The 144179-nt window shown below is 42.7% G+C and overlaps 4 protein-coding genes and 1 pseudogene across 5 annotated transcripts in view; 3 read left to right on the forward strand and 2 right to left on the reverse strand.

The window, feature by feature from the left end:
- Positions 1-9116: 9116 nt before the first annotated feature.
- Positions 9117-9761, forward strand: macir (macrophage immunometabolism regulator; the record flags this gene model as incomplete). Its single annotated transcript, XM_083642418.1, has 1 exon — positions 9117-9761. The coding sequence occupies exon 1, from the start codon at positions 9120-9122 to the stop codon at positions 9759-9761; it is 642 nt and encodes a 213-aa protein (XP_083498544.1). The 5' UTR covers positions 9117-9119.
- A 9080-nt stretch (positions 9762-18841) lies between these two features.
- LOC310780455 (uncharacterized protein) lies at positions 18842-21229 on the forward strand. Its single transcript, XM_083641035.1, has 2 exons — positions 18842-19207; positions 19240-21229. The coding sequence occupies exon 2, from the start codon at positions 20619-20621 to the stop codon at positions 21150-21152; it is 534 nt and encodes a 177-aa protein (XP_083497161.1). The 5' UTR covers positions 18842-19207; positions 19240-20618; the 3' UTR covers positions 21153-21229.
- ppip5k2 (diphosphoinositol pentakisphosphate kinase 2) lies at positions 21208-107891 on the reverse strand (the record flags this gene model as incomplete). Its single annotated transcript, XM_083641162.1, has 33 exons — positions 21208-21226; positions 21366-21504; positions 21625-21717; positions 22485-22625; positions 27694-27714; positions 38110-38172; positions 41072-41191; positions 44845-44920; positions 52926-53099; positions 53287-53328; positions 61828-61998; positions 63844-63960; positions 64032-64139; positions 64825-64939; positions 67751-67878; positions 76208-76431; positions 77016-77157; positions 77851-78033; positions 79524-79645; positions 80315-80440; positions 80538-80623; positions 80719-80828; positions 80935-81010; positions 84391-84477; positions 85078-85179; positions 87638-87759; positions 88781-88942; positions 92470-92571; positions 96093-96247; positions 97364-97449; positions 102292-102382; positions 106440-106635; positions 107718-107891. The coding sequence occupies 33 exons, from the start codon at positions 107889-107891 to the stop codon at positions 21208-21210; spliced, it is 3873 nt and encodes a 1290-aa protein (XP_083497288.1).
- A 6937-nt stretch (positions 107892-114828) lies between these two features.
- On the reverse strand, positions 114829-118459 carry LOC310780644 (centrosomal protein of 131 kDa pseudogene; annotated as a pseudogene). The gene is made up of 2 exons: positions 118437-118459; positions 114829-116758 (listed from the first exon to the last, which is right to left on the reverse strand). The product of its transcript is annotated as a centrosomal protein of 131 kDa pseudogene (transcript).
- A 5512-nt stretch (positions 118460-123971) lies between these two features.
- The window catches only part of pam (peptidylglycine alpha-amidating monooxygenase), a 124853-nt gene continuing 104645 nt past the window's right edge, over positions 123972-144179 (forward strand). Inside the window, exons 1-4 of the mRNA XM_083641164.1 lie at positions 123972-124023; positions 125332-125381; positions 135357-135957; positions 137537-137660. Coding sequence (XP_083497290.1) covers positions 135881-135957; positions 137537-137660 — 201 coding nt within the window. The 5' untranslated portion in view covers positions 123972-124023; positions 125332-125381; positions 135357-135880. The remainder of the gene's footprint in view (positions 124024-125331; positions 125382-135356; positions 135958-137536; positions 137661-144179) is intronic.

Genomic DNA, 144179 nt, shown 5'->3' on the forward strand with positions numbered 1-144179 from the left:
ATTATTATTCGATGATCGCATGGTGAGTACACAAGTCACAACAGGTATGTGATTGTTTCTAGCGCTGTTGTGTGTGTTTTTGGGTGAAGGAACGGCGGTAGCATAGAGAGACTGCCACTGTACTATCTAACTAGCGTTAGGCAGCATCAACCAGGTGAGAATGCTATAACGTTAAGATGCACAAAGTTTCATTTGATATACAACTTGTAGCAGTTAACAAGCAACTTTGACGTCGACACCACTAGTCTCTGCCTCGGTATTTCTCGGATCTGTACGGGGCTGGGTCTCAGATTTGTAATAATAGACGGGTCCACTCCGGGTCCGGGTCCGACATTTATCGGTTCTGAACGGGGCCGGGTCTCAGATGTCTAATAATAGACGGGTCCATTACGGGTTCGGGCACAAATTCCCCGGGTCCATTAGGGTCCGGGTCCGTGATTTTGGACCCGTGAAGACCTCTACTTTGAGCTATTATGACATCACAATTGCTCGAGTGACATCAGTGATGGCATCACAATTGCTTGACTGACTGATGACATCACAAATACAACCTAATTGCCATAGGTAATTAAGGCAATTAGGCTATACACAGGGCCAGAATTCAACGTTTTGATGCACTGTGGGCTCAATTTTTGACCGATCGAAAATCTGTTTTGATACTTTTGTGTAGGACAGTCTAACGATGCAGATGCTTAAGTTTGGTGTCGTTTGAAGAAAAAATGTGGGAGGAGTAGGGTTTAATTAGTTTTAGTTTTTGCAGTTTTGCGGTCTTTAGACTTCATAATTGGCCATAGGTTGCATTGTAATTTCTCCTCATTTGGGCGCACATTTCGGTGAAAGTTGCAAAGCCGTAGCACGTATGCCTGATTTTTTATGAATTTTCAAAGTTTGAAACTTTAGACGGTCGCTGTAGTGCCACCGTTAGGACTATTGGCCCCAAATTTGTGTCAAAGACGTTTGGCATGGGACTGGACCTTTGTGCAAAGTTTGGTTAGTTTTTGTATTATTCTTCTTCTTCTTCTTCTTCTCCTGGGAAGTTCGACTTCCCATGGATGATAATAATAATACAGGCAAATACAATAAGTGGCCCTGCCGCTTCGCTGGCCCGGCCACTAATAAGTTAAATTACTGAGTTACTGCTAAAAGTAATATATTACATGTAATATGTTACTTTTGTAATGAGTTACCCCCAACACTTATTGCAATATATCGCAAAATGTATTGTATCGCAATGTATCGAGATACAATCGTATCGTGACCCATGTATCGTGATACGTATCGTATCGTGAGGTCCTTGCCAATACCCAGCCCTAGATTAACTCATTCTCTGCCAAGGACGTACCCGGACGTACTTTTAACAATGGCGTTCTGTGCCAAGGACGTACTCGGACGTACTTTCATGTTTTGGTTGTTTACATTAGATCAGACCCTTTCCCAGCCTGTGACATTGTTTCAAGTCAAACTGATAAAAGGAACCCGCTAAATCACGTTTAGTATTTATAGTATAGTCACCCATTTAGCAGTAATCTATTTAGCAGTAGCAGATGAAGAGAGGTGGAAGAGACCATGGGGCTGCTGACCCTGCCCAGGGTCCAGATGGAGCCTGTGGTCGAAACAGAGTCCGACCCAGAGTTCTCGGATGGCGACGATGGCGAGGAAGACGCGGGCGTTTCTTTTGTTGTTGCTCCACGACGGAGCGCCAGGGCGACGAAGGCTCCCCTTCACAGCGTTCTGATCCGTCTGACACAGATGAATCGGAGGAGGAATGGGTGCTACTTCGAGAGAGAGCGATGACGATGGTAAGAAGTAGCCTATTTTTTGTATCGCGTTTGAGATGAAATGATCACACACAGCCGTCTGTGTAAACTTAGCGACTCGACTAGCTCTGTGTTGTGCAACGTTGTGTGTATGTACTGTTTTATTGTGATCGATACGTTAGTGACGATCATGTGCGGCCATTTGGCTGCCTGCAGCTGCCTGTGTGATTCCTGTGTGTGTGTGTGTGTGAGAGAGAGAGAGAGAGAGAGAGAGAGAGAGAGAGAGAGAGAGAGAGAGAGAGAGAGAGAGAGAGAGAGAACATAAGCTTGGTTCATTTGGTTCCATTTGTTTATGCTTTTATCAAGCTAAGCTAAAAATCCACATGGCAACTGTAAAAGTAAATTATTTATTTGATTTTGTGCACATATTTATCATACTTTGATATTTTGTGTTTTCAGACTCTGAGTCGATGGAGTCCAGTCCTAGTCCCAGTCCTGTGGGTAAGGACAAAAAGTTTCTCATCACACTTACCACATACAAAAAAAGATGTTATTGTATTGTAAATACATGTATTGTAATATATGTATTTTTTATGATATGTATTTTATGGTAATTATGTATTTCTATTCTATAATTTACAGGTCACCCACATGGAAAGGGACGTGGCTCCCCCTATTTCGGAAAGACCATGTCTCGAAATAGGTTCCAACTTATTCTGAGGTTCTTCCATTTTACTGACAATACTGTAGCAAACCCAGGTGACAGATTGTTCAAGGTCCGTCCAGTCTTGGACTATCTGGTAAATAAGTTCCAGGAAGTAAAAGTCAGTAAAAACTTTTTTTTTTTTTTTTTGGGAAAACAAATACTGTATATGTCTGATGTGTCACTGAGGCAAAAAATAAAAGGCTCAAAAGAGAGTTCTGCTTGAAACGGTGTCCTTCACTAAAAACCTCTTTTTCTCCTATTTCTCTTCCAAGGAGGGCATTTTTAGTGAAAACAAGCTAACTTCCACTGCTTGTAACTAAACAAGGAAACATGGTAGAGTTTCAGTTTTTTACAAGGGGTAAGAAGAGAGTCTCTGCTTTATTGTGAGATATGTTGTGTAATTTTATTCCTAGCATAGAATATTCTGTGGGTCCTGGAAGATCAGGAAATATGCTCAAAATCATGGCACTGGGAGCACACAGACCGAAATGACCCTGGCAGAGAATGAGTTAAAAGTTGGAAAGCCACATTAATGTTTTGCTTGCACCTGTGTTTTTACCCTGCCTTTTCCTCTGCCCTCCCCCGTGACTCCGGCCCTTCCTCTTCTGATGGCTACGCCATCTGGCTTAACACCATTCTCTCTGACTCCCTCAACTCACTGGCTCGCATGAAAACAACCAAATGGCCCAATCCCAATTCCTATCTTAACCCTCAATCTTAACCCTCAGTCTCAAAAATGCGCACTCCCGCGAAGTGCTAGTGCTGTCCCGATTCTCACTTTGTTAAGTTAAGGGTCGAGTTTGAGGGCTCTACGGCCCTCAGTTTTGAGATTTTCCACGACCACACTTGGCGGTGAGTGCGATCCCAGAATCCCTTGCGTGCCCTCTTGACTGCAGTGTTTAACTGCAGTCAAGCCAGCCCTCACGTCGGAAAGCACGGTCATTCTAGCCCCCACTTGTTTTGTGGTGCGTTGCATTACACGTAGGCTGTATCTTGATAAAAACAACTCAACAACGACATTACCACCGAGAATTATGGCATTTCGTAACAACGTTAACAATGTTATAATATAATAATAATAATATGGCTTGACCAGCACGGCTACTGACTATCGATAGTTAGCAACAACAAATGTGTTAGGCTCCAAAACGGAAATCCATAAAATGACATTTAAACTAAGATAATACAATGGTTATCGTAATTTCTACATCTATATTATCAAGGAAATATTTGTAGGGATGCTTTTTTCCTCTTCTTTTGAATTGACAGACTGGATCCGGAGCTTTGGCATATTGCTGCCCCCCACAGTCTGAAGACGTATCTGCCTTTAAGGGCTGTCCCATTTTAAAGTCGCAAGATAGCCCTTAACACTTAGTTTTGAGGGCTACTAAGATTGAGGGTTGAGCTTGAGGGTTAAGATTGAGGGTTAAGAAAAGAATTGGGATTGCGCCAAAGTCTCATTCACCAGCTCCTCCCCCTGGTACACTTCATTCACCAGCTCCTCCCCCTGGTACACTTCATTCACCAGCTCCTCCCGCTCCTCCCCCTGGTACACTTCAGACACCAGCTCCTCCCCCTGGTACACTTCAGACACCAGCTCCTCCCCCTGGTACACTTCAGACACCAGCTCCTCCCCCTGGTACACTTCAGACACCAGCTCCTCCCCCTCGTACACTTCAGACACCAGCTCCTCCCCCTGGTACACTCCAGAGCTCCACACCATGAAACAGATTGGCCGTCGACTTGAAAGACTTTACAAGAAAAGCCACATCACCGTCCACGCTGAAGCTTCCAAACAACACCTCTCCTACAGAGATGCACTTCAAGCTGCCAAATCCGCCCACTTCTCCACCCTCATCAACAGCACCAAGAGAAAGTCCTGCACCCTCTTCTCTACTGTGAAGGAACTGCTCCAACATAGTGTGTGATAACAACACTCTCATCCCGCCATCTCTGCAATCACTTTCTGCACTTCTTTGAAAACAAAATCTCCCTATCAACAGCCCAGTGACTGTCTCTGCTGCTGACACCTCCACTCCTAGCCCCTCCCACCACTTTCATCTACTCCCCACCTGACTACTCACCCCCTGCTGCCTCACTGCTTTCACCCCCATTGACTCCTCCCATATCACCAACATCATCACCGTCTCCATGACAACTACCTGCTCCCTTGATCCCCTCCCCACCACTCTAACCAAGGTCTTCCTCCCTGCCCTCATCCCCACCTCACCGCCCTCTTCAATCTGTCACAAGGTCACATTCCCTCTGTCTACAAACTCACTGCCGTCACCCCATCCTTCAAAAAGCCCAGTCTTGATCCAGCCAACCTCTCATTCCTCTCCAAAGCCCTTGGCTTGAATGTGTTGTTACTGCCCAACTTCACTCCCATCTCCAATCCAGCAACCTCTATTAAACTCTCCAGTCTGGCTTCCGCCCACTTCACAGCACGGAAACTGTCCTGGCTAAAGTCATCAACGATCTTCTCATCTCTGGACTCAGGTGCCCTCAACATCCTGGTACTACTCGATCTCAGCGCAGCGTTTGACACAGTGGGTCACTCCATCCTCCTTCAAAGGCTGCGCCAACTGGGTGTTGAGGGCACTGCACTGGACTGGCTCACCTCCTACCTCACTGACAGATAACAGTTCATCTCCAGAGGAGTCTGCAGAATATTTGTAACATTTTAACAGCTTATTACTTTGATATTCAACAATTCAGTTTCACTTTTGTCTGTAGATGTTGTTTTAACATCTTATTAGTTCAGATTCATCAAACAGATTCTGTTTGCTTCCCGTTCCACACGCCTGCACCTAGTGTATGTAAGTGAATGTCAAATGTTATAAATAAAAATGAAATGTTACTATTGACTCTCTATATAGGCAGACTATCCAGATAAAATGTTACCAACTTTTCTCAACCAAAAGGAGCATGTGACCCCTTCAATTAAAATTAAAACAGGAAAATCACCAAACTGAGTTAATAGGTTTGACAATACATATTATATAGGGACAATCTTTCAATTTGGCAGCCAAGCAAAATTACCAAATTACTAAAATGACTTGCCGACACAGAAAAGTAATTTCCTCTGGATCTTTATCACCAAGATCAGTAGATGAACAAACAGAATGAAGAGGACTGAACGGAGGCTGTGCAGGACTGCTGCCTGTTGTCAAGCCTTCACCAACTGGCATAGAGGTCAGTATACTCATGTTCTAGGACTATAGGTGACACACCACTTTTGACATGCTTGTTTTGTTCTTTATGGTTTTTACCAATCTCTTTATAGAGATTAATAGTATTTAATAGTTTCCTGTTGTTTTCATGACACACACACACACACACACACACACACACACACACACACACACACACACACACACACACACACACACACACACACACACACACACACACACACACACACACACACACACACACACACACACACACACACACACACACCCCACGCATGGCGGTCAAGCTAAAAAAATAAGGCTGTTTTGCTTGGTTCCTGACAGGTTGATGTACGGATGATAGGAATCCTTGACAACAGCGTTGCGTTCGCTGCGAGAGCTTTTATTTTGAAAAGCGAGGACCGGACGTTTGACTTCGTCTATCTGTGCTAGCTTGACAGCGGTCGGACAGACGAGGAGAGAACAGCTGATTGTCTGCAGTCAAACAGGTCTGTTATTCGATGTGTATTTATACAGTTGTCGTTATAGTCCCTCACAACCATCAGATGTGAACCAGGAGATATCTGACCGAGGAGTAGGTAGGCTCCGCTCAATTCTACAGGGACACAACGTCAATGTGCCACCATCATGGAGCTAAAGCTCCGTCCTCCGGCCTCTATCTAAGATAATGAGGATGGCGATAAGAATCCCTGTGTTAAATTACAAAATGTGCTTGATATGTTTCGTGTTGTTAGCAACATAGGCTGTTAATGGCAATAATGCTGCTAAGACCTTAATTATATCAACCATGCACTGCTGCTAGGCTTCCCAAAACAAGCAGCACGGAAAACAGGATGAAACCGGCCCCGTCATGTTTTCTCCTCCGACAGTGGTCTTTTCACACAGACAGCTATATTTACATTTCAACACTATGTCGGCTACACGTTTTAATCCACACAGCGTCAGATAATAGATCTCGTGTGTAGGCATGACGTGTTATTGTGGAGAGTAGCCTATTTCTGTGATGGCAATCCCTCGTGCTGTTGAATGGAAGGATTTTCTCCGGACAGAAGCTCAGGTGGGAGCGCGTCCTTTTACGTTATTTGCGGATCTGTTCAATGTCCTGCGCGGCTGCGCGCGCCATGTACGCCCCGCTGAGGTGTATGAGGGAGTGATCATGACTGGATCGTTGAAGGGGTATGAGGGAGTGATCATGACTGGATCTTTGAAGGCGTATGAGGGAGTGATCAGGACTGGATCTTTGGAGTGATCATGACTGGATCTTTGAAGGTGTATGAGGGAGTGATCATGACTGGATCTTTGAAGGTGTATGAGGGAGTGATCATGACTCTTTGAAGGTGTATGAGGGAGTGATCATGACTCTTTGAACGTGTATGAGGGAGTGATCATGACTGGATCTTTGAAGGTGTATGAGGGAGTGATCATGACTGGATCTTTGAAGGTGTATGAGGGAGTGATCATGACTGGATCGTTGAAGGTGTATGAGGGAGTGATCATGACTGGATCTTTGAAGGTGTATGAGGGAGTGATCATGACTGGATCTTTGAAGGTGTATGAGGGAGTGATCATGACTGGATCTTTGAAGGTGTATGAGGGAGTGATCATGACTCTTTGAAGGTGTATGAGGGAGTGATCATGACTGGATCTTTGAAGGTGTATAAGGGAGTGATCATGACTGGATCTTTGAAGGTGTATGAGGGAGTGATCATGACTGGATCTTTGAAGGGGTATGAGGGAGTGATCATGACTCTGAAGGTGTATGAGGGAGTGATCATGACTGGATCTTTGAAGGTGTATAAGGGAGTGATCATGACTGGATCTTTGAAGGTGTATAAGGGAGTGATCATGACTCTTTGAAGGTGTATGAGGGAGTGATCATGACTGGATCTTTGAAGGTGTATAAGGGAGTGATCATGACTGGATCTTTGAAGGTGTATGAGGGAGTGATCATGACTGGATCTTTGAAGGTGTATGAGGGAGTGATCATGACTGGATCTTTGAAGGTGTATGAGGGAGTGATCATGACTGGATCTTTGAAGGTGTATGAGGGAGTGATCATGACTCTTTGAAGGTGTATGAGGGAGTGATCATGACTCTTTGAAGGGGCTTTGCTGAATGGGGTGCACGTGCACACACCGTGTGCTTGTGGATGTGCTTTGAGATGGAGGGCATGGGCTTCTGTCAATGCCATCAATACAATACCTACCATTAGGGCTGGGACGGATCACGGATAATCCGTGACCCGTACGGATCAGCCCCCACGGTTCGGAACGCGGTTCGGAATGTCAATTGTCCGCAGACCCCCCCGCCCCCCTTCGTTTAATTTAACGTTTAACGTTAGTGTATGAGAACGCCTGCAGCGCAGCCAGACACAGACAGGCATAATCATGGCAAGCACAAGTGAGCTTCCTCATCCCTTGTCGCTGCTGTAAAGTATGTCTGAAGGCTGTGGCTAGTGGCTACTAAAGACAGCGTCACACAAACTTATTTCAACACCTCTGAAAAAGCACAGGAATGCGATCAGCGTGTTGCGGGCTGCACAATATAACGAGAGCCACAACACACACACACACACACACACACGCACACGTTTCACAAACACATTATCACCGGACGGTGAAATGTTGCCTTAGGACACCTAACAACAAAACAACACGTGGGGCCACTGAGTAGCTTAACGTAGCATCAACGTTATATTTCCAGACTGACCTGGTCTGGTCTGTAGGTCTGTACCCGTGTCATGTGACTGGTGCAAGCAACAGCCACGAAGTTAGGCATAGCAGTGCCACCTAAAACAGGAAGTTGGGTTGTTGTGCCTTCAGAGTAAAAGCATACATTGTGTCACTTATGAGAAAAAAATATTTTTTGAGCTGTGCAGGGCAACAAATGGTTAGAGAATTATAATAGTATTAAAAAAATCTAATCGAAAATCAAATTTTGAGAGAAAAAATCTGATATATATATTTTTTTGCTGATCCGAAAAATCCGTGATCCGTGGCTCAAAATCCGTCACGCGATCCGATCCGTGGGTTTTCTGATCCGTGCCAGCCCTACCTACCATGCCCTTAACCTCGCGTTAACAGGCCTCTCTATTGTGCCCTGCATATAAACCACACCTGCTTGCTCACTAGCCGAGGGGGGGAGAAGAGAAAATAAAAGAAAAAGTCACACACTTACATATCTTTCGCTACCTATTTGGACAATTGCTAGTTAAAGGGATACTCGAAGTTAGTTAGTATCGCCATAGAATGGAGGCTAATGGTACAGCTGTTAAAAATCCACCAAAACACACATCTCACTGCACCAAAATACATGTTGTGCTTCGGGTACTCAACACACGATATGAACATGTACTATATGATGTGTATATACTGATGTATATACAGTATACTGATGATGTGTATATACTGATGTCTGTTTTTGTCTTTTTTATCTGCTTTTCTTCAGGCTATTTCTGTGAAGATGGAAATGGATATGAGTGGAGTGTCCAGGGCTGTCATCTCTGTCCTGCCTGCTGCTGAGGTCAAAGCCACGTTGAAACCAGAAGCAGACAAACCCCGCTGTGCCAGCACGCCTTGTTCCCCCATCAAAAGTACTGTTGCAGGATACCAGATCCTCCACATGGACTCCAACTACCTGGTGGGCTTCACCACCGGCCAGGAGCTGCTCAAACTAGCCCAGAAGTGGTCGTCCAGCGCTCCGGAGAAGAGCCCCGTCTCGGAGGCCTTGCCCAGCCCTGTCCCAAGCACTGTGCCCAAACCGCTGGACTCAGGCATCCACCGGGCGTCACGGATCTTCAAAGCCAAAAGCCGTCACTACCAGCCCTACGACATCCCCGCCGCCAACGGCCGCAGACGGAGACGTATGCCCAGCTCCAGTGACACCGTCCTCAGGTCCCTGGCCCACGGGGAGGCCGGGAGAGGTGTGCACGGGCCGCTTCCCCTCTGCCTGCTGAAAGGGAAGAGAGCCCAGTCCAAGTCTCTGGACTACCTCAACCTAGACAAAATGAGCATCAAGGAGTGTGCAGACACGGAGGTGCTGCAGTACCAGCTGCAGCACCTCACCCTGCGCGGAGAACGCATGTTCACCAGGAACAAGACCTGAGAGCACACCGCTGTGAAGGCCTTTCAGCCTGCCTGCCCCACACCCTGCCCCACACCCTGCCCCACACCCTGCCCGCCCACCCGGGATCTGGGTGCTATCTACAGCTGGGTGTCTCTCAACTCTGATTAGAGGCAGTTCTTTAACCAGACACTCAACTGGCCCATAATCTTATTTTATTAAGTGGGGGGTTACAAGTGGGTCTCACTCTGAGAGCCAAACTAAAGTACACCCTATACGTACAGTAAAGTACACCCTATACGTACAGTAAAGTACACCCTATACGTACAGTATAGATTTAAAGTACACCCTATACGTACAGGTCTCACTCTGAGAGCCAAACTAAAGTACACCCTATACGTACAGTATAGATTTAAAGTACACCCTATACGTACAGTAAAGTACACCCTATACGTACAGTAAAGTACACCCTATACGTACAGTAAAGTACACCCTATACGTACAGTATAGATTTTGTGAAGAAAATGCTTAAGTTAGTATTTACACTGTAAGAGGGTTGTTTAGGTACAAACATGTGAAGTATGTCAAAATTAGCAATAACTGGTGAACTTATTTATTGACAATGTTGTGTGTAGTGTACTTTGGTGTGGATGCGCGAGTGTGTGTGTGTGTGTGTGTGTGTGTGTGTGTGTGCGTGTGCGCGTGCGCGCATGTGAGTTCTTAAAACTGGTAATGGATGTTACTAATGCCTCTATTGCAGAGAAAGGCTCGGTTTCCTGCACTTGATTGCACTGTTAGACATCTAACATATACAACCCTAGCATCTCTATAAACTACAGCACAGCTTTACGTCACCATCAATTAACAGTTAGCATTAGACCGTACAATATTGTACTGTGTATGTAAGGTAGACTTTTGTACATTTCCATGTAAAATCACTCTTATACACTTGTATCTTTCCTCAAGCTAAACACAAAGGAAACATAGACTTTTTAACTAATGACTGTTACGTGAGTAAAGGTGATTTAAAACGGAGCTCCTTGAGAGGATTTAACGGGGAGAGGTGCCTGAGGTGCAAATACCTACTGAGGCAGAATCCACCGCCTCTGTATTTCTATGTCCTGATAGCCTTTAGATGGCGTTGTTTTTTCCCCCTCTTACCCCAGTTAAACAAGTTCCTTTCTAAAACCACTTCAAACCAAAACTAAAGTACAAATTTAGAGGTTCTGGCCAACAGGACGACAACAACAAATAAGTATGTGAATTGCTTTCTGTCCCCATTATTGAAATGATTTTTGAAAAAAAACAACTAGTTTAACAACTAATAAGGCTGCAAGTCGAGCCAATATAGTTGAAATGATAACAAAATCAAATTATTATTATTAATATTATAACAATGATCATAATAATTAATGATAAGAATAATAATTAGTATTACTCATTGAAATTTGCTGGTTCTTACCATTGATGTTCTTACTCATTTCTCTATAAAGCCAACAGGTGCCCTAAAAAGGACATTAAAGATTCAGATTTAGAAGCAAACCTACATGCCGATTCCCTCTCCACAGGTTCTGATCATTAGCAAGGCCTAAGGCTATACAACCAAGCTATTTCTATGGCCATCATGTGACCACGATAACCTCTTCCAAATCAAAAGAACTCAGGACAGAGATAGGCGTGTGTTTGTCAGTGTGAGCCTCAGTAGGATTTGTGTGGCTCAGATCTAGGCCTGCTCACGCATTCAACAAATTGAACATCACTTCTTCACCCCTTATTTGGCATACGCCTATAGTCCTCTGATCCAGACAGAGCAGCAGAGGTGTGCTGCCATATACTGAGACTTTTTACTCATGTATTTCACATTATCCACACTAGTGAACATTGGATGTTTTTCTATGGCAGTCATTTCCTAAAACCTGTAGTAATATTATATAATAATAATATATATAGCAAATTGACTGTGGCACATTGTTGTGAGAAAGGCAGAAGAGCGTCTCCTCTTTGGCCGTGTTCAGACCGGAAGTGTTTACTGGAAATGGCGCCATGACGTTAGATTAGAGCTACGATATCGTTCTAAATATCGACAACTAGCCGACGCTGGTGGCCTGTATGGAAACAGCGTGAATCAAACTTTTGAGAGTTATATCAAATTGGTCATTGAGTGGCGTTTTACTGCCATATAACTTAACGTTAGCGCCGCCCACAGCTAACATTAGCCACAGTACCAGAGCGGATCATGATTACCCACAATGCCTTGTGTTGCCCCAGCTACTCGGCTCTGTTAGCCAGGAAGGGGCTCGAGCTACATTTGAACGCATAAAATAAGCTGATAATATACAATTTGATTCTTTAAACGTCTGACCCTTTCAAAAGCACATCACAGACAGACAGCCCTGCTTAATCCTCACTAAAAACGGGTCCATTGGAGTGAATGGAGATGTTGCAACTCTTCTATTATGGCTCTGGCGTTAGCTAATTATCACGAGTGGGAAAGGGGGGAGTTGGCTGTGATGTACTGCAACAGACAACCACATTTTGGGCATTTTGGAGGGCAAAAAAAAGCAGGTTTGAACCCATAGAGGGCAGTCTTGCTGCCTGAAAATGCTACAGTGTGTACAATTCTAACAGTTTAGTCTAAAATGTGGAGATTTTGACCAGAATCCTTTACACACCACCTCAAAAACTATATAAACACTGTTTTTCAGCTTTTAAAAGCTGAAAAACAGTGTTTTGGGGGTTAGTTACTCTTTAAAGAATGTCTTGTAGCAATTGCATCCCGGATCCTTTTAGACTGAAATCAGACAGTTCATATCTGCAATCCTTTGTGCTCATTCGATGCTCACTAGGACAAGCCTAACATCATTCTACTACTCTCTTGTTTTCATATTGTTTTAAAGTATCAAGTCCCTGCAGCAGTACAGTACTGTACTGTACTGATGTACTACTGTACATCAGTACAGTACAGTACTGTACTGATGTACTACTGTACATCAGTACAGCAGTGTGCTGCTGGTTCTATGTTTAAAGATGATTATCATGAACACATTGAGTTCTCTCCTCCTGTAGTACCGCATGGCTAAACCAAAGGGACATTTTATAGGCATCCTGGAAAACCTTTATCACATTTGCCCCCAGTGAGATTCACTGTGCGACGTACATAAGACGCATCATTGAAGGTGCTATTATGTATCATTCAACATATTGTCTAATTAATACTGCAACCTTGTTATAAATACTGTCAACAAATGTGACCATGGTGGAGTTCTGTTCTGTGCCATAAAGCAATCCAGCAAACTTTACGCCAAATCCAATCTGATGCACATGTAGAGGCAAGGAGTGTTCATCTCTACCAATCTCCTCAGTCATGGTCTCATTTGTTTATCCAATTTATGTCTCAAAATGTATGTGGTAATAATTGATTAATATGGATATGCAATTGTACATGTAGCACCTTTCATTTAAATAGCTAACGATTCACTTGCTGTATTCCTTGTTTTAGGTGACATTATTGTGTGCATGATTAGTGGCGATTGGTGAATGATAATTTACCTGTCAACATGAATTTTAAGACTGCTGTACATGCCCACTGTAACAGACTGATGCAATCAATCAAAATGGCCAGGGAAATAAAGATGGCGGCCACCTCAAAGTGTATCTTTTAGCGAGGCATTCCAAGCTTTTTCATCACTCCTTCCTGTATCAAATTGGCAAGGAGACTTTAGCATGCCTTGATGTCTGGGTTGTGTGTGAAAATGGCATCAAATTATTCGGCTGCCATCTTTGTACACCGGGTTTATTGTCAAAGTTTGACGCTGCAGGCATTTTCAATCTTGTTGCCCACCTTTCCAGAAGCAACTACATATAATATTCTGTTAATGTTCCCATATTGCCATATTCTAAACAAAACAGTCACGTGCACAGTGTCTGTCCTCACTATCAATTCCATAGTATGTAGTCATATAGTGTACATAGTAGACCGAGTCAAGTACCACTCAGTCACAACTGCTACCATGCCATATTAGCCATGTTGTCCATGTTATAGTTTGTTTTGACACAGCTGCTGGTTTGAAAGGAAATGTAAAATTCAATCTTAGTTTAATTACCTTTGTCACTGTTTGATTTGCCTTTTCCTAATTGACTCTTTTGCACATGATCTGACATTTGGACCCCGATTAGTGGGACTGAATCAAATTCAACTGAAACTTTGGCGTAACTGGAAATGTCATGTATTCATTCAACCCAGATAGTACAGTAGGCACCTTGACTACCGTGGAATCTGTTGACATAGCCGTGTGCAGCATAGTTCATATTATTTTCAATCCTGTCACGTGGGTCCATTTTAGCAACCTGCACTTGGAAGCATCCATGACACCTTTTTGCTGGATTTTGGGATATTTAGAAAATGGCGAAACTCAGAATATCATCGAAATCAATTGACTGATTACAGTTTGAAATAATATTTGAAGAAACATTTCGGTAAAAACACAGTTTACACTGTTGGAGAACTAGTGATTTCCCCCATCAGGATAAACTACTGTATCACACACAAGGAACATTGTTAACCAACTTTTATTATTGACCGTTTTGGCCATTTCTGCTTAGACGGTCACAGTAGAGAGACAGGAAAGAGGGGATGATGTGCAGCCATCGGATTCAAACCCGTGCCGCTGCAATAGGACTTAGCCTTATACGCACTACCAGTGGAGCCGCCCTCGTTGACAAACTTTGAACTAAAATTGTTTTTGTTGAACTGCATTTTATCATCGTTATCAAATCTCATCATTCAGTTTGTGTTTTGTAGAACCTATTTACGCTCCTTGATGTGACTGACTGTTTTACATTTATTATATTTCACTTAACATTGCTATTAAAACACTAGCTATGCTATTAATATGTCTGGAGTTTTTTGTAATATCAAGACAACCCTTAAAAGTGGATGGGATTTATGATTATTACGTTAAAAGAAAGGGACATTCATAAAATAACAATGCTGGAGTTACAGGTAACAAAACCATAAGTCAGTAAGGGACCGTTCGTTATTTATGAAAGGGGTCACTGGAGGAAAATAGGGGAGAGTGATGCTTTTTAAAATTTAGTCTCAGGGAGGTACACTTATTCATTTGAGTCCAGAGAAGCTTCAAGTTTGAATGGACCAAATATATATATTTATTTGATCTATTATTTATTTTTGCTGTGCTGTAGGGTGCTAGTCCAGTCCCAGCACTCGAATGAATGTCTTGCTTGCACCCGTGTTCCTGCATTTTAGACACAAAGTGGCTGATTTGGGTGGGATGTGAAATAGGCGTATATTTCAGGGTTTTCCAAGTAGAGCAGGCGTCAAGACTTCCGCTTCAGTCATATATAACATTTTGTCGGAGTGTCAATCATATTTTTCCAATCACTTGTGGAGGTTCAAGGAAAAATATATTCCGGTCAGAGAAGGGTCACCGCTTTTTAATTCAGAGTGCCCCCCCCCCCCCCCTTCTAAATAACCAACAGTCCCTAAGGAAAATGAAGGGGTAACATTTCGGTAATTATGAGAGAGAGAGATATAGAAGGTCGTTGTGTAACTGTTTTATTAGGCTACTTTAAAAAAATCATCACAAGGTACAATAGCGTAATTGGGGCAAAATAAGTGCTGGTTCACTGTAGTTAAGGAGTATGGTTGTAGTTAAGGAGTATGGTTCTCCCACAGTAACTATAGTTGGGCAGAAAATCACATCCGTCCAGTGTACTAATGAAGAATCTCTCCCTCTTTGTTGGAGTTGCCACTACATTGTTATAGTATCAAGCACTTTATATAGGGGAAGGGGGGGGGGGGGAGCAAGCAGCAGCAAGCAAAAAATATATATATATTCTGAATGTATATACAAATCAGAGTTGATATGTCATAGGAAAATAAGGAGTGATTAAAAAGCTTTGCCATTACAACTTGCGTAAGGCAGACACTTCCTTTCCCAGTTTTGTGAATGGGAAATGAAATGCAGTAGCAATGAGAAAATAGAGGTGAAAAACAAACAGTAATCAGACATTTTAAAAGCACATATTGGACCTTGATTTTAGGCACAATATGAGCCAATTCATTCACACCATCAGTCTCACTTATATTCTGTACATCTGCTTTACATTCAAATATACAAGACACTAGGAATTCATCACAGCAATTCACTCAGTCACAAAAGATCGCATAGAATTACAATCAACTACAAACTTTACTATACATATGTGGACTCAATAGACACTGTGCAAGGACAATTTACAAGCTGTTGTGTCATGGGATGGCCCGTGATTTCATGAACTACTTTTCCTTGTTGAAAAACCACACATAGGTGCACCTCACCTCACGCTCAAAGACAGTCACTTTATAGAAGCGGCTGCACTGCTTAAAAATGTAACTACGGTAGTGATTGCAACAGAGTTCAGTTCATACAAATGTTCATCATGGTCTCTGTGACATTACTTCTCAATGATCTTCAACCAAATTCCATTTGCAAAATCATTTGGTGGTCCTGCTGCAACTAACCCTATGAAAAGCTGACTTCAAACATGGCTCAGATCAACATTGTCAACAGCATTTTGTGCACCTTGCTTGTAGTCACTCCTCCGGACATACAAGGGTTGAAAACAAAGTCCAAAGTCATTTTTTGGGGGTCTGAAATTGGTCTAGGAAAGCATAGAAATTAACCATTTCAAAAGAGCAAATTAATTTGTAGAATATTCATTCCTGTTTATTAATTTGAGCTAAATGTCCAAGATATTAATTATGCTAAACTAAAATGAACATTTCATAGCATGTTGAAACTCACAATGTGGAAGTAGCTCAAGTGTCAAATGATTTACAAGTCTGATAATTTCCAGTTTTATTGAAAATGCTTTTTGCTATAACATATTTTATTTGGTTAGCTGCTTGGTTCCAAAGAAAATTTGAACAAGCAAACAATGATCTGATGGCATCTTACATGTACTCGCATGCAGCTAATACCAAGTGCAATCATTTTGTAGAATTATATATATATAGCGAATGTCAACGCCAACTGTACCGAACCACGTAGACAACACACGGGTGAGGATACACTCCAGGCATAGCTGCATGATGCAAATGTACTCTGCAAGTGTTCCGTTCCTGAGCACGGTACACATTTTGTAATGTGAAAGCTGACCAGCGGGGGAGAGGGGAGGGGGCAATTCTCTTGTTAAAGGAACACTCCGCCCATTTTCAACCAGCTTTGTATCATTAGAACATCAGTAGTATATCAGAAAACTGTAAACTGTTTTGAAGTCTGTCATTTAATTTGACAGTTATTGAGTGTTAAAGTGTGGACCAGTGACATCACTGGTCCACACTAACTCAAATTAATAACTCATTCACTCAAATCAACTCTCAATAACTGTCAAACTAGATGAATGACAGAATGTTTGACAGTTATTGAGAGTTGATTTGAGTTAATGAGTTAGTAATTTGAGTTAGTGTGGACCAGTGATGTCACTGGTCCACACTTTAACACTCAATAACTGTCAAATTAAATGACAGACTTCAAAACAGTTTACAGTTTTCTGATATACTACTGATGTTCTAATGATACAAAGCTGGTTGAAAATGGGCGGAGTGTTCCTTTAAGCTGTGACATAGTGGCGCATTCCTTTATCGCAAAATAACTGGGATGTGGAGGCTAAATGACGTCACATCCGTTTTGTTAGCATTCCATTTGCAGAAAACTTGAGCTGGGAAGTTCACTGTTCATTGGTCAGATCCAGTCGCTAGCCTGGCTAGCCACCAAGAGTCCAGGAAGTGTCTTATAAAAGTATATTTAAAGCTATAACATTCTCCTCTAAACTGCATTAGAGGAGGACTGAATCTCAATGTAAATACATAATTACTATGTCATACAGAGTCCGAAATATTCAGTCCTCTAATGCAGTTTAGAGGATAATGTTATGGCTTTAAATATACTTTTAGAAGACACTTCCTGGACTCTTCATTCAATTTGGTTTATATAAGCTGTTATAATTATTATATAGTGGATGAGGAGTGGTGAAATTCCATTCTACAACAACTGGCGTCACGATACAGTATATCTACGGCAGTGCGGGTAAATCTGAATTGATTTCATAATTCATTACCGAGCCGTCTGATATTAAAATAATCTGAAATGGTTTGCATCTTTTGCTGTCTAAAAAGATGATCTACAAAAAGTTATGTTAAGTTTAAAAAAAAATATTCATAAAAAAGTATCTAAAAAGATTCACGGGATCCGACCATAGTTGTTGAATGAGGCGAATGAGGAGCGGTGCTGCTTGGCCCCAGAGGTGAACGTCTGTCGTCAAGTCTTAACAACCCAACCGTACCCGGGCACCGCATGAAACGGAATGAAAGCAATCGTTGCCAGTGAGAAAGCACCCATATAAGTTACTATTGATAATCAGAGTATTTGAGCATAATAGCCTACAATTCTCACTATTATGACATTTTCTATTTTTGAAAAGTTATTTTACTTTTTTGTTAATGTGATAAAACCCAAATGGAATACTTTATATACAATTATAACTTTAACAGGAAAAAAGATAGTACATTAACTGGAGGTAACCAGAGGTTATTAGATTTACATGAAATGCATTGCATTGCATTCTTATCTCCCAGACGCACGCCTTTTTGTTCTGTAGTGGAACTGTAACCCTGCCATCACATTGACAGCAATGTTTATTTCCTCGTCTTAACATCCATCCAGTTGAGCAGCTGAGGCAATCCTTTGAATTGCATTGACTGTAAAATCAAAATTTACATTTTGTCCATTTCTCAGACAGAACAAGGAAGAAATTACTGGACTTTTAGTAGGCTAAGTGATGACAGGACGCCTCTGTCTCTCTGAAAGTGTCTCTAAATGCAGTCTAGAATCCACAGCAAAAGAAAGAAAGGTGGTTAACAAGAGATGGTCAGTGTGTTTCTGTGGGGAACATTTTGGTAGTGTTGTGTACATCTACAAAGGTCAAGTGCAGGATTGGAAACCATTCTGAGCAACTTCAACCATTGTTCTTAACCAATTGTTAATGTGTGAACTATTTTTTATTCAAGAAAACAAAAGCCACTGAACTGTCACCCTACCCATCCAGCCCTCCTATGATGACTCACACCCACAGCCCTATCAAAAATATTTATTGTTAAAATACATCCAACTGTTCATCCATCCCCACATTTTGCCACATCTCCACTTCTATATTCTACGGTGCTAATATCACTGTAATGTATTGTATTGTAATGCATTTCTTCCTTCTATTGAGTGAAACGACCTCATGGTAAAATAGAGCAATATCATACAGTAACACTATACTCATTTCACTTCTCTTCAGTGGCAACCTATGCAATGCAGATAGATATTGAACGTGCATATGCAGTGTTATGTTTAAATGACTACTTCCAAGGCTTTTACTGTCACTTTCCACTGTATGAGCACTACGCTTGTATACTGTGTTACTATGCATATTGATGATAAGTGTGTTACTACTGTATGCATATTGATGATAGTGTGTTACTATGCATATTGATCAGACGTCTCTGCACCAAGGCCACCAAGATTAATTGCTGTACATTAACTGTACTCATTAAATAAAGTGATTTTGATTACAACAACTTTTACAAAATTTGGAATACATTTTGTATTTTTACAAGCCTGGGAGTCACAATTTTCTAATTCCCATAAAGCATTTAGGACTTTCATGAACGTCCAAACCCTGAGCAGGTATTATTTCTGAACTAATACCAAAGTGACCCAAGATTACAAGTACACATATTTTCTCCTCCTAACAGCTACAAATTCCAATAATCCTTGAATTGTATCTAGAACAGAGGTGTCAAACTCATTTGAGTTCACGGGCCACATGCGACCCAATTTGGTCTGAAGTGGGACAGACAAAGGAAATCTTAATTATGCATAATAACCTATAAATAACAACACCTCCAAATGTTCCTGTTTCATGTAAAGAATGACAGGTACATGTTCACATACTGTAGGGTTATCTCAGCTAGCATACAAATGATCAAATACTGTCTGTAACTGTGCATAATGAAATGCCTAATGAAAATAGTTCTAATAATAATAATAATAATCATTCATTTATTTAATAAAGCGCTTTTCAATGACCCAAAGAGGCTGACACAGTATGAGTACATAAAGAAACAAGATAACAACAGGCAACAGATACAAGTAACAATTAACACATGGATCGGGGATATATGGAAACAGAGGGGAGGGAGGGAGAGTGTGGGAGGGACAGGGGTCAGACAGAAGAGAGGGAAGTGGAAAGAGGGTAGGAGGCGAGGTAGGAAGAGGTGGTTAAGGGTAGAGGAGGGTGTACGCTTGGGAGAACAGGTAGGTTTTGAGTCGGGATTTAAAAGTGCAGAGTGAAGGTGAGCCTCTGATGGGCTGGGGGAGGGAGTTCCAGAGTCGGGGTGCAGCTCTGCTCGATCTCCAAAGCTTTTCAGTCTGGATGGTGGAACGATGAGGGGAACAGTGGATGAGGATCGGAGGGTACGGTTAGGGCGATGGAGGAGAAGGAGGTCAGTCAGATAAGGGGGGGGCCAGGCTATGGAGGGCTTTGAAGGTGAGGAGGAGTAGTTTGAAATGAATGCGTTCTTTGATGGGCCATTTAGTGATGAATATAGAAAACATGAATAGGCTACTTAATATTTAACTTGCTCCTGAAACCTGGTGCCTCTTAGCCTTCAAGTACATCAAATTGGACTGAAGGACTTCTCTGTACAATTTTCACACTTTGCAAAGTCATTCTGTGGGCCGGATTGGACCCTCTGGCGGGCCGGTTCTGGCCCCCAAACATATGGTTTGACACCCCTGATCTAGAAGATACGTAACAATTTTCATTCAACTGACAAAGTTGAACTTTAATATGAGTCATATTTCATATTCTTTGCTGGTGGTGGAAGACAACACCGTCTCTCCACCAGTAACCTTCTCCTTGGTGGTGGAAGACAACGCAGTCTCTCCAGCAGTAACCTTCTCCTTGGTGGTGGAAGACAACACCGTCTCTCCACCAGTAACCTTCTCCTTGGTGGTGGAAGACAACACCGTCTCTCCACCAGTAACCTTCTCCTTGGTGGTGGAAGACAATGCAGTCTCTCCAGCAGTAACCTTCTCCTTGGTGGTGGAAGACAACGCCGTCTCTCCAGCAGTAACCTTCTCCTTGGTGGTGGAAGACAACGCCGTCTCTCCAGCAGTAACCTTCTCCTTGGTGGTGGAAGACAACGCCGTCTCTCCAGCAGTAACCTTCTCCTTGGTGGTGGAAGACAACGCCGTCTCTCCAGCAGTAACCTTCTCCTTGTCTACAAGTGGAACATGGGAAAAAGACGCCAGCAGCTGCGTTTCACAACCCTCGCTACTCTGGGATGTTTGCAGCAGCTCGTTGCCGCTTACAGCATCCTGAGCAGGCAGAGCTGGACGTAATGTCACAGGATCTTTCTTTGGGTGCTTTGTCAGCACTACGTGACCTTGAGCTTCCTGTGCGGGGGACTCTGGCACTTTGTGACTTTCGGTACCAAGCTGTAAAGTCTGCTTGACCCCTTCGCTTTCTGCGGGATCTGGGAATAATGTGAGAAGCTTCTCGCTGGTCTGTTGGAGAGCTCTGGATCCAGGAGACCATTGGTGGTCCTCTGTGGTGTTAGCTGGTTGTAGGGAACAAGTAGCTGTGGGCTCTGGCGACTTACTTCTTGCTGCGCCATGTGCGGACGGAACTTCAGGACTACACTGGAGGGCCTTGCCTGGGGATGCACCGCTCACTGAGGCAAACAAAACGAGAATGGTCATAACAGCCAGGTAAAAGAGAGACATTCCACTCATATTCAATGTGCTTATTGTATATCAATGATCTGCAAATGTAACCATGACAAAGCATTTACCATTGGACTTCTCAAGGAGCTTTTTGCCTTGCGTGAATGGACAAGGCAGGACCTTAGCCGGAGTATAAGTGTTGAGAGGGGCTTTCTTCACAGCTGTTGAATGTAGAAGACAGTATTCCAAATAGTCAATATTAATTAATTAAAGCTGGGATAGGCATTGTTTTTAGAACCATTTGGTAATATCCAATAATCTCTTTACATGCTGACAGCTATCAATAAATCCAATGCTCTCAGCAAATCTTGAAAAACTTGAATCTTTACAGCCAATCAGGGCAGCTCTCAGTCTAGTTCTGACCAGCCTGCAAACTTCAGAGAGAAATCTAACCTATGCACAAATGAGACGAGATGAGCCAAACAGCCAGAATCCTAACTGAATACTGGGACTGGAATTAAATTGTTGTATAAGGAAGAGTTATTTTCCCCACTGCACAACACATCTTCATCAAGAAGGAGCCACATTCAAGTAACTCAATCAACCCAACTATGGCTTTGCAACAGTGGTAGCTAATCTATGCATGACAAAACATATTTAGTTTGGCAGCAAATATTTCAGTAACAACTACACTGAGCTAGCAGAGCTGTGTTTTGCCTAAAGGGGTTGGAATTTATGAAGTTTGCCAGAGACAATGCTCTCTCTCCAATGCAGAGTGAACCTCGCCTGACCAGCATTTATATTACAGCCTGTTATCGCGATGGCTAATCTACACTGACAAAAAATAGTTTTGCTGGCGAATGATTTAATAACAAGTATGAGCAACCAGAGTTGTACTTTGCATACAAGATTTTAGTTTATGGAAGGGAGGGCGCAGAGAGCTGCCTGGCAACTTGCATATTATGATGATACATTAACGGATACAGACCGGGAGAGGCTGAGATGTTCAAGGAGGAATCATGGGATTTGGCAATGGAGGCCAGGAAGTCATCCACCTGCTTCAGCGAGAGCGAGTTGTGCAGGGTCTCCAAAGGGCATATGGATGGAACCATGGAGTACAGCTCAAAACCTAGGGCGAAATGGCAGCAAGCGATAAGCTTATGCAATACTACAAAAAATAAAATAAAATAAACAAACAAATAAATAAATAAAAGTGTATAATACGCTTTCTTAATTGTTGACCATCAATGATTTTGAACCAAGCACTGGGGTAATTAAGTCAGCATACAAAATCATAGCATTTTCATAATGACATCAAGCTAAAACAATTTAAAAACTCCAGATTGAGGTGGCTACTGTTGGAAGCAGGCAATGAATGACAGAAATACTGTCACCAAGACTGAGACGATCACCAAGGACACGAACCACTCGCATAACAGCCTGTTCTCCCTGTTGCCCTCAGGGAGAAGATACAGGGTCCTGAAAGCACGCACAAGCAGCTTGCAGGACTCCTCAATAAATAAACCCTCAATAACCCGGATTATTGACATTTGCACACCTCCCTGCACACCTGGACACTTTAAAAAAAATATACATTCCATCTCATTCTATTTAATACCCTTACTACCTATTTATTACCGTTCGTATTTTAGTGTTGCCACAACCTTGTCTGTAACGGAGCCTATACAGCATAAGAATTTCACACGTGCGTACTTGTACTACGGAGTGACAATAAAAAATCTTGAGATGAATGAGTGCTCACTTACCCGACTGACATACTTTTTTTATTGTAATTATTTAAAAAGTAAACAGGAGTGATCATAAATAGTTAAATTATTGTAGGGGATATACAATATGAGTATTATACCCTGGTACACTGACTTTATGATTATGGATCCAGCAAAAACTAGTTATACTTGAGCCTAGGGCATTATCAATCTGTTAGGTCGCTCAGTACAAGCCGAGCAGATTCAGTGAAAACAATGGCAGAGTTATGTTAACATGAACAAATTACCGTAAGTAATTAATATCATGTATAAACTACAGCATAAATGTTGCTTGTCTAAGTGTAGTTGCAGACTGAATTTCAACCCACGTAGACCGACCTCCATAATCATATCTGATCAGCCCGTGTCGTCAGTCAAGTATGACATCAGTTAAGATGTATGACGTCGGTTATGACGTCAGTTGTCGCCAGTTTCATCCTAGTATATTTCAATCATGAGAGACTGGTTGGTAGGTTTAACAAGATACTTTATTTATCAAATGGCATGCATGGCAAGTACTTTGCCATGACTCCATTGTAAGATGGCGCTCCTCTTGAGGCGAGAGGAGGGCTTCTGTATGAGCTAGGATAGAAGAAGGATTCTCTATCCTACCTAATCAGATGCCCCCCTCCCACCTCAAGAGGGGCATCATCTTACAATTACGTCTTACATCTTACGAGTCATACGCCAAAGTAGCTGCCATGCCATGCCATTTGTTGAATTTGTTGAATAAAGCCGCTTGTTAAATCTTAAAAAACTGGTCTCTGGTCTCTCGTGGGTTGAAATGTTAATCTAACATTTCTAAAGTAAATATAAATGTAAAAATGTAAAATGCTTTTTGACATTTTCCAACCCTTAAAGTCCCTGGAAACCAAAATCCACAAAAACGTTCTAACTATGTTATTTAGGGTCTTATGTTAGTAATTGTGTGCCTCCGAAATTATTATACATTACTTTCAACCCAAAGCCTTAAAATCGACACTTTTCTACAAGATTCTACAAGGTACTTCCTCATTGAAGAGAGCAGTGCGCGAGGTGCTAAAATGCAGGAGCTTATGACGTCATAAGCTCTATATAACCTTTGTACACGCGCGCAATCTGCACCCACCCTCCTTTTGTCCGTTCTTTGCCCCCAGTGACAGTGCTCCCTCAGTGTCTGTCTGCCTCCCTCCCACTCTGTGCCGAGCGCTATGCTGCTCTCTCTCTCTCTCTCTCTCTCTCTCTCAGGACTAGTGTGAGAGAGAGCACAGAGAGAGACACACAGCCTGGTGACGCGAGGTTACTCACACATACACACACACACTGGCGCTGTGCAGTCGCACTCTCCCTCTCCGAGCAACGAACACACACACACACACACACGGTGTGTGTGTGTGTGTTCGACACACTCGATCTCTCTTTCTCTCTTTCTCCGTTTCCCTCCCCCCCTCTCTCGCTCTCTCCGAGAGACAGAAATTTCCCTGCTGCAGACGGGACACGCCCACACAGTCCGCGGGAGAAAATACACTCTAAAAAATAATTGATTCTCATGAGTTTTGCCATGACTGTCAAACCTAAATTTATATACTTTGCGACGTTCATCATCTTTCAAATTTGGCTGGTGGCTTATTAACATAGGGTCCTGTGATGTGATGAACTCAAAATGCAAAAATAATAATAAAATATTTCTGGTTTCCAGGGACTTTAATGTTAATTGAGAGATACAACCACTTCATTTCGTTTCAACTTTAACTGGTGATCCCTGTGAAGGAGAGGTCACCAATTGTGCTGTTCTGCCAGCGTCCATCAATTAAATTGCATTGGAGAGAAGGCTTTTACACAATTATGGCATAAAATGGCGCCACTCCTCTTCACTGGGAGTAGCCTACTGTATTTAAAGGTATTTACTTCAAAAAACCATCTAACCCCTAACCCTAATCCCTCAGTCTCATGGCGAACAATAGAGGAAAACATTGCACTTCCTCATTGCTTACAAGATTTAAATTATTCTAATTTGCCTCTTAAACATTTTAAAACCAAACTAGGCCCCATAATGTCTTTCCTTTTATCAACATGGTACTTAGTAGAGAAAGCTACACACTCTCACTTAAAGTGGCACACAAATAGTCCCATTTTCCACAATAATGCTCTTCTTTCAGGTGGGGTCCCTTTTTCTTTTCCTCAATGGAGTAGTAGAGGTATTCATGTTCTGTCTGATGTTTGTAATGAGGAGGGTCTCAGATCATTCAATGACCTGCGAATAACACATGATTTACCTGGCTTTTCTTTCTTTTTATAACTCAGATCTTCCATGCGTGCTTATGGTGTGCCCTGGGGGAGTCCTCTGTGTACACATACGCTTCATGTCATACTAAATGTAGGTGCACAGTCCAGTGGTTTGGTTTCTAAGCTCTATAATTTGTTACTGACGACCTCTTATGGTCAACTTGCAGTACAACAAGTGTGGGAAAGAGACCTTGGCCTCGACGAGGGGGAGGTGGATTGGGCTACGGTGTGGGACAGTGTGGACAGGACATCCAAAAACCCAAATCATTTTAACTTTTTGCATAGATTACATCTTACTTCTAGAAAACGTCACCTCATGAAAATTATACCCACCCCAATTTGTCAATTATGTGATCTTGACCTTAGGGGCACCTTTATGCATATGTACTGGGAGTGCCCTGGGGTGTCCTCTTTCTGGGAAATGGTATCTTCTACTCTGTCAGATCGTTTGGATGTGTCTGTACCTTGTTGCCCTAGATTGTTGATTCTGAATGACATCTCACCTCTTTGTCGATATCTAAGTCTCATATTTTATTCGCAGGTCTAACAGCTGCAAAAAAAAAAACTTGCTTTAAGAACATCCTCCATATGGAATTATCTATAGCTCGAATGCATGGGCTAGTGAAAAAACTGTTGACCTGGGCCTCGGCTGCGGCTGCTATCGAACAGCTATTGACCTGAACTTGTATTAGATTAGTACTACCATGTTTTATTTCACATGAACTAACATTGGGTTGGGAGGGGAGGGTTCAGCACGCCACTCGGATGGGAGGGTGGGTCTGCTTTTCCCTTTTCTTTTCTTTTTCTTTTAATTTCTATTTTAATTTGATTTGTTGTCCTACTATGAGGACCACCTGACTCTGTCATTGTAGTATCCATTGCTTTTTTCCTTGTGAAAAAAAAAAAAAAAAAGATCAATTGCAAAGGAAAAATAGTATCTCATAACATGACAAAAGCAGTGGGAAATGATCTACATTGACAGTAACGGAATGCATAAAATGAGCAAAACAATAACACTGGAATTGTCTGTTAACACCAATTTGTTACACCAAGAAGTGTTGACACGATTCTATAATGGAGCGGGCACATATTTTTGACCATAACTTGTATATTAAGGGCGATCTCTTTTTGAAGACTTGGTGAAGACTCTCTGGGATTAAAAACCCTCCCAGCAGGACAGAGATTATTTGCTTCTCTTCTGGGAAGCCATTGCCTCAGGCTGAGCTATCATCACTGTGGGCAACAATTAGAGAATGAGGCAGAATCACCAGAGTGAGGAACAAAGAACAGGAGCTAGTAATTACACTAACTTAACACGTGTATTACTATAATGTATCATCTACTATAAGAAAACAGGCAAGTAAAAAAAGAAGACAAGAATGTTCCATCAGTCAACAGGCAAAAGCAACAGACCAAACAAACCAAATGAGTGAAACTCAAATGAGGAAAAACTTGTAATCTCATGGGGTTTTGTATCCACAGCACGAGGAGTGATGAGCACAGTGATGTACTGTAGATGTGTAGCATAGTGGAATTTTTTTAAATCTTTTGAATTTTGAAGAAGCACATCTGTCCAGTTACGGTATGTTAATGTTCCTTGATTTATTTTACCTGAATATTTGGTAAGATTTTTGTCTGAATAATCCCCCACTGTCCACTGAATCAAACACAGTGATGAAACTTTTAGTGCTTCTCTACAGAGTATGGTCTTAACTTGCCTTATTTTAAGTAGCCTACTGAAGAGGTATATTTTACTATGGAATAACGTAGGTTTAGTATGGACAAAAAAGTGCTGCTTTTAAAGCCAAGCTTTTGAGAAATAAAAACAGAAGGTATAATGTACCTGCAATGATTCATGTGAAGTAGGATTTCAACAACTTATTCCAGCATAATCTGGAATATGACTAGAAAAAATAATTTTAGGAAAAGAGGTGTGCTGTGGATGAATGTGTATGAATGGTGTACACAGCAAATCTAGTTAGGCTCTGAGGTTGAAGAGTACAAGGTTATAAGGAGGGGGAGCAGGAATTGAGGACTCTATGGTAAAGGCTATAAAGGAAGTTGAGCTACAGAAACAGAAATAGCTACTAGAGCTACTAAAGAACACCAAACTGCATACAGACAAGAAAGAAATGGGTAAATTAAACTTGATTAAAAAACACTTACCACAGAACATACTGGAAAAGACTGACCCATTTAGAAAAGCAGATAAAACAAAAACAAAAACAAACAAAAATAGATCTCAAAATTAACAAACTTCCAAAATGTTAATTTACAAATTAGATCCAAAAAACAATTGAATGGTGCCAGGAATATGGAGAATAGGCAATGCAATTCCTAAAAACGGAGATCTATTATTAATTTAAAACAATAGTAACGTATAGAAGTAAAGGCAATTATACAAATCTTTTCCATGGTGCAAAGAGAATATCCCTCTGTGTCCACCCCTATTCTGGTCCTTTAAATTTCCATTTCCATATACTATATACCGATATATATATATACATATACTATATACCGGTATATATATATATATATATACCGTAAATTCCGGACTATAAGGCGCACCGGTGTATAAGCCGCACCTGCAAAGTTGACTGTTTTTTACATATATAAGCCGCACCGGACTATAAGCCGCGGGTGTTTTAATGGTATTTTTTTTTTTTTTTTTTGTGTTTTAATGTTTAATTACCATATGTAAGGGTTCATGCACAGAGGGGATTGTCGGGAAAGAGATGGCTGTTTGAGGAAGCTCCCATTTATTAACATTTCAACAAAACAACATAACACAACACCACCTGTGTTGTTTTTTACAGTGCACACAGTGTCCGCGGTGTGGTGAAAAGAGGGCAAGAGAGGAAATTAAAACAGAAGTGGATTTATAGTTAGAAAGAGTGCTAAAAAAGAGAGATTTTTTTTTTTTTTTTTGGAAAAAATCCATAGATAAGCCGCACCGTTATATAAGCCGCAGGGGCCAAAAAAGGCCAAAAAACGGGAAAAAAGGTGCGGCTTATAGTCCGGAATTTACGGTATACATATATATATTTAAACATTTTAAATGTACTACACTAAGGTACTGTACCTTGTATCAGTAGGCTCTATTTGAAAACATCAATCTACTAATCAAAGTCGCAAGACTCATTTTAAAAGACACCAATTACCAACCAACTGTCAATTTCTGGGAAAATGACATTGAATGTTACCAACATCTGGGGCAATGGTACCAATAGCACTTTAAGAATAATGGCAGCATTAAAAATCTTGGAGAAAAGCAGCTAGTTTGGCCAGTCACCCATTCTATTCTACACCATGGCACCCATTCTATTCTAAAGCATTCACCCATTCTATTCTAAAGCATGGCACCCATTCTATTCTAAAGCATTCACCCATTATATTCTAAAGCATGGTACTAGGGGTGTCACGATACACTCAGTTCACGATACGATACGTATCACGATACTGGGTTCACGATAACGATACGATACGATACGATTTTAACAATATTTTTTTAAACTTGAATAATGACAATATATGACTGGAAAAGTAGTATTTTATTTGAAATGCACAAATACAAAACATGCTGTTGTGGGAAATTGTTATTACAATAACAACTAGAAAAAACATGAGATTGGAGATAAGGCTTATCTTGAAATAGAATGAGTTACACCGTCACTTAGATTTACTTTGAACTAAAAGGTTTCTCAGCAGTATAAATTCTCATTATGCATCTTCAGTTTTTCCTTTCAAGTAAACAGTTTTGCCAGAAACTCAATTGAATGGTTTCTCTCCTGTATAACTTCTCATGTGTCTCTTCAGAGACTTGTTCAACTGAACTACTTTCCACACATTGAACTTCAACAAACAAAGACGTTTCTTTGTCTATTTTTGAAAAAAAAAAAAAAAAAAAAAAAAAAAAAATTTTTTTTTCCCCCCACGATATGAGATTTCATCTCAACGATACATATCGTGACGTTTTACTATCGCGAAATTTCGTGGGACGATATATTGTGACACCCCTACATGGTACCCATTATATTCTAAAGCATGGCACCCATTCTATTCTAAAGCATGGCACGAGTAGGACAGGGGGACTTTCCAGATGATCTGAAGAAGCACATGGTGCCTACGGGTTGTGTGAGTATTCAGCAGTCCCAATGTCCGCATTTGCATTAGGGATGCGCAATATGGATTTTTTTCAACCGATACGTTAACCGATAAATATCTGCTTCTCCTGGCCGATAACGATACGATATTCCAATAATTATTATAATTACATTTCTTTTATAATTATATATAAAAAAGTTCTTAAACCTGTATTTTATGCACACCTGGGGTAAAAACAGAAGAAGCCAAAAGGCAGATGTAGTGAGCATAGCTCTGACCTAACCTCGCGTCACCAGGCTCTCCTGGTACAGGCAGGAAGACAGAAGACGACCCGCGCCTCGTTCCGGTGGATCTTCCGCTTTGTCACGCACAGAAGGATGCTTTTATATGGTGTTAGTTGATTTGATTTTTGTAGCTACATAGCTAGATACTGCGAATCACATTTATTTACATTACTATGACGCCCTGTTTTCAGAGCAGAATTGTTTTTTGGGGCCGTTCCCGCGACGCGCGTGAGTGTAGGCAGCGCTAGCTGAGCTAACACTCGCTAGCCACAGCAGCTAACGTAAATGTAAACAAATCCGCTGCATCCTCGCCAGGTTTGGTTTAACGTAATGCCAGCTCAGACATTTCCCCTCCTCTCGGAAGCCGTGCGGGACATGGATTGAAAATTGCAATAGCGTTGTGATCATCTATAACGGTGAAAAACAGCCACACTGGCAGCAGCCATGTTTTGCCCTAGGCAGCGCTGCAGTCGCAGCTGTGACATCACGAGACAACAATATGCTCCGTTTCCGAGGCAAAAACAAAGCCCCATGGCGTCGTATTATCGGCTCTTATTTATGGGGGAAAATGTAATTATTGGAATAATAAATAATAACGCAAAATGGCCATATTGGCCGATAATTTATTGGTCCGATAATTATCGTGCATCCCTAATTTTCATTCCATGTGCTTTCAGAGTTAGCGGAATCATGGGAGGCAGAAAAAGTAACCAAAATAAAGTGGATGAGGTAACGGTGCATCATATGGCGCTTTTCGACCGCAGAGTACCTGCTCATCTCGACTCTCCTCGCCTCTACTCACGTTTGGTAGCACCTGTTGGTGTTAACAGCAAATAGTACCGCCTTAACGGCCCACCCCCACAACTGGTTAAACTGTGTATTCACTGCAAAGAGATACTGTAGCATCCGTTTCATAGCTACCCTACTTCTCCATACATGTAACAATTAAATATACAGAACTTCCCTTAAAGCCATGGTTGTCTGTCACACCGCGCTGGTTGTGTTCTTAAAGACGAGATGAACCCAACGGAACTCAAGTAGCGCGTGGGTCGGAGTCACGTTTCAGACTGAAAGCAAAACTTGTCTGAGATGACAGGTTGAGAGGCGGGCCATAGTAGCATGTCGATGATTTCATTTGAAAATTCTGGGGACTGGATTTGGCGTTAAACAATCCTGGCGTGTTCTGCCCCCAAATCGAGTGGGATTCATTGTGTTGGCGCTACGTGAGTGGAGAACCAGACAACCCGTCTGGCAAGCGAGACTAACGCTATCCTGGAATGCAAGTTTAACGAGCCAGTTACATGTCTTTGCATTCAAAGACATTACTGTGTGCTTTATTTTGTATGTTACATACAATTGGCCAAGTTATTAGTTAGTTTATGGGCTAGAAATTCTCCCAGGTTACAGGCACGAGGCACCCATTTTCTCCAGAGAATTTTCTCCTCGAAATGAAGATTGATTGACAGCTGTCATGTCGTGATATGATTGGTTGAAAAGGAAAATTTGATAGTACTATGTGATGTCAGCAAACTGTAGATTACTGTTATGAATGAAATCTTGAAAAATGAACTTTGGATGTGAAAAAGTGTGAAAAACTAAAGAAATTCGATTTTTGTGAATTTTTTGCATACATTATTAAATAGGTATACTGAATACCCAGGTATTTGAATTAAAAGAAAAGAAAAATCTTTTTGGGTTCAGCTTGTCTACCCTACTGGTCCATCTGATGGATATTTCTTACATTCGCGTATGGGCCATTTTTTGACTACCGGTAAATGGTCTGAAATTAAGGCTAGGTATTTTTTTGGGGGTATTTTACAAAAATCATCCATATCTATTATCTTTCTACCATCCAAAGACCTTGTTTTGAAATTACACCTAAATTTAGCATTGGTCCATCAGATGGACCCATTAACTTCCATTATAAACACTTTATTGGTACTCCCAGCAAATTTTTACAAAATTAATTTATTTCATTTGTTTCAGCGGGCATCCTGGACCAAATACCTTGAAATTTGACCTTAACACACAGTGCCAGCGACGCCATATGGCGTCATTAGAAATTTACCGTAGGCTGCCAGCGACGCCAAATGGCGTCAATAACTCGAAATTGTTTTTTTGACGGGGGGGATGTCGATCTATGCCTCTTACATCGCCTCTTACAATATGAGAGCTATTGAATGTGTCTAACCTATTTTACAGAACCCTTAGGTGGCAACAGCGCACTCCAGATGAGAGAAAGTAGAGTTATCCATGAGTTAAACACACAGAAGAAGTCGTTGTGGAAAAGGAAATCGCATCGCATCCGTCCGTCCGTATGCAGCTGCTTCATTGAAGCATAACGTAGCTGTGCCCCTGCAGCAGCCAATCTGCTGTCACAATTGAGCACCTCGTGTCCGCTGCAACAGCCCATTCGCATGATCAGCCGTGGAGTTCTTAACTGGAAGCTGGTGACATACACGCGGCTGTAAAAAAGCTGGATCTAGCGGACTTTTCAGTGCTGAGCACACGCAGAGCAAACGCATTCACAGCAGAGCCGAGCAGAGCAGAGAGACACTCCTCCCACAACGGGGGGGGGGGGGGGGAGGAGGAGGGGGGGAGGTGGGGCACGCAGGACACTACAGCATACAACAGACCCAGGCAGCTGCAGCATTACATCAGAAAATATTAGCAATGAGTCAATGATGTGCTTGAAATGCTTCCTTTCACAAAAGGGTCATTATCTCAGCTCGTAGAAAAAAAGGGCTGTTTTTGGTCAAATCAAGCTACCGTAAATTCCGGACTATAAGGCGCACCGGTCTATAAGCCGCAGCACCAAAATTGACTATTTTTTTCTTATATAAGCCGCACCGGACTATAAGCCGCGGGTGTTTTGATGTTTAATTACCATATCAAAGGGTTCGTGCACAGAGAGGAATGTCGGGAAAGAGATCGCTGTTTGGGGAAGCTCCCATTTATTCAACAAAACAAGCATTACGGTAGGGTAGGCTATAGGCTATAAACTCCCATTTATTAACATTTAAACAAAATAAATACCGTAGCTATAAAAAATAAAACAATAATAATAATAATAAAACAATCCTCAAAAGGATAAAGTGCTGTAAAAACAATCAAACAATTCTCAAAAGGTTAAGGTGCAGTAAATACCGTAACTGGAAAACAAAAAACAATCCTCAAAGGATAAGGTGCTGCATGTCTCTTTTTAAGATCACATTTCAATATACCGTACGTACCGTACGTAAACATGTACCGTACTGTAATCCTTCTCTTCATCTTTTAGGTGAAGGTGCAGCAAACGGCTGTAAACATAGTCAAAGTAAAGTCACTAATCCTCGTCTTCCTCGTCTTCCTCTTCTTCCTCCGTACTGAAACCAGCAAAGTCCTCAACTTCTGTGTCGGAAAGGAACAGGTTCAGGGTGGCTTCGTCAGCCACTCCTCTCTCTCCTTCGTTGTCGCTCTCAAAACCAACGAACTCCTCTTCGTCACTGTCCGACTCGAACAGCCTCTGAAGGCCATCAGATGTGGCGGCGTCCTCCTCTTCGTCACGCAGCAGCCCAGCCTTTCGGAACCCGTTGGTGATCGTGGATGTCTTCACACTCCTCCAGGCTGTCAGGACCCACTGGGAAACTTGTGCGAAGGTTGCCTTCCTCATGCGCCCTGTTTTAGTGAATGACTTGTCACCGCTCGTCATCCACGTCTCCCACTCCATGCGCAGCGCCACTTTAAATGCCCGATTGACACTGATGTCGAGTGGCTGGAGGTGTTTGGTCGTGCCCCCAGGTATCACAGCTGGGATACTGTTGGTGGTCTTGATCGCTGCTTTGACTGACTCGGTGATGTGAGCCCTCATGCTGTCCAGGACGAGCAACGCTTTCTTTTCGTGAAAGAAACCTCCAGGGCGCTGGACGTAGCACTGGGACAACCACTCCTTCATTACAGTTTCCATCATCCAGCCTTTTTTGTTTACTTTGACGACGATACCACTTGGCATTTTCTCTTTCGGCATGGTAATCCGCTTGAAGATCACCATGGGCGGCAGCTTCGCTCCAGATGCTGTGCATCCTAGAACACAGGTGAAATTGGTTCTCTCGTGACCTGTGGTTCTCAGCGTTACCGACGATTCACCTTTCTTGTTCACAGTGCGAGTGAGTGGCAGGTCGAACGTCAAGGGCACTTCATCCATGTTGATGATCTGCTCCGGTGCGATGGAATAATCCTTGATCTTCCTCTGTGTGTATTCGCCGAAGCTCGCGATTTTCTCCTGGTAGTCAGGAGGAAGCTGTTGGCAGACAGTCGTCCGCGCCCTGACAGACAGTCCCTTTCGCTTCATGAAACGAAAGCACCAAGATGGCCCACCTAGGAAATGTTCAATCTTCATCTCGGTGGCTACCGTTTTTGCCTTCAGTCGGATCTGCACCGTGGAGACGCCTCGGCCGTCTGCTCGCTGGGTCAACACCCAGTCCTCAAGGCAATCCTCAAGCTCCGGCCATCTGCTTTTGTGGCCTCTGAAGGACTTTTTCGTTTTCTTGCACTGGGACAGTTCCTCCTGCTGCTTTTTCCAACGTCTGATCATCGATTCATTAATGCTAAGAGTACGCGCGGCTGCTCTATTCCCCTCTTTCAGTGCGAGTTCGACTGCTTTCAGCTTGAACGCTGCATCGTGAGAATTTCTTCGTACTTTCCCCATGGTGAGTGAGAGAGAGACTGCTCGACTGCCCGTCTTGTTGTGGTTCCGGGCTGATGAACTTTGCTTACCGTAATTACCATATGTAAGGGTTCACGCACAGAGGGGATTGTTGGCTGTTTGATGAAGCTCCCATTTACCGTATTAGCGTAACATTTCAACAAAACAACATAACACAACACCTTTGTGTTATGTTATGTTGCACACAGTGTCCGCGGTGTGGTGAAAAGAGGGCAACAGAGGAAATTAAAACAGAAGTGGATTTATAGGTAGAAAGAGTGCTAAAAAAGAGAGATTTTATTTTTTTATTATAATTTTTTTTCTGAAAAAATCCATAGATAAGACGCACCGTTATATAAGCCGCAGGGGCCAAAAAACGGGAAAAAAGCCGCGGCTTATAGTCCGGAATTTACGGTATCTTCTCCGGCTCATAACTAAAGAACGGAAAATGGGATCAATAAACTTTTTTTTGCAGGTGATAGAAGAGAGTCTCATCGTTATTTATATATAATTATATGACTGTTTTAAAATGCATTGCGGCCTATGTGGCACAGTACAGCACCTTTTGCCCAAGGGCCGTGGCACTCAAAGTGTTAATATCTAACATTGGAGTTGGTTGAAAATTTGGGGGAGTTACATGGTCTCAAAGTCCATTGCATAGTTGTCCCATTGGTTTCAATGTTAATTTTGCACAAAAACAAAAAAATTTTTTGACTCCCAGCTAATTTCCCAAAAAATCATTGTTTCCTTGATGTTACACATCTCACCTTGACTCAAGGGGTTAAAATTGTAGTTTCTACTGTGTTTGGCTATTTCCCCATATTCCCCCAGTTTTGGCATAGCAATCAATTCCATACAATTTACATGAAATGTAAAAAAAACTGATTCCTATGCCAAAGATGGGAAAATATTAGAAAACTGAATTTGAAAGCTAATTTGTGTGTTTTGGGGAAAATGGCTGGTAGTCCAAAACATGCGCTTTTTTGATTTCTGGCTCAAAATATGAAAAATATTATTTTTACAAAAAAAATATGAAAACCCACTGATGTCACAATGTCTGTGAAATCATCAGTGACATCATTATTGACCAAAATCATCTTATGACATCACTGATGATGTCATAGGCTAGTGATGTCATAGGTATTGTGACTTCATTCTAAGATGTATCCTGCCAATCTTTGACACTAGGCATCTTGCAGTGGTGACTTTTGTAAAACATCCCAACCTGCCCATAATATCAGACCCAAATCCAGTTTGCCTTTATGGGAAGGAAAATAATTCACTTTTTGTGTTTGTATGTCGTTTTTCATTGTACTGTACTTACTGTACACTGGCATTTGAGGGGTTAAAATTCTGAGTAAGTATGAAATGTTGATATGAGGTATTAGGGAGGAAGTTACCAATGAATTATAAACAATAAAAAATAAAAATGTATATTCATAAATGAATTATAAATATGACGGTCCATCAGATGGACCAATGGTAAATTGAGGATTTCATTTGCAAATGTACATTTCTTGAAAAACTAAAGAGTGATCAGAATAAATGTTGCTACCAATCTTTGACATATCCCAAGCCATGATAATCCCTCCAGGGGAAATCCAGTTTGACTTTATGGGAAGGAAAAAAATTCACTTTTTGTCTTTTTACTGTACTTTTTTATTTTTACTGTACTTACTGTACACTGGCATTTGAGGGGTTAAAATTCGAATAGGTATGAAATGTTGGTATGAGGTATTAGGGATGAAGTTACCAACGAATTATAAACAATCAAAAGTTAAAATTTTTTAATTAATATTTATAAATTAGTACAGTATTCCCCTTAACTCATTCAGGGCCAGTTTAGGACTGCCAATATTTAGCACAGGCCAAAGATTTTCATAATTGTTGGTCATCTTTCAAGACCCACAGTAAATTATCTATTAGCACCAGAGTGATTTGCAATACCTCAAAATGAAGATGTACGTCTCTGGGTTCACCAGGAAAAAAAAAGTGAGCTTTTAGCATGTTCTGTACTCTACTTATAGCCATTTATATACACCCTGTTTTCACCCAAAAGGTCTTTTTGAGAAAAGAAATTGCAGAAAATGGCATTTATGTACACAGCACACAATATCAGGCAGAACTCGCTCTCAATTCTTTTATTTTGAACTGTATTGACATCAGACATGTAAATATTATTCATTATGACACAAATGACAAAAAAAATATATATATATATATATGAAGTGCTTTTTTTACATTCAACAATACAGTTTGCTCAGTGTGAGTGAGTGTACAGACAGACACACAGACAGACAGACAGACAGACACACACAGACACAGACACACACACACACACGCACACACACACACACACACACGCACACACACACACACACACACACACACACACACACACACACACACACACACACAGAGAGAGAGAGTTCTCTCCACAGCTGCTGCTAGATCCCACCTCCTTCCCCATCAGCGTTTTGCCTCCTGCTGCTCGTTTCCCTCCTCTCGCTGGGAGGAATGCTGCGACACGACACAGGCTTTGGGACCAGGCGCTGCTGGAACCGGATCGATCATGTTCGTCACGGGTTTGACTAGGCAATCCAGGTTCGCCCTGCAGCAAGGCTGGCACATAGGAACGGGGTCCAGGGACCAGGATCGATCATGTTGGTCACGGGTTTGACTACCGCGGTTTCGATGTCCGCTGCTCTGCTATGGCAAGTCGATCAGCTCTGCAGCACGGCGAGGGGGCATTTCAATGGCGTTTCTCCTCTGCAACAAGGAAGCGCGTTTGTCCTCCTTTCCACCTTCTTCCTAATTTCAAACAACAGCTGCGGTATGTGTTTGATAACGTGCTGTCGGCTTCACTTTGAGGTTATGGACCCGAAACTATGTCACAGGCTGGGTAAGTGTTTCAACTATGCGCTGCACTCATAAAAACAAAAACACGTCAAACACGTCATTGGCGGGGAGGGCTATTTCTGATAACACGTCAAAGACGTCATTGGCGGTGAATGAGTTAAGGTCCATCAGATGGACCAATGGTAAATTTAGGATTTTTCATTATTGGGCTACAAGGGTTAAGTATTCCATAGTTTTCAATACAGAGGGGCTTAGTCATGTAAGAGCCTTTCATTTATCTAAGAAACTGAAACCGTCCGTCCGTTAAGAGGCCGATTTTATTTCAGAAGAGGCTGAAGGCAGCAACACAAAAGACTGCAGAAAACACAGGAGAGTGAAAATCATACTCGAAGAGGGTAAGCTAACTTGGGAGCTAACATTATCATATGGCGCGATGGCGATTCTCTCTGACCAATCAGTAGTTTGCAGTGTTTTCATGTCACCTTTTGGTATGGCCTCAGCTCGACTGAGGTGGTACTCAATAAAAGTATGGCCTCAGTTTGCTACTTGCCCAGTAGAAAACCCCAAAACGGCGAGTAGATTCAAGTAGAGTAGAGTTGAGCTCGTAGCGTGTGGTCGAAAAGCACCATTAATTAACAAAAGCAAACATACCATTGGTCGGGTGTCGCGCAAATGAGATAGAAAACCTTTTTACACCGGAACCACGCGTGGCCTCTGAGAAAGAGAAACACAGGCACCTGAAATGTACAATAACTAGCAGAGACGACTTAAGAGAAGACAAAACACAACAAGTGTTAGATGGCATGCAGGAAGGAAGGGTGGGGAAAAGACAACTCAGACCAAGGACTTGCTTTAGTGGTGAGGTTCCCTCAGCCAATGCCAGAGCAAAGAGGGTCAAAACCAAGCCAACAGCTGATGCTAACCTTTGATGTTTGTGGAGTTCATCTCTACTGGTTTTGTGTTTTTGTTGCGGGTTGAATATACCTTTACTTGCAAAAAATACTATTTTATTGCAAATACTACTGACTACAGCATCATCTGTTGTATAACGATTAATTAGGCCTTAAATGCCCTCAAATCAAAGACGGGATTTTGAGGAAATTTACAAAATCCTTAGCTTAAAGGAACACTCCAGCGATTTTCAACCAGCTTTGTGTCATTACAACATCAGTAGCATATCAGAAAACTGTCAACAGTTTTGAAGGCATTCATTTAGTTTGACAGTTATTGAAAGTTGATTTGGGTTCAGTTGTGGAGCAGTGATGTCATTCATGAACAAACAACAGTTTTCTGATATACTACTGATGATGTAATGATACAAAGCTGGTTGAAAATTAGCGGAGCGTTCCTTTAACCGGTTTACTACAATGAACTGAGACAGTATTTCCAACAGCTACTGTAACAGCCATTCAGATTAATACAAAAGTCAAATCATCACCATATTAACTCATCTACCAAACGAGTTTCCTACTACAGCAAAAACTATGAGAAGTGTGGTGGTGCTAAATTAAGTGATATTCAGATGAGGAAGATGCGGTAAAAGCATGTTAGTCACTTAACATCAGCATTCCTTCAGTGCACCATGAAAGGCATTAGCAGTTAGAAAGCTTCACACAATGGCACTAAAGCATCATCATTTTGTTTGAATTAAAGAAATTTCATTGAGCTTCACATGCTACAGTGTAGCTAATTGACGGTTAAGATCTGTGTCTATTGCACTTGACTTAAGGAGCTGTGAGAAAGATCGCCTATTGACTGCAGTTTTTCAAACCCAAGACCTAAAGTGGGGTCCAGGATGCCACTACCGATGAGGTCAACCAAATACAATCATCTTTTTGACGATAGAATAATTAGAATAGGATAATTAGAGCCTATAAACGTTATAGGTAACGACCTTAAAAACAAGAAAACTTTGCCAGACAGGTCTGCACATACGGGCGGCTGTAGCTCAGGAGGTAGAGCGGGTCGTCACTAATTGCTTTGGACAAAAGAGGTCGTGGTTCGATTCCCGGTTCCTCCAGTCTGCATGTCGAAGTGTCCTTGGGCGAGACACTGAATCCCAAATTGCTCCCGTTGGTGTGCCAGCACCCTGCGTGGTAACCTGCCGCCATCGGTGTGTGAATGGGTGAATGTACCTACTGACTGTGAAGCGCTTTGGATAAAAGCGCTATATAAATGCAGGCCATTTACCGTTTACCATATTATTATTATTTTAATATGTTGACACTTTTGTGCCAAAACAAATCACTTGTTAAATCAGTATTTGTAAACGCAACCTGTTTTGTAAATCCTACCCCAGTGGGATGCAAAATGGCAAAACCTTCAATACAGAATGACCTACCTACAGAGTGCACAATGGCTCAACCTTTGACCCTTCCTCCCTAGGCTTTACCATCAAGTAGAAGGTACATTAGAGTTCCAATGAAGGCCTTTGTTGTCCCAAAACGCGGTAAAGCTTGCTGATAATGTCAAGTGTGCGTGCCTGTGTGTGTGTGTGTGTTGTGGGTGGCAATCGTTATCTTGTACAGCACGCAGTGCAACACGCTGCTCGCACTCTGTGCTTTCTGGAGGTGTTGAAATAAGTTCATATGCGCTGCTGTCTTTAGTAGCCAGTAGTCACAGCCTCCAGAGAGACTTTACAGTGGGGAGAAGGGACGAGCACCTTAAACGGTACTCGTACATGAGAGCCGCCCCGCCGTAACGTAATTACCCTAGTTAAAGTGTAAATCGATTTGACGATTTTCATTTTCTTTACATCGTCCTAACCAATTAATTTGATTACGATTCAAAATCGATTTATCGAGCAGCCCTAGATGGGTCAGGATGGTACTGAGAGCCAAAGCACCCAGCTGTCATGTCACAAAATTCCTATAATTTGTCATGTTGACAATTTAGGAAAATTGCCTATTTGAGCAATGTGAAACAGTTGCGCAACAATGTAAACATTGCTTTCTATGGTTAAACCTGCAATAAGCGATATTACACCTCATAGCAATCCTGAAACTGTGTTCTATGTAGAGATTTCATTGAGAAAAATGTGTCATCTCCATAGGTACATTTAGCTTAACTATTACCTTTCATGCATGGTGCTTTGCAATGTATGTCCTTAGTAGGCCTCTGAGGTGCAGTCTTGCTGTGTTTTATTTACGAATGTGTTGCGGTGGTCAGAAAATTGCTAATTGTAGCTTTAAATTTGGACCCCTCTTTAACACTCTGCATAAAAAGAAAAGAAAAAAGAAGAACAGAGGCTAAATAAAATCTGAAAGTATGGGATGAATTTGTGCAAAAATGTGAAATGCATAACAAATTAAATACGTCAAACTGATGTTCAGAATTATGTCTGCTAAGAACAATCTAACTTCATCAATATAAAAATCACTAGTTGGATCTTTCTGGGTGACAGTAAAAAGAATACTGTCCAATAGGTCATCCCATCTAAATGAGTAAGGATTTTGATGAGAAACAAGTTGGATCCATAAAAGGGAAGAATGAGTACCAATGTATGGCAATGTATTTCCTATTAAAATACACTGGAAGGAAATGTCAGGATTCCTTGACAAAATGATAAGGGTTCATCTTTTCGTCCAAAAGATGTGTGCGTGTTTGCACATACCATCTAAGAAGGCAGAAGAGGTCAGCTTTTTGCGGTGCGCGCGAGCATAATCTTGTAGGTTTGGTGCACTGGAGGAGCCTCCTAGCACCATGGTGCTAAACAGACCAGCGCAATGAGATCCTGATGAGAGTTAGAGAAGATAGATACAGCAACCTTGTGGGCCAAATCCACACCACTGGAATGCATGCACCATGCATTTCTAGGAGATGCATTTCTAGGAGATTCTTGCCACAACAAAACTGTGCAGTCTCATAAGAGCCCTCACATACTGGCAGTAATGTCACTTAGCACAAGAGAAAGAGAAGTACTTCTTTCCCTGTTCATGCTTCATGTACAGTAACACAAATGGACATCAACACTAAATCTTCATTGTGAAACTGAACATGTCTTTTGATCATTTCTAGATTAATTCAAAAGAGCGCCGTCACCACTGAACACTATATCTTAACCATCAATTACAGCTTTGTTTAAACATGTCCTTTTTTAACATCCTATATTTATGCCTTGAATTTTCTACATTTGTGGCCAGTATAATAAATAACTCAACATCATTAAACTAGGGGTAGGAATACACTACAGTAACACAAATGTAAAACGAGCAGCTATAGTAGCTGTTCAATAAAAACAAAAAAGGCGAGAACATGAATATAGATGCAGCCACCTTGAATTGCCAGCTGATTCATGACAGATTCTTGGCAGATTAAACAAAGATCAAACAGAAACTTATCTGAACTACTTAAAGCAGGACTAAACCCCCCCAGATTTAAACTTAACTGAACTACTTAAAGCAGGACTAAACCCCCCCAGATTTAAACTTATCTGAACTACTTAAAGCAGGACTAAACCCCCCCAGATTTAAACTTAACTGAACTACTTAAAGCAGGACTAAACCCCCCCAGATTTAAACTTAACTGAACTACTTAAAGCAGGACTAAACCCCCCCAGATTTCTTGCAAAACTGTATTCTACTTGATTTGAAAACTCTGCAGGCAAGATGGCCGCCTATACTCCCTTCTTTCGCTGCCAGAATTCCTCCCCCATAAAGTTTGTATATAACATACAAAATAAAACAACCCGTAATATCTTAATTTGATGTAGAATGCAGAGGACATGTAACTGTTTAGTTAAACTTGCTTCCAGGAATATTGTGCTCTAAAGATAACGTTAGTGGCTCGAGACTGTTTCGTCCTGAAACCCACACGCTTTGCGCCAGAACACAATTGGGGTGGTTTTGGCGTAACCTATGTGGGATTCGAAATAACGCATCCGAGATAGAAAACGTTATGAATATAGCCACGTTATAAACAACAAACTAACGCTGGTGATCCGTATGGAAACAGTGTTAGTCAAAATGGTTAAAAGTTATATCAATTTGGTCATTCAGTGGCGTTTTACTGCCATATAACATAACTAACTAGCGGCTAATATTAGCCACAGTAGGCGATTACCCATGGATGCACTGGTCTTAAAGGGCTCCCGCCGCGTGAACTACAGTAATAATCAATGGGGATTTTTTTTTTTTTCACATGAGTGGGGCGCGTGTACGATGCACGATGTACTAATATCCCATTCATTTGAGGGCACAAAAAAAAGCAGGTTTGAACCCATAGAGGGAACTATGGGAAGCTGCTGAAAATGATACAAATGGTACAATGGTAACAGTTTGGTCTCAAATGTGGAAATTTTGACCAGAATTCTTCACACACCACCCCCAAAGTCATATATATTGGTTAAAAGCTGAAAAAAAGTGTTTTGGGGTTTAGTCCTGCTTTAAACTTAACTTAAAATAACTTGAACCAATTAAAGCTCTTAATAAACCACAATGATGTTCTTAGTGCCTCTAAAGAAATATGGTTACTTATGGTGTAAGAAAGTTCAGTTCTTCACTATGGCAGCCGGCTGGGATACGGCAGAGAGGGCAAATCAAGGTGGCTGCCACTGTACAGTAGCTACAGTAGTGTATACTGTACTTACACTACAGTAGTGTACACTGTACTTACACTACAGTAGTGTATACTGTACTTACAGTAGTGTATACTGTACTTACACTACAGTAGTGTATACTGTACTTACACTACAGTAGTGTATACTGTACTTACACTACAGTAGTGTACACTGTACTACATACACTACAGTAGTGTACACTGTACTTACACTACAGTAGTGTATACTGTACTTACAGTAGTGTATACTGTACTTACACTACAGTAGTGTATACTGTACTTACACTACAGTAGTGTATACTGTACTTACACTACAGTAGTGTACACTGTACTACATACACTACAGTAGTGTACACTGTACTTACACTACAGTAGTGTATACTGTACTTACAGTAGTGTATACTGTACTTACACTACAGTAGTGTACACTGTACTTACACTACAGTAGTGTATACTGTACTTACAGTAGTGTATACTGTACTTACACTACAGTAGTGTATACTGTACTTACAGTAGTGTATACTGTACTTACACTACAGTAGTGTACACTGTACTACATACACTACAGTAGTGTATACTGTACTTACACTACAGTAGTGTATACTGTACTTACAGTAGTGTATACTGTACTTACACTACAGTAGTGTACACTGTACTTACACTACAGTAGTGTATACTGTACTTACAGTAGTGTATACTGTACTTACACTACAGTAGTGTATACTGTACTTACAGTACAGTAGTGTATACTGTACTTACACTACAGTAGTGTACACTGTACTGCATACACTACAGTAGTGTATACTGTACTTACACTACAGTAGTGTACACTGTACTTACACTACAGTAGTGTATACTGTACTTACAGTAGTGTATACTGTACTTACACTACAGTAGTGTATACTGTACTTACACTACAGTAGTGTACACTGTACTTACACTACAGTAGTGTATACTGTACTTACACTACAGTAGTGTATACTGTACTTACACTACAGTAGTGTACACTGTACTACATACACTACAGTAGTGTACACTGTACTTACACTACAGTAGTGTATACTGTACTTACAGTAGTGTATACTGTACTTACACTACAGTAGTATACACCAAAATTACCCTGTATACTGCACAGTACTTGCACTACAGTAGTGTATACTGTACAGTACTTACACTACAGTAGTGTATACTTTACTACTTACACTACAGTGTACACTACGTACACTGTACTTACACCACAGTAGTGTATACTGTACTTACACCACAGTAGTGTATACTGTACTTACACTAGTATAGCAATTTCTAAAATGGTAGCAAACAACAAACCCATTTTCAATGGTGTCAATAATTTGTTGTGGCTCCAACATTTGAAGTTACAAAAGACATTACCAGCATATATGAGATTGAGACAGCACCTCATTAGTTGTGTGGCAAAAATCTACAGTCTACAGTCTGCTTAGATTAATGTAGAGTTTTACTTTCTCAGGCAAGCTTCACATTAAAACGTTTAGTATTCAGTCATTACGTGTTAGAGATTAGGAGAGGAGCCTGTGCAAAACTGTGTTTTAGGTGCAATCAACAGACAGAAAATATTTGAAATGCACAAAGCACATTCTTATACAAATTAAACTAACATTTCAGTGTCCTTTATCAAAATGTTAAGCAACTTCAATGAAAAATGTGTAGCTACATTCTACTATAGCCTTTGTTTTACTCCTATTACAGTATATCTTATATATATTATATAGTGCACCTGAAACATTCTACTACATGTGTTTATGATGACATGTTTAATGCAATAACTTTGCAATCATTTGAAAACATGCTTACCTATTCCAGTGGTGAGCTTGAGTTCAGAGTGAAGTCTTGTGGGTCTTTGTATGTGGGCATTGTTTTCTGACAGAACCTACAGTGGGCAGATCATACACACTATGTCAGCATGTTTCACTCTGACACCCATGTGGGTGGATGTCCAAAACTTCTACTCACATGGAGACCTTAACCTTAACCGGACAACTGGACAAATAGGTTAATAAAGCAGCGTTTGGAAAACGTTAGTCGTGCGGCAGACAAAACGATGAATCATGCAACATCCCCATGGCCACACAAGACGCACGATCCGGTTGGCGATCACACAGGACACATCAGGCAAGAGAGGATGCAGGATGACGGGTGATAGAATAGAGACATAGACAATAGAGAGACAAGGCAGCAGCTCGCAGAGAACAAGCTTTCAAAAAACATGACTGCACAACCGTAAACAGTTAACAACGCATCGAGGGTGTTTTCACACCGCTCCTTTTAAATTGAACCAACTTGTTCCTCTTTGTGGACCAAAAAACGGGGATCGACCAAACTCGGTTGTCTTTGTGTTGAACAGGTCTTTCCTTTTAAAAGAAACAAATAGTGTTAATATTGTTGGCTAGTCCACTTCAGCTATGACGAGGTGTCAAGTCTTTTCAAGTCAAAAGTCCTAGTGAAGTCATGAGTCATTGGGCTTCAAGTTCAAGTCGAGTTGCGAGTCTGTCGATTATGTCAAGTTGAGTCTAAAGTCATCAGATTTGCAACTGTATGGTCTCAAGCTCAAAATCTTGGACAGAAAGCCAATCAGGTTTCACCACTGCCGGGTTATCAAGAAACTAGATATCTTGAATTTTGAAAATTTCATCAAATGTGCAAAACTTAAAATTGATCCATAAATGTATCCATAATCAAGCGCCACGTGTTCTCGGCGATATGGTGGTACCGCTTGGGGTTTCTGGCACAGCCACTAGGGGTGCTGTGGCAGGGAACTGCAAAGTCCCTTTTCCTCCTTAGGACAAACAGCTTTTTCTGTACAGGGGGTTAAGGACTGGAACTCATTACCTACATATCTTAAACAAGACCACAACTGGGATCATTTTAAACTCAATGTGAAACAGTATTTGAAGAGCGAGCAGTCATGCTCTCACTTGTAACTGATCTGCTGTGCATGTGTGAGGTGTGTGTGTGTGTGTGTGTGTGTGTGTGTCTTGTTTAGATGTGTGTGTGTGTGTGTGTGTGTGTGTGTGTGTGTGTGTGTGTGTGTGTGTGTGTAGGATAGATGGATGTTGCCAGTGTAATTGACTAAATGTGAGAGTGGATGGGTGTGAGTGTGGATAAAACATTTTAAGTTGCTAATCTTATGTTGCTTTCCTTGATGTTATTAATGTATTACATTAACACACTAATGTATATTCACTACATATCTTGTATACTCTACATAACAGATGTATATTTGTTTTATGTTTTATATTTTGTACAACCTAACAGCTGTATTCTATAGTCTGTATTATGTACCCTGTTTTTATATTTGCCTTATAACATCTAGGGACAAACATTGCAAACTAGCTTAGGCTATAAATGTCAGGATATATAACAAAGACTGTTTCCTGTGAATGCTCTATGTTTATGTATCTGTCCCTAGAAATAAACTTTTCAATCAATCAATTTGTGACTCGACTCGAGTCTGACCTAAGTCATGTGAATGGAGTCCACACCTCTGAATATTGTAGTAAATGTAGTGTAAAGGTGATTTATTGAGAACACTATCTTCCAAATAAGACAGATGGGTCATAATACCGTAAATCCTCTAATAGTGGCCTCTACTCTAATAATGGCCGGGGGCACTGTCTGCACGGACAAATAAAGGCCTGCGTCCAATACAGGCCTCTCTGATTTGTTTTGTTGCCACAGGGCGTATTTTCACTGTGAGGTCACTGTGAAGCTGAATCTGATTCTTATTGACTGTGCTGAAAACTGGCCAGTCTGGCATTTGTTTTGTTGTTATGTGACATTGGGCACATTTACCGGGTATGTTATATTTTGCTAATATCTGTGGTATTCCAGTTTACTGATCTGATCGTTATTAACACATTGAGTGCCAGCCGTTTTTTCAATCCTGTAGGTAAGTTGTGCCAGGTTTTTTTTTGAGGATTCTGGCTCATTTTACAAGAGCCGAGGATTCTTTTCTGTTAAGACTTCGTGAACACCAATCATCTAAAAAGAACTAATAGAATGTGTGCTTTCTCTGTCTAAAATAGTTAGTTTGCAGAGTTAGTAGTTATGTAGATATTAGCCGTTGAGTACAGCATGGTTTCAGAGATTTTCAGAGAGTTTAGAGATAAATGGATTTTTAGAACCACCTCACGTGCCTGTGATTATGGGTGCCCTTGGGCAAGTCTGTATACTGTATTGTGTGTGTGTGTGTGTGTGTGTGTGTGTGTGTGTGTGTGTGTGTGTGTGTGTGTCTCCAAACTCCTCCCTCCGTCTGTGCTGCGGAGGGAGGAGGCTCCGCGGCCGCTCTCGGGCAGTCTGGACTGTAAAACTGGCTCGTTCGTTTCTTGAGGTGTCGGCTGAGAGCTTTGAAGAAGCTTTTGCGATTCTGGTCTTATTTATGCGCAAAGGTACTCGAGTGTGTGTGTGTGTGCGCGCGCGCGCGCGTGTGTGTGTGTGTGTGTGTGTGTGTGTGTGTGTGAAATCGAAAGAGTTTTCGCCCAGCTATTTCCTTGAAAATTAGACTGGCTTTCTCCAGCGGACCCGTGGCTGTGGCTTTCTCTCTGTCTGGAGAGAACTGTCGCCACTTAGTGGTCGGTAAAATAGATTATACACATTCTCTTCCTCCAATATTGATATAGAAGACGTAAAAGGGGTTGATTGATGTCCCACCGTCAAAAAAAAAAAATGTTTATGTAAGACGAGATATCTCGTCTTTGGCACTCAACGGTTGGATTATGTAAGACGAGATATCACGTCCATGGCACTCAACGTGTTAAGACAACTTATCGTAACTGTGAAGTTAATTTATTTGCTTTGTGTTTGGTTTTCTGCAATATTTTGCAATAAAAGTCAGGAAATTAAAGGAGTACGGTATGTCTATTAGGGATGGGCATTTCTAGCAAAAACACTATTCGAAATTCGCTGGCCAAATTCGAATTTAATTCGAAATTCGAAAATAAAAATAAAAATGTAAAAAAAATTAAAAATTTAATTTTTTTTTTTTTTTTTTTTGTGAGTGAAATGTTGCATTGTCTCCCCTGATTCTAAGTCTACGGCTTTATTAATTAATATAAAAAGCTTCTGCTGTGGATTTTTAGCTCAAACAAGCATTGCACCACTGAAGTAAAGAACATGTTACATGACATTGACATTTTCGAAAATAAAAAACAGTTTTGACAATCATGAGTGGTTCATTAAATATTTAGTAGGCTCAGGTCTGAGTGCCAAAGGGGTGCCAAAGTCACCCCCTCTCCCTCTTCATGGGATTTCATCCGCCATTCATTTTTCCATAAACCTTGCTTAAAATGCTTATAAAAATTGTTCTACTTGCTCAAACCAAGCGATTTCTTAGAATCAGGGGAGACAATGCAACATTTCACTCAAATTTTTTTTTTTTTTTTTTCTTCGAATTTCGAATTTCAATAATAAAAGTCGACCTTGATAATAACAACGATTATTCGAAAATTCGAAATTCGATGCCCATCCCTAATGTCTATGAGAGTTTAGTATTAAGAAATCAAGGCCTCTACTCTAATATAGGCCTGCCTCCAACAAAGGCTCTCTGCGGCTCAGTAAATAAAGGCCCCGGTCACTATTAGAGGATTTACGGTAATCAAGTTAGGCAATGCTACCTTCACACAGTTCAACTGAAACAAGAAACTACAATGCATATCTAATGATCTCATCACTTTGAAATACGGCGTTCCTGAGCACTTAGTGCACTTAGTGCTCAGTATTAGGGATGTTCATCAATTGTCGAAAATCGATAATTGATCGTTAAGGATTGGAATCGATCCTGTGGAATTTGGATCGATTTTGTTATTATAAAAAATAAAAAATAAAAAATTGACTAGGTTTGGGTGGAATTCGTTCCTCCTCGCCCCACTCCATTGCACAGCCGACTAACGTGAGGTGGAGCTTCATATAGTCTCTAGTTTTCTGGCTGGGCACGGGCCTTTGTGCCAACAAAACTGTTTTAAACATGGGGAATTCACACCGGCATGTGCCGGGGACAGCAGAGTGTTGGAGAGGAGACAGATTGAAATAAAGAGTTCATTGAGGAGAACACGTTGTCTTTCGTATTTTCTGCCATAGGCATTCATTTTGTAAAAAAAAATAAATATATATATATATATACGTATATATATAAGTATTAATATGATCGATAATCGATAATTGATCGTTAATTTTCACCGATTATCGATTATGGAAAATTTTCAAAATGAACATCCCTACTCAGTATATATATACAGTATATTACCTCAAGATATCAACCAGTAATGTCACCTAGCTTAACTGCTTTCATGCCATGCCACCACCATCAATAAATCAAGTCAGAGCGCTTGGTGTTCGCTATGTGCAAATAAAGCACATTTTGAATGCAATCGCAAAACCAAACCGTTACCGAGTTCACACTGAAGCAGAAATGCTGAATAATTCCCCAAATATCACTTGTCTTAAGACAAGTGTGAAAACACCCTTGACTCTGTGCAAAATGGAAAAAAATAAACAGATGGTATTCTCATTTCACCCCGAGAGATTAATATCACCGTTTCATGAATGATAACTGAGACAAATGGGAAATGGGCTATTTTTGGAGGTGGAGTATACAGTGTGAGGGGAGTTGGATCCTGCTCAGAATGGAGGTTTCAAAGGTTATGAGAGGTGGATGTGGAATAGCTGAGACAGGACACCAGGAGCCCACTCTCACACCTCACAAAGCTTACCTGAAGGGCTGAGACAAACCCCTGGGCCTGACTCTCACACATAAATATATATATATACTGTATATATATATAAACTCAGTCATGTGTCATCTGGAAGAAAACCAATAACTATAGATTCAAGTAACCTGGTGTCAGTCACTTGAGTTTTGTCTAGTTGCACATTTAGGCCTGAATCACAGCTCATACAACTTTAAAAAGTCAATGGTTGTTCTCTTCCTTTTGAGGTCGACATATTTATTTATCAAGGTAGAAGTCAACTGTGTTAGATCAATGCAGTCAGTCAGTTGCACATTCAAAGCCTTCTTTGGCTCCATTTAGCAAATAGGTGGAGAAATGTAGTTAAAAAATAGCCTTGCCTACATTTCCTTAGTGAAAAGCAGTCAACCATTACAAACAGAGGATTTAGCATCCAAGCAGAATGGGTGGTGAGGTCAGCAGGAATAGAGGAGAGACATCCCACCCACACAGACGCACTGTTCAGCCCTTACTGTGCTCCAGATATACCTATCCAATTCTCAGTCAACAACTACATTGAGCAAGTCACAAAGGACAACTAATGTTGGTGTTTTCAGCAGATGAATATAAAGACAGACTCTACATATCAAATGTGTGTGAACACGATGACTAGTACAAACTATGCAAGTGGACTGATTCTGCTATGGCGCAAGAACACTAAGATGCCTCTTCTACATGACAGTCAAATTCTCTGAAGGTGGATTGAATTCAGGGCTGGTTGTGGTGAGTTTACCTACAGCCAAATCAGTGATGTGGGCTGATTTCAAGTAGCCATAGCTGAATAGTCTGTGAGCACATAATGAATAAGCTAGTGAAACGATGAAATAAAGAGAGGGAAGGGAATGGATCAAAGTGACAATCAATGACAACTTGTAACACGTGCAATGTGCACAGAACCCAACATAAATAATGTCATGTGCACAGAACCCAACATAAATAATGTAATGTGCACAGAACCCAACATAAATAATGTAATGTGCACAGAACCCAACATAAATAATGTCATGTGCACAGAACCCAACATAAATAATGTAATGTGCACAGAACCCAACATAAATAATGTAATGTGCACAGAACCCAACATAAATAATGTAATGTGCACAGAACCCAACATAAATAATGTAATGTGCACAGAACCCAACATAAATAATGTCATGTGCACAGAACCCAACATAAATAATGTAATGTGCACAGAACCCAACATAAATAATGTAATGTGCACAGAACCCAACATAAATAATGTCATGTGCACAGAACCCAACATAAATAATGTAATGTGCACAGAACCCAACATAAATAATGTAATGTGCACAGAACCCAACATAAATAATGTCATGTGCACAGAACCCAACATAAATAATGTAATGTGCACAGAACCCAACATAAATAATGTAATGTGCACAGAACCCAACATAAATAATGTAATGTGCACAGAACCCAACATAAATAACTTGTAACACGTGTAATGTGTAATGTAATGTAATGTAACGTGTAATGTGCACAGAACCCAACATAAATAACTTGTAACACGTGTAATGTGTAATGTAATGTAATGTAACGTGTAATGTGCACAGAACCCAACATAAATAAACCCAGGGAGAGAGCCCTATATTGGAGTGCCTTGATGACTGGCTGGAGTCACTTTTTTTAAGTGTTGAAACTGAATTTGGACTGGAGTTCAAATTGTACCCACAGTAAGGTAAGCATAAACTATACGGTAAGCATCGGCCGCACACACTGTAGGGTAAGCATCGGCTGCACCCACTGAAGGGGTAAGCATCGGCTGCACCCACTGTAGGGTAAGCATCGGCTGCACCGTGGGCAGCAAGAATACTATTTCAATTTAACTCATTGAGTGCCAGCCACTTTTGGAGAACGGACGCTCCCAGTGCCAGAGTTTCAGAGCGTTTTCAGTGATTTCTCGACGCCCACAGAATATTGTGTGATATTACTATGTAAACACCGAACACGCACAAAGAACGATGAGACTCTCTTCTATCATCTGCAAAAAAAAGTTTATTGATATCATTTTCCGTTCTTTAGTTATCAGCCGGAGAAGATAGGTTGATTTCAGCAAAAACACACGTTTCAATTTAGAATCTGAGATATTCAGCCTTTTGTGAAATGAAGCATTTCAAGCACATCATTGACTCTGAAGCTAATATTTTCTGATGTAATGACACCTCAAAAATAATTTCCTTCAATAAAACAGTGAAAACAAAGGAATTTTGTTTGGCCAAATAATATTTTTTAGCTGCAACCAGCAGCGCTGGCCCCTGCGTGCTGGTCTTGATTTACTGCTGGTGGGCATCAGATATTCTAGCTTGTTTGCCTGTCTCTGTGCATCGAGCCTGCTGTCTGGGTCTGTGTTTACTGTCAATGGTTGTATGCTGTAGTGCCCCACCCCCCTCCTCCTCCGTGGGAGTGTCTCTGGGGCTCTGCTGCGTTTGCTCTGCATTTGCTCTGCACTGAAAAGTGCGCTGCACCCCGCTTTTTCACAGCCTGTCGCCGGCTCCCAGCTGAGAATAATGTAACTTTTCAGAAAGACGCTGGTGTCGGCAACTAAATCATATGGAGGGGCTATCGCAGCGGAGATGGAGGGGCTCAATTGTGGCAGCAGATTGACTGCTGTTCACAGGCACAGCTAACGTTATGCTTCATGCATATCGATGCGATTTCCGTTTCCCCATGACTTCTTCTCTCTTTTTTCCTTTTGTCCTTTTGTCCCACCGTCAAAAAACGCAATTGACGAACATACTCGTCCTTGGCACTCTACGTTACTAAACGAATTGACGAACATACTCGTCCTTGGCACTCTACGTTACTAAACGAATTGACGAACATACTCGTCCTTGGCACTCTACGTTACTAAACGAATTGACGAACATACTCGTCCTTGGCACTCAATGAGTTAAGTGGAAGCTAAAAAAAAACAAGAGTATGTTTAAATAAACAGATGCATGGAACAGTATGTGTATGCCGGTAAAACATGACAGCATCTTTACATTGATCTGCTGATTAGGTGTCCTTGAGACTGCCCCAGTGCTCTCAGGTGTCCTTGAGACTGCCCCAGTGCTCTCAGGTGCACGCGTGCAAAAAGAGCAGTGAACGCTTTCTGTGTGTTATTGTAATGAATTAAAAGGAGGTAAAAACCTGTTGCCATGAGCCAAAAATACTGGAAGTGAAAGCCAGTGATTTGGGGGAGACAGGGGAGGAAGTTATTTGGTCCCCTGATCTGCGTCTTCGACGCCCAGTACCAACAGCACAGGTATAATGCAGCCAGGTACCAATAGACTCAGGGCTAGACACACTCAGGGGGCTCTCTTCCTGGAAGTGAGAGAGGGGGCAAAAACAGCACAGTCATGCAACATTACAGAAAAAAGTACAGTAGCTATGTACATGTCCAATCTCATTAACATTCACAAGGACGCCTGTTTTTGAGAGTAAGGAGTCGGGTATGGAAATGTGTTTTTGAGAGTAAGGAGTCGGGTATGGAAATGTGTGGTGGTCATACTTTGCCAGGTGTAGTCTTGATTAAGTCTGGCTGCAATGGGGACTAAACAGAAAGCATAAAAAAAGATGAGGACAAAGAAAATCAATGTTTTCTCTGTTGCTAATTCTGACACTGGTTGTTATAGAGAACAATAAGCAAGTTTAAAACAAGGTGCTACTGTATACCTTTTTCTCCGGGTATTGTAATACCATTTAAAGCAGGGGTGCCCAACCTTTTTTGACCGAAGATCTACTTTTCAAGTAACCAGCCTCCCAAGATCTACCAGTCCAGTTTCAACATCGCAAACGCACACACATCGTTTCCAGCCTGCAGTAACTAACCTCACAACACTTTCTCGTTGTCCCACAACCACTTTGACATTAGGGCTGTGAATATTCACTGGCCTCACGATTCGATTACGATTCAGAGGGCTACGATTCAATTAGATTACGATTATCGATGTATCTCGATGCATCTTAAATCGATGCATCACTTTTTTTCCCTAATACATGATTTATTTTTTCTCACTTTCTTTTTTCTCACTGTGTGGCTACTTTTAAAATAAAAGTGCATTTGGAATTGCATTGTATTATGATCCATAATTAAAATAAACAACTGCATGTACTTCCATTATATTTTATTTGATTATTTTTTTATTTTTTTATAATCGATTTTTGACGCGATCGACCTGGGGTCAATCCGCGGTCGACCAGTAGACTGCGATCGACTGGTTGGGCACCACTGATTTAAAGCATATTAAAGGATGGCTTTACCGGTAATCAACCCACTTTGTATCGTTAATAATCTCGGTAATAGAAGCACATGTGCAGTGTTTTACCTTCTCTCTGTGTTTTCCTCACGGAGATCTCCCATTTCCTCCTCTGGCAAAGCGCTCCGTTCTGATGCGTTGTGCTGGAGGGGGAGAATCTGCTCCGAGGGCGGCTGTTATTGTTTACTTTTTATTTTTTAAATATGCGCACATCCACAGAGAATCACATGGAGAGCCTTAACAAGCCTTAATGACTTGCAGCTGGTGGGGGCGGAGTTTCTGCAGACAGGAGCAGGAGCAAATTCTCCATGAGGTAAACGGAGAGAGAAGGCAAAACAATGTGCTTATTTTACTGAGATTATATATGATACAAAGTGGTTTGATCACCGGTAAAGCCATTATTTAAAGATACAACCTAGGAAAAAACAACTCAGATCTTCTTCTAGTAAATTCTTACTGCCATGGTGTCAAGAAGACACGTAAAAGCTGTGGACCTCAACATGTGGTGATTGTGATGCATTTCACTGTTTGATATTAGTGCTTTTACTGTCAGTGAACTCTGGGGAGGGGAAATGGGGGGGGGGGTTAAAGATTTTTAGCACTCTGTGTACTGTACATGCAATTTGAGGATGTGACTTTTAGTTTAGTTTATGGAAATGAGCAATTAAGGGCAAGTGATTGATGGCAAAATACTCAATGCACCATTAAATTAAATTCTTAGTGACTTGATACTCAAGTCCAGTATTGATTTACTGTAAAATCTTAAAGAAAACTACATATTTAGGACTTTTCAATGCAATATGATTTGTGCGGTTGTGTGAGCGATTTATAGACATACGGTAATCTAAAATGGTACCGACTTGATCGGAGTCTCCATGATTGTGAAAGGTAGCCTGGTAAAAAAACCATCCTGATCATGTGACCTCATATTCTGTTTCGCTCTACATATCAGTCGGGACTTAGAGCTATTTCAATGGGCGGAAGCACTTGCCTTAACGGACAACTCCCCAGTCCCTGATTGTCCCGGTTACAATGTAATTTCAGGAAATGGCTGGAGCGAAAGAGAATGTGAGTTCATGTGATCAAGATGGTTTCTCCAGGCTATGTGAAAAGAACAGGGATATAATAGAAACCCGCACTAGCCAATGACTCGCTGGCTAGCGAGCTGACCGCGAAGCGTCACCGACCGAAGCCAAGTCCAAGCTGTCATTCTGCATCATGAAGCCATGTGAAAAAATATGTAGCCATAGCAAAGAAGGCTCTCCACAGACTTTTCTGGAAAACATATGGGTGGAGATAAGCAGTGTTTCGTGTTTGGACTAGTGGGCTAGCTTGGGGTTTGGAAGAGGAAGCCGCAGAAGTGCTACTGATAGCTGTAGTTCCTTGAATGGCCACTTGACGCTGGACCCAAAAGGGAGTCGTTCCCCGTTCACCCCCATGTTAGAATCAGGGGCGTAGGCAGAAATTCAATTATGGGTGGGCCTGGAGAAAATTGGTGGGGCAATTGCATGACAAAATTTTGCGCGGGAAGCGCGCAAAATTCCTAGATGTCATGAAGTCGTCATGCATTAGACTCTGGAGATGATGTGCCCTGCGCTTTTAAGCTACAAAACCATTAGCTAGCAAGGCAGCAGCAAGTTTGCCTCTAGAAAACAAACAATAATTTTTTATTTTTTTTTGGTGGGCCAGGGCAAGAAGTGGGTGGGCCTGTGCCTATCCAGGCCCACCCGTAGAAACGCCCCTGGTTAGAATGCCTCACTGTGTAACAGGATTAAGCATGTTTACAGCCTGGGCCAAAACACGGTTGGCCTATAGACCCTTTTACAGCCAACGTCACAGGGGTAGTTGACGTCACAGGGGTCACAGAGGTAGTTGACGTCACAGGGGTAGTTGACGTCACAGGGGTCACAGAGGTAGTTGACGTCACAGGGGTAGTTGACGTCACAGGGGTCACAGGGGTAGTTGACGTCACAGGGGTCACAGAGGTAGTTGACGTCACAGGGGTCACAGGGGTAGTTGACGTTACAGGGGTCACAGGGGTAGTTGACGTCACAGGGGTAGTTGACGTCACAGGGGTAGTTGACGTCACAGGGGTCACAGGGGTAGTTGATGTCACAGGGGTAGTTGACGTCACAGGGGTCACAGGGGTAGTTGACGTCACAGGGGTCACAGGGGTAGTTGACGTCACAGGGGTCACAGAGGTAGTTGACGTCACAGGGGTCACAGGGGTAGTTGATGTCACAGGGGTCACAGGGGTAGTTGACGTCACAGGGGTCACAGGGGTAGTTGACGTCACAGGGGTCACAGGGGTAGTTGACGTCACAGGGGTCACAGAGGTAGTTGATGTCACAGGGGTAGTTGACGTCACAGGGGTCACAGGGGTAGTTGACGTCACAGGGGTCACAGGGGTAGTTGACGTCACAGGGGTCACAGAGGTAGTTGACGTCACAGGGGTCACAGGGGTAGTTGATGTCACAGGGGTCACAGGGGTAGTTGACGTCACAGGGGTCACAGGGGTAGTTGACGTCACAGGGGTCACAGGGGTAGTTGACGTCACAGGGGTCACAGAGGTAGTTGATGTCACAGGGGTAGTTGATGTCACAGGGGTCACAGGGGTAGTTGACGTCACAGGGGTCACAGGGGTAGTTGACGTCACAGGGGTCACAGGGGTAGTTGATGTCACAGGGGTCACAGGGGTAGTTGATGTCACAGGGGTCACAGAGGTAGTTGACGTCACAGGGGTCACAGGGGTAGTTGACGTCACAGGGGTCACAGGGGTAGTTGACGTCACAGGGGTAGTTGACGTCACAGGGGTCACAGAGGTAGTTGACGTCACAGGGGTAGTTGACGTCACAGGGGTCACAGGGGTAGTTGACGTCACAGGGGTCACAGAGGTAGTTGACGTCACAGGGGTCACAGAGGTAGTTGACGTCACAGGGGTCACAGGGGTAGTTGACGTCACAGGGGTCACAGGGGTAGTTGACGTCACAGGGGTCACAGGGGTAGTTGACGTCACAGGGGTCACAGGGGTAGTTGACGTCACAGGGGTCACAGGGGTAGTTGACGTCACAGGGGTAGTTGACGTCACAGGGGTCACAGGGGTAGTTGACGTCACAGGGGTCACAGGGGTAGTTGACGTCACAGGGGTCACAGGGGTAGTTGACGTCACAGGGGTAGTTGACGTCACAGGGGTCACAGGGGTAGTTGACGTCACAGGGGTAGTTGACATCACAGGGGTAGTTGACATCACAGGGGTAGTTGACGTCACAGGGGTAAGTTGACGTCACAGGGGTAGTTGACGTCACAGGGGTCACAGGGGTAGTTGACGTCACAGGGGTAGTTGACGTCACAGGGGTAGTTGACGTCACAGGGGTAGTTGACGTCACAGAGGTAGTTGACGTCACAGGGGTAGTTGACGTCACAGGGGTAGTTGACGTCACAGGGGTCACAGGGGTAGTTGACGTCACAGGGGTAGTTGACGTCACAGGGGTAGTTGACGTCACAGGGGTAGTTGACGTCACAGGGGTAGTTGACGTCACAGGGGTCACAGGGGTAGTTGACGTCACAGGGGTAGTTGACGTCACAGGGGTAGTTGACGTCACAGGGGTCACAGGGGTAGTTGACGTCACAGAGGTAGTTGACGTCACAGGGGTAGTTGACGTCACAGGGGTAGTTGACGTCACAGGGGTAGTTGATGTCACAGGGGTAGTTGACGTCACAGGGGTAGTTGACGTCACAGGGGTAGTTGACGTCACAGAGGTAGTTGACGTCACAGGGGTAGTTGACGTCACAGGGGTAGTTGACGTCACAGGGGTAGTTGACGTCACAGGGGTCACAGGGGTAGTTGACGTCACAGGGGTAGTTGACATCACAGGGGTAGTTGACATCACAGGGGTAGTTGACGTCACAGGGGTAAGTTGACGTCACAGGGGTAGTTGACGTCACAGGGGTCACAGGGGTAGTTGACGTCACAGGGGTAGTTGACGTCACAGGGGTAGTTGACGTCACAGGGGTAGTTGACGTCACAGGGGTAGTTGACGTCACAGGGGTAAGTTGACGTCACAGGGGTAAGTTGACGTCACAGGGGTAGTTGACGTCACAGGGGTAGTTGACGTCACAGGGGTAGTTGATTTGTGTAAGGTAACCTAAGGTAATTTGGCTCCGCCCACAAAATACGTCATGCTGTTTACAAACTGTAAAAGGGTCTATATACTGTAGCTAATTTCAACTTTCATAACAACTGTATGGAGGGGGCGGGGTTTTATATAACAAACAGCCATTTAGAGTCAAATAGACAATAGAAAAGACTAGGTTTTGGCCATGATTGACAGGTGGCTTGTCCAGTGGTCATGCAGCTTTGCCCCCCCACCCCGGTCTCGTGCGAGCTGTGCAAGGACCCCAAGATGGCGACAGGCCACACTAGGCTTCCAAACTGGAGTCCAAAAGCCAACTGTAGGCTATGTCCATACTGTATTATTTAAGCACTATATAAGTGCAATCTATTATTATTATTATTATTATTATTTACGCTTGATGGTTCTGGACATGTTGAGGAGGCCAGACTATTTGGACCACGTGTGCAGGTGCATGGAGAGTCCCAGTGAGTGTACAGTGGTACAGTATCTGGTCATTTACAGGAGGGAGCTGCCTTTAACGAGGCGTGCACAGTGACACAACTCTCTCTCCAAAGCATTAACACCATGCAAAGTTGGTAAAAGAGCATCATGACTTTGATTTCTATAATCAGTTTCAACTTCAATAAATCTAATCATCCCAAACAAATTCAGAAAACACAATTTAAATTGGGTCATTTACACAAACACAAGATCTCAAGTCTCAAGTCCTTCCTGCATCGAGTCAAGTCTCTACCAATTAAAATTGTGACGAGTCAAAGTCATGTGACTCACGTCCCCACTTTCGGCTTTAAAATGAGGTTGTATTAACTAACATGAATCAATGCATTAATTAATGGTGAACAAATGCTTAATTAAGGCATGGAATCATTTATTCATGCAAAAGCAGTAAGTAACCGCTGTTCATGATCTATTTGTGAGCGAGCCGTCTCTTTTTTACAACTTTGGAACTAAACCATTACAACAAGCCCAAAACTCCACTCTTATTCATGTTTGTTAAACCTTAAATAACCCGTTTCACATGACCTGTTGTAAGGTGTCAGCTCTGCCTTACGCAAGTCTATGTGAAAAATGGCATATGGGTTCACTGACAATGTGTCTGTTGGTCTTCCAAGTGTTTTACTAATGGCTTACTAGGGTCAGAAAGACATGACTTAAAAAGTGGGACACAAAGGGTTACTGAAGGAAATCACACACAAAAAGACAGATCGGTCATAAATAGCTCATGGACAGAGTTACTGCATTGACAAATGCAGCATTTTATCACCATTAATTAATGCGTTAACACGTTAATGCAACCTTATTATAAAGTATCACCCATTTGCATTACCATTTCAATATGTGACCATAACTTAAACTGCATTCAGAGATGTTTCCGTGTTAAAATAAGTGTTAAATGGCTCTATATTCTGACATCAATCACTGAAATAGTGTGTTTGGTCAGTGACTTGAAACCCCCAACCCCCCACTGTCCTCTTATCTCTCTCCTGTAGTCCTAGTAGTAGAGTACGCCTTCCGCAGTCATTTAGACTTGCCAAAAAGCTTTTTTCAAGCTAAAAAAAAAAACCAAACTGTTTTAAAGTTTTAATATTTGTCGGGTGTGAATGTAACATATATGTGACCAGTTTATCAGAATAACGCCTATTGGAAATCTTTAACGAGCAGCGAGGACCGGGAGCGCTGAGTGTGCTATCTGTCAAACCCTACTGTAGTTAGGCTACTGGCAGTGAGAAAACACTGTCGACGTGCTTTTGTAACTAACGTTAAATGCCGACCGGGTACAGCCATCGGCTCCTCGCAGCAGTAACGTTATGAACATGTAACTGAAGTTGGTCGCAGTGTAGCTTAATTCTGAATGTTGCCTAACTTCATTCATAGTGACATTTTATTTTGAAAATGGTTGCCAACTCGGCACGGCTATGGCATAATCGCGTGTGTCGCGTGTGCAGGCACGTCAGAGTTTCTGAAATGTGCCGTCTTCAAGCGATTACATGGAGCCCTCAGCGGGAAGCGTCTCAAAGAATTCCACTCTGGAAGGTGGTTTCAAAATGTGTCGTTTCCTAAGTCTAAAAGGGAGGCACTAACGATACAATAATTCCCCGTCACCATAGGAAACCGTCCTCGTGTAAAGTGCCCCATAGAGACTCAGGCGTTGGATTCGGGGTGAAAAAATACATATAGTTCATTGTAAGCATCGCGGTCCGACCTTCTGTTTCCCAGAAAATGTCAACTTTTCTCTGATTGGATCAAATTTGGCGGCAACCTCCCACTATCCAATCAGAGAAAAGTAGACATTTTCTGGTAAAGGGAAGGTCAGATCGCGATGCTTATAAAGGACTATGTATTTTTTCACTCCGAATCCAGCGCCGCCATCCGTGAGTCTCTACAAGTTACGGTTACGGAGACATGTCCGCCCTGCCTGCAGGACTACAGCAGAGAGATAGAGGACAGTGGGGGGTTGGGGGTTTCAAGTTACTGTTCAAACACTCTATTTCAGTGATTGCTGTCAGAATATAGAGCCATTTAACACTTATTTTAACACAAAAACATCACTGAATGCAGCTTTAAAAACATGCATAATAACAACCTAATAACCAAATGCAATCTAGACTATTAACACATTTCAGCAACAATCACCTTGTACAACTTCTAGATTAGGGCTGTGAATATTCACTGGCCTCATGATTCGATTACGATTCAAAGGGCTACGATTCGATTCGATTACGATTATCAATGCATCTCGATGCATCTTAAATCGACTTTTTTCCCCCAATACATGATTTATTTTTTCTCACTTTCTTTTTTCTCACTGTGTGGCTACTTTTAAAATAAAAGTGCACTTGGAATTGCATTGTATTATGATCCATAATGAAAATAAACAAATGCATGTACTTCCATTATATTTGATTGGATTTTTTTCTTTTTAAATAATCGATTTTTGACATTTGTGAATCGATGCAGAATCCTGCACGTCCGCATCACGATGCATCTTATATTTGATTATTTTTGACACCCTTATTATAGATAGATAATAACTAAATAGCAATCTCTTGTCTAGCAAAAATTGTTAACAATTTTGAAGTAAAGAAACCGTGAAACTAGAAAAGCATTGGAAGTGACCATATAGCTGAAAGAATAGGCATATTACTCCTATCTACATCTATTCAAAGCAACACAGCAAAAGCAGCGCTATCAAGAAGGCATCAAGAGCACCATAATGATTTAGGGACATCAGATAAATAAGGCATTCATAGCAATATGCCATCGTCACAGAGCAATTTGTCCCTTGCAACTAAAACGCGAAATGAAATGAATTAAGAATAGAACTGATAAGCGCAGATAAATGACATTATTTGTGCTGACCGTTTTGAGGGTATGTAGCTACTGGTAATGGGAGCAATGTGGCATGTGGAAATGTGTCTGAAGATGAAAACTGAACAATAGGCATTGTATCGCAATTCGCAACATTTCAAAATTCGCATCATTGCATGATGTACAGTACCTCTGGCACTGCACTGATGCAAATATACTGCCCATCTCTTGTGCTATTATGCCTCCAAGTTGTATCTAAAACTTTGTGCCCATTTTTGTTCACATTCATTGTATTCCTACATCCTGTTCGACCAGCGCTTGGATCTGAAACTTTGAGGGCGCACTTACTTCCACAGAGCCGATCTTTTTGGAGCGGGGCAGAGGGGACTTCCTGTGGATGTAGATGGGGTCAGACACTAAGGGTCTGAAGGTTACGAGGGCCCGGTCTGGCTCGTCTCGCTTGGTCAGGCCTGAGTCCTCCTCGCTGTCGTTCTGACATTTCTTCTTCGAGCCCTCGTTCTGACAGATGAACGTATGGATCATTAGGAAATACAAATACTCCAAGTCAGCTGATTTCAAAGGCTGTTTTCTTCAGAACCTAGTTAGTGTCTCTTGTATTGTATCTGTTTGCTGCTGCTCTGCAAATCTGCATGCATGCATGTATCATTCTAAATGTTTATGGTCACTATTGCTTGGCTGTGTGTTGTTTTGTTGATTGCATGGCTATTATGTGTATATTAATATATATAGTATATATAATATATATACTATATATATAATATATAAGACTATATAATAATAATATTAATTAATATTATGTGCTGTATGGGTGTTTGCTGTGGCTGTTTTATGTATTGATGTGCTGTTGTCTCTTGCTACTGTGCATGGCTTTTTATCATAATGATGTTTAACTGTCTCCTGTTGCTCTGCATGGCATGTGATCTGTTTTGTGAATTCTTATTCTGTTGCTTTTGTCTTTATGGCGTCTTACTGTCTTGACTGTACATGTTATTGACTGTGTAGGTTTTATTGATTTGTAGGTTTCTTTTACATCTGGCTAAAAGGACTACAATTGAAAATTAGCCAGCTGGCTAACACTGGCACATTTGCAGAAATGTTGATTAATGTGTGCTGTCCATAAATAAATGAACATACAAATAAATATAACTGCAGTGAAAATTGTAGACAGTACAGTACAATACTAACTGCATTAAACAGTAACTCAAGTGTTGCATTACTGCCACCTACTGGATTGTTATATTAATGGCTTGATTCCTTATACCTTCATGAATGAATCGAATGGAGGGACATGAGGAGTGATGATTGGTGGGGGTTAGGGGCATTCCAACATAACTAACTAACTACATACCTACATAAATAAATAAATAAATAAATAATAAACATAATAACAACAACAACAACAACAACAATAATATGAACGAATATTGAGAATATCCAAATATTCAAATACAGCCCTAGTCTATTTATGTCTATTTTCAAAGACTTTCAAGGCATTGATTTTCTTTCCTTCCTTAAATTGTTGTCAAACTGTTTCAAGGACCTGTGGGAACAATATGTGGATGTGAGGAGAAGCTCCCTGACCTCTCGAGACGCTGGCCTGTAACCTGGCATGTAACTGACCTCTCGAGACGCTGGCCTGTAACTGACCTCTCGAGACGCTGGCCTGTAACCTGGCCTGTAACTGACCTCTCGAGACGCTGGCCTGTAACCTGGCCTGTAACTGACCTCTCGAGACGCTGGCCTGTAACTGACCTCTCGAGACGCTGGCCTGTAACTGACCTCTCGAGACGCTGGCCTGTAACTGACCTCTCGAGATGCTGGCCTGTAACTGACCTCTCGAGATGCTGGCCTGTAACCTGGCCTGTAACTGACCTCTTGAGACGCTGGCCTGTAACCTGGCCTGTAACTGACCTCTTGAGACGCTGGCCTGTAACCTGGCCTGTAACTGACCTCTCGAGACGCTGGCCTGTAACCTGGCCTGCAACTGACCTCTCGAGACGCTGGCCTGTAACCTGGCCTGTAACTGACCTCTCGAGACGCTGGCCTGTAACCTGGCCTGTAACTGACCTCTTGAGACGCTGGCCTGTAACTGACCTCTCGAGACGCCGGCCTGGAACCTGGCCTGTAACTGACCTCTCGAGACGCTGGCCTGTAACCTGGCCTGTAACTGACCTCTCGAGACGCTGGCCTGTAACCTGGCCTGTAACTGACCTCTCAAGATGCTGGCCTGTAACCTGGCCTGTAACTGACCTCTTGAGACGCTGGCCTGTAACCTGGCCTGTAACTGACCTCTCGAGACGCTGGCCTGTAACTGACCTCTCGAGACGCTGGCCTGTAACTGACCTCTCGAGACGCTGGCCTGTAACCGAAGCCGGACGGCAGGTTCTTGTCCTCCTCGCAGCCCTTGGCCCCCGGGCTGAAGTGCAGCTCCACGTGAAACCTCTCCTCAGAGGACGGGTCCTAAAGGGCAAAGCGGATGCTATGAAGTGAATATACATGAGCTGCATTGTGTCCGGGGTAGATGTGTTTACCTTATTGGGATCCTCATAAAGCATGATCACAATCTGCGTCATGTAATTCAGCTCGCTAACAACCTTGAGGTAGTCCATGGCCCTTTTCCACTGGTCATCTTTGGTCTCCTGTGAAATGAGCAGTTAGCGGTGTCTGAAATCAACTGGCTTCCCCGACAAGAATAATGTTTACCAACCAAATACAGTCAAGAGTAACTAAACCCCAAACCCAAATCAGGCCATCTGTTATTGTCTGTTAGGGTTAGGGTTGTGCCAGGTGCTGTCACCACATTTTGTACTTTAGAGAAGGTGAGTGACATCACCTGGCACAAAGACCAGCCAATAGCAGATGGGCAGTTCAGTACCCTAATCTTCACAATTAGATATCAGGCTTCACCACAGATTTGGGTTGGCGGTTTCGTTACACGTTAATCGGCATTCATTCATAGAAATATGCAAGCCTACCTGTTTTCAATGCTATTTTATGGATAAAGTCAGATACTGTGTGAAACGGTCAATGACGGAATGACAGCAAATTCAGAGTTTCAATTTAAAACTAGCTCATGCGCTTATTCCATGGATCAACTTTGGAGTGATTGCAACACATGGATAATGTTTACATGGATAATGTTTACATGCATAATCATTTGACTAGTCAGGAGGAAAAGTTTGCAGAACCTTTGACAGCACCACTTTGTGTTGGGCAGAGTAAAAGGCAGCCACTCAAGAGCCTGTTTGTCACAGAGCTACTGTAGAGAACATAGCCTAAGTGAGACAACCGACTCGTTGTGTGAGAAGCTACTGCGAGGCTCACGTCACAGAGGGATCCATAGCGGAGAATGGAGAGTAGGGAGTGAACATGGCTCTCGCTGGTGAAGTACAAGCGGGTCCTCACATGCCGCTCCGGTGACATCACACCCCGGGAATACCTGAATAAGACCACACAGGCATAAGCTGCCATTCAATTCATAGTTGCGCAAATTTTTCAAAATGGGTACTTACAAAACAATCATGTCTCAACGCTGTTGCATTTGTTAGGTGTATTAGACAGATGGGCTGTAGCCTGGCAGCCTGTTGTTACTCTAAGTATCCCCCCCACCCCCCACTACAGTACTTCTTCTCCTTTAGGGGTTCACTACGTAGTAGTAAAATTGACAGGAACACTTGATTGATTGCTTGATTGGGAAAGACCATTGCATCACTCAAGTCTCGACTTGTCTCCTTAGTTTAGTTGAACCCCGACAAAGACACCTTGATTTAACTTTTCATATATCCCCCCCCCCCCTCCCACGTAAAATATTGCTATTATTTCTTGAATGCATTTATTGTGTATTGTTTTGCAATTCGCAATATCACACATTGTCACGTCTTGGTTTAACAGCTCAATATCACACACTGTCACAATCAACACAGTAACTGTGTTGATTGAAGTACATCAGATATGCGTGTGGTGTGCAGTAGTAACTGTGTTGATTGGAGTACATCAGATATGCATGTCTTGTGCAGTAGTAACTGTGTTGATTGGAGTACATCAGATATGCATGTCTTGTGCAGTAGTAACTGTGTTGATTGGAGTACATCAGATATGCATGTCTTGTGCAGTAGTAACTGTGTTGATTGGAGTACATCAGATATGCATGTCTTGTGCAGTAGTAACTGTGTTGATTGGAGTACATCAGATATGCATGTCTTGTGCAGTAGTAACTGTGTTGATTGAAGTACATCAGATATGCATGTCTTGTGCAGTAGTAACTGTGTTGATTGGAGTACATCAGATATGCATGTCTTGTGCAGTAGTAACTGTGTTGATTGAAGTACATCAGATATGCATGTCTTGTGCAGTAGTAACTGTGTTGATTGGAGTACATCAGATATGCATGTCTTGTGCAGTAGTAACTGTGTTGATTGGAGTACATCAGATATGCATGTCTTGTGCAGTAGTAACTGTGTTGATTGGAGTACATCAGATATGCATGTCTTGTGCAGTAGTAACTGTGTTGATTGGAGTACATCAGATATGCATGTCTTGTGCAGTAGTAACTGTGTTGATTGGAGTACATCAGATATGCATGTCTTGTGCAGTAGTAACTGTGTTGATTGGAGTACATCAGATATGCATGTCTTGTGCAGTAGTAACTGTGTTGATTGGAGTACATCAGATATGCATGTCTTGTGCAGTAGTAACTGTGTTGATTGGAGTATATCAGATATGCATGTGGTGTGCAGTAGTAACTGTGTTGATTGGAGTATATCAGATATGCATGTGGTGTGCAGTAGTAACTGTGTTGATTGGAGTATATCAGATATGCGTGTGGTGTGCAGTAGTAACTGTGTTGATTGGAGTACATCAGATATGCGTGTGGTGTGCAGTAGTAACTGTGTTGATTGGAGTACATCAGATATGCGTGTGGTGTGCAGTAGTAACTGTGTTGATTGGAGTACATCAGATATGCGTGTGGTGTGCAGTAGTAACTGTGTTGATTGGAGTATATCAGATATGCGTGTGGTGTGCAGTAGTAACTGTGTTGATTGAAGTACATCAGATATGCGTGTGGTGTGCAGTAGTAACTGTGTTGATGGAGTACATCAGATATGCATGTGGTGTGCAGTAGTAACTGTGTTGATTGGAGTACATCAGATATGCATGTGGTGTGCAGTAGTAACTGTGTTGATGGAGTACATCAGATATGCATGTGGTGTGCAGTAGTAACTGTGTTGATTGGAGTATATCAGATATGCATGTGGTGTGCAGTAGTAACTGTGTTGATTGGAGTATATCAGATATGCATGTGGTGTGCAGTAGTAACTGTGTTGATTGGAGTATATCAGATATGCATGTGGTGTGCAGTAGTAACTGTGTTGATTGGAGTATATCAGATATGCATGTGGTGTGCAGTAGTAACTGTGTTGATTGGAGTATATCAGATATGCATGTGGTGTGCAGTAGTAACTGTGTTGATTGGAGTACATCAGATATGCGTGTGGTGTGCAGTAGTAACTGTGTTGATTGGAGTACATCAGATATGCGTGTGGTGTGCAGTAGTAACTGTGTTGATTGGAGTACATCAGATATGCATGTCTTGTGCAGTAGTAACTGTGTTGATTGAAGTACATCAGATATGCGTGTGGTGTGCAGTAGTAACTGTGTTGATTGGAGTACATCAAATATGCATGTCTTGTGCAGTAGTAACTGTGTTGATTGGAGTACATCAGATATGCATGTCTTGTGCAGTAGTAACTGTGTTGATTGGAGTACATCAGATATGCATGTGGTGTGCAGTAGTAACTGTGTTGATTGGAGTACATCAGATATGCATGTCTTGTGCAGTAGTAACTGTGTTGATTGGAGTACATCAGATATGCATGTCTTGTGCAGTAGTAACTGTGTTGATTGGAGTACATCAGATATGCATGTCTTGTGCAGTAGTAACTGTGTTGATTGGAGTACATCAGATATGCATGTCTTGTGCAGTAGTAACTGTGTTGATTGGAGTACATCAGATATGCATGTCTTGTGCAGTAGTAACTGTGTTGATTGGAGTACATCAGATATGCATGTCTTGTGCAGTAGTAACTGTGTTGATTGGAGTACATCAGATATGCATGTCTTGTGCAGTAGTAACTGTGTTGATTGGAGTACATCAGATATGCATGTCTTGTGCAGTAGTAACTGTGTTGATTGGAGTACATCAGATATGCATGTCTTGTGCAGTAGTAACTGTGTTAACATGCTGTCTTACAGTGGATGCAGCTTGTTGACGGTGTCGTCATCTTGGGTCCGCTGCAGATCTGAGCGGATCTTGCGGATGAGAGGAGTGCAGTAACCTTTGGCGATGTCCAGCTTCTCAGCCTGGGAGATACCATATTCCTAGTGACAGAAGTGGGAATTAACAAATATTCCACAATAATGATCTTACACTATTACCTGGTGACAATCTCTACAGTGCAGGGCTCCTAAATATTTTCCAATACATTTTCTCTATGCTATTCGACGTTACCTACTGGACCAAATCGCAACACTTGGGGCAACATATTTCATTGCCTCTTTCACATGTGACATAGTAGCCTGGTAAGTGTAACCATTTAGAATCTCGTCTATGAAAACGTCTATCTTGCATCTTCAACCCTATTTTACTTGCAAAAATCAACTAAACAATTAACTCATTGAGTGCCAATGACGACTATAGTCGTCAATTCAAATAGTAACGTTGAGTGCCAAAGACGACTAAAGTCGTCAATTGCATTTTTTGACGGTGGGACGTGGATCAAAGCCTGATCCATCTCCTGTGAAAGTATGGTGGATGTTGAATGTGTAAAAGCTATTTTACCGACCCATTAGGTGGCGACAGTGCTCTCCAGATTAGAAAAAGGCGAGGAAAAAACAGAGAAGAAGTCATGGGGAAACGGAAATCGCATCGGTATGCATCGATATGCATGAAGCATAACGTTAGCTGTGCCTGCAGCAGCCAATCTGCTGCCACAATTGAGCCCCACCGTCTCCGCTGCGATAGCCCCTCCATATGATTTAGTTGCCAACACCAGCGTCTTTCTGAAAAGTTACATTATTCTCAGCTGGGAGCCGGCGACACACTGTGAAAAAGCAGGGTGCAGCGCACTTTTCAGTGCAGAGCAAACGCAGAGCAAACGCAGCAGAGCCACCAGAGACACTCCCACGGAGGAGGAGGAGGGGGGTGGGGCACGCAGGGCAGCATACAACCATTGACAGTAAACACAGACCCAGACAGCAGGCTCGATGGACAGAGACAGGCAAACAAGCTAGAATATCTGACGCCCACCAGCAGTAAATCAAGACCAGCAAGAAGGTGTAGGGTCTGCGCACGCAGGGGCCAGTGCTGCTGGTTGCAGCTAAAAAATATTATTTGGCCAAACAAAATTCCTTTGTTTTCACTGTTTTATTGAAGGAAATTATTTTTGAGGTGTCACATCAGAAAATATTAGCTTCAGAGTCAGTGATGTGCTTGAAATGCTTCATTTCACAAAAGGCTGAATATCTCAGCTTCTAAATTGAAACGTGTTTTTGCTGAAATCCACCTATCTTCTCCGGCTGATAACTAAAGAACGGAAAATGATATCAATACTTTTTTTTGCTGATGATAGAAGAGAGTCTCCTCGTTCTTTGGGCGTGTTCGGTGTTTACATAGTAATATCACACAATATTCTGTGGGCCTCGAGAAATCACTGAAAACGCTCTGAAACTCTGGCACTGGGAGCGTCCGTTCTCCAAAAGTGGCTGGCACTCAATGAGTTAAGGACCACACCCACAGGGTGCGAATCTTGACGCTCGTCATTTGATGCGTGTCAAGATCTTCCCCTATAGCACACTGCAAGCGTCAGATCTGAAATGTAGACACCACACAATGACAGAACCATCACTATTTGGGGGAAATGGCCACTAATTTATATGTAATCAGGCACAATTGACCGATTAAAAAAAGTTGTTATAGTTTTGAGCCCCTGTCATTATTATAACCGTAGAATCAGGTCCGACTATCCGCCGCAGTGCTAGACATGACTCAATAAACCACTTAATCACTTTCTAAACATGGGGAGAAGCTCCAGCGCAGTTTGGAGCACAGTGCTGCTGCCTGGCTACTGCAGAGGAAAGGTAGGCTACAAAATAGGCTACAATTCTCTCCTCTTGATGAAATTATATGTTTTGAATGCATTTATTCCTAGTATTCTTCTCAGAGATCGACTTTGCAGTGGGAAATATTAGGGCTGTGCCGATTCACTTATCTCCCGATTTGATACTATCACGATATCGATTGCCGATTCGATATATATTGCGATTCTACGATTATTGCGATTCGATATTACGATTTATTGCGATTTTTGTTTCTTGTTTTCTTTTACTTTTTCAGTTTGTTTGCTTTTTTACACTAGAACATGGGAAAAGTTGAATCATACACTTCTAGAGACTGTATATTATATCATGAGTAGGGCTGGGTGATATAGTTAAAAAGTATATTGATATAACATCTTTCATATCAGTCTATATCGATAATTATTGATAATTTTAATTACCCTTAATAAAAAACATGAGAAGAAAAAGGTTGCATTTAGCCACTTTATTTTGAACCACCTTATTTTCAAGGCACACAGGTAGGTCTAATTTGTCACACACACACATATGCTCTGAGTGCAACTGCAAGCATTATTTACAGACATGGTGACGTTTTACTTTGATGACAGCCTAGCATTGCCAGCCTTCTAAAAGAACGTTTGGTAACGTGTATTTCAGGGTTGTAGGGTTAACGTTAGGTGAATCAGAGGTGTGGAAAAGCCTGGGTTTTGCGTTGACTTACTTAACTACAAATATGTCATAGGCTGTAGGGCTGGAGGGCGACCGCACTGGGGACCCCGCGCGGTTTGTTGGTCGAGAAAAAGCCTTGCCTGGCTGAAAATGCGGTACATTTCTCCAGTACAGTTTTATATACGCATCAAGACTCCGCCCAAGCAGAAGACATAAAGTCATATAAGCTGTGTGCTCAATAGATGACACAATGAGTTATTCCTGTCCCAAAGTACAAGTAAAACCTTTCCAACAGTTCAACTTTGTCTCTGCTCACAGAAGTGAATTGAGCTGCGGATGCCATTCCGTAAAGTAACGTTGCAGACGTCCGTATTTGTGAAATTGGTGTCTTAACATTAACGTTAAATTCCCGGGCTCTTATTAATAGAACACATGTTGACACGTTACGTTAACATGAATTGAAACTCCCCCACATCGAATTATTTGTAACGCCGGGTGAGATCAAACGAGAGGCGTCAGCGGAGGACCAAAATGTGAGACTCATTAGCCAGGAATGGGTCTCGCGCTACTTTTGCATGCTAAAATATAGCTGATAATGTACAATTTGATTCAAGGGGGGGAAACCCTTTCAGAGTACAACACAAACTGTCTATTTTGCTGCAACTCGACAGTGCTGCTTATCCAGGAGATGTCGGGACTCTCAGCTCTGGATCAAACCATCGCGTCACTAGCAATTCCACCATTGTCAAGGGATATGATTAGCTGTGTGTGAGTGGGGGCGGGTGCACTCGGAGTTTGTCTGTTAAATGATTGGCTGTTTCCGTGTCACTTGTACTAACAAGGTACATGATTGGCTGTATGAGCCATGGAGCAGAGGGAAGCGCTCTATAATGTACTGGATGAAAGTGGTAACATTTCATACATAAACAAACGGAAAAAATTACGCGATTATCGATTCTGGAATAAAAGATTGATTCAAAAAATCGTGACATTAAAAATCGCGATACTTAAGTGAATCGATTTTTTCCCCCACCCCTAGGAAATATAGCCTATTTTGTTCGTCACGTCAATCTGGGCAAGCTTGGAATAGAGGCTGTTGGATCATCCTACCTGTTTCCCGTGCAGAGGGGGAGAGAGAAAAGGCAGCGCTGCGGGGGGAAATGATGCAATTCTGTCCAAATGTATTCTAATCTCATCATGACATCCAGGGATAGGCTATGTTTTTCTTGCCGATGTGTTTAGAACAGGGGTGGGCAATTATTTTTCATGGGGGGCCACATGAGAAACCCAGATTGTTGCTGGGGGCCGAACAAATATTGTCATGCCGTAACCGAGGAACTTTGATGATAGAGAGGACCACAAAAAAATGTCCTCGCTACCAGAGCGCCAGATTTTGCTGAGCATTGGGGGCCGAACGGCGCCGGCGCAAATTTTTTGGGGGCATTTGAAGTCAGGTTTAGAGGAATACCTCATTTTAAATTAACAGTTGTGATGTCATTATTCAGTCTTAAACACCAATATTTGATCCTTTTCTCACTCACTCCTATATCATTAACTTTTTTGACCACCTGCCAATATGGCTGCTATATTTTAAAGTTACCAGCCAATTAGAATTTCCACTAGCCAAAATGTTTTTCTTTAAATAAACCAGAATATGAGTGTGTTAATTTAAGCATAAGTATCAGTAAGTGGCCAGGGATTCTCAAAGCCTGTGTTGAGGGTCACACGAACAAAAATGCACTCTTGAAGCTAAATAAATCCAAAACCAACAAGTTAATTATTTCCATTTTTACTTCAATGTAGAACAGTAATTTCTTACACATTAGATTACTTTTAGCCTTTTAGTCATAAAGATTATTGAAAGATATTCCATACCAGACTGAAATGTTATAACAGAAGTGGAGTATTGGCCAGAATGACATGAACATTTGGACACTTATTCAGCGGGTACCGTGCATGTTGCATTCAGGTGCACTGTAAAAAAAAAAATTTTTTTTTTTTTTGCAATTCCAGCGCGGGCCACACAGGGGGCGCTCGCGGGCCGCATGCGGCCCGCGGGCCGCCTTTTGCCCAGGTCTGGTTTAGAACATTATCCTCACGTTGACTCTTGCTAGTGTAGCGTATTTAGCCTGCTGTATTTAAACTGCCGTGGGATTTGAGGAGCACTTATCGAGACAGAGACGAGACGGGGATGGAAGTGGGCAGAGAGGGAGGGGGGAGCAGAGCACTTTGGTCGCTGCTGGAAGCTCGTTTGACGCTCCAACATCGAAACAGGTTGGGAGCACGAGCGTCAGAACGCTCTTGGTGCACGTTTGGCCATTTAAAACAATGGGTGGGCTTCCAAACGCTGGGATCTGACGCTCCCTGTGCGTGTGGGCCTTTACAATGACTTTCAATGCTGTGCGTGTGGGCCTTTACAATGACTTTAAATGCTGTGCGTGTGGGCCTTTACAATGACTTTCAATGCTGTGCGTGTGGGCCTTTACAATGACTTTAAATGCTGTGCGTGTGGGCCTTTACAATGACTTTCAATGCTGTGCGTGTGGGCCTTTACAATGACTTTCAATGCTGTGCGTGTGGGCCTTTACAATGACTTTAAATGCTGTGCGTGTGGGCCTTTACAATGACTTTAAATGCTGTGCGTGTGGGCCTTTACAATGACTTTCAATGCTGTGCGTGTGGGCCTTTACAATGACTTTCAATGCTGTGCGTGTGGGCCTTTACAATGACTTTAAATGCTGTGCGTGTGGGCCTTTACAATGACTTTCAATGCTGTGCGTGTGGGCCTTTACAATGACTTTAAATGCTGTGCGTGTGGGCATTTACAATGACTTTCAATGCTGTGCGTGTGGGCCTTTACAATGACTTTCAATGCTGTGCGTGTGGGCCTTTACAATGACTTTAAATGCTGTGCGTGTGGGCCTTTACAATGACTTTAAATGCTGTGCGTGTGGGCCTTTACAATGACTTTAAATGCTGTGCGTGTGGGCCTTTACAATGACTTTCAATGCTGTGCGTGTGGGCCTTTACAATGACTTTAAATGCTGTGCGTGTGGGCCTTTACAATGACTTTCAATGCTGTGCGTGTGGGCCTTTACAATGACTTTCAATGCTGTGCGTGTGGGCCTTTACAATGACTTTAAATGCTGTGCGTGTGGGCCTTTACAATGACTTTAAATGCTGTGCGTGTGGGCCTTTACAATGACTTTCAATGCTGTGCGTGTGGGCCTTTACAATGACTTTCAATGCTGTGCGTGTGGGCCTTTACAATGACTTTCAATGCTGTGCGTGTGGGCCTTTACAATGACTTTCAATGCTGTGCGTGTGGGCCTTTACAATGACTTTCAATGCTGTGCGTGTGGGCCTTTACAATGACTTTCAATGCTGTGCGTGTGGGCCTTTACAATGACTTTCAATGCTGTGCGTGTGGGCCTTTACAATGACTTTAAATGCTGTGCGTGTGGGCCTTTACAATGACTTTCAATGCTGTGCGTGTGGGCCTTTACAATGACTTTCAATGCTGTGCGTGTGGGCCTTTACAATGACTTTCAATGCTGTGCGTGTGGGCCTTTACAATGACTTTCAATGCTGTGCGTGTGGGCCTTTACAATGACTTTCAATGCTGTGCGTGTGGGCCTTTACAATGACTTTCAATGCTGTGCGTGTGGGCCTTTACAATGACTTTCAATGCTGTGCGTGTGGGCCTTTACAATGACTTTCAATGCTGTGCGTGTGGGCCTTTACAATGACTTTCAATGCTGTGCGTGTGGGCCTTTACAATGACTTTCAATGCTGTGCGTGTGGGCCTTTACAATGACTTTAAATGCTGTGCGTGTGGGCCTTTACAATGACTTTAAATGCTGTGCGTGTGGGCCTTTACAATGACTTTCAATGCTGTGCGTGTGGGCCTTTACAATGACTTTCAATGCTGTGCGTGTGGGCCTTTACAATGACTTTCAATGCTGTGCGTGTGGGCCTTTACAATGACTTTCAATGCTGTGCGTGTGGGCCTTTACAATGACTTTCAATGCTGTGCGTGTGGGCCTTTACAATGACTTTCAATGCTGTGCGTGTGGGCCTTTACAATGACTTTAAATGCTGTGCGTGTGGGCCTTTACAATGACTTTAAATGCTGTGCGTGTGGGCCTTTACAATGACTTTAAATGCTGTGCTTGTGGGCCTTTACAATGACTTTAAATGCTGTGCGTGTGGGCCTTTACAATGACTTTAAATGCTGTGCGTGTGGGCCTTTACAATGACTTTAAATGCTGTGCGTGTGGGCCTTTACAATGACTTTAAATGCTGTGCGTGTGGGCCTTTACAATGACTTTCAATGCTGTGCGTGTGGGCCTTTACAATGACTTTAAATGCTGTGCGTGTGGGCCTTTACAATGACTTTAAATGCTGTGCGTGTGGGCCTTTACAATGACTTTAAATGCTGTGCGTGTGGGCCTTTACAATGACTTTAAATGCTGTGCGTGTGGGCCTTTACAATGACTTTAAATGCTGTGCGTGTGGGCCTTTACAATGACTTTCAATGCTGTGCGTGTGGGCCTTTACAATGACTTTCAATGCTGTGCGTGTGGGCCTTTACAATGACTTTAAATGCTGTGCGTGTGGGCCTTTACAATGACTTTCAATGCTGTGCGTGTGGGCCTTTACAATGACTTTAAATGCTGTGCGTGTGGGCCTTTACAATGACTTTCAATGCTGTGCGTGTGGGCCTTTACAATGACTTTCAATGCTGTGCGTGTGGGCCTTTACAATGACTTTAAATGCTGTGCGTGTGGGCCTTTACAATGACTTTCAATGCTGTGCGTGTGGGCCTTTACAATGACTTTAAATGCTGTGCGTGTGGGCCTTTACAATGACTTTAAATGCTGTGCGTGTGGGCCTTTACAATGACTTTAAATGCTGTGCGTGTGGGCCTTTACAATGACTTTCAATGCTGTGCGTGTGGGCCTTTACAATGACTTTCAATGCTGTGCGTGTGGGCCTTTACAATGACTTTCAATGCTGTGCGTGTGGGCCTTTACAATGACTTTCAATGCTGTGCGTGTGGGCCTTTACAATGACTTTCAATGCTGTGCGTGTGGGCCTTTACAATGACTTTAAATGCTGTGCGTGTGGGCCTTTACAATGACTTTCAATGCTGCAAAGTACATTTGTTTGCTAAACGTTGTACAGTAATTGCTCTTGGTGTCAAAAGACAGTATGTGAATTTCTCTCTCTCTCTTTCTCAATGTGTGCTTTGACCCTTACAATCACAGTCTGCACCTATAATTATTTTAATTTGATCCTTTCAGATACATTTCCTCAATTTGCTTTTCACTTCTGAAACATTCACAAGAAAATGTGTGGATTTTTTTTTTCTTTCTTTCTAGCCAGGTCATTCTGGTGACAAATGACAATTAAAGGAACACTCCGCCCATTTTCAACCAGCTTTGTGTCATTAGAACATCAGTAGTATATCAGAAAACTGTAAACGGTTTTGAAGTCTGTCATTTAATTTGACAGTTATTGAGTGTTAAAGTGTGGACCAGTGACATCACTGGTCCACACTAACTCAAATTAATAACTCATTAACTCAAATCAACTCTCAATAACTGTCAAACTATTCATCATTCATCTAGTTTGACAGTTATTGAGAGTTGATTTGAGTTAATGAGTTATTAATTTGAGTTAGTGTGGACCAGTGATGTCACTGGTCCACACTTTAACACTCAATAACTGTCAAATTAAATGACAGACTTCAAAACAGTTTACAGTTTTCTGATATACTACTGATGTTCTAATGATACAAAGCTGGTTGAAAATGGGCAGAGTGTTCCTTTAATCCTACGAAAAAATGTCCATGAGTCACAAATTCCTGCTGTTTCTTATAGCTTCCAGCGAGTGGTGTTGTGAGGTGTTGGCGACTAACCTGTGGGATGACGATGTCAGCCAAGGCCTTGGACATGCGATAGATCTCCATGGTGTTGTCCAGCTTGAGTGAGCTGTTGTGCTGCACGTCGTACTTGATGCAGTCATAGATGTCAGGGATCTTGCTGATGTTGTACCGACCGTTCTTCATCTTGAAGTCCTTTTCCAGCTTGGACCAGCGACGCAGCATCAGCTCCAACGTCTCACTGTGGTACAACTGGAGGTCTGATAACACAGTAGAAACAGAAGGACATAGATGCAAAACATTCATAGGTTCGACCATTTTGTAAAAGCAATCGTTTCCACCTGCAACAAATTCAGATTTAGAATTTTCTTACCTGAAGTGTTGCAAAGATCTACAAAGACCTAGATTAGTTTGCTCATCCAATGACTCATTTATACATTGATCATTTTTTGTTCATTTTGGCATATCGGTTAGTCGTGTTCAACCGCTGCTGGGATACAAAAATTGCATGCATTGGCCCATGAGGGGTGTAGTTTCAGCCTCGCCGTCCTGTTCGTCATAAGTGATGTCAAACTTGGGACACACCTGCATCTCATTATGCTGCACAATTCTGCCTACCAAGTCAATAAAGACAATTGTACTTTGTATAATCCATTGTACTGTATAGGTTTATACATACACTTCCCAATTCATCCCATGGACTGCCACCTGTGCTCGTCCGATCAGTCTTAATAGACCACAGAGCAGCTATACCTCCTATTATACATCAAAGTAAAATACTAAATAGAAGGTTAAGATCAACTGGTATGAGTTGATTTTTTTTAATTTTTTTTTGCTCACGTACCGGATGACTTGGGGTCCTCCATCCTCTGACGCATCTGCAGGGTGAGGTTCTGGATCAGGGAGTACACCTTATCACAAGTCTTCACTGGGTTCTTGATCATCTGCATGGACTTAACGAGAGATGCACCACTGGTAGGAGCAAGCTGGAAATATAAAAATGACTTAATATCTCCCGAGCAAGTAAGGAAGTGTGATGAGTCTAGAGAAAACTACAAAACACTGCATAAGAATACGATTATCAGACATAACATGGAATCCATCTAATTGTAAACATGTCAATTTAAGCCTATATAGATGGCAAACCAGGGCATACAAGTAGGTGGTGAGTTAACCAGGGCATACAGTAGGTGGTGAGTTTTCACTTGTCAGGCATGGATTCTTAAAGATAATTTCAGCTTGTCCTTATTGTACATGTAAGTCTCCATGAAGAATTGACAAAGGAGAGTGAAGACAGTTAGTAGTTATCTACTAATAACTGTCTAGTAACTAGTAATCGCTTAGTTAGTTAAGCAATTCATTTTCTCATCATCATCATCATCAAATCAGAGGCCATGTTTCAGGAGACTATACAACTACAACCCTCATTGTACTAGAGCCCATGGCACATCAATCAAATATGATCCAATAACTGCCAGCGGGGCAGTTGTTATTCATTCATAATTGGTGTTTGATTGGTGTGTAAACACAGACAAACAAGGATTGACCAGGTTGAATCTGACGAAACATCTCCAAACAAGGCACGTGGCACACCAAACAAACATCCGTTTGTCTGTGTTTGTTGTTGAAAGTTTGATTGGTGTGCCATGGGCTTAAGATGTCCAGGCGCGGCTCGAGACCTTCTCATAGTCGTCGGTGGTGAAGTCCCTGTCCTTCTGCAGGATCTCATGGAGTCGGGCCTTGACCTTCTGCTGGCAGCTGCTGAGGGAGTCGCTGTCGCTGTCCAGCAGGCCATTCATGTTGGCGCTCTTCACCATCTGCACCAGGATGGGCGTCAGTTCCCCCTCCAGTGCCAGCAGACCCTGTGAGAGACGACACACAGCAGACCCTGTGAGAGACGACACCATCTGCTGTTTTACTATCAAACCACAGACTAGTCATCTATCTATACTGTATATGTGTTCGGCCACAGCTCTGCCGTTTTACGTGCGATCGAGCTGAAACCTTCAGGGTGTGTAAAGGGCACCCGTGTGGGTGACCTGACCGAGCTGGATTTTTTAATTATAGGCTAATTAGCTAATGATGTGATGTCATCAGTGATGTTATCAGTGATGATGTCAAAAGTGATAAGGGCGCACACACACAAGGAGGCATTGTGACAAGACTGATCAGTGATGTCACTCACACACACACACACACACACACACACACACAAGAAGGCATTGTGACAAGACTGAGTCAGTGATGTCATAGGGGGGCACACACACACACACTGATGATGTCATCAGTGATATCATAATGGGGCGCACCCCCACTTATGCAATAACATTTAGAGAGCAACACACACACACACGCGAGGCCACGCAGCAGCCCGAGCTACGGGCGAGGCCACGCCTAAAGCCCTCAAGCGGAAGACCTAGTTTTACATTCTGACTGACTTGACGCTTGCAGTAAATGTTGACGCCAATGTCTGTCTGCAGTTTCAGAGCCAAACTCCACAGCTCCGGTGAGCTCCGAGAGAGGAGAGCCAATTCATGTGAACAAGCTGCAACTTTGTCTGCAATATTGGTGATTCTATTGCTCCGAGCAGCTTAAAAAAAGGGAAAAAAGGAAGGGAAGAAATTAACGTAAACTGCTCCTTTTTTGGGACTGTGAACTTAGTTCAAAATTCAAAATTGTGAACTATGAACATAAACTAGTTCACACAAACCTGTCCGGCCCGCGGACAGGTTTCATCCGGCCCGCGAGATGTTTTGGAATATAAAAAAAATAAAACATAAAAAAATAAATTATTATTATTATTAATAATTATTATTATTATTATTAATAATTATTATTATTATTACTAATCAGATCATCCTTGAGCCTAAGTGAATGTTTAAGGCGAATCTGATGAAATTCCGTCCAGGCGTTCCTCAGATATCGCGTTAACAAGCTTGAAAATGGCGTTCGAGAGGTCACAGTGACCTTGACCTTTGACCTTTCACCACCAAAATCTAATCAGATCATCCTTGAGCCTAAGTGAATGTTTAAGGCGAATCTGATGAAATTCCGTCCAGGCGTTCCTCAGATATCGCGTTAACAAGCTTGAAAATGGCGTTCGAGAGGTCACAGTGACCTTGACCTTTGACCTTTGACCACCAAAATCTAATCAGATCATCCTTGAGCCTAAGTGAATGTTTAAGGCGAATCTGATGAAATTCCGTCAAGGTGTTCCTCAGATATGGCGTTAACAAACATCCGTACGGACGGACATCCGTACGGACGGCCGGCCGGCTTCGCCGGCGGAGGCATAAAAATGGAGAACTGCTGACATAATATGCAATTGGGGTGAGGTGGTAAAAGTGTAAACCTTAGCAAAGGCAGCAGCAGTCATCTGAACCCGTCCCTCGTCGGAGGCGTAGATCTTCAGGTCGTGACGGTAGGTGCTGTGCAAGCGCAGGAGGCCACATCCTGGGAAGCCTGCATAGTCACCTGTGGCAGTGAAGCATTTTAGTTGTAAACTGTTGTGAATGACTATTGAACATCTGCATTTGTGATATTTTAAAAACATCAATACTGCATGGTTTACCCATTCACTTTGAATTGGGAGAACTCCTAGATGACTGGAAATACTTTCACTGATAATGGCTATATCCACTTTCATACATTATGCTATTGTAGCGTCTGACCACCACTGTTTACAGTGTATGTGTGGCCATACAGTGAAGTGAAAGGATCCTCCCACAGTTATCAAAACGGGCGCTTGATGGAGTATCAATGTGAGAGCATGGGAGCGTGACTTGATACATGACTTGGGTTCTGGTGACTTGGGACTTGACTCTGACTTGTACTTTGATGACTTGAAAAGGTTTCTAAAGTCTTGACTTGAGATCTTGTGTTTGTGCAAATGACTTGGATTGAAAGTGGTGACATTTGTTCCAGCAGAAAATTGAATTTAAATTGTTTTCTGAATTTGTATGGAAGGGTTGAATTTATTGAAGTTGAAACTGATGATAGAAATCAAACTCATGCTCTTACCAAGTTTTTATCCTGTTAAAACCAAATTGTATTGAAAAGGCCTTATATATATAATCCAGAATAAAAGACATTTTTGAAGTGACAGATATTGACGAGTATTTAGGGTTTAAGAGCAGCGCCTGCCTTGTCCTCCAGGGTACATGCAGCGGAAGGCCCGGCCCAGCTCCTCAGCCTGTACCCTGCCTGCTGGGGTCAACTCTCCTCCCCACTTCAGCACCAGCAGCAGCGACGGGTCGTCCCGCCGTACTTCTGAAAAACCACAGAGTTAATCCCAATTCATCAAATAAATGTTGATGGAGGACAACTCAGAAGCATGGGTCAATAGAAAGGTATGACAGGAAAGTACCTTCTTCCTCGCTTGATGCTTTGGGGCATCCATTTGGAAGGTAAGTCAATTGAACCTTGCGATTGATGCCAGAAAAGTGGCCGTACCTAAAGTCACGAGTGATACAGGATGTTGTTAGAAAATGTTGTCGTTTCATCAAATGTTTCTGTGGCAATTTGAAAATGTCATGGATACCGCTTACATTTCCAGGACTGTTTTCAGTTGCTCAAGTTTTGCTTTGGATTCTTCAATTTCAGAATCATTGTTCTGCCCAAGTTCCAGCAGCAGTTGTCTGGCTATATCAAGCACTTCCTGTAGACATGAGGACCACAAAGGGCATTGTGTGTAATACATCATTAGCTAATAATCTAATATATAGTCACATGCATTTTATCCAATAGTTGAGATTTCTACTAACCTGTAACTGCTTTGGCTTTTTCAGTTTTAGCTTTCCATTTTTGTAGCCATCCCATTTCTCAAAGAGATCAAAAAACCTGGAGACAAAATACATACAGCAGTTACAACAAGCACAGATTCTGTACAAACCCACGGTGCATGAGCACTGAAGCATTACGACGGCATGTATTGGGCAAGTGAAGATGTGGATGGATGTAAACGAATGGATGAGAGTGGGGCTTAGTGCTGCAAACTAGTCCAATAAATAGTGACAACCATATTTATGAATGAGAGTGAAATTGCCTACAGGTATGTATGGCGCACACTGGAGCAGAGCGGAGTAAAATGACCAGACTGCATGTACGGGTAACGGGAGTCACTCCAGTCCTCCGATCTCACGAAGTCTATAAATAATGCCTGTAACCATAGTAACATTTACTTACCGTAAATTCCGGACTATAAGCCGCGGCTTTTTTCCCGTTTTTTGGCCTTTTTTGCCCCCTGCGGCTTATATAACGGTGCGTCTTATCTATGGATTTTTTCCAAAAAAAAAAAAAAATCTCTCTTTTTTAGCACTCTTTCTAACTATAAATCCACTTCTGTTTTAATTTCCTCTCTTGCCCTCTTTTAACAACATAACATAACATAACATAACACAACACAGGTAAGCAGAAAGAAAAATACGAAGCAATCACGCCATGAATGAGGAAATGACTCACCTGCTGGAGGCTGGAGATACACGCTTGGGCTAAACTTTTACTCCGTGAAACACTATCGATTAAGTCCGACATCGCTCAGAGGTTTTGAGCAGCTTGAAAACAAGTTTAAAAACGTGCAGAAGTCCATCCACTCACTCACTAAAGAAACTAAGGCAACCGTGAACAGAGTTTATAATGCGGAAAAGCGCATCCGCGCACTGGAGGACAAAAACAACACAGTGAGTCCGAAAATGGATAAAATGCAAAATCGAAACCCTGCACACGCAGGTTGATGACTTAATCAGCAGGAGTAAAAGAAATAACATTCGCCTGATCAATGTAAAAGAGGAGCTGAGATTGGTGACATGGACGCTTTTGTGGCAAAATCCTGTGTTACATCCTGGACCTGAAGGAAGGCGAGAAACCACCAGAGGTGGACAGGGCACACCGGGCGCCTCGGCCACGTCCAGACCCCGGCCTGCCACCGAGGGCCATCTTCATCTGCCTACTCCGCTGGCCCGACCGTCAACTCATCCTCCAGGCTGCGGGGAAGAAGCCCCTCACCTGGGAGGGTACGCGCTTTTTCGTCCGGCAGGACCTCTCCGCGTTGGTGCAACAGAAACGCGCAACATACAACAGCATCATCGAGTCAATGGATATCGCTTTGGCGTACTGTACCCAGCGAGACTAGTCATAACCAGACCGGACTATCTTTAGCAGTCTTTCTAACTATAAATCCACTTCTGTTTTAATTTCCTCTCTTGCCCTCTTTTCACCACACCGCGGACACTGTGTGCCCAGCGGCGGAACAAGAGCTCAAAGTGAAACTGCCGAATATCTTTTGAGTTGGACTGGTCAATAGTACTGTGAGTAACTAAAATAAAAAAATAAAAAACGGAATTCTCTCTTCTTTAGCACTCTTTCTAACTATAAATCCACTTCTGTTTTAATTTCCTCTCTTGCCCTCTTTTCACCACACCGCGGACACTGTGTGCACTGTAAAAAAAACAAAAAATACCACAATGTGTGATTTTGTCTGGGGATTAGTGACCTGACTTTTGTTTTGTTGAAATGTTAATAAATGGGAGCTTCCCCAAACAGCCATCTCTTTCCCGACAATCCCCTCTGTGCACGAAGCCTTACATATGGTAATTAAACATCAAAACACCCGCGGCTTATAGACCGGTGCGTCTTATAGTCCGGAATTTACGGTACTTATTATGTTACATAGCGTAACAAGTGTTGTGCCGTACGTAAAGTAACGTTGACAGTTGACAGATTAGGTGCTGGGCTTAGGAACGGTCTATTTAGTCCAATACCTGGATTTTCTCTCCTTAACTCATTCTCTGCCAAAGACGTACCCGGACGTACTTTTAACAATGGCGTTCTGTGCCAAAGACGTACTCGGACATACTTTCATGTTTTGGCTGTTTACATTACATCAGACACTTTCCCAGCCTGTGACATTGTTTCAGGTCAAACTGATAAAAGGAACCCGCTAGTTTAGTATTTATGGGTGGAGCCTGTGGTCGAAACAGAGTCCAACCCAGAGTTCTCGGATGGCGACGATGGCGAGGAAGACGCCGGCGTTTTTGTTGTTGCTCCACGACGGAGCGCCAGGGCGAAGAAGGCTCCCCTTCACAGCGTTCTGATCCGTCTGACACAGATGAATCGGAGGAGGAGAAATGGGTGCCACTTGGAGAGAGCGATGACGATGGTAAAAAGTAGCCTATTTTTTGTATCGCGTTTGAGATGAAATGATCACACACACAACATTCGAGTATAATTGTCACGCATTGTTTATAACTTATGCCGCCGGCATGACTCGCTTCACGTTTCCTCTTGCCAGCTCTCCCTCTCAAGGGAGAGCTCTGTCACAATCAAGGGAGGGGGAATCACATGGATACGTCAAACCGCGTCACACACCCGTCCCCAGCAACCAAGTAACGAAACATGTGTCACATAAACATTTCAAAGTTTACAGCACTAACGTAGCTATTGTGTGATCTTCTGTGCTAACGTTAGTTATGAGAGGTAACGTGACAGCAGGTAACGTTACAGCACTCATTATTCCTGTGTGTGTGTGTGTGTGTGTGTGTGTGTGTGTGTGTGTGTGAGAGAGAGTGTGTGAGTGTGACCACATAAGGGTTCGTTCCATTTGTTTATGCTTTTATCAAGCTAAGCTAAAAATCCACATGGCAACTGTAAAAGTAAATTATTTATTTGATTTTGTGCACATATTTATCATACTTTGATAAATACTGCGGCCAAGCCTCATCTGTCAAGAAACCCCAGGGGCCAGACTCTCTCTCTCTCTCTGTAGCCGCTCACTGGGCGGGATGGACCGACAAATACATTCTCTTATTTTTTATTTTTTATTTATTTATTTGGGAAAACAAATACTGTATAATGTGTCTGATGTGTCACTGAGGCAAAAAATAAAAGGCTCAAAAGAGAGTTCTGCTTGAAACGTTGTCCTTCACTAAAAACCTCTTTTTCTCATATTTATGTTCCAAGGAGGGCATTTTTAGTGAAAACAAGCTAACTTCCACTGCTTGTAACTAAACAAGGAAACATGGGAGAGTTTCAGTTTTTTACAAGGGGTAAGAAGAGAGTCTCTGCTTTATTGTGAGATATGTTGTGTAATTTTATTCCTAGCACAGAATATTCTGTGGGTCCTGGAAGATCAGGAAATATGCTCAAAATCCTGGCACTGGGAGCACACAGACCGAAATGACCCTGGCAGAGAATGAGTTAATAAGCAAGCTGTGTGACCTTACCTCTGATGCCGAACCTCCATCTTCATTTTCTGCTTGGGAGTCCTGTCTCCATGGCGAATGACAGCAATGACACAGCGGAGCTCCATCCTGAGTACAGAATCCTAGTGAGTCATGGTTTGGGACGGCGTAAAATCCAACAGGAGGACAGTAGTGGGATTTGACACTGAAGCATACATACCTACACCAACACACATTTTCACTGCCTATACCGATTCAGACTTACAACGTTACAATTTCACTTAGCAGACGCTTTTATCCAAAGCGACGTACATCTGAGCTTTATATACAACACAAGCAATGATCTAGTCAGAAGACGACAACATGAGTAAGTGCCATGAGGCTAAGCTTAAGTCTGAATGGACCTAGGTGCCACCAGGCAGTGCACAGAGCATTGCACTCAGACATCATCATCATAATAATAATGATAATGATAATAATAATAATAATAATAATAATAATACGCTGTTGTTGTTTTTACGTTTTGGTCTGAAAGAAATGTTCTATGGTCTCTCCTGTTTCTAAATATAGCTGAACCATTTGGTTTGACTAAGTAAAACAATTTTTATAAGCATTTTACAAAATGTCTATGGGAAAATAAAGGGCGGATGAAATCTTTTGGTGCGTATGCCGTATGCCTAACCCGGAAGTGGACGTGACTTTGGCAGCTTGGTGGCAGCTCATACGCACATGGTTCCAGAGGTGGTGGGAACAATAGGGATGTCTTCAGCCTCCAGTGGTATGGACCAGGGGATCTGAAACTGTGGGGCCAGTTCTCTCATGATGATGTTTCTGTAGGACAGGCACCAAATGACATCAGAATTCTGTCAACAGAACCAGGCAGGAAAGACAGAACCAGGCAGGAAAGACAGAACCAGGCAGGAAAGACAGAACCAGGCAGGAAAGACAGAACAGACTGTGACTGACCATGTCCTACAAATGGCTCTACACAGCGTTGCCCTGTGGAGTTGTACTTAAAGCTTACTATTCTCCTAATTTGTGGATTATGACAACTCTTTTCTTTCATATTTACATGAATCGACTTCAGTTTCTTGTTCCGACTAATTTTTCATTTGGTGTATATTCAGAATATAACCAAATTTCTTTCAGGTTTTACTCTAGGGTAGAATTTAATTCAAATCTGCTTCTTTTGAATAATTTCGAGAATTTCCAGATTTACAATACAGTAGGGCTGTGGCGATTCACTTATCTCCCGATTCGATACTATCACGATTCTTGGGTGCCGATTCGATTTATATTGCGATTCTTAAGTATTGCGATTCTACGATTATTGCGATTCGATATTACGATTTATTGCGATTTTTGTTTATTTTTTTCTTTTCTTTTTTCAGTTTGTTTGCTTTTTTACACTAGATTAGAACATGGGAAAAGTTGAATCATACACTAGAGACTGTATATTATATATCATGAGTAGGGCTGGGCGATATAGTTACAAACAGGGGCGGACTGGGATCATAATTCAGGCCGGGCATTAGATACCAAGCAGGCCAGGCCGATATGGGCCAACGCGCGTGAAATTTGGGCCGTTTGAAGCCAGATTTGGGCCGTTTGAAGTCCAATTTTACAATGAGATGCACCCACTTTAACCCTGAAGTGTAATTATTACTTCAGACTAACTAATAAAGTAATAAAACCACTAGTAAACCAGTAGGCAGCGCCTGGCCTGCTGTTCAGTGAGTGGCCTGACTGCAAGCACCCAAAAAAAAAAAATAATAATTTGCGATTATCGATTCTGGAATAAAAGATCGATCCAAAAAATCGTGACATTAAAAATCGCGATACTTAGGTGAATCGATTTTTTCCCCCACCCCTACAATACAGTATTTCAATTTGTGCTAAGCTAACTGCTAACGGCCGACATCACACATGAACGGCATCAGAGGCGGTCGCTGGACTAGGCGGTCGCACGCTGTGAATACCTATTGCGGCTGATTGCAGCTTTAATTTGGTATTCCCAGCGTCACTATTGTTTCTGGTCAGATTCTTATACTTTGCACATTGTAATTGCGTCTAGCTCCTTGGCCAAACAACATGCCCAAACAAAGTTATTATTTGATTTAATGATTATGTAAAAAATGGCAGAGTTATTAGCCAATCAGATTTTGACCAAATTCAATCTATCAGAAGTCCACTTCACAGTAGCCTCGCGTCACCAGGCTCTTCTCGGCGAGAAAGAGCCTGGCTTCCGTTCACAATTGATTTTGTCACCCTACCTGGTTCCAGCCTAGAGCCCACCCTAGACAGGAAGGGCAGCGTTTCTAGCTCGTCAACTTTTACGTTAACTTGACAATTTGACACAAGTATCAGAACGGCAAACAACAAAACAAAAGATGGACGTACCGAACGAAGTTTTTAAAGAAGTTATTTTAGAAACATTGCGGATTCACAATCTCATATCTTTTAAGCCAATACAGAAGCTTTGCATCAGACAATTAATCGAGGAAAGAGACGTCAAGCTAATGGCAACAAAGACGTTTTTTTGGCGCACTTCCTTCATTCATTCATTCTGGTTCCGTGGTTTACGCCCGCATGACAAAAAGCGGGGTGAAAGGTGTCCAGACTACTTCACAGTGGTCTAACTCAGTGGGCACACACTCTTAGGGACAGCCCGACGAATGACGACGCAGTACCGATTTCAATTTGTGCTAAGCTAACCGCTAATGCCCGAAATCGCACATTAACTACTCATAAATAGGGACTCACATTCACTTCCTGAGTGATAGGTGTAGTTAATAAAAGCATGGAGATATGGATCTACAGATACAAGTCCAATATCCATTTGATATGTCTTATTAGATTTGATATGTGCTCTGCTTTGCCAGATACAAATGCTCTCAGAAACCAGACGTGGTTAAAAATCCCACCCAAGTGGTGAAGCAAGCGGTGCAGTTTTGCACATGTTGGACCCGTGTGCATCCGTGCGCGTCCATGTGTGTGTGTGTGTGTGTGTGTGTGTGTGTGTGTGTGTGTGTGTCTGCATGCATGTGTGTGCGTGTGTGTGTGTGTCTGCATGCATGTGTGTGCGTGTGTGTGTTTCACCGGCTTAGAGCCGCAGCGCCTTCTGTCTCCGCTCCCACTTCCTTGTACAGTCGGGAGGGGAGGGGCCTAGGCTAAATCCACACACACATCTCGTGCGCACACATCCCGCGCTCCACTCAAACACACACAGTCACTTATAGAAGCGACTGTATAGGCAATGTGGAAATATATTTTCTAAAACCTTTCTCACCCCAGGATCTTGGCACAGTCATCGTAGTACTTCATGGAGTTCTTGACAAAGCTGAAGCCGTTGACGTCGCAGACGTATGACTGCCCGTTGGCACGCAGCAAGTCAAACCCACATACTGTTTGCTGTCCAAAAAGAAGGACAGGAAGAGAACATGTAAAAAGGTATAGACGGTTTTAACTTGACATTAACTTGAACATAAACATTCTAAATTGCCCCAAACTTCCTGTTGTAGTGTTTCATCACGTCTCTCCTCTCATAAGAACACATCATGTCTCTCCTCTCATAAGAACACATCATGTCTCCTCTCATAAGAACACATCATGTCTCCTCTCATAAGAACACATCATGTCTCCTCTCATAAGAACACATCATGTCTCCTCTCATAAGAACACATCATGTCTCTCCTCTCATAAGAACACATCATGTCTCCTCTCATAAGAACACATCATGTCTCCTCTCATAAGAACACATCATGTCTCCTCTCATAAGAACACATCATGTCTCCTCTCATAAGAACACATCATGTCTCTCCTCTCATAAGAACACATCATGTCTCCTCTCATAAGAACACATCATGTCTCCTCTCATAAGAACACATCATGTCTCTCCTCTCATAAGAACACATCATGTCTCCTCTCATAAGAACACATCATGTCTCCTCTCATAAGAACACATCATGTCTCCTCTCATAAGAACACATCATGTCTCCTCTCATAAGAACACATCATGTCTCCTCTCATAAGAACACATCATGTCTCCTCTCATAAGAACACATCATGTCTCCTCTCATAAGAACACATCATGTCTCTCCTCTCATAAGAACACATCATGTCTCCTCTCATAAGAACACATCATGTCTCCTCTCATAAGAAGACATCATGTCTCCTCTCATAAGAACACATCATGTCTCCTCTCATAAGAAGACAGCACGTCTCCTCTCATAAGAACACATCATGTCTCTCCTCTCATAAGAAGACAGCACGTCTCCTCTCATAAGAACACATCATGTCTCTCCTCTCATAAGAAGACAGCACGTCTCCTCTCATAAGGCCATGCAAGATGATATAATAAGCCAAGTCCACATGATCTTAGCTGTCCATGTGGGGACAACCGCACATGCTGCTGTGGTATTCGCACAGTTACCTTGAACGCCAGGCAAACTTTCCAAGCGATGAGCTTCTCTCTGGCATTGAGGATGACGGGGTAGCGCACCTCCTTGCCCTCGCTGTCTCGCTCCACTTTGCCGTCAAGGGCCGGAGACTTCCTGGCCTCCGCGTGGGCATAGTCGGGCCCTACTGTATAAACCTACACATAAACACACATACACAGAGATACACACTGTGGCAACACACATCACGCGTGGGCATAGTCGGGCCCTACTGTATAAACCTACACATAGACACACATACACAGAGATACACAACACACATCACGCGCGGGCATAGTCGGGCCCTACTGTATAAACCTACACATAGACACACATACACAGAGATACACACTGTGGCAACACACATCACGGGTGGGCATAGTCGGGCCCTACTGTATAAACCTACACATAAAACACACAATCAATAAGACACACATACACAGAGATACACACTGTGGCAACTAGGGCTGTCACTTTTCATTCGAAATTCGAATGCAACTTCGAATGTGGGGGAGGGGTTCGTGTTCGATATGTAAATTGACTGTTCGAATTTTTTTTTTTTTTTTTTTTTTTTTTTTATGAACCAAAATTAACCAACTGCTGCTTGCTGGTAATGTTAATCCCATGTCAGAAAAAGTCTCCAGATTTGTCACGTTAGTCTCTTCTGAGAAAGATTGTCTCCAGGGTCTGAAAAGTTGTCTCGAGTTGGATGCAGCCAAGTTTGTGAGGCAGTGTTGTGACTGTGAGCGTCCAAGCTAACACGTCGGGCTGATGCCCGGTGGCCTGGACTGAAAAAAAAAAAAAAAAAAAAAAAAAAAAAAAAATTAATTAACCAAAAAACTTCGAATATATTCGAACGAATTTCGGGCAATTAACACCTTAAGTGCCATAGCCGAAATAATTCGTCTTACATAATCCAACGCTTAAGTGCCAGAGCCGAGTTTACTCGTCTTACATAAACATTTTTTTTTTTTTGACGGTGGAACATCAATCAACAACTTTTACATCTTCGAGATCACTATTGGAGCAAGATAATGTGTATAATCTATTTTACCGACCCACTAAGTGTTGACAGTGCTCCCCCAGACGACCGAAATCAAAGAAAAAACTGCCGCGGGACCAAGCCGTTCAAGGAAATGCCGTGGCGATTTTACAGTAACAGACTTGTCTTGCCTGAGAGCGGCCGCGCACCGGCAGCAGCACACAGAGAGCGGAGAGCGATTTGCAAAATAGATCATAGGTGAAACACACTTTGAAACACCTCAGAAAGGCCAGAATCAACATCTGCCCATCGCCCACGCATTCCCCGGCCCATCTTGACTCGCACAAGGAGCGTCTGCACGCAGGCAAGCAGGCAGGCAGGCACACAGGCAGGCAGCAGCAAAAGCGCTTCTGACACGCCCGCTGTACAGCCAGGAGGAAGGAGGAGAAGACACACGGAGGGAGGAGTTTGAATGAGAGGGGTGTTTCCTGTTGTTATGGAGGAAATTACTGTTCAAAACTATTGTTTAGAATGTCTGACGGTCTTACTGATGCCAAAAATGAATGGTTAAAGTGACTGTTTCACAAAAAGCCATTTATCTCTGAATAAATTTCCAGACGCTGAAACCATGCTGTACTCAACGGCTAATATCTACATAACTACTAACTCTGCAAACTAACTCTTTTAGACAGAGAAAGCACACATTCTATTAGTTATTTTTAGATGATTGGTGTTCATGAATTCTTAACAGAAAAGAATCCTCGGCTGTCTCTAAAATGAGCCAGAATCGTCAAAAACACCCCTGGCACAACTTACCTACAGGAATGAAAACATGGCTGGCATTCAATGTGTTAAAGTTCGTTCGAACTTTATTTTGGGAAAAAGTGACAGCCCTAGTGGCAACACACATCATGCAGACCATTCAAGTAAGGTCTGGCTATGATCAGGAGTTCCCTGCATGTTTTAGAAAGTGCATAAGGTAAATAATGTGCATAAGATAATGAATGTGACTTCTCTAGACGACCCCAATGCCACGCCCACTTTTGTTTACAGCTTCAGATATTGAATACAAACCATTGAGCGGTGTGGTCACTGCTCTTGGACTACACTACACCAAGCCAAATTACAATATTTGTACTATTATTTTGTACCGGCTGAAATAGCAGTTCAGCTGGAGTCCCGTATCATTAAGAGTCATAAAATTGTCTTTGAAGGTTATCCTTACTTTTAAAAGGAATACACTACGTTTTTGAGAGATTGTACCGTTGGCCAACTTCCCTGTTAAGGGATGAGAACACAGACACCAAATAGTAGGGGTGCACCGATCGATCGGCACGCAATCTGTATCGGCCATTGATCCATATTTGCGTGTATCCTCCGAACGTTAATAGCTCCGGTTAGCTTTAGCCGCTTTAGCTTAATCGATAAAATAGTTTCCTTGGGTCGAAGTTATTTTTCTTGTGTAACAGGGCAATCCCGGAAAATGGAGTATTTTTGTTGAGTGAACTGAACTGCATTGAACTGGTAACATGGAAATCCCGAAGTGGAATGATTTTTGTTCTTTTATAAACTGAACTGAGGGAACTGGACTGAACTACTAGCCATTTAGTTCAACACAGTCTTGTGCTCCAATTATCTCAAACACAAAAAATCATGTTGGCGGTTTCCTTTAGCCTACACAGTATAAAATATTGATGTAGAAAAAAAGAAAATGTGCTGCACTTTCAATTTGATGCAGGAAATGTAGGCCTATATGTAAAATGGAAACTGTTCTATAATAGACTGCTATAGCTGCTTAAAAAATAAATAAATAAATATATATATATATATATATCGGTGATCGGTCGATGATCGGTTGGGCAGATATTTCTCATAGGTGATCGGCAATCGGTGATCGGTGGCAAAAAAACGTGATCGGTGCACCCCTACCAAATAGCCATTAGCCATGTGCCCAGGGGAGATCACTGGCTCTGATGTGCCATGTTAACACTATGTTGAGTCATAATCAATGGACAACATCTCTCCAAAGTGACAGAAGGAGACCTTATAGTGGCTGTAAAGCAGTAGGACACGGTAATGAGACCTTATAGTGGCTGTAAAGCAGTAGGACACGGTAATGATACCTTATAGTGGCTGTAAAGCAGTAGGACACGGTAATGAGACCTTATAGTGGCTGTAAAGCAGTAGGACACGGTAATGATACCTTATAGTGGCTGTAAAGCAGTAGGACACGGTAATGAGACCTTATAGTGGCTGTAAAGCAGTAGGACACGGTAATGAGACCTTATAGTGGCTGTAAAGCAGTAGGACACGGTAATGAGACCTTATAGTGGCTGTAAAGCAGTAGGACACGGTAATGAGACCTTATAGTGGCTGTAAAGCAGTAGGACACGGTAATGAGACCTTATAGTGGCTGTAAAGCAGTAGGACACGGTAATGATACCTTATAGTGGCTGTAAAGCAGTAGGACACGGTAATGAGACCTTATAGTGGCTGTAAAGCAGTAGGACACGGTAATGAGACCTTATAGTGGCTGTAAAGCAGTAGGACACGGTAATGAGACCTTATAGTGGCTGTAAAGCAGTAGGACACGGTAATGAGACCTTATAGTGGCTGTAAAGCAGTAGGACACGGTAATGTCGATCGCTACGTGAGATAAAACATTTAATGAAGAAAGTCCGCAATCAATCTGAGTGCAGTTACCTTGACATCGGTGCCATCTGTTGGCATGAACTCCTCATAGATGTAGGATCCTGTTTTCCTCACGTTGCTCTCAGGGGAGTAAACACTGCTTCTGCTACCAATCTAGAGACACAAGGAACTGCTCTCAGGGGAGTAAACACTGCTTCTGCTACCAATCTAGAGACACAAGGAACACTAGAAACACTGGAAAACTGGAACAACACAAAGGCATGCTTATTAGTAGAAATTAGGGCTGTCGCGGTACATGTATTCGTCCCGTGAGTTCACGGTACGGGCATCACGGTACGTCGTCTCACGGTACGTGAAACGACACGACGAATACGTCAAATCCAGAAGCACCTAAACGCCGTTTGAACGCCATTGAATTGAATTGAATTAAACGCCACAGAACAAGTGGCTAAACATTACATAACACTGACAAAGCTGTTAACTTGTAAACAAGCAACTTACATGGATGTGTGTGGGATGACGAGCAAGATGCAGTGAGGAAGAGGGGATGACTCCTTGTCATGTTCCAATAATCCATTAGATGACCGAACATAATCATTATGGTAAACAAAACTCGCATCCAATAACGTTAAGGCGCTGACAGGGTTATTTCCCGTACTTACTGGGAAAGACAGTGGGGGTATTATATCTTTCAACAGTAACTACAACTTCTTACAACATAAATAAACAAAATGGAAACGATTATAAAACAAATGATTGGTCTTTACCGAACGATCTCAGTCATTACAGCATTGCAGTAGTAACAGGCTTGCTGTCAATCTTAATGTTGTTCTTCTTCTGCCGTTTTATTCTCCTTCTACTGAACATGTAGGTATTTTGACGTTGACTAAGGAAATACTGCCGCCTAGTGGCCGCTTTTAGATAGGTTTCCAAATGAGTGCTTAAATCAAACGCATCAATAGCAAATGCTACATAAAACAAATACAACAGGGGGAGGGGTTGGTGGGAGTATATTAGGCTACTCCACACATGCGCTCTGTTTACAAACTTGTGTACAATAAAGATTTAAAGTGGGGGGAAATGCCTTTGCCCTGTCAAACAGCTGGAATACAGACATCTGAGAGGGAGGCGCACCCCACACTTTGAAAATCGCTGCTCTAGAGTAAAACGTTTTTGTGTGGATTGCCTAGATCATATTAAATAGTGGACATTTATTCATTCCCACTTATTAGACACTATTTCTGATGGTAAAATTAGCGTAAAAAGCAGAATTCAGAAAAATTCAAAAGGGAAAAAAACAGAATTTGGGATTTGTTGCTTTTTTCCCCATTGTACCGTATTCATACAGAACCGTGACCCCAAAACCGAGGTACGTACCGAACCGTGACTTTTGTGTTCCATGACACCCCTAGTAGAAATTGAAGTAGAATGACAGGTTGAGGTAAATGACTCATTATAAAACGGCTCTCTCAAATCAAGCAATCTGATTGGCTCACAGCTGTGGTATATTTAGCGTATACCACACTAATATACCACAGTTATGAGAAAACTGAAAACTGAGAAAACCACTGGTAGCTAGCTAGCCTTGTACCCTCACTAACGGGAGCTCCGCACCACAATACCCAGAGTGCCTTGCGGGAGTGTTTCCTGTCGTCTCCTGCTAGTGACGTCATCAGTATTTCGTGTATGCCGGCATGCAGCGTGCATCCTACTGATTCACAAGCCTTCGCCATGTTTTACAGTCAACTTTGGCAGTGAACTTGTGCAGTGAGGCAACATGAACCTGCATGGTTTTTGAATTTTGAAATGGAGTTTGGTTAAATGAGAGGTTTGGTTAACCAGCCAACAGAAGATTTGCTTCATGCGTTTCCACTGCACTTAGTCGCATTTATCTTTTATTGATAGTTGGTGAACTTGTCCACCTCCTCCCCCAAGCGTAAAAGCTGTTTTGAGGAAATGCCATTTCCTCATTTAACAGTGCTTGTCCCTCATCTAGCAAAGCCTTCTGCAGGCTCACCGGAATGAGTTTTGAAATGGAGGGACAATAAAATGTCCCCCCACCGACATAATGGTAAATGGTAAATGGCCTGCATTTATATAGCGCTTTTATCCAAAGCGCTTTACAATCAGTAGGTAGTCTACATTCACCCATTCATACACCGATGGCGGCAGGCTGCCACGCAGGGTGCCTACACACCATCGGGAGCAAGGAGGGTGAAGTGTCTTGCCCAAGGACACAACAACAGCAGCTGGGAGGGAGCGGGGATCGAACCACCAACCCTTGCGTCATTGGCTGACCCGCTCTACCTCCTGAGCTAAAGCCGCCCCGACATGATTGCAAGTTCTTGGTAAACGACACAATAACGTTTTGGACGTGTTTTACGAGTTACGTTACGAGTTTGCACAGTCTCGCTGTCGCCGCTCGTCGGCGGCAAGGGTCCAAGTCGAGGCTGCGCAGAACCTTGTCAGCGCCTTAAGGCATTTATATATTTCAAAAACTTGGAGATTCTGACAAATGCTTTCATTTCTACTCGTCTTGATTACTGTAATTACACTTTTACCATCTTGCTTTGACTTGACTTGACTTTCCATTTTTCATGTCATGTGAAACCTGTATCTTACCTTTTTATGTACTTGCATTTGATCATGTATTCTTTATTTAAAAAAAAGTTGCTCTGTTTTGTAAAGCACTTTGTAACTGCATTTTGATACGCATTACTTGGTGAACGATCTAACACCACTTATTACTGAATGAAAGAAAGTGATTAAAGTTAAAGTTTTTAAAGTTAGATCATTTAATTCTTCAGACTTTTTGAGGACCTGTAGAGATATTAGGGGTGGGGGGGGGAATCGATACACCATAGTATCGCGATATTTTGCCTGACGATATTGTATCGATATATTTTTTTTTAATGTTTGCAGGACATGCCATGCCAGGTCACTGGGCATCTGCCTGAAGCGCCCGATGTTGCAGTCCGCGCCTGCAGTGGCGTATTGAGTCCAGAGAAGCTTAAAGGAACACTCCGCCCATTTTCAACCAGCTTTGTATCATTAGAACATCAGTAGTACTGTATATCAGAAAACTGTAAACGGTTTTGAAGTCTGTCATTTAATTTGACAGTTATTGAGTGTTAAAGTGTGGACCAGTGACATCACTGGTCAACACTAACTCAAATTAATAACTCATTAACTCAAATCAACTCTCAATAACTGTCAAACTATTCATCATTCATGTAGTTTGACAGTTAATGAGTTATTAATTTGAGTTAGTGTGGACCATTGATGTCACTGGTCCACACTTTAACACTCAATAACTGTCAAATTAAATGACAGACTTCAAAACAGTTTACAGTTTTCTGATATACTACTGATGTTCTAATGATACAACGCTGGTTGAAAATGGGCAGAGTGTTCCTTTAATAATGTAGCCTACATGTGGGGCAAAAACAAAACAAAACAAAAAAACACTGCATGTTTTACTTCCGGTGAGGTCAAGGAAAAGGTAGGAAAAGGAGTTCGACAATATATCGAAATATCGCAATTTTCAATATATCGCAATGCTAGCAAGCATATCGCAATATTGCAATACTATCGTATCGTGACTCAAGTATCGTTTTAGTATCGTATCGTGGGCATCTGGTGATTCCCACCCCTAAGAGATATGCAGACTGTACCTTCCTGAAGAGCCTCTGGCTACCCCCACCAGCTGAGGTGGGGTAGTAGATGTAGACATTGTGGTCCTCAGCGCTTACTGGCTTCTCTACAAATGGTTTCTGGAACACTTCCCCGTTCACCTCCACGTGGTCCTCACCTTCCACTAGGTTACACTCTGGGAAACAAAACAGCAGTCCTTCCACTAGGTTACACTCTGGGAAAACAGCAGTCCTTCCACTAGGTTACACTCTGGGAAAACAGCAGTCCTTCCACTAGGTTACACTCTGGGAAAACAGCAGTCCTAACACTAGGTTACACTCTGGGAAAACAGCAGTCCTTCCACTAGGTTACACTCTGGGAAAACAGCAGTCCTTCCACTAGGTTACACTCTGGGAAAACAGCAGTCCTTCCACTAGGTTACACTCTGGGAAACAAAACAGCAGTCCTTCCACTAGGTTACACTCTGGGAAACAAAACAGCAGTCCTTCCACTAGGTTACACTCTGGGAAAACAGCAGTCCTTCCACTAGGTTACACTCTGGGAAAACAGCAGTCCTTCCACTAGGTTACACTCTGGGAAACAAAACAGCAGTCCTTCCACTAGGTTACACTCTGGGAAACAAAACAGCAGTCCTTCCACTAGGTTACACTCTGGGAAAACAGCAGTCCTTCCACTAGGTTACACTCTGGGAAAACAGCAGTCCTTCCACTAGGTTACACTCTGGGAAACAAAACAGCAGTCCTTCCACTAGGTTACACTCTGGGAAACAAAACAGCAGTCCTTCCACTAGGTTACACTCTGGGAAAACAGCAGTCCTTCCACTAGGTTACACTCTGGGAAAACAGCAGTCCTTCCACTAGGTTACACTCTGGGAAAACAGCAGTCCTTCCACTAGGTTACACTCTGGGAAAACAGCAGTCCTTCCACTAGGTTACACTCTGGGAAAACAGCAGTCCTAACACTAGGTTACACTCTGGGAAAACAGCAGTCCTAACACTAGGTTACACTCTGGGAAAACAGCAGTCCTAACACTAGGTTACACTCTGGGAAAACAGCAGTCCTTCCACTAGGTTACACTCTGGGAAAACAGCAGTCCTAACACTAGGTTACACTCTGGGAAAACAGCAGTCCTAACACTAGGTTACACTCTGGGAAAACAGCAGTCCCAGTACAGACAAGACCATGTGCTGTATTCTTGCACCTCTCAACATCAGCGAGGTTATTCCAGCTTAAGGATTTGCAAACAGAGAATATTTAGCAACAAAATAAAAGAGTTATTTGTTGCACCAACCTTGTGGTCTTGCAGGGTCCCTGTTGAGAATAGCATAGCGAGGCAGCTGGATCCCCTCTGCCGTCAGTATTCTGTATACCTCCCTCCTGAAAGAAAAGAAACACACGTCATCAGCACACTGATAAACCAGTGACATCAAACAGATGCTCATTAGAGGAAGCATTTAGCTTCTTTGCAATTGATTTCTTTACATTTTCATCATTTCCTAATTTTTTACAACTAAAAATTAGGGCCTGTGTCGACCTAGCGTCTTTTCCTCAGCTCCAGTGTCTTTTTTCACTTGTTTCCAATGGGGGGAGAGCGTATGCCGGCGCACACGGACGTGTAGAGAAAGTGCGCTGCGCCCAGCGTCTATTTTCACAGCGCTCCGGTGTTTTTGTGCCCCCGGCTCCCAGCTGAAAATATTGTAACTTTTCAGAAAGACGCTGGTGTCGGGTGCTCCTTTTCTGGCAACTAATCATATGGAGAAACTATCACAACGGAGACAGAAAGGCTCAATTGTGGGAGCAGATTGGCTAGACACTTAATATTTCTGGAGAGTGTTGAGCTAAATCACTGTATGTGTGTTGTTAGCTAATGTTAGCTGTCAGCTATCAAGCTAGCTACGGCACTGAACTAACGTTAGTTTCACACTGCTTCCTTGCATATTGTGCGCTGAGATCAGCGCTCCCCAGCGTTTAACTTCCAGCGTTTAACGGTCGGAAAAAGACGCTAGATGGACACACGGCCTAGTCACCTAACTAAACACAAAACCAGCACAAAATTATTGCACATACAGCTCATATAGTGATCTTTGATGTACATTACTACATTACATTATGTCATTTGGCAGATGCTTTTATCCAAAGCGACTTACAATATCACATTTTGTCAACAGTAGAGAAATCAACTATGCAACACAATCTATGACAGCTATGACTTTTCGAAGGAATAGAGTAGCACTTGCAGAAAGTAGTTTGAGAAGAGTCTCTCTCGTAACTCTCGTAACGGACAAGCCCGTCTTTTATTGTCACACGAACACCACAACACATGCATGCGGCCACAACACACTCATGCTGACGGTGGCCGGTGAAAAGTGTCCTCTGCATTTAACCCATCCAGGCATGTCCTTTCCAGTCTTGATCGGGATGAGCGACTTTTTAGCCCACGTAGCGGTGGAGGGGCGACATGCACGGGTGGAGCAGAGGGAGCGGTGTGAGGTTTGGAACCTGACGGAGGAGCTGTCTGGTGTACTGCCCTGTAGCCTACAGGCTGTGGGTTAGGGTTAGGGTTCAGTTCAGTGTCTTGAATTTGATGCGTGCCGAGATGGGAAGCCAGTGAAGGTCCCAGGAGAGGGGAGTGACGTGAGAGAATTTAGGTTGGTTGAACACCAGACATTGATTTGGGGCTCCTGTTTTGAGTTGAAGTGGTGGCCATCGCCATCTTGATTTTTCGTCAGCAGAGCGGGAGGGAATGGGTTGAGTCCTTGCACAGCTCACGTGAGATGGGGGTTATGGCATGTTGTGTGTCCGTGCTTGTTTGCCTCCATGTGAGTTTTAGGGTAATAGAGCTTTTACGAGGGTTTGTAGCAAAGTCCGCTTCAGCTCATCCAGAACGCTGCAGCCCGTCTGGTATTCAACCAACCCAAATTCTCTCATGCCACTCCCCTCTTCCGGGACCTTCACTGGCTTCCCATCTCGGCACGCATTCAATTCAAAACACTGGTACTGGCCTACAGGGCAGTACACCAGTCAGCTCCCCTGTACCTGCAATCTATGGTCAGGTTCCAAACCTCTCAGCGCTCCCTTCGCTCCTCCACCAGTGCAGGTCGCCTCGCCCCTCCTCCGCTACGGGGGCTCAAAAGTCGCTCATCCCATTCGCGACTCTTCTCGTCCCTGGCACCTCAATGGTGGAACGAGCTTCCACCTTCGGTCACGACGGCTGAATCACTGCCGATCTTTTGGATAAGACTAGACTCACCTTTTCAGGCTCCATCTGGGCCCTTCTTGAACTAACTTCTTTCTCTCTCTCAAAAAAAACAAAAACAAAACCCTAACCCTACCCTAACTAACCTAAAATCTAAACTAGGGATGTTCATCAATTATCGAAAATCGATAATCGATCGTTAAGGATTGGAATCGATCCTGTGGCATTTGGATCGATTTTTTAACTCATTGAATGCCAATGACGACAGCTGTCGTCAATTCAAATACTGACGTAGAGTGCCAATGACGACGGTTGTCGTCAATTGCGTTTTTTGACGGTGGGACGTGGATCAATCCCTGATACATCTCTGGTACAACTATTGTAGCTATTGGAGGTCTATAACCTATTTTACAGAACCCTTAGGTGGCGACAGTGCTCTCCACATAACAGAAAGGCAAGGAAAAAACAAAGAAGAAGTCGTTATGGAAACGGAAATCGCATCGCATCCGTATGCATCGATATGCTGAAGCACGTTACTGCAGCTGTGCCTGCAGCAGCCAATCTGCTCCCACAATTGAGCCGCTCTGTGTCGGTTGCGACAGCACATCCGCACATCCACACCGTGGAGTTATTATTCTCAACTGGAAGCATCGTTGCCGGTGACAAACACACGCGGAACGCTGTAAAAAAGCTGCACCCTTCACTGTGCGCACAGCAAACTCAGCAGAGAGCCACCACAGACAGGAGGAGGAGTGTGCAGTTGAGGCGAGGCGGGGCGGGGCGGGGCGGGGGGGGGGGGCACGCAGAGCAGCACGCAACACCCAGACAGACCCAGGCAGCAGGACAGGATTGACAAACGCAAGCCAGAATATCCGATGCCCACCAGCAGCAAATCAAGACCAGCAAGAAGCTGCAACCAGCAGCGCACGCAGGGGCCAGCGCTGCTGGTTGTAGCTAAAAATATTATTCTGCCAAACAAAATTCCCTGGCCTAAACTGTTTTATTGAAGGAAATTATTTTTGAGGTGTGACTACATTAGAAAAGATTAGCTTCAGAGTCAGTGTGTGCTTGAAATGTTTAATTTCACAAAAGGCCAATTATCTCAGCTTCTAGAAAAAAATTGCTCTTTTTGGATGAATCAAGCTATCTTCTCCGGCTCATAACTAAAGAACGGAAAATGGGATCAATAAACTTTTTTTTGCAGATGATAGAATAGAGTCTCATCGTTCTTTGTGCGTGTTCAGTGTTTACATAGTAATATCACACAATATTCTGTGGGCCTCGAGAAATCACTGAAAACGCTCTGAAACTCTGGCACTGGGAGCGTCCGTTCTCCAAAAGTGGCTGGCACTCAATGAGTTAATTATTAATTTTTTTTTTTTTTTTTTTTTTTTTTTTTTTTTTTTTTTTGGACTAGGTTTGGGTGGAATTCGTTCCTCCTCGCCCCACTCCATTGCACAGCCGACTAACGTGAGGTGGAGCTTCATATAGTCTCTAGTTTTCTGGCTGGGCACAGGCCTTTGTGCCAACAAAACTGTTTTAAACATGGGAAATTCACACCGGCATGCGCCGGGGGCAGCAGTGTTGGAGAGGAGACACATTGAAATAAAGAGTTCATTGAGGAGAACACGTTGTCTTTCGTATTTTCTGCCATAGGCATTCATTTTGTAAAAAAAAAAAAAAAAAAAAAAAAATTGAAAATATTGAAAATTTTCTAAGTATTAATAAAATCGATGATCGATAATTGATCGTTAATATTCACCGATTATCGATTTTGGAAAATTTTCAAAATGAACATCCCTAATCTAAACTAACCTAAACTAACCTTGTACCACTATTCCTTACAGAAGTTGTAGTTGTCATAGACTGTGTTGCATTGTAGTTGATTGCTCTATTTCTGACAAAAATGTGTTATTGTAAGTAGCTTTGGATAAAAGTGTCTGCCGAATGACGTAATGTAATGTAATGTAATGTAAAGTGCTTTACAGAAAACAGGGATGAAGGAGGAGAAATATGTTGGGCCTAAAACCACATGTCCATTGCCTTTACTGATCTTTACTGATCTTTACTGATCGGACATTTCACAGCACATTCACATATGAGGCCATCTATTCAGATGTCTCATGGGATAAAAATCATTCTATTCTGGCACAACGCCCTTTTTTTCTTTTCTTTTTTACAAAAGTATGAATGCATAATTCACACATTACATTATGCCAATTAAAATAGAGCTGGCTACTGGCAAGTGGCTAGTAGTCACATACAGTAGTACTGTGGCTACTGGCTAGTAGTCACATACAGTAGTACTGTGGCTACTGGCTAGTAGTCACATACAGTAGTACTGTGGCTACTGGCTAGTAGTCACATACAGTAGTGCTGTGGCTACTGGCAAGTGGCTAGTAGTCACATACAGTAGTACTGTGGCTACTGGCTAGTAGTCACATACAGTAGTACTGTGGCTACTGGCTAGTAGTCACATACAGTAGTACTGTGGCTACTGGCTAGTAGTCACATACAGTAGTACTGTGGCTACTGGCTAGTAGTCACATACAGTAGTGCTGTGGCTACTGGCTAGTAGTCACATACAGTAGTACTGTGGCTACTGGCTAGTAGTCACATACAGTAGTGCTGTGGCTACTGGCTAGTAGTCACATACAGTAGTACTGTGGCTACTGGCTAGTAGTCACATACAGTAGTGCTGTGGCTACTGGCTAGTAGTCACATACAGTAGTACTGTGGCTACTGGCTAGTAGTCACATACAGTAGTACTGTGGCTACTGGCTAGTAGTCACATACAGTAGTACTGTGGCTACTGGCTAGTAGTCACATACAGTAGTACTGTGGCTACTGGCTAGTAGTCACATACAGTAGTACTGTGGCTACTGGCTAGTAGTCACATACAGTAGTACTGTGGCTACTGGCTAGTAGTCACATACAGTAGTACTGTGGCTACTGGCTAGTAGTCACATACAGTAGTACTTCCACTACAGAACCTCCTTACTGTTTCTTTAGCAATAACTCACCTGTCTTGGATACAATACTGCAGGTCCAGGTCATTAATGACAAAAGGATTCCTGAGTTTCTCGTAGGCCACTGCTTTGTCCAATGGAAAACCTGGTGGAATGACAAAGACAATAAGCCTTGTGCTAAACAAAAATAACTCGTGATTATGGTGAGAAACTGGAATTGTCAAATTGGACAGGGGATTGGGCAAATTTTGATTCTCTTAACACCTTAAAGAGCATGGAGCAGGGTAATTCCTTTGCTAAATGTATACTTAACCTTGTCCCTATGTCCATTTGAAAAGTTAATGCATCATTAAAAAAAAAAAAAAAAAAGTTTGAAAAAAAATATGGAGAAAAACACCTTCCTTTTTCAGAAGGAAATAAGAGACTTTTAATCTGACAAGAAAAAGCCTGCTACGTCACAGTGGGGAGTGGCTCCCGCGTGCGTGTGTCCCTCTCCCCTCCCACTGCATGGTCAAATCAGTCGCATATTCAGGACAGATAGTCAGGTCAGGTACTACGCTAGTCAAAGTCAATCAGTCAGCCAGTTAGTCGGTCGGTTAGTTGGTAGGTTAATCACTAGTTAGTTTTTAGTATATAGTTAGTCATTTAGTCAGTAGCTGCCTGTAGTAAGTCGTTGTCAGTGAGTTTTGGGTCGGGTGTCGCCAGGTTCCTGCATGCAGATGCAGATAACAAGTCAGCTCCACTCTGCTGCTGCTGCCTGTCTGCGTGACACTCTTTCTATCTCTCTCTCTCTCTCTCTCTCTCTCTCTCTCTCTCTCACTCGCTCTCTCTCTCTCTCTCACTCGGTGTGTGTGTGTGTGTGTACCTGCTGTCTGCGCGGTGACACGCTCTCTATCTCTCTTTTTCGTCTCTCTCACTCGCTCCGGGAGGGAGGGAGGGGAAAGAGCGAGTGGAGGGGCCCTCCGTCAGTCCCCCTCTCTCTCTCTCTCTCTCTCTCGGTGTGTGTGTGTGTGTGTGTGTGTGTGTGTGTGTGTGTGTGTGTGTGTGTGTGTGTGTGTGTGTGTGTGTGTGTGTGTGTGTGTGTGTGTGTGTGTGTGTGTGTGTGTGTGTGTGTGTGTGTGTGTGTCTACGCTGTGTGACACGCTCTCTCTTCACTCGAGGGAGGGGGAGGCTGCGGCTCTTTCCTCCCCGCACAGCACCGCTGCTCTGCTCTGCTCTGCTCTGCTCTGCTCTGCTCTGCAGCAGCTTCGGGAGGTTTTCTCACTGTGTTCGGGACTTCGAAAACTCGGCCAGATGGCTGGACACATACGTCACTTTTGCGCGCGTGTGTGTGTGTGTGCGTGTGTGTGTGTGTGTGTGTGTGTGTGTGTGTGTGCGTGCGTGCGTGTGTGTGTATCGAATTACAGTCCGCACCTCGGCCCGCCTCCGCTCGCCTCGCTTGCTTTCTCAACTCTCTCCGCGGTCCGTTGTTTCATAGCTGGGCTGTTCCTGCTCTCTTTCACTGTCAAAATTAGGCTGAGGCCATCGTATTCATGTACATAAACATTTGCTACCTCCTCTTCCTCCTGAAAACCGGCGTTAGCATCCATAGTGTGTGACTGACAGCCCTGACCTAAGTGACGACAGACAGAGGGACAGACAGAGGGACAGACGGTCATGCCTGGCGACTCCCCACTGTGACGTCGGAGTTTTGGGATCCAAGATGTCAAAATAAAAGTTAAAAAAATAAAACGACCCCAGAAGTCACTGTAGTGTATATGTAAGTGTCTTAATGTGAAAATCGAGTTCCTCCATAATTCACCTACACATTGACTGATTGGGGTCTCTAACCTGCCCCATGCTCTTTAAGTGCCATAGCCGAAATAATTCGTCTTACATAATCCAACGCTTAAGTGCCAGAGCCGAGTTTACTCGTCTTACATAAACATTTTTTTTTTTTGACGGTGGGACATCAATCAACAACTTTTACATCTTCGAGATCACTATTGGAGCAAGATAATGTGTATAATCTATTTTACCGACCCACTAAGTGTTGACAGTGCTCCCCCAGACGACCGAAATCAAAGAAAAAACTGCCGCGGGACCAAGCCGTTCAAGGAAATGCCGTGGCGATTTTACAGTAATCCATTCAAGACTTGTCTTGCCTGAGAGCGGCCGCGCACCGGCAGCAGCACACAGAGAGCGGAGAGCGATTTGCAAAATAGATCATAGGTGAAACACACTTTGAAACACCTCAGAAAGGCCAGAATCAACATCTGCCCATCGCCCACGCATTCCCCGGCCCATCTTGACTCGCACAAGGAGCGTCCGCACGCAGGCAAGCAGGCAGGCAGGCACACAGGCAGGCAGCAGCAAAAGCGCTTCTGACACGCCCGCTGTACAGCCAGGAGGAAGGAGGAGAAGACACACGGAGGGAGGAGTTTGAATGAGAGGGGTGTTTCCTGTTGTTATGGAGGAAATTACTGTTCAAAACTATTGTTTAGAATGTCTGACGGTCTTACTGATGCCAAAAATGAATGGTTAAAGTGACTGTTTCACAAAAAGCCATTTATCTCTGAATAAATTTCCAGACGCTGAAACCATGCTGTACTCAACGGCTAATATCTACATAACTACTAACTCTGCAAACTAACTCTTTTAGACAGAGAAAGCACACATTCTATTAGTTATTTTTAGATGATTGGTGTTCATGAATTCTTAACAGAAAAGAATCCTCGGCTGTTGTAAAATGAGCCAGAATCGTCAAAAACACCCCTGGCACAACTTACCTACAGGAATGAAAACATGGCTGGCATTCAATGTGTTAAAATGCCAAAATAAAAGATTTGCATAAGGAGAAAGAGCAATTTTGCAAAAAATCCTCTTACTGCTGTAGACGAAATTTAGCCAAGCATTTGTACTTTGCATCATACACAGGCCTTTCTTTCCAAGCCCTGTTGTACACTAATGGCTCATTTCCACCACATTTTACAGCCCTGCACAGCTCGTCACCACTCGGCTCTACTCGCTTCGACCCGATGGATGTTTTGCTTCCACCCCCGCCCACACCTGGTCGTCATAGCGACCGCATATCTGCCCTCCGCTCATAACCGAAGTAGGCTATAACATAGAACATTAAAATGAAATCCATCCACAGAACTTTTAAACTGTTTATGAAATACTGGTGCCTCTAAATGACCTACAGTGTACATGGGCAAATGTGACAATCGGCCAGGAGAATGGATATCACTTTGTTGTTAGTCAAACTCACATGCATGCGCTGCGCGGAGGACGGGGGTTGCGCTACAGAGTGAAGCCTGTACCCCGGCGGCCTCTCACCAGGCAAGACCGCGCCTTCACTAAAGCCCCGCCTGCGGCCTAGCGCAGCCGACGCTGCACACAACTACAAGGGCTGCCTGAGGAGCGGACTTTTTTTTCTCTCAAAACAATTGAAAACCACCGTCATGTTAAAGCTGAGTAAGGAGATTGATTTTATTTCACCAGAGCCGAAGGCAGCAACACAAAAGAGTGATGGAAATAACATAACAGAAGAGAAGGTAAGCCCCACTAAACTGGTATGCAGCATTGACAGTCAGTAGATAGAGTAAACACGATTCTGCCTGACCAATCAGTCGTCTGCAGTGTTTTCACGTCACCGTATGGTACCGGGTTCACAGCGCTGGAACCTCAACAAAGCAGGGACCAAAAGCAGCACGACTCAACCCCGACTCAACCCGGGCTGTCCACGTTTTTGATCGGTGGAATGAGACAAAAAAGCGAGACGAGCTGGGCGGGGCCGCGTTGATACCAGCGGTGGAAATGGGCCATAAGCTATCAACACACTTTAACCAAAAGAATGAAATTCCAGTATCCTGCTCTCTACACTGATTGAGCAAGAATATGTTTGCAAGACAAAAGCAGGGTAGCCAGATTTAACCAGCAATCTCCCCAAAACAAAATGCAGCCAGGTTTACCCAGCAATTTCTCCAAACAAAATGCATTGTGAAATTCAACAAAAGAAACCCCCAACCAGCATTATGCACTGAACAAAGCAGACGAGAGGTGGAAAACAGGCCGTTTACATCACATGTTGGTGGAATTGACTGTTTGGAATAATTGAAAGAAAAAGTAGTCGGCTGGAAATTGTTTAACAAACGGCTAATTAGAAGACCTTATGGAAGAGCCTGTAGTGACAGAGTATCACAATGTGCAGAATATTCTACCTTTGGAGTGGAAGGAGATGAGACAGTCGCAGAGAGGCCAGTTGTTGACGGACTCGTTGAGGATAACGTCCTCCTCAAAGGTGACCACAGTGATGTACTTGAAGAGACACAGACGCTCCAGGATCTCCTTCATGGGTTTGGACTTGGACTTTTTGGACATGGCACAGATGCCCACCACGATTTGCCTCTCTGGTGGCTGGAGACGGACGAAAAAACCCAAACAATTACATCCAATCAAGTTGGTTATGTTGTGTAGTTTTTAAACTTGTTTCTGCATGGACTACAATTTCCTGCTGACCAGATGTAACTCAGATGATCTACCATCCAGTCATTGGACATTGAAGTGATTTGAACCCCTTTACTTGTGGACGACAGTATATTGACTTGGTTAATGCTATGCTAGACAATTATGTCTTACTCTTATTTTTATTTTTTATTTAACCTTTATTTAACCAGGAAGTCACATTGAGGTTGAAACCCTTTTTTACAAGTGAGACCTAGCCAAGACAGGGTCAGCAACGTGAAAAAACGTAACATGACAACATCAAGTTACAGACACACAGCAACATAGATGGGACTAAAACAAAACATTAACAGGACTGCATAAATCACAACACGTGCGTAATGATTGTGTGTGACTATGTTTAATCAGCACCCGCCGTGGTGTGTGTAGTGTTTTTGCAAGTTGTTGTAGTGTGTTTGGGATGTGGCTATGTTCAGACTGGTCATAGCCTATTTGCTGGGGTTGATAGAATTGCGTCGGTCAACGTCATCTTATTTGCAAGTGCATTGTTGCAGTGCCAAATGCCCCATTTAGTGTTACCATGGCATCTATTATTCAGGTGTGTGTGTGTGTGTGTGTGTGTGTGTGTGTGTGTGTGTGTGTGTGTGTGTGTGTGTGTGTGTGTGTGTGTGTGTAGGCTACAGGGTAGGTAGCCACGGCTGATTGCTGATTTTTGGTATCCTCCAAGGTGTGTGGGCTGACGGTGGCAGTTGATGGGAGTGAGGACCTTTGCACTAAAAACATGCTGGACAGGAACTGTCACCGAATAATGGCCTGGTGCAGGTCGGTGCAAAAATAAATAAACGCCTGCAGCAAATAGCCGCCTGGTTCTTTTAAACGCCTGGGGTCCAAATCGATTTTGCGTATTAAACGCCCGGGCTACTATTTGGGGAAATACGGTATATATATATATATATACTTTGACCTCCACACTACCCAGACACCCCTTAGACGTGTTTCGTACAAATATTATATATATATATATATATACTCACCGAGTCATACATCTCCTCTTCGTCTTCCTCTTCTTCCTCAACATTCTCATAGAGGCAGTCGTACCCGAGGACTCGCCCGGGCTCCAGCAGCTCCTCCGCCTCGGCGTCATCGCAGCCCACGAAGAAGCGCGGATGCTCCCTGACATCGGGAGGTTCTCCTCTGGAGGAAGACATGTCTACCTCCCACTACCTCTGCACAACCTCCCACTACCTCTGCATCTGTCTCCCCAGGTCTACACAGAAGACATGTCTACCTCCCACTACCTCTGCATCTGTCTCCCCAGCTCTACACAGAAGACATGTCTACCTCCCACTACCTCTGCATCTGTCTCCCCAGCTCTACACAGAAGACATGTCTACCTCCCACTACCTCTGCACAACCCAAAACTGCATCTGTCTCCCCGGGTCTCTCACCTCACAACCACCTACTCTACTCAAGCGTCTTTGAGTTCTTGAAAAGTGCTATACAAGTTCCATTTATGATCATTATTTATTTATTATTACTCTCTGAGGTGCACTGAACTGAGGAAATAGGGCATGTCCAGTTGGTCCTGGTGTGGCACTGGTCACTGCATGTCCAGTTGGTCCTGGTGTGGCACTGGTCACTGCATGTCCAGTTGGTCCTGGTGTGGCACTGGTCACTGCATGTCCAGTTGGTCCTGGTGTGGCACTGGTCACTGCATGTCCAGTTGGTCCTGGTGTGGCACTGGTCACTGCATGCCCAGTTGGTCCTGGTGTGGCACTGGTCACTGCATGTCCAGTTGGTCCTGGTGTGGCACTGGTCACTGCATGCCCAGTTGGTCCTGGTGTGGCACTGGTCACTGCATGTCCAGTTGGTCCTGGTGTGGCACTGGTCACTGCGTTACAAGGTCACCCAGGCATTGCTGGAGCCTGTATCCCCATTGGTGTGCTGCTCAAGATCCAGCATGGTGCTCAGCTCTCTGATACTCTGATCTGGAAGAGAAAACACACCCCACAAGCACACATTCATAAACACACAATAGCAGCAATGTTCAGGCCCCAAATCACAAATTCAAGTAGTAATACACCAAATACCAAAATAACAGAAATAGCTAATGAAAAAGCACTTTGAAGTAACTAATAAACACATCAGTCTAGGGCTGTCCCAAACGATTATTTTTTTTATTGATTAATCCAACGATTATTTTTTCGATTAGTCGATTAATCTAACGATTATTTTTTATTTAATATTTTTATTATATAACAATAAATTTACCCAAAACAAATAAATAACCAAAAACTTCTCAATTTCAGTATTTTATTTAACCATCTCATAATTAATATGATCATATCATTGATATGATCATATGAATTATTATTATTAATATTAATCTTATTATTATAATAGATAGTGCCTGCCTATTTGTCAGTTGCCTGCTCTCATCACGAAAATACTGGACCACCTGACACATAGATTAAATTGATCATCATCATGATTCATCACTGGTATGTATGAACCCTTTCCCTAAACTGAGGAGGATCAGTATTTTTACAGGACATGGATTTATTTAATCACTGGAGTAATGTGCATTGTGCAGCTAACTCAGCCAAATGTATGTTTGCATCAGTGTGGCCTTTATCTCGATGACAGGATTTTCATTTTTGGGTGAACTGTCCCTTTAACACTTGTTTACAACAGCAGAAACTGGGATGCGACTAGCTAGTTCATCATCTCTAGGATACATGTCAAGCCGGGGCCTCAGAGCATAACGTTAGGCTATTACGCGGAGAAAAGATGCTGTTGGAGTGGGTCAAATATTCACTAAGCTAACGTTAAGTTACACATTTAACCGGGCCTTATGTGTGATGCTTTACTGATTCCTCTGGCTGAATCAGGGTACTCCTGATAACCCCAAATACAAAAGGGACGAGAACACAAAGCACTTTGCATTGGAACGAATGGCTAACAACAGCAACAGCATTGTCAACACAGCTTTAAGCACGTGACATGGCTGGATACCCTAACATAGCTAACGTTATTGCCGTTTGCTTCCACTTCCTGCCAAATACCACACGTGGTTGACCTCTGGGTGCCGTTTAAATGACTTTACCACCCCTATGGAAAACAAATGGAAAATGTATCTTACCTTATTTACGAGAAGTCCCATTCAATTGAAATCCGCTAGAACGTTTGATTTGATTTGATAGCCTGGCGATGCTAGCTGTTACCTCTGCTGGACCTGCCTGCCAGTGTTGCCAGATCTCGCGAGAGAAACACGCGACCTGGTTATTGCTTAAACCTCGCGTCACCAGGCTCTTCTCGGCGAGAAAGAGCCTGGCCGGCCTCCGTTCACAATTGATGTTGTCACCCTGCCTGGTTCCGGCCTAGAGCCCGCCCTAGACAGGAAGTAACAAGCGGATATAGCTCGTCAACTTTTACGTTAACTTGACAATTAGACACAAAATTTGAAGAGCATGAGCATTTCATTTGGTGGAGTGACTCTGTGAAACAGTTTGGATGATGAAATAAAACAAAATAGAACTATTATACTGTTTAAGAAAAAGTTTAAAAATATGATGATTGAGGGATACAGAGAAGAGGAGGCGGCGGGGGGGGGGTGAGGGGTGAGGGCACATGGTAATAGGGTACATTATGGCCCAGGTTAAAAGGGAAATAAGAAAATATGAAAAGTAATAAAATAGAATGTAGACAGAGACCTGATTTAAGTTTATTTTGGAATTAAATAGGGGTAGGACCAGATAAGCAGAGGCTTCATTCCTACTCCTTTTCGAACAAATACTGTTATTTTTATTGCAATTATGATTAATATTGTACATTATTATGTTTTTTCCTTTTTTTGTTTTAAAATGTTTTTAATGTATTGTGTAGGCCTATTATTATTATACTTATTATTTTTTATATTGTCTTTTATGTTAATGTTCGAAATAAACATTCATTCATTCATTCATTCATTCATTCATTCAACGTATCAGAACGGCAAACAACAAAACAAAAGATGGACGGACCGAACTGATTTTTTGAAGAAGTTCTTGTAGAAACATTGCGGATTCACAATCTCACATATTTTAAGCCAATACAGAAGCTTTGCATCAGACAATTAATCGAGGAAAGAGACGTCAAGGTAACGGCAACAAAGACGTTTTTTGGCACACTTCCTTCCGGTGTTCATTCTGGTTCCGTGGTTTACGCCCCCCATGACAAAAAGCGGGGTGAAAGGTGCCCAGACTAGTTATTGCTTGTTTCTCCCGTGAGAACTGGCAACACTTGACCTGCGTGTAGGGGTACTCTTGCAATATTTCGTAACAAAAATAAACAATAATAAAACAATTAATAGGCTATAGATGTTAAATAAGTCATGAGGTCCTTCATATTCAGTTCAACCAAAACTACATGTTTTTCCACCATAAATCCTTCACTCTCCGCCTGAGATCAGTCAAGCCTGCATGTATTATTATTATTATTATTATTACCTTTATATAATTAATTAATAATTGTATTATTAATTGTATTATTAGTAGGCTATTATTGTAATCGAAAGAGAATACTTTTTAGAGGCGCAGAGAACAGGCAGGATGAAGGAGCTTGATTTGGCACTCACGCCGTTTATTCCAAACACACACCAACCACCACCACCAGGTAACCTCCTCCTATATCTACACACCCACCATATCACCTCCCACAACCCACAGTGTTAAAGGGCACTGTCCATCATGGTGAATTCGATCCCACATTCCTCTACAACTTCATGGTAAACATTTTGCTATCAGAATGAGAAAGTAACTTTATAGTGTGGTAAAAGTCAAATTAACTCATTGAGTGCCAGCCACTTTGGAGAACGGACGCTCCCAGTGCCAGAGTTTCAGAGCGTTTTCAGTGATTTCTCGAGAATGTGATATTACTATGTAAACACCGAACACGCAAAAAGAACAAGGAGACTCTATTGTATCATCAGCAAAAAAAAGTTTATTGATACCATTTTCCGTTCTTTAGTTATCAGCCGGAGAAGATAGGTCAAAAACAGCAAATACAGGCATTTCTATCTAGAAGCTGAGATATTCAGCCTTTTGTGAAATGCAGCATTTCAAGCACATTCACTGACTCTAGCTAATATTTTCTGATGTAGTGACGTGGTGTAGTTGTGTGCTGCCCTGGGTGCCCCACCCCCCTCTCCCCCCCTCAGCTACAAACTCCTCCCCACACTAGTAACACACAGCCTCACGCACCCAGCGTCTATTTTCGGAGTGCTTTTTGTGCGCCGCCTCCCAGGCAGCACGACAAGGAGCATTTCCTTGTCGCGCTGCCGGACTGCAGGGAAAGGCTTGGCACTTCGGCGTCGGGTGCTGCCTTTCTGGCGGCTAATCGTGTGAAGAAACTATGCAGACAGACAGACAGACAGAGGCAGAGGAGCTCAGTTGTGTGCGCGGATTGACTGCTGTTGCCAGGCATCGTCAGTTGCAGCCAGAGCAATCTACATGGCTCTGGGCTGCAGCATGAGCGCTTTCTCTTTGATCAGGGGGCTTTTTCAGGCTATATTTCGGACATTTCTCTAATCTGGAGAGCACTGTCGCCACCTGATGAGTCCGTAAAATAGGTTATACAGCTTCAATAGCTACAATATTTGTACAGGACATACATAAGGCTTTGATCCACGTCCCACCGTCAAAAAAGGCAATTGACGACAATCGTCGTCTTTGGCACTCTAGTATTCGAATTGACGACAACTGTCGTCATTGGCACTCAATGAGTTAAGACCATGGACTGTAAATAAATAATATGGATGTAGTTGCCATGACGTCACCCATTGGTTATGGACTCCGGTTTTGTGGCCTGTCGCCATCTTGGGATCTTAGCGCAGCTCGAGCGAGACGGCACAAGATGGAGGTTGCGCAATCACTAGACCTGCCTGACTATCGTAGTAGTAGGCTAGTAGTAGTAGTAGCTAGTAGGTACTTTATTGTCCCCGTGGGGAAATTAGTTTTCGGTAGGAATCATCATTGTTGGCGTTGTTACAGGACAACAGGCACAATACATGGGACAACATAACATCAACAGCATAAGAAAATCAAATCAAAACAAAACACAGTGCTCTATCAAAACACTACAGCAACTGTTGGTCACAACACTATGTGAAATGAATAAAGTCGTGTACTGGCTAGACCTGCTTGCTAGACAGAGTTAAACTAACTCATAAGGTTTGATCTCACCGTTCAGGGTTTTAATCACCTGTGGTATAAATGATTGTTTGGACCTCTTTTTTGAGAAGGCTGGCTGCCTAAATCTATGCCCGGAAGGCAGCAGGTCGAAGGCTGAGCACAGAGGGTGCTTGGGGTCAGAGATGATTTTATCTGCTTTATTGAGAGACCTGGATCTGTAGATGTCTTCTAGACTGGTCAGTAAAGCCCAGCAGCTTGCTGGTGATGGTTACAGTTTTCCGCAGGGTTTTTTTCCGTGCTTCTGTTGCGTTACCAAACCAACAAATAAAACCAAAGGTTAAAACACTCTCAACAAAAGCACTGAAAAACATCTTAAGCATGATCAGATTTAGCCTCAACGCGAGACTCATCATCTCGGATGCTATATCCACTGCAATGTCGGCTAAATGGCTGCATGCGATATACACGTTATCAATCACAATAAAGCTGTACCCACCTCTGAGACAATGTTGTTATCCAAGATGTGGGTGCCCTGGCACTCCCAAATAGTACATAGTTTCCAATAGCGAGCACTTTTTCACATGCCACTGCTGACGTTTTTAGGTGCTCCACAGCGTCGGATGTATCAGTTCGGTGCTCAGTGGTTGGGAGGGTGTACTGCAGTTTACAATTTTGTATGTGTGCGTGCGTGCGTGCGTGCGTGCGTGCGTGTGTGTGTGTGTGTGTGTGTGTGTGGTTATATACACTTGGTTCTCAAATGGGGGTCCTTGAGGGTTCCAGGGGGTCCCCAGCCAAAAGGGGGGTAATTTTGTTTGCACTATAATTCCATTCATAAGTAACACAATGACTATTTTGTTCATGGGTTTTATACACGTTCTGTAATAAAACATCTAAAAGCATCAATCTTATTATATGGGACCATGGCACAAAATCCTATCAAATGGATGTTGTCTAATCTTTGTCAGGGGGTTTAGGGGTCCTTCATGTGAAAACATTTGAGAACCACTGACAGTACTGGACTGGTGCTACGGTTGCTGCACATTGAGTGTTCAAACTGGCCTCTTGACACCAAGGTAACAGCACGCACAGTCGACCAAAGGGACAATCCCAAGGCCTTGAGAACAACCCCCACCCTCTCCCACTCCAAGGAAGCTTTCCTGCTCCCGCAGAGTGGAGGGGAAGGTGGTACGCTCACAAAAACGGCAGCATTCCTCCTCCAGAAGGGGAAGAATGGAAGAAATAGCCTTTCGGCTCCAGTGAAGCTCAGCTGAAGAAAACAGTGACCTGGTTTGTGGAATTTAAGAGAAAGGGATTTGCAGCAAGATGTCACATGGGTTCCATCTTGTCATACTGGGGCACGGTGGCTCAGTGGTAAGCGCTGTCGCCTCACAGTCAGAAGGTCCTGAGTTCGATTCTCGCCTGGGACACTGTGGGCGCTGTGGTTGTGTCCCCCCCCATATCTTCAGTGCCTACTGCCCAGGTGGGGTATCTCGTCGTAAGGGCCTTTCTCTCTGTGTGGAGTTTGCATGTTCTCCCCGTACCCCCAGGGGGTTCCTCCGTATATAACCCCCCCACCAAAAACATGCAGAAGATCAGATCGTCATCGTCATCCGACCAGTGACGACAACATCCGAACTTGGTCCCCGGGCGCTGTACGAGAAAGCGGCCACTGCTCCTGGCCTGCCCCCCCGGAGGAAAGGACATGCCTGGATGGGTTAAATGCAGAGGACACTTTTCACCGGCCACCGTCAGCATGAGTGTGTTGCGGCCGCATGCATGTATTGTGGTGTTCGTGTGACAATAAAAGACGGGCTTGTCCGTTACGAGAGAGTACTGGCTGCTAATTTAAATATAAAAACACATCACACACCCATTATAAAGGTTGAGAAAGAAAACACAATGGATAGGGCGTGGAGAGAGAAGTTGGGGGCGATGGAGAGCGCTCCAGAGAGATCAGACCTGGCCTTTCCATCAGTCACTTCTCTAGCAGCTGCTTCCTTGGCTGTTCCCACAAGGCCTCCAGGTGATCTGCCCTCTTCAGAACAGCCTCAAGCTGCTTCCGAAGATTCGTGATAGTTTCTTCCTTCTTCAAGAATGCTGTCTTCACACGTTGGTCTACCTCAGCCAGCTCCTCCTCCTTCTCCCTGGTGACTCTCTCCAACTCCAGCCGCAGCTCCTCCGACACCTCTGACACCTCCACCTTCATCCTGCACTTCTCCTCCTCCATCATCATCACCTGCTCGGCAAACTCCTGCCTGATCACCTCCGCCAGGCTAGGGCGCTCCTCTGCCAGCTTGGCCCTAGTCTGTGTGACATTCTCAATCTGACGTTCTCTCTGTCTGAGCAGGCCCTGTACTCTGATCAGCTCTCCATCCGTCTCCATCTGTCTCTTCCTCAGTTCCTGCTGTTTCTCCACGGCCGCCCTCTCGGACCGCTCCAGCTCTCTCCGCTCAACCTTGTACTTCTCCCTCACACACTTCACCTTGTTTTCGGCTGCCCTGTGACACTCCTCTCTGGCTCTGCTGGTCTCTTCCTCCAGCCTCTGGATGGCGAGCTCGATCTCCTTATCACATCCTCGCAGCACTTCCTCTTTGAGTTCACGTTCCCGGCTCAGCAGCGGCGCTTCATTTTTTTCCTTGTAGTTTTCTTCCCAGGTCTGCTTTTCAATCTCGAGGCGTTCCTGTAATGCTTTTATCTCCATCTGATGTCTCCTCTCCTGCTCCTCTTTAGTCTTGTTCAGCTCCTCTCGGAGGGTTCGCCGGGCCAGAGAGATGTTGTCCTCCAGCTCCGCTCGTTGCCTAGCAGCCAGCTGGGCCAGCCTCTCCTTCTCATCAGCCACCTCCTTGTAGAGACATATCCTATGCTGCTGCAACGACAGCTGCTCCTCCTGGAGCTGCTTCTCATATCTCTGCTTGGCCAGCTCCCTCTCTCTCTGGCACTGCTCCACCTTCTTCCTCTCCAGCTGCTGGCGGAGCTCCTCGCACTGGCGGACGTAGTGCTGGGTTGCCCTGTTGTCCAACTGCACCAGCTCCGCCTCGTGGAGGACCTGCAGCTTCTTCAGCTCCTGCTTGTGCTTGGATCTCTGGCTCCAGACCTTTGACTCCAGACCTTTGACAGTGATCTCTTTGAGCTTCTTGGCTTCTTCGTCGTTCCATTTCTCCCGACGGACCTTCTCTGTGGCCCTCATCAGGTCTTTCAGCTTCTTCATCTTCATTTCATGCTGCTCCTGCATCTGGGCGATCTTCTTCTTGTACTTCTGGTACACCTGCTTCAGTTCTCCCAACACTTTATCATAGCACTCGCTCAGAGCCTTTTTATCACTGATCAGTGGGTCGATGAAGGTCAGGTGTCTCTGGATACTGGCTTCATATTGTTCCGTCTGGAGCTGGAAGTTTCTGTTCATTTCCTTCTCCATTTCCGTCACACGTCTCAACATCAGCGCCCTATGCTGGGTCAGTGCAGTCTGCAGCATGTTGATGGTGCGTCTCTTCTCGTCCAGCTCCTGTTTGAGTCTCATCATGGAGCCGTCAATTTCAGCGGCGGTAGCCGACGCCTGCTTCACGCCGACCAGCTCATCCTCAGACAAAACCACCTCTCTGTATGACCCTGACGTGACAGAGCATGGCCTCTCCTGTTCGGACTTCTCCATCTCATCCAGGAAGCTCATGATGCTCTGCAGCTTAGCCTCGGAGAGCAGGGCACCCCCATCTGGCAACGCAGGGTTGTGGATCAGCTGGCTGTGACGCTCCAGGTTGTCTGTGGTCAGAGAGTTGGACTCTCCGTCCTCGTCTATCGACTGATATCTGCCTTTGCGGTAGCTCTTGGGCTCCGATAATCTCTCTGGCTCCTCCTCTAGCAGCTTCAGGGTGTCCAGCAGTTGGTTGAGGGTGGTTTTAGACTGGGCCCTATTATAGTAGTATACACGCCACCCTATTATAGTAGCAAAATATTTTTTTAATTGCTCAAGTGACATCACTGATGACATCATCACTGATGACATCACTCACTGATGACATCACAATTGCTTGAGTGACATCACTGATGACATCATCATCACGGTAATGCAACATAAAGGATGCCAAGTGCCATAAAAAAAACATGACGAGGACGATGGCTTCCGCCGGAAAGGAGAACCGGAGATCGAATTGCAGAGTTAAGGGCTTGGAATGGAACTTGACAGAATGTAGGGAAACAGTGGATGGATAAATCCAGAAGAAGGTGGTAATGCAACATAAAGGATGCCAACTGCCATAAAACACCACAGAAGAAGAAGAAGATGGCTTCCACCCCTGGGCTGAAATCTCTATTAACGGAGGACCCCTTCATGAAGGTGAAGGCACGTTGCTCAGGAGGGATGAGGAGCAGAGGAACATGAGATGAAGCGCAACAGCCAAGATTGAGAAGGTGTGAGAAACACTGGAAACTTGAAAGAAGAAGAAGAAGAACCAGGTCTAGAGTGAGACCATCCAACTGTGAGAGGCAGCAATGTGCCGCAAGGCATCCAGTCTGCCAGAAAGCCATTAGAAGAAGAAGAAAACACCACAGAAGGCCGTCGAGCAGGATTGGAAGTGGGAGCCGTCAAGCAGCGAGGGAGGTCGGCACGAGGGCCAAGATTTTTCGTCTGTTTTTCTTTTTATTATTTAATTTCTAATTCATTTCTTCACTTATTTGGTTATGCATATAAAAAAATTATATATAATTAACAGGCCAATGACAATGAAACAAGTGATGAAATTGTTAACCTTAGCTTACAACAAAATATTAAAAAAAGGAAAGAAAATATAAAAAATGCACCATGTAGACCTAATGTAGGCCTATTAAAAAAGCAACAGCACCTGATAGAATACAGTACATCAAATGCAAATCGCAGGACATAGCATTTATTTATACTGTGTTGATAAAGTGATTAAGAGGAACAATTTTGTTTTGTGCTTAATTCGCTACATAATTGGGTCTCTTAGATTGAACGTGAGGTATTGAACTAAACAGTAACTTTCACTTATTCACGCTATCATTTGTCATCTGCTATCTCAGGTGTCATATTTACATTTTTTTTTTTTTTTTTTTTTTTTTTAATGTTCTTTTTTCCCGATTTTTTTATCCCATTTTATCCCCCGTTTAGTGCTCATTTGATTACTCAATCCTGGTTGCTACTCGATCCTCTGCCGATCTGGGGAGAGCCGAGACTGATTCCATGCATCCTCCGAGACATGGGCAGTCAAGTCAGCCGCTTCTTTTCACCTGCCCGAGGGAGCTTCACCGGTAGGACATAGCACGTGGGAGGTTCACGCTATTCCAACCAGTTCCCCTCCCTCTGAACAGGCGCCCTTAACGATCAGAGGAGGAACCATATAAGCAACCAGGATGTTGCATGTTTTTGTGAAGGGGGTTCCTATATGAAGGAAACCCCCGGGAGGCACGGGGAGAACATGCAAACTCCACACAGAAAGGCCATTTTGCCGACCCCACCCGGGCGGTGGGCACTCGAGGACATGCGGACGGGCACGCATTCCTCCAGTGTTCACATCGGTCCAGGTGGGAATCGAACCCACGACCTTCGAGCTGTGAGGCGATAGTGCTTACCACTGCACCACCGTACCTCCCATATTTACAAAATTTTAACCTTGAATCATTGATTTGAAACCATCACCTCAAAGGCCACACAGTAGTGTCAAGACACAGTATTGTATTTATATCTCGAGTCCAATTCAAGTCTCCAGTCCCCAGTGTTTGAGTCCGAGTCCAAGTGCGAGTCGACTATCCCAAAACAATGGGCCAAACTGTATCTTACACCCAAGTCTTAGAGCAAGGGCAAATCTTTGTTAGTTTCTAGCGCTCAAAATCTCAACTTTTTGTCTATTTGCCACTGGGTCACTACAGGATGTGTTTCAGGGTGTAAGATGATATGTCCCATACTGTATATATGTACAAAATGATTGTACTATCTCCAAAGATGTAGGCTATCCTCCTATTTAAGAATAGTGAATATTAATTACATTTGTATTCATACTCTCATTGGCACAGTGGCTAAAGAGTGCACGGTTCTGCTGATTTTGGGTTTGACTTTCAGGTGTCATGGTTAACTCTTTGGCCTCCACAGTCCTGCTTGGTCTGTTCATGGTACTTTTTGACCTGAGCCGATGTCTTGGCTTCTGCAGTACACTGTGTCAGCCTGCAGGGGGTGGCAAAACATTCTCATTCCCAATGTGTCCTGTTGATTATTTCTCAAGACCACATCACTTCTTAATGGTACAGTACCCATTTTTCCACTGGCTACGTTCCTCCGCCGTTAATTTGAATGCACCTATACTCATAGGCGGATTATGACATGATGGGCCCCTGGGCGTGGATGCACAACTCCTCCCTCCCCCCCCCCCCCCCCCCCACACACACACACACACACACACACACACACACACACACACACACACACACACACACAGTGCACATACACACAATTAAGGCCAGAATAATAACTAAGACATAGTAAGACCTGCATCTCAACAGGGTTTCCAGCACAGCCACCTGAACACTCAAAGCCAACAGCACAATAAGAAATAAATTCCCTTGTATCTCAATACAGGCTCCAAAATTAACTCAAGAATGTTAAAATTGTACCAGCCACTCAATAGATTACCATTTTTATTTTGTATTTTATTTATTTTTTGGTGAAGCAAAGCACATGCATATTTTACCAGCATTTGGCTGGTGGCTGGTGCTAATTTTGGATCCTGTCTCTAAATAACACAGCACAGGTACACTCAATTAAAGCTAAAAGCACAATAACCCCAGGGGACATTCACACCAAAAGCGTTTTTTTCAGTCAGAACCCTATGAAAATCATGTTGAGAGCGCTTCCATTGTGCACAAAACACAGCGCACGGAGCGTTTTCTTTGCGCTCCGTTTGTTTTCCCCTGTAGTCGCGTGCAGTACAAATCAGAACACAATGACCACAAGGACGGTAGCCAGCTAGTTTTGTCTGTTTGATGTTGTTCACTGTCAACATGAAAGACAGATTATTGCCAATTCTGGCAGCAGCCGAGGTTGAAAATCCCTCGGGAGGAGAAAAGGTAGGAAGAGTGAAAAAGACGATCAGGGCGCTTTTCCTCTAATGTTCAACTTTTTTCAGCTTTAAAACCCCCACAGCGCTCCTCCAAAAACAACAGACGCCACCAGCACTGAAACGCCAGGTGCGTTCATTAAAAGAGGAGCACGTCTAGCGCGTCCTTACCAGTGGCGTAGGCAGAAATTCAATCATAGGTGGGCCTGGATAAAATTGGTGGGGCACAGACAATCCATAACATCTAGGAATTTTGCGTGCAAAGCGCGCAAAATTGTCATAAAGTCGTCATGCATTAGACTCTGGAGATGATGTGCCCTGCGTTTTTAACCTACAAAACCATTAGCTAGCAAGGCAGCAGCAAGTTTGCCTCTAGAAAACAACCAATTTGGGCAGCGCTGCATTGTGGTAGATTTCCGATGCAAACATCACACAGGAAATGAAATGTAATGTTGAATCACACAAATAAACAGAGAAGACAAAGACTAAGCCACTTCTTTTTTTTTGGCTGGGCCAGGGCAACAAGTGGGCGGGCCTGTGCCTACCCGGGCCCGCCCATAGTAACGCCCCTGGTCCTTACATAGAGAGCCCCTGGTCCTTACATAGAGAGCCCCTGGTCCTTACATAGAGAATGAATTGTAGAAAGACGCTGGCAGCTCCAAAAACGCTTTTGGTGTGAATGGTCCATAAACGTATTGAACATTTTGTCAAAAATAAAGGGTTTGGGCCCTAAGGGATCATTTGGTCCCAGTCTGGGGTAAGATACACTGTGGCCCTGGAGCCTCTGCCTTATGCGTCCCCTGAGCTCTGGGACCCCTGGGCCAGGGCCGGTAGGCCCGTTCGGTAATACATCCCTGCTTCTACTGACAATGGGTACTAATTTATATAATTTTATTTCTATTATATTGTGTTTTTCACTGTTGCCTTATACGCACTACTGTTTTGAAAATATGTATTGACTTGGATCATGCCTTGGAGCCCGCTAGAATAAGAATTTCACACGACGTTGGTTATGGTTAGACAACTCAAACAACTGGAGTAGGCAACTAAAGCAACTTGGTTATAGGGTCATGGTTTGGTTTCGACTTAAGTATATTTTACTGAAATATTATTTATTGTAAATCCCATCCATCACAGAACAGAAAGTGAGTCACTCCATCAGCAACGGAACCTGGATCAAGGTAATAATCTAATCTTTCCAGAATTCAGTGTGAAATCACAATCACATGGACTAGATCACATGTAACGTTCACTTTTCTAAAAAGTGACACACTTAATAACTTTCTTAATAACTCAACCCACTGTCTTCATCTTTCTACTTAACACGCCTATCCCAGCGAGCACAAAACATTTTTTCAACGTTGATTTTTAGTTGAAATCTGGGTGATATTGGGTTTGAACGTCTAAGACCTAATTTCACCCTCTTTTCAACCGGCTAAAATGCGGTTACAACGTCAACGTGTCACAAAAACACAATTTGGTTAATCATAATGTTAAAACGTTTGTTGTAGCTTGAAATACAGACAATATTGATAATGTGTGAATTGGCATTTGTCCGATTTATTGTGTAACTGAGAGTTGAAATCTGGTCTACACAAACACTACATTTCAACGCATTTTATGTCACATGAAATATCATAAATATGGGACTTTATAGGCTATGCGCTGCCAGCAAAAAGCTTCCAGGACACAACTAATTAATTAGTTAATAGTTTAGCGCAATACTGTAAAATAAAGAATTGAGTTCCTGCAGTAAAGCGCATGTGCAAGTAGGCTACTACTTAGTCGCTAGCTGTGACTGACTAGAGTCTAGTCACTAGACCAAAGCAAGTCTGCAACGGTCTGCACCCCAAGTGCAGAATGAGGTGTTCTGGGAACGCTACTCCACCCCTCCTTATACCAGACACCAATTTTTGTCTTTTTTAGGGGGAATTGGCGGATTTAGGGTAAGATAGCAGGTCAGCAGTAGAGGTAGGCCACATAGAAGTTGTACACATCATCTGAAAGCTGGGAACCTGAAGGTTAATTTGAGGTGCAGCTCACAACTGTCTCAAGGTTTTCTAGTCATAATCCTGTAATAAACATTGTGTTTTGATTAGGCATACATCCATGCGTCCATGCATACATCCCCTGAACTAGGTCACTAGTTTGTGGTTGTAAAGTTTCATGTGGCTGTGATTATCCTAGAGGTCACAATAGCTCATTTTATACAGTGAGGTCAAGTTTCAAAAAATGGTCTCACTACGATGAAATTGCTACTATGGGGGCTAACATCATCACACATTAATACAATGGGGTTAATTTAATTCACAAGAGTCTCCGTTTTCCAGTCATACCCAATTTCTGCAATTACAAGATTGTTTAGAGGCCCTAGTAGGCTATGTGGAAATATTAAAATACTGTAGAATCGGTGAAAATAACACATTCATAATGCATGCAAAATAAAAACTGCATGCTTTTTAGAAGAAAATGTTTGAATTAGCATAAAGTGGGCATGTCTGTAAAGGGAGACTTGTGAGTATCCATTAGTGATGCGCAGGTCAGGGTTTTAAAGGCCCGCCCCAACCCAACCCCTCATTGGGGCCAGCCCGCCCCGCTCAGCCCGTTAAAATATCTGAAAATTTGGAACCCAGCCAACCCAGTCTTTCTGTCAATCTTTCTTCAATTAATCCAAGGTCTTCAAATGGAGGTAGCAGGTAGAGGTAGGCTAAGGCTACAGAAACAGTTCTTATTCTTCTCCATTTCTTTTAATTACCTCATGCACTCTCAATTGGTCACGTTGCAGTAGTACTAAGTCAATACAAATGCAGCCCCCCCTCCCCCCCCCGCCCCCCCATCTCATTGGGGTTAATCATGCGTGATGATGGTAATTTATTAGGACTGGTTAAATTGTGAGAGACTTTGGGCGTTACTAGCGTTGGGGCATGTAGGCAGAGGCAGGGCCTCTGCTGGCCATTTGGGGGCCCTAAGCATGTGTGGGTTGTGGTGAACCCCCCCCCCCCCCCCCACACACACACACACACACACACACAGACACACACACACACACACACACACACACACACACACACGCGCGCGTGCGTGCGCTCGCACACACCCGTGCACACACACACACTGACACAAATGCAATCTTTGTCAATAAAATAATCAGAACAATATTTACATGATCAATATTACTATTACCATCATAAATAACATTATGATGGTAAGATCGTGACAGAAAATTACCAAAAAGTCGAAATACATTGCCGCTTCATCACATGACATGTTAGCAGTAGAAATAGTAATGTTTGCTATTGCTTTTAACATAATACGAGGGATCAGCGTGACGTCACTTGCCACCCAGAAATGCGGAACCCCGTGGCAGTTAATAGTATGAGTTGTGCCAAACAAACGTTCATATCTCAAAAACTACATCACATTGCTTTTATTTTGACATTCTGAGTGAGAGCAGAAGTAGCTCAAGAGTTTGATATATATGCATGTCATGTTAAAGTTGTGTGAACTGTCGCAGTTTTTAAAATGTAAACAGAGTTAAAGAGTCAGCCACTCAAGCCTCGTGCCACTTGGGCTGCATAGGGTTCCATTGCCGTTGCCACCCAGTGAGGCGGTTTGTTTTCCAAAATGCTGCTCGGCTGTTCCCTCGTATAATAACTTAATAATAATAATAATAATAATAATAATAATAATAATAATAATGACAATAATAATAATAATAATAATAATAATAATAATAATAAATAATAATAATAATAATAATAATAATAATAATAATGACAACAATAATAATAATAATAATAATAATAATAATAATAATAATAATAAATAATAATAATAATAATAATAATAATAATAATAATAATAATAATTATTCTTATTCTTATTCTTATTCTTATTCTTATTATTTTTTTAATATACCAAGCACAGAGCATTTACATTTTTAAAATAAACTAAATACTGTACCTGAAACATTTTGGATAATAAATGGTTTATTTTGAAACTCCGTGACCGGAAGTGTTATTGTATTTGTAGGTAGCTATAGTATCTTGACCGTGCTGCGGATTTCCACTGGTAGCTGCCTTGAAGGATGTCAGCGGTGGATTAAGCAGGTATTTCACCCCTTTACTGACAACATTATTTACCAGAAATGTCCCGCTGCACAAAATAGCAAGGTACCGTATGTTATGGACGTTTTCAGACGAAGAAAATAATCGTTAAGATACGATGAAATGTGCTATTATTTTGAGCAAACCTGCCAAAACCCTCACATACGCGTTAACGTTAGCTACAGTTAGCTTGTTATTATGGACTCGTTCGTGTTTTTCTCAGCCTGTACCAAACTTTGCCTGAACAATTCATATCAACCAATGTAAGTAAGCTTAATGCTATCAGTTCATGTTAGCGCGATAACATTAATGTGTCTGTCAGGCTGTTGAAAGCTGACTAGCGTTGGTGCATCACTGTATCCACTGTACTGTATGTATGCAAGTAACGATGTCCAAATGACACCACCAAAAATTAATGATGACCCACAGTCACAAGTCAATGTAACGCGTTGTGTTATTCATTTTGAACGTTAGCCCCTGCCTGGGGGTTGTTCTTGTTCGACAGACAGACAGACAGACAGACAGACAGGCAGACAGACAGACAGACAGACAGACAGACAGAACAGACAGACAGACAGACAGACAGACAGACAGAGCAGACAGGCAGACAGGCAGGCAGGCAGGCAGACAGACAGACAGAGCAGAGCAGACAGAGCAGACAGGCAGGCAGGCAGGCAGACAGACAGACAGACAGACAGACAAGACAGACAGAGCAGACAGACAGACAGACAGACAGACAGACAGACAGATACGTGCTGTTGTTTTCAGGGTAGGGCTAGCCTAGGGCTACCTTGTTTGTTTCCCCTCTGTTATTCCACCATAAAAGCCTTGGTTAGACTGGGGAACACCCCAGTGGCTTGGGGGGTTATTTCACATTATATTGAACCCAGTGTTTCTAGGTGCAGAGTGCCAATAATAAAACTCAGTGTCACAAAGCTGTCTTCATATCAAACATAATGATTATTTAATTTAAAAGAAACGAAAAAAAGCTGCGCTCTATTTGGCTTTGGATACCTGTATACATCCATACATGAAAAGATGCTCAAGACCAAGCCCCTTTTCTTGTTTCTTTCTGGTGCGTTATACTGTAGCCTATGTGCTCTGGTCTGTGGGAGTGGGAGTGTGCTCAGCCCTGTTTCCATAGTTTCCTGTGTGTGCCATCTATGGGCTGTGTGATGTCAACTGGCTAATCCCTCCTCTCCTGTGTTATTTCCACCTCACTCTGTCACAATCACAGCCTCTGTCTCATTGGTGAGTCATCAAGGAAGCTGAACATCATAACTAGCCTCTGCTCTCTCTCCTTTATCTCAGATGAGTTAGGCCGGAGCTCCGTGGTGGACGAGGAATCAAACAAAATAACAGTAGGTATTCTTCTGAGCTTTTATTTGTTGTAGGATTCTAATCATGATTGATTGATTGATTGAGTGATTGATTGATTTTCTTTTATTTTCGTGACATGCACACAAGTGCCCAACCCTCATGGGTTTACAAGACACCAAAGTTACCGTTGCAGTGGTCAAACAGTAATACAAACAAACAACAATAAATGTAAGTTCATTGCAGATTACTGTACAGGTCAGTCAGTCTTAAACAAAATATTCTGCCTACTCTTCCAGGCTTGGCAAATAAAATAGGCTAGGATAAAATGGGATGGACAAATGACATCACTGGTCCACAACTCAAATAAACTCTCAATCAACTCTAACTGTCAAACTAAATGAATGACTGCAACTGAGTCTCTGTTGTCCGGCAATTGCTGGACTTTGTCTGCTGCTTGTTGAGATTGAGAGTTTATTTGAGTTAAGTTGTGGACCAGTGATGTCATATGTGCATTGTGCGGACTTTGTCCGGCAATCTGGATCGACTACTCTGAGCTCGAACTCTGCCCTGAAAGGCAGATTTCAGAGTGCAGAGCAGTCGATCAGTAGCATACTCGACACCGCTGGCTGTTTTGATCTCGAGATTATGAACGATGAATTCAGTGGCCGCGTGTATTTATTTGAGCCGGTCTGGAATAACGTACTGTATGGATTACACAAGGTGATAATGGCTATATCAGGCTATAATGTGACGGACAGCAGAGCCAGGGGCGACCCAAGGTAAATAACGCCAGATCGTTCATTTTCTGCCATTGCATCTATAATATTCACCTTATGGAGCCCCGCCCACTTGACCCAGTTGTGTTGTGACTTCCTGTTCAAAACACCGTCTGTTTTACCTGGTCACTAGTACTGTACTGTCACAGGAAGTGTAATAAACACAATAGGAAGTAACTGGCTGACCCCTGTGTTGGAACTGGTGAATAATAACAATATGTGCCACTGCGTATCAGAAAATAAGACATTTACAAGATGTAAATAGAAGCATTACGTATGCCCCATTTTCAAAACAAATCTGGGAATTCTTTCTGGCCATGGGATTAACTGTCATTACCGGCAAGCAGCAGTAAGACAGGCAATGACGATAGCTGAGTAGCATGTGCTTTTATCACAGCTAAGTCATCAATGCTAACTATACACGAATCCGCCGGCCAATTTGTGTAGTCCGCCATCTAGTGGCGCCGCCATTACTGCGGTGGTAGGTAGACTGTGCTGCTGGCTGTTGCAGACTGCAGTAACGCTATGCCAAATGAATGACAGCATCATGAGCTGGATTGATGACGTGAGACAGTGGCCTCCAGTTACTGATGAAGGTACCATCTTATTATGGATGGAGATAGTAATTATTCAAATTGTAAATAGCGGAAAAAAGACCACTTAACGACCCGCATTTCAAGTGACGTTATTGTGTAAACATGCTACTGTTAACGTTACTGTAACTAGCTAGCTAGCATAAACAGTCAAGTTGCATGTAATCATTGCACACCAATTACATAAGTAAAAATTTAAAAAATACGAATTTGTGTTTTTTTTATAGGTATTCAAGAGTATTTTATTAATTGCCTGGCTTGTGATGAGCAACAGAATGCCAACTACAGGTCTCTCATAGAGGGTCAAAATGACCTGAGGTCGGGATGGATTGGCCAAATATTGCACAATCTACCAGATGATGAACACATCATTCTGAAAGCACCTGTCCGATATCCACAGACCATCAACAACCATCATAATGTTGACATAACCCATGTGTCATAATCACTGTTAGCTTAGGCTAGGTAGCTGGCAGCTGCATGCTACTCATCATGAGGTGAAATAACGTTAGCCATTTACGACTGTTAAAAACATTCTTTTTTCAATTTTTCAATAGAACAGTACACAAACAAAACAAAACAAACAGGCTCAGGCACAGGAAAAGAAAAGAAAGAAAAAACATACAAACATAATCAACATTCAATATCACAACGTGGTGTTACCAGCCACATAAGGCGCATAGGTGCTTAAAAGAACAAAAAAAAAAAACATGGGGGGTCCATGAGAAACCAACCAGGCGAGTCACCCATTGCCCCTAACCTCCTCAAGGTAGGCTAGAAACATCACCTCTAACCTCCTCGAGGTAGGCTAGAAACATCACCTCTAACCTCCTCGAGGTAGGCTAGAAACGGGTCCCAGATCGTGCAGACGGTGAACAACTTTAAACTGGATCAGCTGGTGTCTGCTATTAACTGAGCAGAGGTGTACCACAGACAGACTCCTTTCCCATATAACATCAGATAAATCAATACGAAGTTCCCCCTGCCACGCTTCTCTAATCCTCTCAGTAGAGGCTGTGTTGCAGTTATCAAACAGACATACAAATCTAGAGATGGGATGCTTGGAGTGAGGAGGGCTCAGTAAAACATCGAAAAAAGGCATTATCAGTAAAACCGGTTATCGTTACATCCCTAGTGTATTTCACATTCGATTCTCTTCCAAAGCTGAAGTTTTCCACTACTGTTGGAGCAGCTGAGAACTGCACAGCTTCTTCCCGATTTCCTAGACATCGTTGTCAAAAGTAACGTTGAATAAGGGCCTGTGTCCACCTAGCTTCTTTTTCCGACGTTAAAAGCTGGGAGTGCGCTGGGGAACGCTGATCCCAGCGCACAATATACAAGGAAGCAGTCTGCAAGTAACGTTAGTTCAGCTTGATAGCTGACAGCTAGCAAGCTAACAACACAGGTAGGCTACGCTATTAAAAGCAGTAAGCACAACACTCACCAGAAATATTAAGTGTCTAGCCGATCTGCTCCCACAATTGAGCCGTTCTGTCTCTGTTGCGATAGTTTTTCCATATGATTAGTTACCAGAAAAGGAGCAGCCGACACCAGCGTCTTTCTGAAAAGTTAAAATATTTTCAGCTGGAAGCGCTGGGAGTCGGCGCACAAAAACGCCGAAAAAAGACGCTGGGCGCTCTGCACTTTCTCTACACGTCCGTGTGCGCTCGCATACGCTCTCCTCCCATTGGAAACAATTGAAAATAGACGCTGGACCTGAGGAAAAGACGCCAGGTGGACACAGGCCCTAAAAATGTAAACGTAGAAAAATATCAGGAAAAATATACACTCGAGGACAGCCTGCATGATTCAAACGCGAGCGCCGCGTGTTTCCCCCAGCACGCAGCAGTAAGCCACCGCAGTAATGGCCTCTTGTTTACATCCGGGACTTCGCCGGATTCGTGTATAGTTAGCATCAATGCTAGCAGAGATTTAGCTCTGTTAAAACCACATTTCCAGAGATGCAGGACAGTAAAACAAAAGAATAACCTCATTCTCAATCTCCCTTAGCTCACACGGCAAACCACACAGAATAACCTCATTCTCAATCTCCCTTAGCTCACACAGCAAACCACACAGAATAACCTCATTCTCAATCTCCCTTAGATCACACAGCAAACCACACAGCAAACACAGGAGTGGCGTTTAACCTGCCGGTCTCGAGGGCTAATGGTAATGTTCCTGAATGACACTGTGCACACAGGGACCTTTGTCTTTTGTTTAAATTATACTTCACGTATGGTCCTACTACACTATAGCTATCTTTTATGAGACAGAAAACATTTGTCATTTTTATGCCTCTGCCGGTGATAGCCAGGCCGGAGGCATTATGGATTTAACGCAATATCCCAGGAACGCCTTGATGGAATTTCTTCCAATTTGGCTCAAACATCGACTTCGACGCAATGATGAACCGATTAGATTTTGGTGATCAAAGGTCAAGGTCACTGTGACCGCTCAAACGCCATTTTCAAGCTCGTCTACGCGATATCTCAGGAACGCCTTGACGGATTTTCTTCCAGTTTGGCTCAAACATCGACTTCGACGCAATGATGAACTGATTAGATTTTGGTGGTCAAAGTTCAAGGTCATGGGACCTCACGAAAGCCGTTTCCAAGCTCGTTAACACGATATCTCAGGAACGCCTTGACGGAATTTCTTCACATTTGGCTAAAAACGTCAAAGTCTGGACAGACATGGATGTCGACTGCTCACTTGTTGCATATATCCGCGGTGTGGTCGTTCTAGTTGTTTTACCACCATATGTCAACTCAACAGACAACTTATCTTTATACATTTTTCTCATAATCATAATCTCCTCCTGAATATCACAAATTAACCTGTTCTGAAAAATCTATGACAACTCATTGAAATAAAATAAAGATTTAAGCTTCTTTGCTCAGGAATGACCATGCAAAATGTCCCAATTAAATATCTTTTAGTGAGTCTTTGGTCAGACGTCTTCACAAGTCTATTGCAAAGCTGAAGGATTTGACCTTTTATATGTGATGTTTGGAGATTCCCATCCAAGATCTCCACTAATGGCCAGAACTGAAGTCAATTCCAAATGTCTCCTTAATTAATGTCTGTGTCTCACCAAGTGTGACATAAAAGCAGCATGGCTGTTGGAGAAGGTGGGAGCACTCTGACATGAGGTGTGTTTCTCTGTGTGTCGATGCATGCATGCTGTTTAGAGAAGGTAATAGTGCCATTATAAGGAAATAATGCGTAAGCATAGAATCATTCAATGATGTAGCTTTAATGTGGTCTATATGCAGTATAGGAACATTCTCATTATTCATACAGTTCATACAGCATTATTAATGCCTTTGTATGTTTATGCCTACCAAAAATAAATATGTAAGACATTTTTCGCAATCAGTCTGCCACTCTGTGAAAACTAAAGGCGTATGTCTATTTTGAGAGTGCGCAATCAGAGGTTAGTAATCACCCTAAATCTTGTTACATCATTCTTTACTCATGAGTAAGAGAGGATGGAACACTTAAATAAAATATATACTTGTTAAGCTCAAGTAGGGCTGCACAATTAATCCAATCGAAATCGCAATATGGCCTTGTGCAATATCCAAATGGTAAAATGTGTCACAACGTAACATTAAATGAAGTATTGTGGTGCTAGTACAAAGATGAGAACATGCTTGTTTGGTACAAACCCCAGCAAAAATCACATCACATTTCTTTCAGTTAAAAGGAAATACAAAAATGACCATTCACACTAAAATCGAATCGCATATCACAATTGCAATATCTGTCAGTATATGATTGATTGATTGATTGATTGATTGATTGATTGATTTAAGTGTCATGCACTCCACAGTGCCCAACCCTCATGGATTTACAAGACACACATAAAATACAACAATAAACCAGTGCTACAATGGTGCATTTAAAATAACACGTAACAAGTCGCAAAACAGATATAGTGTAATCGCAATATGATTCTTTTTGCATATCGTGCAGCCCTAAGCTCAAGGTAAAATGCCTTTAAAAAAATCACAACAAGCCTTTATAATGATTTTCGGAAGAGACTTGCCAGCATTGTTTTAAATCTAGAATAAATTTAAAATATTGCAAAGTGAAAAACAATTAACTCATTACTGTATAAAGTAGAGCCCGACCAATACTGGTTTTTTGAGGCCGATGCTGATATTAAAGTAAAAAAAAATCCGATAACGATATATCGGCCGATATTCTTATATTATATATACACATTATTTCACACTTGACAAAGATATGACTTGAGATATGTAATGTAGGCAGGATATTTTACAGCTTATCAATCAACGTTATTGTCCAAAATGACATCAATGCAATGAAACTGTAAACTAGAATACTAGAACTAGAAACTAGAAATACAGAAACACAAATAGAACAAATCTAAAATCTAACTTGAGTTAAGAAAAAAGGTCAAATATACACAACATGCTGTCTATAACTTACAAAATATAATAAAAAAATATCGGCAATATCAGCCAACATATCGGCCGATACCGATAATCGGCCAATATCGGCCGATAATATCGGTGGACCGATATATCGGTCGGGCTCTAGTATAAAGTAACTGCCAGTAAGGAGTTGCCTGCTTGGTACAGTATCATTGGCAGTCTGTCATACATGCAGGGCTTAAAATTCACTTTGCAAACTGGGGGTGGATTCCCCCTTATATTCTTCAGATAGGGTGGGATTTATAGATTTTGGGGGGGATCTATAGACTTTTTTTTTTTTTTTTTCAGCCGATACTATAACAAATATCTGCTTCTCCTGTCCGATAAGCGATAATTTAACATTTTTATGCCTCATTATGAGTCATTATGGATCCGGGTTGTCCGTCCGTACGTCCGTCCGTACGAGGTTCGTTAACGCGATATCTGAGGAACGCCTTGGAAGAATTTCATCAAATTTGTCTCAAACATCGACTTGGACTCAAGGATGAACCGATTAGATTTGGGTGGTCAAAGGTCAAAGGTCAAGGTCACTGTGACCTCTCGAACGCCATTTTCGAGCTTGTTAACGCGATATGTCAGGAATGCCTTGACGGAATTTCATCACATTTGCCTCAAACATCGACTTGGACTCAAGGATGAACTGATTAGATGTTGGTGGTCAAAGGTCAAGGTCACTGTGACTTCTTGAACGCCATTTTCAAGCTTGTTAACGCGATATCTCAGGAATGCATTGACGGAATTTCATCAAATTTGTCTCAAACATCGACTTGGACTCAAGGATGAACTGATTACATTTTGGTGGTCAAACTTCAAGGTCACTATGACCTCATGAACGCCATTCCCAAGTTCGTTAACGCAATATCTCAAGAACGGCTTGATAGAATTTCTTCTGATTTGGCTCAAACATCGACTTGGACGCAAGGATGAACCGATTCCATTTTGGTTATCAAAGGTCAAAGGTCAAGGTCACTGTGACCTCTCGAATGCCATTTTCAAGCTTGTTAACGCGACATCTCAGGAATGTCTTGATGGAATTTCTTCCAATTTGCGTCAAACGTCCACTTTGCAAGGACATTTTGGTGGTCAAAGTTCAAGGTCACTGTGACCTCACACACCCAATTTTCAAGCTCTGTAACGCAACATCTCAGGAGCGCCTTGACGGAATTTCTTCCAATTTGCCTCAAATGGCGATTTGGACTGTAGAATGAACTAATGGCGGAGGCATAAGTAGGCGTTGCGGTCATTCTAGTTGAAATTTAATTTAAAAAGGACTGGATTGGTTATAGCTAATCCAGAGCAGGTAAAAAATGCCTTAATGCCTGATTACGCTACAACTGTAAACAACATGCCTTTGCTGTTACCACGGACATAAAGTGATGCGCTGCACGTTATGATTGTAACCAGATAACGTTACGATTGTAACGTTATAATGTTACGTTATGATGTAACGTTACATCACCTGCTCGATTACAGGCAATCACTTGTTTTGGCAGATAGGACATGGGAGTGCACTGTGTGCAGCAGACACTGTCTAGGTCAGCCAGAGAGCCTACCACACTTTCTCTCTGTATTAATGCTGAACTTCAAATTCAACTTCTGAAGTATTAGTCAGGGCCTAAATTAATTTAGCAAACTAGGGGGGAATTCCCCCCTTATGTTCTTCAGATAAGATGGATTTATAGGCTGGGGGGGATCTGTAGACTTTTGGGGGGAATACATTAACCAGAGTTCTTAAGTGCAAGAGGTGGTGGCACCGTGGCAGTACAGTACACAAATGACATGAACATTTGGACACTTATTCAGCCGGTATGCGTTCAGGTGCACTGTGTAAAATCTTTTTTTTTTTTTTTTTTTTTTACAATACAAAGAAGAATGGATTCTTGGGAGTTTGGAATCGATCCAGGAATCGTGGCGTTAAGAATCGCGATCCTTTCAGAATGGATTTTTTGGAGCACCCCTGCATCCAGCCTATTTTGAGTATTGTTATCAGTCGTAACTAAATAACAAGTAACTGCTATTTTCTTTAAATAGCATATTTCAAAGTCAAATAGAGGCAATGCTCCTTAAACGACATTTATTTATTTTTTCTTTAAGTTTTCATACAACTGAAATGTTCTATGGTCTCTCCCGATTCTAAATATAGCCGAGTCGCTTGGTTTGACCAAGTAAAACAATTGTTTCTAAACATTTCATGAAACGTCTATTGAAAATCGTCGTATGCCGAACCCGGAAGAGGGCGTGACTTTGGAACTCTATTAACTTTCATTTTCATTTCTTTGATTTATTTGTGTAGGGAATCGGATGGAATGTTTTCAACATATAATGCTTAAATCAACTGATGCCTGTCATGTACCACGGCATTTATAGCCCAAGGCCCATTTGCAATGGCCGTCCCTAGATGTGGCATGCAGCAGATAAAACGCTCATTACCATAAGGGACTTGAGACTTGACGTGGACTCTAACTCAAAGACTTGAGACTTGACTTGGACTCTTACTCAAAGACTTGAGACTTGACGTGGACTCTAACTCAAAGACTTGAGACTTGACTTGGACTCTTACTCAAAGACTTGAGACTTGATTCGGACTCTAACTCAAAGACTTGAGACTCGACTCAGACTCTAACTCAAAGACTTGAGACTTGACTTGGACTCTTACTCAAAGACTTGAGACTTGACTCGGACTCTAACTCAAAGACTTGAGATTTGCCTTTGCCCAAAAAAGGACTTGTGCATCTGTGATAATCACTGTACATTGACAGTGTGCGTGTGAGGGAGAAAGTCAGCCCTGCCGCGTGTCAAGTGTCAGGATGACAACTTGAGAAGCGCTCGTGGGCTTTGGAGCTGGAGGGAGCAGTCTGGCCTGTTCTGCTACATTTCACACAGCTCAAATTCTATATTGAAATTGACATGAGACAAATATTTTTTCCATCCCGCTGCCGGATTAATAGTAGGATTGGCTTGTTAAAATTCACAATCCGTAATGCGAATTTGATGCCCTCCTTGTGGCAAATATATATTTAAAAATTAATTATTTGCTTTGAGTGAAGTCCTTATGATATATGATATACTTTAGTAATCCCCCACGGGGAAAACTGAGTGCCACCATACATATAGGATAGACAACAGGCAATAAAAAAGCAATAATAATAATATCCCACAAGGACTTTGATTTTGACATACAGTAAACCTCTGCTAATTAATGCATTTTGATGCACGCTTTGAATGAATTGAATTCATGTAAAATCTGCATCTGTAGAAGCTGTGTCTGTTCGTGTCACATGCGATTGGCTATCTGTTACAAACCCCGCCTCTGTCATGTGCACGAGCGTTTTCATGTGCGCGAGCTCAGAGCTGGATAGGATTAACAGTAGGGATGGGCATTTCTAGCAAAAACACTATTCGAAATTCGCTGGCCAAATTCGAATTTAATTCGAAATTCGAAAATAAAAATAAAAATGTAAAAAAAATTAAATTTTTTTTTTTTTTTTTTTTTTTTTTTTTTTTTGTGAGTGAAATGTTGCATTGTCTCCCCTGATTCTAAGTCTACGGCTTTATTAATTAATATAAAAAGCTTCTGCTGTGGATTTTTAGCTCAAACAAGCATTGCACCACTGAAGTAAAGAACATGTTACATGACATTGACATTTTCGAAAATAAAAAACAGTTTTGACAATCATGAGTGGTTCATTAAATATTTAGTAGGCTCAGGTCTGAGTGCCAAAGGGGTGCCAAAGTCACCCCCTCTCCCTCTTCATGGGATTTCATCCGCCATTCATTTTTCCATAAACCTTGCTTAAAATGCTTATAAAAATTGTTTTACTTGCTCAAACCAAGCGATTTGACTATACCGGTACTTAGAATCAGGGGAGACAATGCAACATTTCACTCAATTTTTTTTTTTTTTTTTTTTCGAATTTCGAATTTCGAATTTCAATAATAAAAGTCGACCTTGATAATAACAACGATTATTCGAAAATTCGAAATTCGATGCCCATCCCTAATTAACAGATCACGATGATAACCACCATCGTAGAATGGTTTAGTGCAATTGCTGGTTAAGTCAGTCCAGATCAAGGGAACAGATCCTGGATCTGTTTATCTCCATTCTTAGTACAGGTCCCTGTTCCACTTGGTTTCATGTCACCATGTCTCAACAAACACATCTGCTTTCATTTGTCCAGATTGTGACTGGAGACTTCTTCTCACCTGCAAAGGAGGCCAGCAGATTGCCACCTGAGATGTTAAAGGAGTGACTGGAGCCCTCCCCATCATCCCATCACATCATCTCTCCTCAACCAATCGGAGTGAGACTACATGAGAAAAGTTCTCCCCCCTCCTGTCCCTCCAGTGTGGCCACTACTAAGACATTAAGACTGGAGAGGTGTTTAAGCACCGAGTGTTTGCTAGAGGCTAGTTCACCAATAGCCGATGCCCTGTAAGGCATCATCTTATGGGGTTGGGAAAGCTACTGTCCTCCGGTTTACTGGCCTCATTTCTGCTTCTTAAACTCCCCCTGGATCTGGTTAACGCCAAGGCTCACAACCCCTGGAGGGAGCCGTCTGGCCTGTTCTGCTACATTTCTGTTCTGCTCGCTGTTTGTGAGCCGCAGCTGTTTGGCTCATCTCGTAGCACGGCACCGCTAGCCTCTCTGTCACATCAGCAGGTGGGCTGAAGGGACCCACACAGGGTGGTAACCGTAGGCGACATGGGAGTCCCTCTGTGCTGCGCCCTGGTGCTAGCATTCATCTGCCAGAGCCTGGAGATTGAAAACCCTCTGTACAGGTTGGTAACCTAAGATAAACGTCTGTTTTCGTTGTTTTGGATAGTGTAGGGCCATATGAATGAATATGATTCCCCCCCAAAATTCTAATTTTTAATTTGAATTCCTAATTAGAATTTAGGGGTTAGGGTCCAATTTGTATAGTTTTTTTTGATGACTTGGCCGTCTCAGACAGCCTCTTTGACTAGTTGTGAGGTGATCCCACAGAAGATGAATTATTTCTCTAGGCTTATTTTATAATTATGAACTAATTTAGGTTACTAAAATAATTGTTTATTTATTATTATTATTATTATTATTATTATTATTATTATTATTATTATTATTATTATTCTTTACCAAATTATGGATTTTCTTAACTGTTGATTCCATTTTTATTATTAGAGCATGATATAACAAAGAATATTCAAAAAGATTAAATATAAATACTTATTCACATTTAGTCGTTCATAGACCTAGACATAGAACTTGTTTTCAATTATTTTTTCTTTTTAATATATCACATCTCATCACGTAAAACATTTGCTAACTAACATAAAATTGTATAATTTATAATTCCTCGTGATAATGAGCATAAAATAATCAGATAAGTTCTTTGTGTGTATACTTTATACACATGCATATACATATGTGTAAAATTACATTTATATACACAATTCTGCATGACTGAATTGAACTGTGACTAAGCAATATGAATCCAGCAATACTACTAGTTCTACTAGGGATGTTCATTTCGAAAAATTTCCATAATCGAAATTCGGAAAAATTAACGATCAATTATCGTTTATCGATAATATTAATAATATCTTTTTTTTATATAATTTTTTGATTATTTATTATTTATTTTACAAAATGCCTATGTACGAAGCGCTATGAAGCACTTTTCAATCCGCCTGGTAATGGTGCTCCGTGAGGGAAGCGCATAGTACGCTGGCTCAATCACATTGATCTGGTGTTGAAAACCCTCAACGATATGTATGGGCAGCATATCCATCTCGAGCCGGGTGATCTTTTCTGCATGCCGGCTGAGGACGAGGCGCCTTCCTCGTTAACCAGGCTTGGATGTAGGCTACGCTGTTCAAGTGGTGAATCATTGGCGTCTAGCCGTGTTGTACTTATAAACGGCATCACAGTTCTTCTTGCAATGAACAATGTCGTCTTTTAACTCGAAATGGTCCCAAACAAAACTTCGCTTCGCTCGCTTCATTTCCTCGTTTGGATGAGTGCTGACAATGTGCTGTTGCAGTTCTCACGCAGCAAGCCCAGTGAGACCACGCCCATAGCCCCACCCAGAGGTCTTCTGTTCAGTTGTCTCATAGTCCCATTGCGCCCTCACCTGGTTGCGACCACGTAGTGAACTGCAATCCACTCTTATACTGTAGTTTCAGCACATTAGGCCTATTTGATTTGATTGAAAAAATATATAGAAAAATCGATAAAAATTCCACATGATCGAATCAATTCCTTAACGAACAATTACCGATTTTCGATTATTGATGAACATCCCTAAGTTCTACTAAATAATAATTTAAATAATTAATAATTAGTATGAACCAAATTGCTCATCCGTTCCTCTCCAAGGTATCCGGATAGTGCCTGGTCAGATCCCAATGACTGCACGTCCAGGATGAGGCAGCCCACGATTGTGACCAACCCCTACAACTTCTCTGTGGATGTCCGCATGCCTGGGGTCATACCTGCAACGGTGAGTCCACTTCACTCAAACACATGCCTGGAGTCATACCTGCAACGGTGAGTCCACTTCACTCAAACACATGCCTGGAGTCATACCTGCAACGGTGAGTCCACTTCACTCAAACGCATGCCTGGGGTCATACCTGCAAACACATGCTATGTTTGCACTGTTTTCCATAGGACGTTTTCCAGTCGTGGTGCCAGGGTTTTGTATGAGAATGACAGTTGGTGACATAATTGTGCATGCATTTATTGTAGGGATGGGTCATGATTTTCGAATATTCAAATAGTCATTAAATAATTTTAAATTTATGTGACTATCGTCTTGTCTTATAAAGTATATTTCCTTTGTTTTTACCGGTGCCTGTCTCTTTAAGAGCATGAATTGTGGGGGATTCTGGGAAGTGAAGTGTTTTCGTGTAGCGGTTCCGGGAGATGTATACGCAGCTAGAAAGGACAATGAGCTCGGCTCAAAGCTATCCACCTTATTTTTGGCGGCCATTTTTGCCTGATCTGCATGATGGGTGCTTCTTCCGGTGTGATCCTCCCAGCCTTCTTGCTGACAGCTTGACACCCGTCTGGGTGAACGGAGCAAATCACTGATCAGGTCCAGCTTGGCAAAAATCTCGTCGATAAATATCCCTTTAAGACCGCAGTGCATTCATGGGTAATCGCCTGGTGTGGCTAATATTAGCCGCTAGTTAGTTATGTTACATGGCAGTAAAACGCCACTGAATGACCAAATTGATATAACTTTTAACCATTTCGAGTAACACTGTTTCCATACGGATCACCAGCGTTAGTTTGTTGTTTATAACGTGGCTATATTCATAACGTTTTCTATCTCGGATGCGTTATTTCGAATCGCACATAGGTTACGCCTGGCGCAACCTATGTGGGTTTCAGGACGAAACAGTCTCGAGCCACTAACGTCATCTTTAGAGCACAATATTCCTGGAATGCAAGTTTAACTAAACAGTTACATGTCCTCTGCATTCTACATAAAATTAAGATATTACGGGTTGTTTTATTTTGTATGTTACATACTTATTGACCAAGTTATGTTCAATTCAGCCAGGGTACAAGAGACTGAGTGTAGGTGGCCATCTTTTCAAATCAAGTAGAATACCATTTAGATGGCAAGCTGCAACAATAAGTCACGTTAAACCGGACCTTGTACGCACAATTATTTTTTACAGTGGGGCATTCAAAAATAAGGTGGATATAAGAGACATGCTGACCCCATAGAGAGCCAAAGTCGACATCACGTCCTGCTTCAGCATTCACACAAAGAGATTTCGTCTGCCATTTATTTTCCCATAGACATTTAATACATTTAAAGTATTTCAGAAATACAAGATGAAACCAAGCGATTCAGCTATATTTAGAATCAGGAGAGACCATACAACATTTCTCTCAGACCAAAACTTAAATAAAAAAACATTGAGAAAAAAAAAATATTTCTTTGTACGTTTTGGTCTGAATGAAATGTCCTATGATCTCTCCTGTTTCTAAATATAGCTGAATCGTTTGGTTTGACTAAGTAAAACTATTTTTATAAGCATTTTACAAAATGTCTATGGATCAAAAGAAATTAACTCCCGCACACTGTCTCCAAATGCAAAAAGTTTATTTTTAACAGAAAAGAATAACATTTCGGTCCTATTCTTGGAATTCTTGGAATCTTGGAATTCTTGGAATCTGAAAAAGGTCTTTGTGTTAAATACACTTTTTGCATTTGGAGAGAGTGTGCGGGAGTTCATTTCTTTTGATCCAGTCAGGTTTTCCCTCCTCTGACGCACCTGTCATTTAGGTGTGTGCAGAAGCTTTTGCTCCACGAAATGTCTATGTGAAAATAAATGGCGGATGAAATCTCAAACCTATGCTTAACCTGGAAGTGGGCGTGACTTTGGCGCTCTATATGAGCCTGTGCACTGCCTTAGCTAGACTAACAACATTAGGCGTCAAAGTCTAGGCTTAAAACCAAAGGTGATCGTGCCTTTGCCATCATGGCCGCTTGGCTTTGGAACAACCTGCCTGAGGAGCTAGTCTAACAGAATCAACCTGCCTGAGGAGCTAGTCTAACAGAATCAGTGACTTCTGTTCAATCACTTCTTGAAACCCACTGTCATACACTTGCTTATGTTGTTTAATGTAATTGCTACACCACAGACCTACAGTACGTACAGTACACCTGACCTCACAGCCCTTAAAGTCGAGCTAAAGGCGGCTGTAGCTCAGGAGGTAGAGCGGGTCGTCCACTAATCGCTTTGGATAAAAGAGGTCGGTGGTTCGATTCCCAGCTCCTCCAGTCCGCATGTCGAAGTGTCCTTGGGCGAGACACTGAACACCAAATTGCTCCCGTTGGTGTGCCAGCACCCTGCGTGGTAACCTGCCGCCATCGGTGTGTGAATGGGTGAATGTACCTACTGACTGTAAAGCGCTTTGGATAAAAAGCGCTATATAAATGCAGGCCAATTACCATAATTTTCTCTTCCAAATGAAGTAGAAAATGGTGCCTAGTGCCTGTCATCTGGCAGAATTCCTATCCCATAAACTAACTACTAACTTGGCCAATTGTTAGACACATGAACAAAAAACAAAAACTATCATCTCTAAGAATGCAAAGAAATGTAACTGGCTCGTTAAAACACGCATTCCAGGAATATTATTTACATTTATAACGATAATGGCCCGAGCCTGACAGCCTGACAGGGCGGGCAGCACCCATGCATCGGATTGTCCGCTCGCTCCGCACGAACCCGGTGGCTTTGGGGGTGGAACACGCCAGGATTGGCCGATGCCAAAACCAGTCGACAGAATTGTCAAATCAAATCATCGACACCGTATATGGTCCGCCTCTCAATTTGTTTTCAGTCTGAAACGGACTCGGATGCACGTGACGAACGGGTTCACCTCCACTTTAATGGGGGCAGTGAGGGCAATTGTTGCAAATTTGCACGGCGAGATTACAAAGTCAATGCAACCATGCGAGTAGAGGTGATTTTGCGGAGCGTTGAAATTCTTTAACTTTTGCGAATAATTTGTGCGAACAAACTCCCGCGATTGAAGTTTTTATTTGGCCTTGGTGTGTGAACGCACGCTTCCAGCTGTCTGTTTTGATCGGCCTCTGAATGCTTTTCCATGTGCAGTATTTCCTGCTCAGTGGCACTATGCTGCCACGACCTCCCGCAGGCTGTGTGAGTGTGGTCTGCTATTGATCCTACAGTCGTGCCTGTAGACTCACTGACGTACTCACAGAGCTCATTGGCTCTCCTGGGGCCAGTTGCACCAACTGGTCTTACACTGGTCTTAAGCTAAGTCGGTTGTAACTTTACGACCTAACAGCTACGCCGGTTGCACCAAGACGGCTTAAGCCTTCTTTTCACTACGACCAGGCGTAACTCTTACGCCTGGTCAGGAGGAGGGGTAGCGCCTGCCTGTAACAGAGATCTCCGCGGAGACCTTCTTGAGTCCTTACCGTCATCGTCGTAACACAGCCAGTTCTCCGTCTTTGGAGCACGATGTTAGATTATAACTAACTAGTGGTGTGGCTTAGCCTTCCCAAATGTTGCCGTTAGTTTTTTAGAATTTAATACATAGAATTGGGAACGTTACATTCAATTTCATTCAGACTGTCTGGCTCAATCGCCGCCATTTTTCCCCCAGAGCGAGGGAGGGAGGGAGGAGGGATGGTGTAGTGATGCACATACAGTAGTGGCTGATAGAGCGTAGTGGCACAGTGACGCTCCAAGCAGGTCGCGAGGCACATTTTTGCAACATCATCCAATCAGGGTGCATTCCCTGGCAATTCACATGAACGCGCATTGCTACGACCGGCGTAGCTAAGACCAGACGTAAGCCGTGTTGGTGCAACAGGCGTAAATCCACTCTAAAGACTGGTCTTAACTAAGACCAACGTAGGAGTTCTGACCAGGCATAGTTAAGACCACTTGGTGCAACTGGCCCCTGGGCTCTGTAGGCTCTGCAGCTCTCTCTGGTGACCCTCCTCCAGCATCAAGCTCCATGGAGATGTTCTGGTGACAAGCAGCAGTTGGACAGCACTGTCTGCTCCATGCTTGTGGTGTCTCTGTTAAGACAACACACTGTAAGGTCCTCGACAGACATAGACATGCCTATTCCTGTAGGGACATAAGGTGGTTGATGCTGCAGCAGCAGCAAAACAAATAGGATTCATCAGGGAAGAAGAAAAACAGAACATAAGTGCACAATTAGAACATACAAATGAGCAATAAAAATAACAAAAGTTCAAATCAATAAAAATTAAAATGTTGGCCGATGCCGATATTAACATTGCTGTCATGGCGATAACCGATGCTTACCTATGCCGATATGATCTGTATAAAAACAAGTTTCTATGATAATCAAATGTTGTACATACTGAAAAACACATGTAAACACTGTGGATTTGAAAAAGTAACGTCTTTCTTTATTTCCAAAACATTTGGAAAAGTCCAGTAATCATAGATTTACCGCATTATTTCCTTCAATCAATTCCTTATTGATTGATTGTTAACATTACCGATGATCGATTCAGGAATTTGTGATTTTTTTTTTTGCGAATGTGTGTGCACTGTGCACAGACACTGGTGCCAGTGTTATAGGTGTGTGTGTGTGTGTGTGTGTGTGTGTGTGTGTGTGTGTGTGTGTGTGTGTGTGTGTGTGTGCACTAGGGATGTTCATCAATTATCGAAAATCGATAATCGATCGTTAAGGATTGGAATCGATCCTGTGGCATTTGGATCGATTTTTTAATTATTAAAAAAAAAAAAAAAAAAAAATTTGGACTAGGTTTGGGTGGAATTCGTTCCTCCTCGCCCCACTCCATTGCACAGCCGACTAACGTGAGGTGGAGCTTCATATAGTCTCTAGTTTTCTGGCTGGGCACGGGCCTTTGTGCCAACAAAACTGTTTTAAACATGAGAAATTCACACCGGCATGCGCCGGGGACAGCAGTGTTGGAGAGGAGACACATTGAAATAAAGAGTTCATTGAGGAGAACACGTTGTCTTTCGTATTTTCTGCCATAGGCATTCATTTTGTTAAAAAAAAAAAAAAAAAAAAAAAAAAAAATTGAAAATATTGAAAATTTTCTAAGTATTAATAAAATCGATAATCGATAATTGATCGTTAATTCTCACCGATTATCGATTTTGGAAAATTTTCAAAATGAACATCCCTAGTGTGCACACACAGAGAGAGTGCTGGTGCCAGTGTTATAGGTGAGTGTGTGTGTGTGTGTGTGTGTGTGTGTGTGTGTGTGTGTGTGTGTGTGCGCGCACAGAGAGAGTGCTGGTGCCAGTGTTATAGGTGAGTGTGTGTGTGTGTGTGTACGCACAGAGAGAGTGCTGGTGCCAGTGTTATAGGTGAGTGTGTGTGTGTGTGTGTGTGTGTGTGTGCGCGCACAGAGAGAGTGCTGGTGCCAGACCAGTGTTATAGGTGAGTGTGTGTGTGTGTGTGTGTGTGTGTGTGCACACACACAGAGAGAGTGCTGGTGCCAGGGTTATAGGTGAGTGTGTGTGTGTGTGTGTGTGTGTGCGCACAGAGAGAGTGCTGGTGCCAGTGTTATACTGTAGGTGAGTGCATGTGTGAGTGTGTGTGTGTGTGTGTGTGTGTGTACACACACAGAGAGAGTGCTGGTGCCAGTGTTATAGGTGAGTGCGTGTGTGTGTGTGTGTGTGTGTGTGCGCACAGAGTGCTGGTGCCAGACCAGTGTTATAGGTGAGTGTGTGTGTGTGTGTGTGTGTGTGTGTGTGTGGGCACACACACAGAGAGAGTGCTGGAGCCAGTGTTATTGGTGAGTGAATGTGTGTGTGTGTGTGTGCGTGTGTGTGTGTGTGTGTGTGTGTGTGTGTGTGCGCGTGCGTGTGTGTGTGTGTGCGTGCGTGCGTGCGTGTGTGTGTGCGTGTGTGTGTGTGTGTGTGTGCGTGTGTGTGTGTGTGTGTGTGTGTGTGTGCGCGCACAGTTTCATGTTACTAATTGGGCGTATGCCTGAGAGGCTCCCTGTGTGAAGAGGGGGAGGGGCCCTGCAGGTGTGTGACTCACCCAGCAGCACTGATTCATTCACACACTGTCTGAAGAGGGATCACCATGACGTTACATCAGGGACCAGACACACTGTCTGAAGAGGGATCACCGTGACGTTACATCAGGGACTTAAGAGCCTTAATCATCCACAGTTCAAGTCGAGCTGAAAGGAAACATGACTTTTGTTCTATTTTAGATCACATCCCTGGTTATATAGTGCACCTATTTCACAATGTATGCAAAAAAAAAAAAAAATCACAAAAATCCCATTTCTTTGGTTTTTCACATCAAAAGTCAACCATGCTGAGTTCATTCATTAGGATATCTACTGTATGATGATGCCAGCTAGTACCGTAAATTTCGGACTATAAGCCGCGGCTTTTTCCCCATTTTTTGGCCCCTGCGGCTTATATAACGGTGCGGCTTATCTATGGATTTTTTCAGCAAAAATAAAAATAAAAAACGGAATTCTCTCTTCTTT

The sequence above is a fragment of the Poromitra crassiceps genome (assembly GCF_964638095.1).
Source record: "Poromitra crassiceps genome assembly, chromosome: 8".
Lineage (NCBI taxonomy): Eukaryota > Metazoa > Chordata > Actinopteri > Beryciformes > Melamphaidae > Poromitra > Poromitra crassiceps.

Excerpts from the sequence above, each read along its gene's own strand:
- LOC310780455 (XM_083641035.1), top strand. The coding sequence starts at position 20,619 with ATGAGTCATATTTCATATTCTTTGCTGGTGGTGGAAGACAACACCGTC.